General features: G+C 37.0%; 9 protein-coding genes, 1 long non-coding RNA gene and 1 pseudogene across 12 annotated transcripts; 4 read left to right on the top strand and 7 right to left on the bottom strand.

Moving 5' to 3' along the window:
• Positions 5,405-5,992, bottom strand: LOC18775720 (methanol O-anthraniloyltransferase). Its single transcript, XM_007211085.2, has one exon. It carries the CDS (start codon positions 5,980-5,982, stop codon positions 5,488-5,490), a length of 495 nt encoding a protein of 164 aa, XP_007211147.2. The 5' UTR covers positions 5,983-5,992; the 3' UTR covers positions 5,405-5,487.
• LOC18776292 (methanol O-anthraniloyltransferase) lies at positions 19,188-21,339 on the bottom strand. Its single transcript, XM_020563447.1, has 2 exons — positions 20,772-21,339; positions 19,188-20,238 (listed from the first exon to the last, which is right to left on the bottom strand). Exons 1-2 carry the CDS (start codon positions 21,213-21,215, stop codon positions 19,300-19,302), a joined length of 1,383 nt encoding a protein of 460 aa, XP_020419036.1. The 5' UTR covers positions 21,216-21,339; the 3' UTR covers positions 19,188-19,299.
• On the top strand, positions 30,527-32,616 carry LOC18776613 (trihelix transcription factor GT-3b). Its single transcript, XM_007209370.2, has 2 exons — positions 30,527-31,333; positions 31,454-32,616. Exons 1-2 carry the CDS (start codon positions 31,034-31,036, stop codon positions 32,012-32,014), a joined length of 861 nt encoding a protein of 286 aa, XP_007209432.1. The 5' UTR covers positions 30,527-31,033; the 3' UTR covers positions 32,015-32,616.
• Positions 38,218-43,651, bottom strand: LOC18775765. The gene is made up of 2 exons (XR_002271862.1): positions 43,453-43,651; positions 38,218-38,737 (listed from the first exon to the last, which is right to left on the bottom strand). It is a non-coding gene; the product is annotated as an uncharacterized LOC18775765 (long non-coding RNA).
• LOC18777678 (cytochrome P450 89A2) lies at positions 47,609-49,159 on the top strand. The gene has a single exon (XM_007208827.1). The coding sequence runs from the start codon at positions 47,609-47,611 to the stop codon at positions 49,157-49,159; it is 1,551 nt and encodes a 516-aa protein (XP_007208889.1).
• Positions 49,852-64,512, top strand: LOC18776166 (LRR receptor-like serine/threonine-protein kinase FEI 2). Of its 2 annotated transcripts, none has more exons than XM_007210807.2 (14): positions 49,852-50,214; positions 51,286-51,500; positions 51,865-52,000; positions 52,726-52,797; positions 52,905-52,976; positions 55,564-55,635; positions 57,204-57,275; positions 57,386-57,457; positions 57,815-57,912; positions 58,059-58,226; positions 58,326-58,658; positions 59,840-60,085; positions 63,183-63,316; positions 63,665-64,512. In XM_007210807.2, the coding sequence occupies exons 2-14, from the start codon at positions 51,404-51,406 to the stop codon at positions 63,881-63,883; spliced, it is 1,791 nt and encodes a 596-aa protein (XP_007210869.1). In that variant the 5' UTR covers positions 49,852-50,214; positions 51,286-51,403; the 3' UTR covers positions 63,884-64,512. The 2 variants fall into 2 exon arrangements, with proteins under 2 accessions (XP_007210869.1, XP_020419443.1); XM_020563854.1 differs by having other exon boundaries at positions 49,967-50,214; positions 51,279-51,500.
• On the bottom strand, positions 67,143-75,384 carry LOC18775820 (SH3 domain-containing protein 1). 2 transcript variants are annotated; one of them, XM_007209238.2, is made up of 10 exons: positions 75,202-75,381; positions 73,886-73,999; positions 73,664-73,733; positions 73,436-73,584; positions 72,834-72,935; positions 72,554-72,751; positions 69,038-69,100; positions 68,803-68,928; positions 68,146-68,220; positions 67,143-67,523 (listed from the first exon to the last, which is right to left on the bottom strand). In XM_007209238.2, the coding sequence occupies exons 1-10, from the start codon at positions 75,259-75,261 to the stop codon at positions 67,416-67,418; spliced, it is 1,065 nt and encodes a 354-aa protein (XP_007209300.1). In that variant the 5' UTR covers positions 75,262-75,381; the 3' UTR covers positions 67,143-67,415. The 2 variants fall into 2 exon arrangements, with proteins under 2 accessions (XP_007209300.1, XP_020420201.1); XM_020564612.1 differs by lacking the exon at positions 68,803-68,928 and having other exon boundaries at positions 75,202-75,384.
• Positions 85,680-87,053, bottom strand: LOC18776364 (aspartic proteinase CDR1). Its single transcript, XM_007210637.1, has one exon. It carries the CDS (start codon positions 87,051-87,053, stop codon positions 85,680-85,682), a length of 1,374 nt encoding a protein of 457 aa, XP_007210699.1.
• LOC109949079 (serine/arginine repetitive matrix protein 2) lies at positions 92,514-93,757 on the bottom strand. The gene has a single exon (XM_020563336.1). The coding sequence runs from the start codon at positions 93,677-93,679 to the stop codon at positions 92,798-92,800; it is 882 nt and encodes a 293-aa protein (XP_020418925.1). The 5' UTR covers positions 93,680-93,757; the 3' UTR covers positions 92,514-92,797.
• Positions 98,269-102,764, bottom strand: LOC109949178 (annotated as a pseudogene).
• Positions 111,372-114,487, top strand: LOC18778060 (probable serine/threonine-protein kinase PBL15). The gene is made up of 5 exons (XM_007211048.2): positions 111,372-111,848; positions 112,823-112,958; positions 113,033-113,169; positions 113,304-113,427; positions 113,827-114,487. Exons 1-5 carry the CDS (start codon positions 111,429-111,431, stop codon positions 114,270-114,272), a joined length of 1,263 nt encoding a protein of 420 aa, XP_007211110.1. The 5' UTR covers positions 111,372-111,428; the 3' UTR covers positions 114,273-114,487.

Raw genomic sequence — 118,110 nt, 5'->3', positions numbered from 1 at the left:
CAACATATGATCCACATCAAGATGCTATCCAAAAATTAGAAGAGACCAAGTGGCTGCAGGATAAGCCCGATAGCACTTTCATTCAATGGCTACGCTTCAAGGTATATGTTGTTGAATACCATATTCTCTTTAATTTTCTTCTAATTTATATGTAGATTGAAATAAGATATGATTACTTCGCAGGTCCAAAGTGAACTTGAGGAAGACAATCATGGCGTATCAGAAAATTTAAGGTGGCTAGCAGCTGGTCCAAACATGTCAGTGCCATTATATAGGAGCTATCTTATTAAAAGTATTAAATTCAATATCAAGGCACAAGATGATGTGCGGACAACTCAAAATAGTGGAGTTTATTTACTTGCACATACCATGCAAGTTGCTAGTGCCAAGGATAAAAACCCAATTCTCTCAAATATGGGTTTCTATGGTGTCATTCAAGAAATTTGGGACCTTGACTACCAAAAGTTTACAATCCCAGTCTTTAGGTGTGATTGGATAGATAGTTCTGGTCTTGTAGTCGACGAACTTGGATTTACCCTTGTAGATTTGAGTAAAATTGGACATAGGAATGACCAATTTGTTTTGGCTTCTCAAGTCAAACAAATATTTTTTGTTGACGACCCGATGCATCGTGGTTGGTCGGTAGTGTTATCAATGCCTAATAGAGAATATAATGATGTTATTGGTGATGAAGTCTTAGGTGATGTGATAATTGAGTGTGAGCCATTTACTAGAGGGATGTCAAATGTTGACACATTTGATGAACTGGTGGGTGAGTTAGGCGGTCAAAATATTCGAGATGGGTGTGAAGATATATGGATTGAATGATGCTTATGTAATTGGCAGTGTATGACATTAATTTTGTAATATATTGTAATGTGATTTCTTCACTTTCTACGTTCAAATAAAACACGACGTTATTGTGAACCAGTTATTCAGCATATTTACCGACGTCTTAAAGCAACGTAACAATGAAGAACCACGACGCTATTGTGAAGCAATTATTCAGGATATCACGTCGGGGAAGGATTAAGAACCGCCATGTAATTCAAAATAACATGACTCCAATCCCATAATACCGACGTCTAAAAAACGAGATATATAATCTGAACGTTAAAAAATACGACGTCATCATACATTTTCCACGTCGCAAGTTCTTTTATAAACGAAGAGGAACGAAATGAATTCCGACGGAAATTCATTATAACCGCCGTCTAATAACAATTAAACGACGTTATTTGTAATACGGCTCTCATCATAATCAACGCCGTCTATATGTTCTGTAATACGGCTCTCATTTATTTGGAACCGACGTTGTTTAGAAGTTCAACGTCGTCTATATTATTAAGTGCGTCGTGAGTAATGATGATAGATATAAATACAACGTCAACTATATAAATGCCACCGACGTTGTTTCGCATTTCAACGTCAACTGTATAAATACATACGTCGTAAATAATGACACTGACAACTATTTCCACGTCATCTTTTTTAGAAAAATCGAAGTGGAAAATTTATTTCACGACGGTTGTTTGTAAATAAGAGACGTAGTATATTTCAATAACGTCGTCTTCTCATGTATTTAAAGACGTCATATTTTTTCTTGTCGTGTAAATTATATTTAACGGCGTAGTATTTTAGTTTTCGTCGTTGTATGTATATCTTGCGGCCTTGTTCTTTTAACATGTGTCATATTTTTCCTTTTTAACGACGGTGATTTGTTTGAGTTGGTCGTCTATTCTCATCCTCGACTATTTTCTAGAACTTTAGCAGACTAAACACGTCTGTTTTTATTGTTTTCCGACGTTGTTTTATTTAACAACGTCTAATATTTATCGTCGTTGTTTGTTTCTGAAAATATGACGTATAAATTTTGTAATACGACTCTCATATATTTGTAACCGACGTTGTTTCGTTTTTCAATGTCTACTCAATAAATACATACGTCGTAAATAATGACACTGACAACTATTTTCACGTCATCTTTTATCGAAAAATCGAAGTGGAAAATTAATTTTACGACGGCTATTTTTATATATGCGACGTAGTAGGTATCAATAACGTCGTCTTCTAATGTATTTAAAGACGTCAAATTTTTTATTGTCGTGAAAATGATATTTAACGGCGTCGTATTTTTATTTTCGTCGTTGTATGTCTATCTTGCGGCCTTGTTCTCTTAATATGTGTCATATTTTTCCTTTTTAACGACGGTTTTTTTAGAGAGTTGGTCGTCTATTCTCATCCTCGACTGCTTTTTTAGATCTTTTTGCAGTACAAAGACGTCGTTTTGTATTTGTTGATGACGTTGTATATTTTAACAACGACGGTGATTTAGCGTCGTGGTTTATGAGGGAAAAGATGACGGTGGATTCCACGACCATTGAAAAACCGAATACACGACGGTGATTTACCGTCGTCTTTTTGCTTTTTTGTAGTAGTGCAAACACCAATTCGTAACCTTCATACTGAACATTTGTAATTTGGTGTTTGAGTTATAGGTTCAATATCCAACTCTTCTTATTTAGTGATAAATGGAATTGCCTATTTCCATTTTTGGCCAATCATTTAACTTGTTGACATTCATGAAACGTGATTTAATATAATCATAGCCCTTGATGATTGTAGTAGCTACTAATAAACCAAATGTATCATCAATTTGTGATCCCACAATTCTTATGTGCATGCACATGCATAATTTATAATCATCTCATTGCTTTGGGGTACCAATGCCTCTTCAGGGGCTTATGTTGTCACTTATGGGATAAACATCTCTTTTACAATGAATTATTTAGAATATGTGGATCATAACCTCCTATAGAACGTTATTTTTTATAGGGCTTGAATTTTTCAAATAATCTCCATTTCTGAGGAGTTAAGTTTTTAGAACCTATATTTCTGACATGCTTCAGGCATGCATTATATATATAGTCACCATGTTAATGGATTGTGATACGAGAATATCAATCCATGTTAGCATATGTACAACTTATATATGCATTATCTTGATGAGACAAAAGCGGATTGATTCAACACTATTTCACGACGTTCTTTAGGAATTGTCATTTCTCCCCCTAACGGCGGGAAAATTGTCTCAAAATGTAGGAAAATAAACTCACAGTCGTTATCAAATATGTGACCATTTTAGTAGGCACATTCAGTAAAACTGGTGAAGTGATCCATAATTAGATGTTATATAGGCTCACAAATATCCCCTTGAATTATTTCAGGAAAGATGGCTCAAAGTCAATTTTTGACTGAGATGATCTTATGACAGCTTTTATTTGTGAGCGTTCTTTGTAATGATATTGTTGGACAAGACAATAATTTGAGTCTTTAAACGATGTCCTTACAAATTTATAAAAATCTTATGTATCATTGTGGGACATGGATTGTCAAGATAGTCATGTCACAACATAAAAGTTATTCGGTCAATGAACTTCTAGTTCATGACATCATAATCTTCAACTATAATAGTTGTGTAATATTAGGGCCTCAAGAACTTTTGGTTCATAACATCATAAACTTCCTACCCACAAAAGAAAGTAGGAAGTTTCTCCAATAGACGCCTCTGGCTATCAATATTGGGGCGGTAATACAAAACATTACCATTGTAAAACGAAATTAATTAATGACCTAACATAAATAAAATATAATATAATAAAATAAGTAAAGTGGTATAAACAAGGAATAAAATAAATCAATTAAAGATTATGAAATTCCAAGATAATCCAATATTAATGTGGATTCAATATGTAGATAAAACTACAAGTTTAAGAATTGGATTCCCAACCAATTCAGGTTCATATAGGCACAAATAAGTAATGAACTTCAAGTTCATATATAGTATTAAGATCCATGAAAAACTATGAACTTCAGGTTCATATCAATATATATTCGAAACTTCAGGTACGAATACGTAGATCTAAATAAATTGAATTAATAGTTGTGCTTTGAACTTCATACTCAAATCGATGTATATGCACGCGAAACTTCTGGTTCAAGTTCTTGACATATGTAGGCCTCATGGAATTCTGATTTTGAATCAAAATCGAGGAGTTTTATGTCCTTATGTGCTCTTTAAATTCGCGGAACTTCACGCCCTCAATTATTTGGAATCAAAGAACTTCAGGTTCTGATTCAATCAAAAGGACTCCATATCCTAATCTAGTTATATGATGAGGATCACGGAACTTCGGGCCCCTGATCTTTTGTATAATTCAAACTCATCATAATAATTAAGATCATACTTAAAATTAAATAAACAAACAAATAAAAACAAAAACATGGCATTATATTCATGTGTAATAAGAATAAGAATTTTTTTCTTAAACAAGCATGATGAAGTCTGATGGTGAGTACAAAGAAACTCTATACCATGTGATGACTCTAGCTCATATAAGAAGAAAGAAAATTCAGAGAAAGAAAACATACCAAGAGCAATGTCGTGCTGATAACGTGTTATAAAACTAGAGGGAGAAAATGTAGAGAGAAGTGATATGCTAAAGACAAAGTTTCACCATGTTTATTCCCACTAAATCTTTGGTAGAACCACCTATTTATAGGCTTACAAGATAGGAGATTGAATACCATCATTTACAATATACCTATAGGTTACAAGCATTAATTACAAATACTTAGTGCATAGGTTACATAAAATCCAACGGTGGAATATTAAGAGGTATGGTGGTCATCCACCAACTCATGCATTTACAACATTTTTAAAATAAACTTGACACCAGAAAACTTATGCAAAATTGTAACACCATTATGGCATTGAATAGGAAACAATTTGTTGGGAAAAACATTAATGCAATTACGGGTATTTTAGGAATTTGAAAAATGCAACACTTAAAATATTAAGCTTGATTAGGTAACTTGCTTAGGTCAATCCTAGTCATTTGGTTTTACTTACAAAAATTGGGTTTAATTTATAGAAAAATAAAAGGATGGGCTGTACGTAAGAAAAAATTATTTTGAAGGGGAAATTTACTGTAATAAAAAAAATATATTCGTTTGCCAACAAGTGTTAATTGAGTTGGTAAGGATCGTTCTCTTCGCTATCAAAGTTTAGGTTCGAGTCTCGCTGTCCACAATCCCTTTTGATGGGTAACCTATAAAAACAAAAAAATGGGCTAAGACTCCTTCTATAAGTCCTCAAAGAGGTCTTGGTATGCCCTAATCTTGGGATGGGGTAGCCTCCCCTCCTCCTAAACTTTTCTTCATAAAATAATAATAATAATAATAATAATAATAATTTTTGAATGCGTAAAAAAAGAAGTTAAAACCAATTCTACTAAGGCAACAGACAAAACAAAAGTTCGTTTTTGACCTATATATATATATATATTATTGATTGTTTAATTCAATATATAATATAATAGCTATGTGGAACATAAAATTTAGTGACAGTCGTGAGATATAAGTCCAAGAACGCTACTGTCCAAGAACGCTACTGCCCTTCTATGAACGCTACTGCCCTTCTATTCGTCATCTAGTAGTAGCTACAAGTCCAAGAATGAAAAAAGTAATACAAAGCCAATACCTGAAATAACAGGACAGCAAAGGGCAATCAAGAATACCATCAGAGCCAAGGGGATTAAACAGGAACAACACCAAGGGAGGACAAGGCGGTAATATTGTGTCCCCAAGTTGCTCAAGCGTGACGTCAGCATTAGCCTCTACACCTTCTCCATTGCAGTCCACCATAAGCTTTCTGTTAGGCCCTTCCCTGAGCCTACCAGCCAAAGGGTAGTAAAACACTAGTGCCCTACTCAATGCTTCCTTGATCACCATAACGGCGTCGTTTCCTTTCATTGAAGGATTGTTCTTGTAAGTCATTATGACTGAATAATGAAACCGAATACCAACCTGGTTGTCTATATCCGACAGCAGCTTGGTTTCAAGAGGCGTTGGCTTTGCCGGTGTTATAAGTTCCGGCTCGAACCGGTTCACCGGAAACAGTAGAGGGCACAGTGGACCCATCTCATACACTGTGAGGGCCTGTACTACTGCAACAAAATGACTACACAGTATGAGTTGTTATAAAGAAAGGAAGTGGAGCCTACCAATGAAGACTTCGGAGGTGCACAGTCTGCCAATTCCTTCCCTGCATATAGGGCTCGTCAATGGGTTGGGCTAAGCTAGTCCGGTCCAAATTTAATGGATTTGGGCCGGGCCGAGTTGGGCTTTAAAGAGGAGAGAAAAAATATCGGGTCGGGTCAGATCGGGTTTTTTTAGAAAATTCAAAGTCCAAGCCCGGCCCATGAGTCGGACTTCAGAAAGCCCATCGGGCCGGGGTGGGCTAAGCCCAAAGGCCCGGGCCGGGCCTAAACGGGCCCTACTTCATTCAAAAAAAATCATAAACTTAATCATAAGGGCATTTTAGTCCAAATTTGAGATTAAACTCACTTAATTCCAATATTTTCACATCAAACCAAATTCATAAAACACCCAATAAAGTCACAGAACTTATAAGATTTTCCACAAAAATAATAAAACCAAGTATTATATTTGAGGTTATTACATAATTAGATCGTAATACGTTTTAAGAAATAATTTAAAAAAATAATAAGTATCAAAAAAATATTTTTTAAAGGATGGTATGAATAAATATGCAAATATTTGGTGATGTGTTCAAGAAAAGCATGATTATATTTGGTGGTACGATTATGTTAAGTGATATGATTATATTTGGTGATGTGATATGTTGTTCATCTTATTTATATATATATAATTGTTGAATTAATAATTGACACAAATTAATGTGCTAATCATCCAATTATAAACTAGGAATGAGTAAAGAAAAGTAAATGAAATGAAACAAATTATGTATGTGACTTAAGTGATATAATCCTAAACCTAAACTCTTATTTATACATAATTATATATGTATGCGGGCCTAACGGGCCGTGCTTTTGTGGGTGGGCCGGGCCGGGCTTTCTTGGGCTTAATCGGGCCAGGCCGGACTTCAGACACCCAAGCCTAAGCCTAGGCAGGCCCAAGGCCGGCCGGGCCATCTCAAAGCCCATAATGGGCCGGGCCAGGCTTTTTTTCGATGGGCCGGGCGGGCCCCCATCGGCCCATGAGCCCGCGGGCCAAATGATGAGGCCTACCTGCATATTCACATGTTGGAGACTCCACATCCATCGGAAGCTATCAACTTTGCCTATAAAAAGGCTTCATCCTTCCCTTGCATGAGATACCCAACTGGGAGAAGAAAGAGAGTCGGGCAGAGAGGAAGGAAAGAAGGAAAGAAAGGGAGAGTGAGAGGAGAGGAAAAAGAGAGCAGAGAGAAAAATCAGTGAGCCATATATAGTGGAAAAGTTACTACTGCTACTCTTCGAGGATGTAGGCATGGCCGAACTTCATTAAATATTGTGTCTCATTTACTTTACGTGTAGCTTAATATTCTCACATATTCCATCCATTTTACAACATGTTATTAGCACGAGAAGCTCTTAGGTATAATTTTCTCAGCTGCACTATTATTTATATTACTAACCATTGTGTTGATGGAAGGAAGAAAAGCAGTGGCATATGTCAACCCTCCACGACCATTTCATGTGGCAATCATGATCCTCCTCCATTACATTTTGATATGATTTTATATATATATATATATATATATATTAGTATATATGACATTAATATGGAGAGTTGATGGTAATATAATATGTTATATTATATAAAGTATATGATATATTATATCAGTCCCGATCTCTTGGACCACAGGAGTCCAAGAGATTTGTGGTCACTCACCATTGGATGTAAATTCAACGGTTCACTCAATCTTGAACTCCTTTTAAGAAACTTTTTTAAACCATTAGATTAATATCCAACGGTGAGTGACCACAATCTCTTGGACTCCTGTGGTCCAAGAGATCAGGACTGTATATTATATATATATATATATATTCGGTGGTGATTTTATCCCCATATTTACTTTATTTACAGTATGGTGTATTACTCATACAACAGTATTTATTTACCATATATCTACTTTTATTTAAAGTATGGTGCATGCTTATCATCCATACCAGCAATTTATCTACAAGTAATTTATAGCAATTTATGAATTAATTGTGTGATATGATGAGTTTTACAGTATACAGAGATCAAGACCAGAAGTTCATTGATCTTCGTCATACAACTATATCAGGACCTGAAGATCCTTGATGATGATAATGATATGAGGGCTGTCAATCTCTCTGGTACTATATTTGTAAACAAGATATTGGACCTGAAGATCCTTGATCCTTGACATGTAAATAAGGACCTGAAAGTCCTTGATAATGTAATAGTACCGTATCGGTTAATAGGGCCATACACATGAATAGTAATTGTACTGTATGCATGAATAGACACGTACTCATGACTTGATGAATAGTACCGTATACATGAATAGTGATGTAAGCATGAATAGTAACTATTTTGGATAAACCGTCACTATATATAAAAAGTGACATGCAGTCCCTTGAACTCATGGATGAGTAACTAAATGAGAAGCCAAAAGTTACTCAAAACATAAACAATTATGTAAGGGCCTGAAATCTCGAAATATGTACAAGAAATTATAAAAATGTCCATACCATGAGAATTTGTGATTTTGGGCTGAAGTTCAAAATTTAAGAGTATTGAATGTCCATACCATGAAAATATGTTATTTTGGCTTGAAGTTGAAAATCTAAAAGTGTTGAGAACTTGAAGTTCCAACAATTAAGCAGACAATCCTTGAGGGTTGATAGTAAATTATGGCAAACCACATGTTTCTTTGGCATAAAAAAAATGATGAATTTAATAAAACTCGATTCTGTTACAATCGACACCTCAATGAAGAAATATATTTTGTGAATTCCGGTTGTTAAGAATATATCGTGAAATGAATAATATCAGGATAAACCTCAAAGAATGAATTGAGGCTCTCCACATATTTTGTTATATTATATGATCTAGGCCGGAAGCCCATGGATCCAAATATATGAGAAATCCCGATCTTGGGCATATAATATTTAATGCTCTTCACTACTATATTGCAATATTATAATGGCTTTTCCTCAATTTATATTTCATGCCCATTTGAATGGCAATTAAATTATGAGGTTGTGTTTAACCTAGACTAGAAGTTTCGGGCACACATGCATTGAAATATATAATTTGAGAGATTTGATGTGGTTATTTGAACCCATAAGGCACGAGGTTCAAAATCGTCATTTTGAAAAGGCATGCAAACCACAGGTGCAAGTTTAAGAATTTGCCCAATTATTATAACAGGCAAAGAGCATACAACAGATAGATTCTTTTCACCTACAAGGAAGGAGCAGGCTCTGTAAAATCTATAAAATTCCATTATGATCTGGAAGTCTCTGGAGAAAGAGAACAGCCCCTCTTGAGCTTAGCCATGAGCCTTTCTTGGTTTTCCAGAATCTTTTCATTGGAAATCTGCAGCATGTCAAGCCTTGTCTGCGTATCAATGGAGTATGAACTCACCAGTTTCAACAAAGCCTTATTTTCCTTTTTAAGGTTTTCAACCTCCTGTTGAGAATCATGAAACATTCTCCGAAGGGATGAATTTTCAGTACTCAGCTCCTGAATCTCATTTGATATGGCACGCAAACAATGAGTCATGTTAGAAACAGAAGCAGCACTTTGAATGCTAAAAGCTATTAAATCATCAATAGCCTCTTCGTCAGACCTTCCTATTAATAGTATTTCATCCATATGAGTAAGGAAATTCCTAGCTACAATGATAACAATTGTATCATTCATCATCATGGAATCATTAACCGTAAGATGACGATTTTGGGATACAAAGGATGGACGCCAGACTTTGGCATCACGAGTTGTTTTGGAAAAAACATTTAAATCGAAACGTTTTGGGTGAGAAGAAAAGGAAGCCATTTTAAAAGGTTTCGAAGAAAGTTCTAGAAAAGCTGAATTTTCAGAGGAAGGAAGTTGAGTTGAAACACAGTTATTCCAATCAAGCCCTACAAAAGCAATATCTATAGGCGAAAATGTGGCAAAGGTTCCATGATCCTAGTATATTCTCGGATCCCAATATTTCCCTTTTTCTTTTTTAGATTTCAAAACTTCACGCTGCCTTCATCAATGGTCGTTGGCACTTTAAGGGTGGACTCTCTAATTTGTGTATAAATATGTTACTAACAATTTTTTTTTTAATTTTTTTTGCATAAAACATCCAGTTTTTCTCCATATCTAGTGATGCAATATCTACTTGTTTTCCCTATCAGGGAGCTTTCGATGTGCTTGAGAAGCGAAACTATCTATGATCATCCATTTAGGAAGCAAGACTATCCCTAATTACATCTCGGCAACATCAGGGAACTATAAGGACGACCACCTCTCCTGAAGTTCTCCTAGGCTAGGAGAAATGAGAGTTCGTTGTATGCTACCTCACCCGTTTCCTTCCCTGATTGCTTACCTACCTTGTCATCAATATCACAATTCTTTGCATGCTTCATAGTTGTCGCCCTACGTCTCCCTTAAGACGCTGCTTATGAGCGACGACCTATTTGGCTTGAGTCTCCCTTAGAATGCTTTATAATTGTTGCCATGTGTCTCCCTTAGGATACTACTTATGGGCCATAACCTGTTTGGCCTACATTTCATTTAAGGACGCTTCATAGTTGTCACCCTACGTTTCCCTTAGGATGCTGCTTATGGGTGACGATCTGTTTCGCCTACGTCCCCCTTAGATGCTTTATAGTTGTCGCCCTACATCTCGCTTAAGAAGCTCCTTATAGGCGACGACTTGTTTGGCCTTTGTATCCCTTAGGATGCTTCATGGTTGTCGCCCTGCATCTCCCTTGGGACACTGCTTATGGCGACGTCCTGGTTGGCCTGTGTCTCCCTTAGGATGCTTCATGGGTGTTGTCATGTGTCTCTCTTAGGATGCTGCTTATGAACGACGGCTTGGTTGGCTTGTATCTCCTTTAGGACGCTTCATGCATGTTTACCCACCATATACGTAAAAAGTGCCTTCAGAGGGTTATCTTTACCCACCCTTACTTAAAGGGTGCCTTCCTATATTAAGGGTTATTTTTGCCTACCCTTACTTGAAGGGCCTTCTTGTGCCTAGGGTTTATTTTTCTCGAATACTTCATTGAATGAAAAATTGAATTTCTTTGAGCTGAAGTGGAGTGGACTCAGTCATCTGTTAGGAACTAAGCTGTTCTCCTTTGTGGTAGTAGGACATGGACTGTTTTCGTTCTTTATTGAGCAGGTCAAGGTTGGTCTTCAGTTGCTCGAAATTCTGATTATTGATGCCCTTCTCGATGCTCATGGATAGAACAATGATATGAGGAGGAATGATTGCTTTAGTTCCATAGGCTAAGAAAAATGAGATTTCGCCGATTGATCTCCTTTTGGTAGTGCGATAAGCTCATAGGACTTCGGGAAGCTTGTCTACCCATTTTCCCTCGGCGCCTTTCATTCTTTGTGAAAAGAATTCGGTGATCTACATGGGACCCACTAAATCGATGGCCATTGGCTGTTCTACGGATGATACACTTCGGTAGGTAACACTACTACAAAAAGGCTAATAGGCATCGAGGAAAAACTTATGCCTTTTAAAAAACCATCGGTTTCTTCAACCAAAATGATGCCTTAATGAGCTTCAGTTGTTGGATTTCGTCCAAATTATATTGAATTCCGATGTCTTTGACGACAACAACAATGGTTCTTTGTACACCACAAATGCCTTTTCAAAAGAACAACTTCACCTACGTTTTATTTTCTGATGTCTATAATAAATTTAGCATAAGTGTTTTCTTAAACATTGTAGTGTACTTATGTTATAAGCATCGATTTTTTTAAAGTTTCGATGCCTTTAAGGAGAAGCACTTCACTTCTCCTATATTATCTGTTGTCTGTAAGATATTTAGCTTTGAATATTTTCACCCGTTGTAGTGTTTGATTGTTTTGGTATCGTGTTCTCCATATTTACGATGTTGTATAACAAGAGCCACTTCACTTAGGCCTCATCATTTGGCCCGCAGGCTCATGGGTCGATGGGGGCCTGGCCGGTCTTGCCCGTTATGGGCTTTGAGATGGCCCGGCCTGCCTTGGGCCGGGCTAGGCTTGGGCTTGGGTGTCTGAAGTCCGGCCCGGCCCGATTAAGCCCAAGAAAGCCCGGCCCGGCCTGCCCACAAAAGTCTGGCCCGTTAGGCCCGCATACATATATAATTATGTATAAATAAGAGTTTAGGTTTAGGATTATATCACTTAAATCACATATATAATTTGTTTCATTTCATTGACTTTTCTTTACTCATTCCTAGTTTATAATTGGATGATTAGCACATTAATTTGTGTCAATTATTAATTCAACAATTATATATATATATATATAAGATGAACAACATATCACATCACCAAATATAATCATATCACGAAACATAATCGTACCACCAAATATAATCATGCTGTTCTTAAACACATCACCAAATATTTACATATTTATTCATACCATCCTTTAAAAAAAAAATATTTTTTTGATACTTATTATTTTTTAAAATTATTTCTTAAAACATATTACGATCTAATTATGTAATAACCTCAAAAATAATACTTGGTTTTATTATTTTTGTGAAAAATCTTATTAAGTTGTGTGACTTTATTGGGTGTTTTATGAATTTGGTTTGATGTGAAAATATTAGAATTAAGTGAGTTTAATCTCAAATTTGGACTAAAATGCCCTTATGATTAAGTTTATGATTTTTTTTAATGAAGTTGGCCGGTTTAGGCCCGGCCTGTTGGGCTTAGCCCGGCCCGGCCCGATGGGCTTTCTCAAGTCCGATTCATGGGTCGGGTTTGAGCTTTGAATTTTCTAAAAAAACCCGGCCCAGCCCATTGACGAGCCCTAACTTCACTAATGATATATTTCTCAATGTCTTAAGAGGACTTCAAGCATGAAGAATTCCACATTGAGTTTCTTATAGAGATCAGAAGAAACCAGAACATATAGAGTAGGATTCTTTAGTATATTCTCAAGCTGCTGTCCATGAGCAGTAGCAATAAGCATGACCCCTCTCTGAGCAATCGAGCGACAAGCAAGAGCTTCAGCTGCTGTACAAATGGTTTATATCATAAGTTGAGCTTATAATGACGGTTCGTAATTTCTGGGTTCATGTCATCCACATTTTGTTAAGAAATATGTGGACCTTAGATAAGATAAGATGAACACTTGAAAGCTTACATACATACAACAGATACACACAAGTAAGATATCTTTAGAAAACAAGGACCACATACGCATGTTAAATCCTTTTGTATGAATATTGGACAATCCTTGCAATTAAAACAAGGACCACATATAGCTAGCTATTTAAGATGTTGCAGGCACCAGTATTATCGCTTAGACGTGACTAATTTAGTGAAAGCTACAACTATAAATTCAATGTGTACTGGTCCATGAACTGCTTGACAGAAAATGAAGACAATTGATGATCGTCGTAAATACTGATTATAACCCTTACACATTTTAGATGGAGAAAGAAATAGTTTGCACAATTCTGTTCATACAAGGGCCACGTATATGTCTCGTGTAGTTAGATGTGGGTTAACATCACTGACGTCCATTTCATGTGGCACGAATGTCTTATGTTGACGTGAGTCTCCTAATTAATCAAGGAGATTTACTTCCTTGATTAATTAAGGGATTTACTTTCCTATTTTTTATATAAGTGATAAATCATTGTACAATTAGGAGATACTTTCCTAATTCTTTACTATATCTAATTCCTTGTAAAACCTTCATATGTAAACTCCTACATATACCTCCTTAAGGAGAAGAATAAAAAACAACCAAAAGTATTCAAACCATATTCATATTTTAGCATGGTATCAGAGCAATCGATTCTCGGTTGTCTCCAAATTCTCATATCAAATTTCTCCAAACTCATATTTCTCTTTACCAAATTCATATCTCCATCCACATCCCTCATATCTTCAAATTCCAAAACACATATTTTTTTACCCTTAAAATTCTTCCGCTACCATGGATGTCATCTCCTCTTCCAACACCACCGACACCACTCCACCATCCTCCCAAATTGTTACTATCCATAGTGACAACGCTCCTTTCCAAAATAGCGTCACCCAGACTGAAACCAATTATGCCTTATGGTCTCAAGTCATGGAGATGCGTATTACCACTGGTGCTTCACAGACTCAAGTCACAAGCTCTCGTCCGGAACGCAACTACACTCACTGTGGTGGAAGATGTGACGCTCCTTTCTTGATGTATCCCAAGAAGATATTGCTTATTTCTTGATTCTGACGACCCCTTCTCTTCAAGGGGAGAAGGAGAGTGAAGAGAAGTTGTTTTGTCTCTAAACCCTTATCTCAAATTTCTCAAATTTCTTCAAATTTCTCATATTCAAATCCAAAACCCTAAATCAAATTCCGCTTCTTCTTTTTTCCCCAAATCCAAATCCCTCAAATCTAAAGTCCTCAAATCCTCTTATCCAAATCCCTAAACATATACCATCAAATCTTATACACATACCTCTTAAATCCAATTCTTACATCAAATTTCTCACATCACCTTCCTCACCTTCTCATATCACATGTTACTTCCAAGAACCCATACGATTCTCCATCTTATTGCAAACTCTCACAGAAGCATGCGGTCAACCCAGACTCCTTCTTCTATCACCACCACCAAATGTTCTACTCTTCATACGTCCTCCAAGATCAAAGATTGCATATGCTGTGAGTGTGGAAGAGTATTTCATGACTCACTTACCAAGTTGGGCATTCGTGACATATATGCACCAACTTGAGGAGGAGTGTTGACGTGAGTCTCATAATTAATCAAGGAGATTTACTTCCTTAATTAATTAAGGGATTTACTTTCCCATTTTTTATATAAGTGATAAATCATTATACAATTAGGAGATACTTTCCTAATTCTTTACTATATCTAATTCCTTGTAAAACATTCATATGTAAACTCCTATATATACCTCCTTATGGAGAAGAATAAAGAACAACCCAAAGTATTCAAACCATATTCATAATTTAGCATCTTATTCCATCGCTCTCATGCGCAAGGTAAATGCTTAAAACTGTTGTACAAATCTAAAGGTGAGGAGCGTGCCACTGCTAGCAATGAACAAGTCAACAAGTCAACTTTCTTTAGTGTGTGAGCGTGCCACTGCTAGCAATGAAAATCCTAACAGACTTCTTTAAAATAGAAAACTTGCACCCCAAGTTACTGATTTCTAAACAAGCGATGGTGAATTTGGGTGAGGAATATCTCCTAAGTAAGTTCTTTTCTTGCCTCAGACTGGTGAGAATTTCATAATTTTTCACAGTACAAAACTGGTAGTTCTGGCCAGAATAAATGATAAGGAAGTGAACTGTTTTAGGCAGAACTGCCTTTTACAACGCTCAAAAAGGAAAACCAACTCTAAAAAAGACAAAAAGAGGGCTAGATTTCCATTTCTGCCTGGATAGATGTGTGGGGGTCTTTTTCTTCCAGCAGCTGTAAATGGGTTGGGCTGCCAGAAAAGGGAAATTACTGAAATTACCCCCTGTGCTTGAGTTCGAAAATTAAGCCCCAAAAGCACTTCGAAAGGGCAGCAAAACCTTAGGAAGTGTTCTGGTTACCTTCACCAATGAAAATGATGGCTGCTTACAGGTGATTTATGCTTGCTTACAGATAAAGTTTTAGCTTAGCATGAGGAAATTGTGGCATGGGAGCAGGGTCAGCATGAGTTGAGCACCAAAGAGGAAAATAAGGCTTCTTAAGGAGAAATGGGAGTGTTTAAACTGAGGGAAACCAGATTTGCATGGTGATCTTGGCTGGAAGGAGGTAAAAGATGAACATCGCTTCTTCCGGCAGTTCAACAGATTCTGAAAATAATCTGTCAAGCAAAGCAGAATGAAGAAGAAAGGGCGAATAAGGTTACTGGGTTTTGCTAGTAAGAGAGGAAGCTTGCTCTCTCAGCCTGGGTTGGTTTTTGCTGGGTGGAGGGGACCTCCTTTTATAGCTGCGGGAAACTATCCTTTCCCAAGAAACCCTAATGGTTTCTTCCCAATCTTGGCAAGTCTTTCCATCCTTTTTCCTCTCTTCTCTTGACTTTCCTATCTGGGTGAGATTTCCCCTTATCTATTTGCACAAAATCAGGAGTTTTGGAGCTCAAGACCCCTTTTCCCGCGGCTGTTTCAGTAGGAAGCTCCACTCTTGGCTACTTTTCTTCTTCTTTCCCTTCTCCTTCCTGGGCCAGCACCGATAAGGGAAAACGACTGGGTGTATATGCTGGTTTGAAAGGGTACTCCTCTTCCTGACAACTTACATGCTAATATCCCTTGGTCTCTCTAGTGTTTTGTTTTGGGACTTGATCCATTCCCATGTGCTGGCACTTTCCAGCAGCTCTGTTCAGTGAACGTGCAGACCTCTTCTACGTGGCTTCTACTTTTCTAGCAAAGGGCTGAGGCTTTTGTGGCTTGTTGTGGAATTTTGTATGGGCTAAGGTACTTCATTAAATAAGTGGGCTATTTAAACATTGGGCTTTTGGTTGGGCTATCCTTTGACTGGGCTAATTTTGGTTGGGTTATTTTGATTGAGTTATTTTCCCCTCTTTGCTCACCCATATATTTGGGCCTAAGAAATGGGCTTGGGTCCCGAGGCTCCCAAGCAACCCGGAACCTCCATTTCTCGTCCCATCAATGGGCCTCATGACGACCTATTACCATCCATACCACAACCCACTCAAGCAAGCCCCGGGCATTTTGAGTGGCTTGGGCCCACTTAGGCTTGTAGTGTGTTTGGGTGTGAAACAACGATTTCATGCTTGGCATGGCATGTCGCTTGGCGTGCTTTAATTTTTTATTATCCTTGATGTTTAATTTTGGCATGGGCTCGTAGAGCTAGCATGGTGAATTAGCATGGCGCATGAATTTCAATTCGCATGTGGCAAGTTTTCGAGTACCTCCTTTTTATGCATTTTCTTAATAAAATGGCGTTTCGGGCTGGTAATTTATTTGGGCCCAATCATGAATTTTTTGGGTCTCAACAAGATGTTTCTGATCAGGGCTAGACTGGATATACCTGTGCTGGACTGAACTATCAACACTTTTAACTGTCAAGTTTCAGCTGTAAATCGATGCCAACGTTCGAGTTTGGCAAAGCTTTAATCTATTTCAAGCCCTAGAAGTCTTTTTGAACAGGCAGAATTGGAACCTCTTCAGTCTAGAAGGGGCAGAAATGGCTGGACTTAATGATTACTGAGCTGGAATTACACTGTGGTACCTGTTCTGCTTGATCAGGGCTCTCCATAAATTTGTTGAGGTTTTCATATCTGTAAAACCCGAACTCTACTTAATTTGGTTTATGTTGAACCAAATTTGTAACGAGAGAAATCTCGTTTTGAATTACTTATTTTTCTAAGTCTGAACTGAAGTTAAGGATTCTGATTTGTAGCTGACTTCTTTCTTATGACTCCATGAGATTTTGGTTGCTTCAGTGTTTTGAAGGCTTTTGACATCAAGTGATCATTTTGAGTTTTTATTTTTGATTGATTTTTTTGGCTGCCCCTTGCTCTGTTCACCTTCTCTCACTTTTATAGGAAATGCTGGAGTTGGATTTTTTTTAATTTTAAAATGGGCGGCAGATTTTTCTGAAAAACAAGCTCTCTCTTTTTTAATTTCAAAAAAGAAAAGGGAACTTATCTATTTTGGCAAGTAGACCATCAACAGTTAGTTCTAAGGCAGTCATTTCCCTGTTTTTCTTGAAAGAAAACCTAATCCTTCTTTAATTCTAGCTGCTTTTCGTAAGAGTTCAACTACCATGATGGTTAGTTTTGATTTTCCATATGAACAACTCCCTACTTCCTACTTATCTCTGTTTTGGTGCAAAGCTTCTCTGTATAAAAATTCTGACCTTCTCTTGGCTGAGTAAAAGTAGAAAAGTCTTTCTGTAAAACCTGCCTTCATTAATTTCCTATCAACCTCTCTATAATAGTTGAAAATTTTGACTTTTTCAACACCAAGTGGTCACGGGGGTTTGTTTAGAAAAGATCTTCTGATTTTGTCAATCTTCTGGGGTAGAGATTTAGATGGTGTAAAAAGGCTAGGCTAGTGACTTTTTAGTGGATAAAACAGCCCCAAATGTTTTTGTCTCATGGCCCTTTTCTTAAAAAAAAAAATAAAAAAAATGGGATGGTGTGCTGGAAATTGGCCCAAATCTTTTAAAGTAGACTCTGGTGGTTGCCCACAATTTGACATGGGTTTGGGCTCATGATTCCAATTTGAACAAAAAGCCCAAATTGCTTGGATCCAGAGCTTTGTCTTCCTGGGCCTCCAGCGCTGGTCTAAGCATGTAGATTGTTGACCCAAACAATGAGGTGATCATGTACCACTCGAACGAAAAATTATAGAATGGTCCGTATCACCACGTCATCTGGTGTGGTGATACTCCAACTCAAATTTTGCCATGTATCTTATTTTTATTAAAAATATTTAAAAAAACTCTTTACCAGCTGGATTTAAAAGTTTTTTATTTTTACATTTTCAACTTTAAAATAAATAAATAAAATAAAAAACTTGAAGGAAAACAAATAGCAGCCCCAACCCTTCCTCGCCGACAAGTCCCCCAACCCCACGGCCTGTCACGGTTGTGGCTCAGCTTCCTTTTCTTCCCCATCTTTCATATCTCTTTACCTTACAATTTCTCAACACAACCTTGAACATTAAAAGGAGGCTTGAGAATCATCATCTAGTAGACCTAATAATTGCCATGGTTGATCTTGTCTCTCTCTCAATGTAGGGTTCAATAAAATAGATTGAGGATCTAAAAGGAGGTGGGTTTATGGTATTGAAGAATAAACTCATGAATCCTCTGGCAATATAGGCTTCATACGAAGGCCAATAAGCCAATAAGTCTTTAGGAATTTGGCAGTGATAGATTTCCATGGCAATAAGTTGGGGGAAGGGCCTTCGTCGTTTAGCCTGCTGGTTGCCAGTGGTAGTGACGCGGCTGACCTGCTCGGGCCAGCCCTGCGGCCACGGCCAGCGGTGGAGAAAGTTTGATCTCGCTACTTCACTCCAAAAATGGTCATCCAACTACAACACCAATAGTTTTTGTTGGAATAAAGCTCATAGAAAAAGTCAAGCATACATATGCGCGAAAATAACAATAACCTGATGACATGAGATAGCACATAAAAGAGAAGCGGCTATGCATATACACACACATAAGCCTTTGCATCTAATGTTTATGGTACATTCCGAAATCCATTGACATCACACTAGAAATGTAAAATTTGAGAAAATTTGTTACATCCTTGACACGATCTTAGCTGATTTTGTGTCATATATATCTTCCATAGTCTGCACAGTCTCCACAGTCATCCTCTCGAGCTCCTGCTGAAATCTCTCCATGTCCGATAATGGCAAGCATATTGGTACCAATACCCCCTCCTCATTGTTGCATTTGTGTTGAACATAGAAGCTAATCAAATCCAAGGCCTTCGCAGGTCCACCAAATACCGGCTTGCCCCAACCAAAACTGACCTCTCCAAAACCAGCACGCGATGTATCGGAAACTATGAAGTTTCCTGTCAACGGATATTTTGGTAGTCGTCCTCTTATTTCCATAAGATCTGCAACTGATCTCATGTACTCTTCATTCACTGTAGCTTTTGCCTTCATTACCAACTCCAAAGCATATCCCAATGGATTTGTACATACAGCTTTAGCCTCTGAAACTGCAGCAGGAAATGCAACCGCATTGCCATAATATCCCAAGGGAAGACGTACATTGTGGCGCTTACCGCGTGCACTGACTAAGCATGAAAGGCGAACAACTTGTTTTGGATTCATTCTAAGTGCAAGTGTGCGGCATTTCCACAAACAAGCTGTTATCAAATCAAATGTAGTGCAGGTTGATAACTGCGGTGGAATATGATTCCGAATGGCCTTTATCTCCTTGGACCCAAAATAGAAAGATCGTTGGACCATGTTTGGCTTGTTAGTGCTTGGAAATGAGCCTTGAGCATCAATCCCTTCTTCATATTCATGATGCACACACGTAATTCGTGGCTGATCTCGAGCACCCAAGAGCTCTCGCTCCCACACTGGTGTAGTAGATGGCGCTTGTGCACCTTGTGCCATCTCCCCAACGGCGTTCAAGAACTGGAGAAGCCCAGCTGCGTCAAACATTGTGTGATTTAAGCGCAATGCAAGTATAAAACCTCCACATGAAAGACGGGTTACCTGTATATTGTAGAAGCTTGAATTAATCACTAGGCTTTTTCCTTCATATTCTCAGTGTAATTTTTTATATCAAGATATTTTGCGCATAATAGATTCAGCAAGGGTCTTGTATATGAGTACAGCTAGGGACACCAAATTTATACATCATCAGATTTTAATTAAAATTGAGACATGTGCTAATCATTAATTTATTTATTTAGACAAAAAAATTTAAAAACTAATTTATGAGTTAACTGAAAAGCCACCACTTCAGAACACTTGTGTGTTTACTTACAACCACAAATCCTCCCTCCATTGTGCCTGCCGCCTACTGGTTTTATTTGGGACCACACACACTTTTGATACACAGTTCACTTGGTACAAATTAACAGTAATGGACCTTCACCTAGCTACTTCAAATCCATAAAGAGGCAAACATTCCATGGAAGTAAATTCCAGCAATCAGAAACTTTCATTGTATAGAAGGGCCAAGATCCACCAAGAAATTCAAAAACAGATATTAATTAACATGCAGTTAACTAACAAATACTCACCTGAATCAGCAACAGAGGGCAACCAAGAATCCCATCAGAGCCTGGAACATTATAAAGAAACTCCTCTAAGAATGGAGAAGGGGGTGCAATGGTGTCCCCAAGTTGCGCAAGCGTGACGTCAGCATTAGCCTCTATGAACAAGACACCTTCTCCATTGCACTCCACCATAAGCTTCCTGTTTGGTCCTTCCCTGAGCCTGCCAGCCAAAGGGTAGTAATACACGAGTGCCCGACTCAATGCTTCCCTGATCACCTCAACGGCATCGTTTCCTTTCATTGAAGGATTGTTCTTGTATGACATTATGACTGGAACCTGAAACCTAAGGCTTTCCTGGTCATCAATATTAGAGAGTAGCTTTGTTTCATGAGGTGTTGGCTTCGCCGGTGTTATAAGTTCTGGCTTCAAACGGTTCACCTGAAATAGGAGGGCGGATGGGGAAATCATTGCACAAGTGAGTGGGCTCGAAAACCTAGTACTATAAAAGAAAATTTTGAAAACTTTAAAATAAAAACAGAAGTGTTTGAGCTTTCGTGGCTTGACATCAATTGATAGACGGTATATATTTATAGTGTTTTGGAGATTCTCTAGAACCGCCCTCTCCACCGGCCTCAGAACTTTATAATACTTGTGTCACTTTCCTTTTCCATGTCACACAATCAACGTGCGAGTCAATTACGTATAATTATCACCAAGTATCACTTACTAGACATCTAAAGTCAACAACAGGCTCGGTGGAGTCATTTAATCGTGTCACTTTGCTGAAGAAGAAAAGTAGACATTTCACCCCATTTTTCTCACCATTAATTAATTTGTACAATCTTTTTAAAAAACAGGCATGCTACGTAAAATTATTGCTCTTATTTGGGACCAACACACTGCTATTTTCACACCCACCCGCCAACCCCCCAACACCACACCTACCTTCTCTTTAAAATTTTAAAGACAAATTTATGCCTTTGTCAAATTACTTATAAGGTGTAATTGCTCAATCGATCGTGAAAAGAGCAACCAACTCTTTAATAATCCACTGATCTAGACTTCATTCGGTTAGTTTAGAGTTGGTGGAACATCCTTCTTTTTAGAAGTATTTGGTCGTTATCCAGACGGGAGAGAAGAGTCAGTTAGCCCGCCTATTTATTCATTTATTCATTTATTGGCCGGAGCATTCCTACATGTTTGAAAGAGAGCCAAGTCTCGAAAGCAGCCCATTAAATTCGATTAAATAATTATGATGAGGAATCATTATGAGTATTTTATCAAGTGATTTTGGATTGAGACTATTGAATTAAGTGTGTTTAATTTCAAGTTGGACAAAAATTCCCTTGTACGTAACATTTTGTGATTTTTTTATATAGAAAAGTTGATAGAGGTCCAAAAATCCAACCAATAATTGGGTCTAGTCCTCAAATTATTGTTTATTGATACAAGTCCCTTGACTAGTTTATCACAATCCATCTTTGACATGTTGATTCAAACTTTTGTATTTAAATTTTTTTTTTTGTTCCTATTATATCCTTATTGTCTGAAATGAGTAAGATGAGAATTTATATGCCATTATTTTTATTTTTGTTCACCCTATGGTAGAGGTATAGTATATACTCTTGTAGATAAATTATCCCATGGTGTAGGCATATTGTTTCATATTTTAGACAATGAATAATAGTATTTTATGTACATTTTTTTATAGGTAACATACAATTTTATTTGTCTATTTTTGTATCTGACTTCTAGGTAGTCTTCTAATTTATGTTCCTAACTTATAGGTAGTATTCTAATTTATGTTCATGACATAGGTAACACGATTTATCACTAAGTTTTTTTCGTTGCTAATAAGAACACTATTTACCTGTATGTTAAGTACTTAATTTAAGGGTGCTTGCCTAATTGATTAGTATAATATGTGGGCCTTTACTTCAATTGATTAATTTGTATTTTACCCATATATTAGGTAAATATTATCAATGAAAGAATTCCAAATTTAAATTCTGAAATTTAATTACAAGTAAATAATTCATTAAATTTAGATTTTCAATGTTTTCCTTATGTATCTCAAAGGGTAAAATCAACACAATAAAAAGAGAAATAAAAGTCAAGGGACCTACATCTGAAACAAAAAATGTGTGGACTAAACCCAATGGCAGCTAATCATTTTGGACCTAGATGTTAGTGTTTTGCTATTCAAGCTGGGTTTTGTGTATTGGTCAGTTTAGAGAGAAAAGAAGAAAATGGAGAATGCTATTGAATAATTGCTCTGCTTGCTCACAAAATCTGTGAGCAAGGCTTTTGTATATTCTCTATGTAAGAAAATGAGCTCACACGGCATGTACTACATGACCGTTAGCTCTGAGCTGGATTCACACAAGCATCAGTAAATCTCAGCCATCCATCTGTCTTAATTCTAGCTCTTGGCTATTTTAGCCTTTACATGTTTGAAGACTTACACTTGTCATTTTCTAGGACTAAGTGAATACACAATTAACACTCTAGGCTTAAAAGTAAATCAGGCTCACTACTTACAATTCTACACTAGATCTAAGAACCCCCTTTTTTTTTCAAAGGACATTTAAGACATTGAAGTGGGACGATACTAGTCAACTCAATGAACACTTAGGAAATCGTTTCTGAATTTTGGGCTAAAATGACCAAAATACCCTTGTGTGAAAATTACTATTCACCCATTTTATGTTTGTTCCTGTGATGTTAGGGTAAAGTTCCCTACTACATCGAAAACCATTGACTAGTCAACAAGTCAACTTTCTTTGGTGTGCAAGCGTGCCACTGCTATCAATGAAAATCCTAACAGACTTCTTAAAAGTAGATAATTTGCGTCCCAAGTTACTGATTTCCAAACAAGCGATTGTGAATTTGGGTGAGGAATATCTACCAAGTAAGTTCTTTTCTTGCCTCAGACTGGTGAGGACTTCACAATTTTTCACAATACAAAACTAGTAGTTCTAGCCAGAATAAATGATAGGATAGTGAACTGTTTTAGGCAAAACTGCCTTTTACAAAACTCAAAAAGGAAAACCAACTCTATTAAAGACAAAAAGAGGGTTGGACTTCCATTTCTGCCTAGATAGAGGTTGGAGTGCGTATGATTGTGCTGGACTGGACTATCAACACCTTCAACTATCAAGTTTCAGTTGTAAATCGATGTCAACGTTCGAGTTTGGCAAAGCTTTAATCTATTTCAAGCCCTGTAAGGCTTTTTGAAGGGGCAAAATTGGGACCTCTTCAGTCTGGAAGGGGCAGCAGTGGCTAGACTTAATGATTACTGAGCTGGAACTGCATTGTAGTACATGTTCAGTTTGATCAAGGCTCTCCATAAATTTGTTGAGGTTTTCATCCTGAACTCTGCTTGATTTGGCTTATGCTGAACCAAATTTGTAACCAGAGAAATCTTGTTTTGAATAGCTTATTTCTCTAAGTCTGAACTAAAGTTGGAGATTCTGAATTGTAGCTGATTTCTTTCTTGTGGCTCAATGAGCTTTTTGGTTGCTTTCAGTGTTTCGAAGGCTTTTGAGATCAAGTGATCATTTTGAGTTTTTATTTTTTGATTGATTTTTTGGCTGTCCTTGATCTGTTCATCTCCTCTCATATTTAATCTTCAAAATAGGCGGCAATTTTTTCTAAAAAACAAGATCTTCTATTTTTTAAGTGTTAAAAGAAAAGGGAAGTTATCTTATTCTGGCAAGTAAACCATCAACAATTAGTTCTAAAGCAGTCACTTGTCTGTTTTTCTGGAAAGAAAACCTAACCCTCCTTTAATTCTAACTGTTCTCTGTAAGAGTTCAAACTGCCGTGATGGTTAGTTTGATTTTTCAGATGAACAACTCCCTGCACCCTACTTATCATTTTTTAAGAAAATATAGCATGTTTATCTCTTGGAAATGGCACCTGCTCTGGAGCATAATTTTTCTGAATATAGAAAAAGGGTTTCGATCTTCTTTTGTCTGAAAAAGGCTGGAGACTTTTGCTTGTTTAAAACCTGTTTTCATTCATTCCCTATCAACCCAGTTGAAATTGCTGACTTTTCAAAGCTAGGTAACCACGTGGGTTGCCTCTGTTTTTTTTCTTTTTTTCATTTGATCGTGCCAGGCCCGTGTTTGAGTTTTGGAACTTGTGGGTTGATTTCTTTTCTCTGTTTTCCGAAACCCAAGTTTATTTTCGTGGGTTGACAAGTCCTGGGCTGGGTGCGCAGGTTTTTGGCCCAATCATAAAGAGAGCGCTGGTTGCTGTCCAAAATTGACATGAGCTTTTTGATATTGGACTGGGTGTGCCAAATTAGGCCCAAACAAGAAAACACCCCTCTTTGACTTCGACCTCATCCTCCCTATTCAAATGGTGCAGTTCCTACTTCTCATGGTGGACTTGAACAATGAAGTTGCTCTAAGAGATCGCAGAGGGGGAGACATAGGTAGAGCGGGAAGGATGGGTGCATGTTATTTGTTCGTTTGTTTTTTTTTTCTTTTTGAATTTAAGTTTTAATCATATTAACTTGTTGGGTTTTTGACTGTAGAGGTCCCTGAACTTTACCTCGAGTTGCAATTAGGTCCCCGAACATTTTTTTTGAGGCAATTAGGTCATCCAACTCTCTCATCCGTTCCAATTGAGTCCTCCCGTCAATTTGTCCGTTAATTTGAGGGCTAAAACTGTCCATCTCAATTAAAATATTTTAAATTTAAAAAATTTTAAAAAAAAAGTGAAAAAAGTGAAAATAATAATTAAATAATAATTCATTAAATAAATAAATAATCCAAATCGAAATCTCTCTCTCTCCCTCTTTCACTCCGTTCAGCTCTCCCTCTCTGTCTCTCCTTCTTTCCCACAACTCATTCCCCCTCCTCCTTATCCCACCCCCTCAAAACCCAGATCTCAACCCAACCTGCAACCCACCCTCCATCTCCCAACCCGCAGAACCCACTTGCGACCCACCCCACAAAGATGCAAAGTATTCGATTTTTTTTTTTTCTTTCAATTTTTGAATTTGCAGAGAGAGAGAGAGAAAGAGGATCTGGATGGGTCTTAAGTCAGGCTAGAGTGGATCTTAGGTGGTTGTATTGTGGCGTTAGGCTTGGGGGTTTCTGAGTTTTGGGGTTTTGCCTCTGATTGCATAATCCTTCCTAGGAAGTAGGAAAACTGGTGATTGGAATTTTATCAGCTTCTTGGCTAATTGTACTAGCCTAGAGGTCTTAGGTCTTGACACTAATCATTTTGGTGGGGAATTGCCAAGATCCATAGCCAACCTTTCTACCCAACTAAAATCTCTTACTTTGGGGGAAAATTTGATGCACGGAAGGAAGCATCCATGGTGGCATTGGAAATCTTGTAAGCTTTTTTTTTTTTTTTTTTTGGTCAATCAAAGTCCATTAAGACCCCAAAAATGAGAAGAAAATAAACAGAGAATACAAGGCCGAAAATACCAAATGCAGAAACAAAGTACCACAAGCACAGGGAAGATTAAACTAAGAACCAGTATAGTCTAGTATAATAAATCTTCCCCACACAAAATCAAAGCAAAATATAAAACCAAGCCACTGTCGCCACAAAGGGACCGGAGACCGCACCAACTGCACTGACAAGGCCACAAAGGAGGGGATTCACATCCTCCACACAAGTCAGCATAGCTGCACATAGAGACCCACAGATCTTACGCCGAGAACAAAATTTCCCCAAAAAAACAGAAACACATCAACATAAGAACATTCCTTCAAAAGTCACTTTCCGAGAACGCTTGTGCACTAAGAACAACACAGCAACCAATCACAACACCAGCATGGTATATACCAAAGGATCGAAATCAAGGGAGTGGAGAGTATTGGTGCAAGCACCAGAGCTAGAACCGTAGCAAGAGCTCTGTATACAATCCAATATAGAAGCGACAAAGCGCTTAGAGAAGTAGTTGCTATATCCCAATGGAGAAACCAGATCCGGAAAAAGGAGAAAGCAAGAGTAGAAGGGGATGTTGTGGGAGAAGTAAATCAGGTTGAAGGGAGTGTTTGGCGAAGAAAGGAGGACACAAAATCGGCTTGAGACATATAATCTCATCCCAGAGCACAAGGCTTAAGCAGTCACCAGGAGAAGCAATCATGAAAGGACCCGCCCCGAATTTTCTCAAAACCCGAGACGAACCCTTTGGAATTCCTGACATCACCCCGATGCCAGGCCCACTTACTAAAAACCGAGACTTCCTGCCGAAATTTCGGCAGAGTCTCCCCTATAAATTGAACATTTCCCAAAATTTATACCTGCATAAAAACGCATTTAATATTCCCAACAGGCAGCATGCACAATATAATTTCATGCAAATTCTCATAAATGGCCTTCGGCCTTCCAATAATTCTCAAACAACTACCAAACAATTCAGATACAAATTATGACTAATATTTAGTCTGCGGCTGCACCTAATAACCTTAGGCTGCCTACGTACCCTCCTCGAGGGATCAAGCCACACGTAGTTCTTCCCTAAAACTCAATGCCACACTTGGGCGATACCTTATTTCATTTCTCTGGATTTCATATAATCTCCCCATACGCCGGTACAACCAACGCCACGTGTGGGGCCTGTCAACACGCCGGATAACCTACGCCACGTGCGACCATGCCATACTATCACATAACTCCCCATACGCCGGTACAACCAACGCCACATATGGGGCATGTCCCAACGCCGGATAACCTACGCCACGCGGGACCTCAACATCATATCACAAATCTCCCCATACGTCGGTACAACCAACGCCACGTATGGGGTCTGTCGACACGCCGGATAACCTACGCCACGTGCGACCTCAACACATTATTACATAGCTCCCCATACGCCGGTACAACCAACGCCACGTATGGGGTCTGTCCCAAAGCCGGATAACCTACGCCACGTGGGACCTAACTTTCACTTGGTGGTACTTGTAGTGGATCCAACATCCGAGGAGGTACCTAAAGTAGTGCGTATAGCACTCCAAACTGACACTTTAGACTCTGTTGTACCCTTGTACAACCATATATAATTATAGTTATATAAATTAATTCTAATATTGTGTAACCCTCCACAATCATCTAGCACCCGATAATCCCCCTAGAAAGGTGAGATTACTCCGGGAGACTCACGGTCAACCAAGGGTCAAACTACTCTAACCCTGGTCAACCGGACCTGCAGAACCCACGACTTTCAATTTCCGATCCGGAAGTCTCTATTGGTTCTACCAGGTATAGGACACTTGTCCTGCAAGTTTGGTTCAGATCAGACGGTCGGATTTCTCACGATCGCATGATCTGACGGTTAATATAAAATATAAACTTTAAATTATTATTCGGAACATCCGGGGCTCCGATTCACGATCCGTGAATTCCTACACGATCCTAGAATTACCTAGATTAACATATATTAAATTTGGGACCATCCGACGGTCCCAACCTATCGAACCCGGATAACGCATACAATGCGATTATCCGTTCGATAGTCAAACGACGTCCGAATTGAGATCCGCGAAATTCTACACACTCGTGACAACCTAAGGATCTCATCGGAACACAGTGCTATTTTTCTACAGTGCCCACGCGCCGCCGCACGCGCCGGCAGCGCGTGGGTGCCCAAAGCGATAACGCTTCGCCGGAAAATCTCAAAACCACGGCTCCAAACTCCTACCCTAGGTATAACACCCTATTTGGAGCCACTTTTGTTCTTGGAGCTACCCCAAAAAGTGGCCAAAAATGGCCGATCACGGCGGCCGAAGTTCGACCAATTTTCAATTCGAAAATCGAGTTGTCTACGCTAGGAATCGATCTAATCCAACAAACAGGCAGCTAGAGCATGAAAAATAGGTGAGAAACCGTACCTTGCTCGTCGGATTTGGTGGCCGGAGGAGGGAGATCGACGGCGTTGAAGTTTCGGTGGGTTCCCGTCGGTTTTTCGCATCTTTCGGCCAGCACCGGCCGTGCCGCCGGCGGGGAATGGTCGGGAAAGGAAGGAGGGAAGACGGCGGTTCGAACGCCACCGGTCCCGTGGCCGGTGGTGCCCTGTGGCGGCGCCAGCGCCTCTTGGAAGGCGACGGCCGCTGGAACAGGAGAGAGGAGAGAGAGAGGTCGCGCGAGAGAGAAAGAGAGAGAGAGAGAGAGAGAGAGAGAGAGAGAGAGAGAGAGAAATCTGATTTTATAAAAAATCCCATTTTGAAATATTTACGATTGTGCCACTGGATTTCTTTTGACCATATCTCTTTCGTTACAACTCCGATTCGAGCCCACTACGTGTCTATGAACTCGTCTCAGTATGACCTATCCAAAAATACTAGTCACTGCCCCAAACTCTCTCTGGTTAAAAATATGACTAAAATACCCTTAAATAATTAAATAAGGGTTAAATTTGGAGAAATTTGGGGTCGGGGTGTTACAAATCAACTCTCAAAGACAGCCACCAATTCTCAGAGGAAGCTACCAACTCTCAAAGACAACCACCAACACAGCCAAACAGGCTCAAACCCAAAATAAGACCAGCCCCACAAAATAATCCAAGTCAGGTGAAATTGAGAACTAGCAGAAATGAAGGAGAAAAATGGTGGGGGGAGGGGAGGGAGAAGAGGGATAGACCTCCTCCTCCCCCAATGGAGCCGTGCGGCGCTGAGAAGAAAAAAGAGGGGTGTTAGGTTTTGAGAGAGAGAAGCGCTAGGTTTTGAGAGAGGCGAAAATTTTTAGCCTACTAGCATAACTTCAAGCCATGGATTATGGAAGGCAACAATCTTGTAAACTTGAGCGTTCTTGCCATGGACTACAACTACTTCGGTGGTAGTGTCCCTAATGAAATTGGAAAGCTTCAAACGTTACAGGTATTGTATTTGACTAATAACGGATTTTCTGGGTCAATCCCATCAGCCCTAAGAAACTTAACTTCATTGAAAAAACTCTACATGGGGCATAATAGGTTTGAGGCAAGTATACCACAGCCTTGGGAACTGTTGAAGTCTACTCGAACTTGACCTTTCTAATAACAATCTAACAAGCACCATACCCAGAGAGCTGCTCTTAATTTCATCCATTTCAATTTCTTTGAGCATTTATAACCAAGATGGCTTGAATTGCTTTTGTATTTGAAAAACTCACTCTCATAATCAGGATTGCAGTTTTGTGGGCAGTGGAGAAGGCTCTGAAGATGAAGGTGGGGTTGTTAGGGTCGATGATGGATGAAGAAGGTGGAGTTGGGGTCGATGATGGATAAAGAACCCGAAAGGACGCTTTTACCCCCTCATTTTAACAAACAAATTGACAGAGTTGGATGATAGGACCCAATTGCAACTCTAGGTAAAATTGAGGGACGTCTACAGTTAAAAACCTTAATTTCTTTTTAAATATATTATACTTAATTTTATATTTAAGTTAATAATTTTTAACTTAATATGAAATATTTTTTTAATTAATGAAACTGACGGAATTGAGACATTGGACTTGATTTGTTAATAGCTGCAACTACAGTGACTGAATCGGGAAATTGAAATCACAGTGACTAAATTTGATTTTGAGCTAAACCTCAATGACCAAAAATGCAATTAACCCATACATTTTTTAATAAAAACCCAAACTATGAATTTAAATTGATCTTTAATAAACCCATGGGTTTTTTCCAATGAATGCTTCATGTTATGGGTTTAAATTTAATTTTTTATTTTAGAAATAATGGTGTGTGGAAGGATTGTGTTATTTCAAATTTACATGGTGTGTGGGAAGAAAGATGGTAGAGAAATAGGATATAGGTGGAAATAGCAGCACTCTAGCGCGTCTTCAACCAGGGCAGGGGAGGGCCCAAGAGCCACAATCCAACTCCACCATGCCGAGTCCAGCCAGGGTAAGGGGTGGGTCCCACGAGTCCAGGCAAGCCTGTAGGCAAGTTTGGTCCGAGTTACTGCTGGACAAAATGACCAAAAAAATTGCAAAAAAAGTTGAAAAAAAAAATACCAAAAATTCCAGATTTTTTTCTTATATAACTCAGCTATATTTTTTACTTCCCACACCAAAGACTCTGTACAAATTCATTTCTTCATATCTCATATAAATAGTAATTGTCCTTACCTAACCTATAGTGGTGAAAATAAAATCGCAAAGACTATCACTATTCACATAAATAGTGACAGGACAGTCCTTATCTTGCCCCTTGCAAGTGCTCTAAGAGATACTGAGGTCTGGCCGGGGAAAGAAAGTACCAATCAAATCGAAGAGCAAACCCAAACTGCTGTTCCGAAAGGAAAGAAGCAACGACGTCGTAGGGCGGGGAAGAGATGTATGGGGCAGGAGGAGACGAGGAAGAGGGCATGGCAATGGGAATGGGAAGTGGAGGAACAGGGATGATGAAGAAGATGATGACCAGTCCTGCAGGGGGAGGGTCAGGACAGTGGGCCCCAGAGGAGACGAGGGAGCTGATCGCCATCCGTGGAGAACTGGAGATCAGGAACTCCAATTTGGCGAAGCGCAGCAAGGCGCTGTGGGAAGCAGTGAGCTCTAAGATGGCCGAGAGAGGCTTCAACAGAACCCCCGAGCAGTGCAAATGCAAGTGGAAGAACCTCCTCATTCGTTACAAGGTATGAATTTTCAGAATTCGCTGTACCACAAAAATACCCAATTGAATTATTTTAGGGTTTTGGTAGGGTTTAGGTTGAAATTCACATAACAAACAATAGTTAGTAACCCTAATTATTCAGGGGAAGGAGACGTCTGATCCGGAGAGTGGGCGGGAGTGTCCCTTCTTTGAGGAATTGCAGGCAGTGTTTACTGAAAGAGCAAATAATATGCAGCGCTTACTTCTTGAATCCGAGACCGGTTCAGCCCGGTCCAAGAAAATGGGGAAGAGGAAATTGAGGCCGGGCCGATCCTCGGACGAGTTCTCAGAGGACCCAGATGAAGAGGATGAGGATGATAAGAAGAGGAAGGGTGAAAGAGTAATTATGCCAAAAGCAACCAATGCTGCTAGTGGGACTAGTAGTAGTAGTATCCAGGATATGCTTAAGGCGTTTTTTCAGCAGCAGCAGAGGATGGAGATGGAATGGAGGGAAATGATGGAGAGGCGGGCGCAGGAGCGGCGGATGTTTGAGCAGGAATGGCGGCAGAAGATGGAGAAGGTGGAGAGGGAGAGGTTAATGGTGGAGCAGGCTTGGAGGGAGAGGGAAGAACAGAGAAGGATAAGAGAAGAGAGCAGAGCTGAGAGGAGAGATGCCCTGCTGACCACTCTCTTGAATAAACTTATCAATCAAACTAATTTTTAACTCTCTGAATTTAAAATGCTTTTTGGGTTCATCTTGTGCTGGCATGAGTATGGAAAGTTGGATACTAATTTACGAATTTGTTTGATCTAACTGAAAGTTAGAATTGTGATTTGGAAAGTTAGGTGTTGGGTTTATTTGCAGTTCTTGGCAGAGAGTTCTGGGGTTACTACTACTATACATTTCTCTGTTACAAAATACCAGAATGTGCTCATTGGCAGAGAGTATTGGAGCAATTGTTATTTATGTAAAAGTGGTTATATTTTTGTAGTTGCAAATGGAGATTGGAGATTGGAGATTGAAGGGTGAATTGTGTAAAAATCAAAAGATCTTTGAGATTATAGTGAATGAGACTGCACAAGTTTTGTAACAAGAGCTTTTTAATATGTATTTTCTGAATCATTCCCAAATGTGGTTAGCTCTGAAAGCTCAGTTTGTACAGCAGCAGATGCTCCTCTTCAAAGAATTATGGAGATGAATGGGATGAAGTTTAATTATTTCTAACCCAATATCCCATCATGTAAGCTGGAAACATAGAGAAAAAAGTGATGTAATCCAACATTAAACAAAATCAATACAGATCATCGACCCTTCTGCCCATTTAGCATTAATATTTATACTTTGTGATTAGCTCTCCTTAGCTTGGCCCCTTTGTGAAAAAAAAAAAATTGCAGCATTGTTACCAAATCAATTATAGATTTTTTTTATTATTAAGAAGCACTCTAAGTGCTTGCTTTTTCAGGAATCACTTAGATTAATTATGAAAATTTCAACAGTTTTATAATAAAAATGCATTTACTAGAAGTGTTTATGAGCATAAGTGCTTTTTAGAGAAATAGTCCCAAACGAGCTTTAATTTTTTTTTTTTAATAAACTTTTTGTCCGATTTCTTCTTGTTAACTTCTTTGTTTTACTCTCTCCACTTTTCTTATTATTATTGAAAGGTTGGTGTCGGCTCATAGTCTTAATTCGAGTGACAGAAAAAAGGGAAAGTATTTAATTGGTAACATGAGTTAGACTTGAAGAGGACATGTTCTCATATCACTCAATTTATGGTATCTATACTTTTAACTCACCAAATCAAGTTAGGCTCGTGTGTAGCCCAGCCCAACTTCCTCGTTAGTCTAGGTAGCTGCTACAATGAGCGGTTATGGGTGAGGAGTTTAAGTGCGGGTTCAATCCAACTGTGTGTAAGTTTAAAATGTTGAAATTTAATGGTTTGATTGAACCCCTCACTTAAGCTCCTCATCCATACCCCCTCATTGTAAGCATGTCTTCTACCAGCCGTATGGAGCGATGCCATATGCACCTAATCAGATTAGGTACAGATCTCAATCCCACATGTGATTTTTTCATTGTCATGTGAAATCATGTCCCTACAAGGTCCTAATCTCTTATTAGCTAAGGCTAAAAGTATACACTAATATGATTAACTCAATGTTTTAATTCTAGATTTATTTCGTTTTCAAAATTGATGTACGAGTTCTCTTTCTCTAATTGAATTGGGATTTGACTTTTAGATTCTATGTACTTGACCATACACGAGAACTTGAATGTCAGAAAATTTGTATTAGAATTTGTGTTAGTCAAGGCAATTTATTGCTCTCACAACACATGCCAAACTAAAGGTCCGCCCCTGGGTGTGGGACCGAGAGCTCTTAGACGCTTAGGACCTACCACGAGTTACATGCATGCATCATAAATACAAGGAGGAGGAGGAGGAAGCGATTATTTTCAGCTAAACTTGGTCCAACGGTCTTTCTATTTTTGTACTAGGGAGATAGCAACTCTCAGGCCATCTCCAACCATGTTGGGGCTAAACTCAAATTTTCACCCTCTAAAATACAACTATTCATGTATTTTCAAGACCCAAAAATTTTTTCCTTCAATCCTGCAAACTCATAATTTGAGTCCGCAACTTAATGAAATTGTTTAAGAATGATTAACCCCTATATTTTTTTGTCGTTAATTTTTCTTGACATGATTTTTGTTTCAACATTCGTGATTTAATTTTCTAAACAGTTTAATCTAAAAAAATTGAAATTCCATAAACATAACATTTTTCTTCACTTAAAATTAAAATGAGAATGCCATTCTCATTTAGATAAATTAAAAATATTATTTTAATCATTTAATTTTAATTTCGACCACTGAATCTTCTTTTTCCCGTTAAAATCAAGTTGGAAAAAATCTGGGCTGTTTATATCTATTTGAGAAAGCTTGAAAAATCAAAAAAAGTTGGTTCCCATTGCTTGACACGTGGCCAGCTTTTAAAGGCTCCAAAAGATTAGATAAAAAGTTTTTTTTTAAAAAAACAAGAAGATGCATCATTGGTTTTCAAAGGGAGCTGTTGGATTCCAACGTCCCTTTGATGTGAGCCTTCCACGCATTCAACAAGTTGGCTTTGTCTTGCCATTCCTTTACGTGTTGTGCAAGTTGGCTTCGACTTAGGGCCCACAGAAATTCCTCCCGAACTGAAAAGTTTGGCCAAATTCCGCCCAAGATTTTAGTCTGATCCAAATTACCACCCCTCCCTATACATGATTGAAGAAGATTTTTAAGGCTATATTCCTAAAATTTGGGTTTGGCCCTCATAGTTGGAGATAGTCTCAGGGGACATCTTCCCCCGAACCTCTCCACTTGCTCTAAATTTGACTTGGTAACAGTCTGTCTGTGAAAATGCCACTCCCTTACACTCAAGTTCAATCCCGAACAATTTACTTGTGTTTCATGCGTAGCAAGCGCACGTGGCAACGGCATGAACCCACATGGATGTCTCTATTTGGGATGGCAATGCATTTGCCTTCACGTCTTAAGTTTCAACGGTCCAACTTTTGTGTGAAAATCCATTGGGATATGCGTTGGAGTTGGTGAACACGGCAAAGTCTAAAATGAGCGGAAAGTATAAAAAATCGCTGGCAGATCTTATGGTGATCCGAGGACTACCTCACTTTTCTTTCCATGGGGAACTTTGTAGTCCGTGACACAACACGTGTCGGTTTTGGAGAGCTCGATGTCGGGTGGGGATAGCCAGTGTTTGTTGGACCTGCCAAATCTCTTAATGGGATAAACTTGTATGCTAATTAAGGCTCAGCACAAACAAACAAGAAAATGGGATTCTGGCACAAACAATGGCACAATGCCATTGTTTGCCATTGTGGAGTATGTGGAGGATCATTATCAAGTTAAACCTACTAGGATTATGTCCACACTGTAATGAATACCTCTACATTTTAAAATAATTTCGCACGATTTTGATATGGCATTCATATCCAAAAATAAATTGTTTCCGGATTTAATTTAATTATGTTTCTCAATTCAAACTTGGAACATCTCTGAATATTATGAAAAGAAATACCAATAGACCATGAACCAATTGGTCTCATTAACTTGACTTATGCGCGTTTGGGCCTGAGAATTCCACACACCAGCCCACTTTTTACAAAGAGACCCAGGAACAGAAAAACAAAAGACTGGGCCTTGACTCCGGAAAGCAGCCCAATCAACATTAAGAGGCCCACATCTTTTTCAAAAAATAGCGGAGTTTTAAGAAAAACAACAACAAAAATAAATAAATCAAATTACCAATTAAGTGGTAATTTGTCACCAAGCAGGGCAGTAAACTTCTAAAGAAATTGGACTTAGGCCCAACTTCTAAATTCTCAATGTTGATCTCAATCCCAGAGTGCAAGCCAGCAGATTTTTTTAGAAGATCTTTCCTCAAAGAACCCATGCGACTACCTGACTTTGAAAAAGTCAAAAATTTCAACTACCACAGGAGAGTTGACAAAGAGTTAACAAAAGCATTTATAAAAGGAAGACTTCTTTGAATCTTTGTAGCCAAAAGATCAAAATCCCTTTCTATATACAGAAAAATTCTGCACCAAAGCAGATGTCATTTCCAAGGGATAAGCAGACTACATTTTCTAAAGAGATAAGTACGGAACATAGAGTGGTTCATCAGGAAAATCAAACTAACCATCATGGCAGGCTGCATTCTTACAAAGGGCAGTTAAAGGTTAAAAAGGGATTAGGTTTTCTTTCATGAAAACCAAGGAAGTGATCATCATAAGAACTGACTGTTGATAGCTTTTCTGCCAGAATAGATAAAATTCCCTTTTTTTCTTGACATTTAAAATAAAAGATCTTTCTTTTGGAAAATCTGCCGCCCATTATTAAAAGATTAGAAGCCCCTGTAACATCCCACATTGACCAACAGAGATGGGGTAATGTGCCTTATATGTAAATGCCCGCCTCCATCTAGTACGAGGCCTTTTGGGAGCTCACTGGCTTCAGAGTCATGGGAACTCCGAAGTTAAGCGAGTTGGGGCTAGAACAATCCTAGGATGGGTGACCCACTAGGAAGTTGCTCGTGAGTTCCCAGAAACAAAACCGTGAGAGCAAAGAAAGGGGCCCAAAGTGGACAATATTGTGCTATAATGGAGCCGATCTCGGAATTTGACAATTTGGTATCAGAGCCACTCTGCCGTGTGGTGCGAGTGTGCCGACGAGGACGTCGGGCCCTTAAGGGAGTGGATTGTAACATCTCACATCGACCAACTCCAGCATTTTTAAGGCATATCACCCCCTCTCTGTTGGTCGATGTGGGTTGTTACAGCCCCACTCCAGCATTTTTTCATTAAATATGAGAGGAGGTGAATAGATCAAAAACAACCAAAAAATAAATCAAAACAAAACTCTCAAAGTCACAATTGACAAACTCAAAATGATCACTTGATCTCAAAAGCCTTCAAGCACTGAGGCAACCAAAGCTCATTGAGCCACAAAAAACAAGTCAGCTATATTCAAAATCTCTGAGTTCAGTTCAGTTTAGAGAAATAGTTATACAAAGTGATATTTCTCTCGTTACAAATTTGGTTCAGCATAAGCCAAATCAAGTAGAGTCCGGGTTTTTACAAATATGAAAACCTCAACAAATTTATGGAAAGCCCTGATCAAGCATAACAGGTACTACAGCGCAGTTTCAGCTCAGTAATCATTATATCCAGCCACTTCTGCCCCTTTCAGACTGAAGAGGCTCCAATTCTGCCCCATTCAAAAAGCCTTCCAGGGCTTGAAATAGACTAAAGCTCTGCCAAACTCGAACGTTGGTATCGTTTTATAGCTGAAACTTGACAGTTGAAGGTGTTGATAGTCCAATCCAGCACAGATATACCTAGTCCAGTCCGGATCAAAAGCAGCTATCCAGGCTGAAATTGAAGTCCAATGCTCTTTTCTTTTTTTCAAAGTTGGTCTTTCCTTTTATGAGCTTTGTAAAGGTAGTTCTGCATAAAACAATTCTGCCTAAAAGAGTTCACTTTCTTATCATTTATTTTGGCCAGAACTACCGGTTTTTGTACTGTGAAAAATTGTGAAGTCTTCACTAGTCTAAGGCAAGAAAAGAACTTACATGGGAGATATTCTTCACCAAAATTCACAATCGTTTATTTAGAAATCAATAACTTGGGCTCAAGTTATCTATTTTTAAGAAGTCTGCTAGGGTTTTCATTGCTAGCAGTGGCACGATCATACACAAAAGAAAGTTGACTTGTTGACCTGTTGACCACCAATGGTTTTCAAGCCAATGGGGAACTTTACCCTTCCATCACAGGATTAAATCGAAACGGGTGAACAATGCATTTAGTATTGAAGGTTTTGATAGCTGTGGAAATCCTTAACCACAATATTCCAAGCTTTATACAGAATCAAACGATGTAACTATTTAATTCTGGTGCTTTTCTGTCCCTTTGATACTTTTGATCTCCTCTTCTAGCACTTGCTCATGCTGGACTTTTGTTAATCAATGATCTATATATAAAGGATTGTGACATATTTGAGTTTATAACGCAAAACAAAAGAGTAGCAAGGCCGATCAGACTGTTTATGCAAATCTGAAATCCTATCAGTAGAACCTGGTCAGCTTTCACAATAACATAAATTTCAAAACGCCTCTTCTCCTCTTGTGGAAGATGAATATCAGCTAGACCAGTGAGTAGCTGGTTCTCAACGGTTTCAAAGATCTTGTCCAGCCTTATTAAGTAATCTCAGCATATCTGATCCCTCTAATTCTTTCTCATTGTAGGCTTCAAAATAGAGAACAAAACATAGAACACTAGTCATTAGGGTACCAAACTTTTTCTACAACAGTCAAATTCAAAGTTGCCCAGAGATATTGAAAACTTGACAGGTTTACCACCTGAAAACAGTTTGGATTTTAAAACCAACAATGCTCGAAAGAGCCTAATTTTCACTTGGTAACATACATCCCTAGGGGGCACGAAAAATATCTAACAAGGGAGAGAATTAAATACACAACCTGGGGCTACAGCATAAAATTTCTGGTTTCTATTAGTATCATTCTTTCTCCCAGTAGAAACTTCAAGCTAGCGGTAGTTAAAGGCATATGGTATAAAATGGACAAAATTTTCATTTCACAGCCCATATAACTCTAGATATGACAACATTAACAATCATCCTTCATAGTCATACAACGTTTAACAAACCAGAGGCACGCGAAGGGAGCTGGAGAGATTTAACACAAGTCAACGTATAACTAACTTTCTGAAACACGTTGAAAAACACAGCAAAGGATTTTTTTACTTCGTTTTTTATTGTCACACTGTATTCCACATGAGAAAGGGGTCATTCTGATTCGGCTGGAGGCTTTTCTCTGGGATGTTTGGAAGCATAGTGATCACCAAGCTGCTTTGGATTTGCAAGTTGCACCTGAAAATACACATTTCGTCAGATGTGGCGCTTAGTAAACTGTCAAAATATATATAAATAAAGAACCCAGATAATTTTTGCTAAACATGCATTGTCTCCATACCATAACTATACACATTCCAAGTCCTAACAGATCATCAAAAACACTTGTAGTACGGCGTAGACAAAAGATTGTGACAAACCCAGTCACATTCAGACTTTTAAATCACAGGCCATTCCCACATATGACGTGACATGACATAACATAGTTGCAATTCTATACAGAAACAGGATAGACAGCTGGCATTCCACTCTAGCTTCTATTGTGTGCACCCTCAAGAGAATCATATTGCTAATGATGCTGAAAAGCACGTGAAAGACAATCTGATGATATACTCAAGAGACATGTAGGAAGCTCCCTGCGAAACCTTCATACGGAAGTAGAGGGGATTCTTTAGTCTTGGTATGAACTTGAGCTCACCATACCACTATGGTTGATATACCGTCTTAGGTTGCTCCTCGTCCATTTCCGCCAAAGTTTCCACATATAAACTATCAAGACCAATTGAGACAGATCCAACATTGTATGTCTTATCAAGGGACATCCACTATTTCCACATCCTTTCATTCAGTTAGGTACAGACCCACTATCTTAAGTGCATCCCAAACCTCTTTCAATGATATACGGGTCACTAACTCTAAGGCAACACCTCTTCCAAAATGGAAACCCAATGATACTTTTTCAATTGCATAAGTCAAAGAATTGCATTTCCTTCAAAGAGATCTGGTAGTGACATTGCAGGACACCCTGCTTACTCGCTTTTAAATAAAATATTTCCTTTATTGACCTTTAAATTGGAGGTACCTAACTTCACTGTGATATCTGTCAAGTTGCAAAGCTCGAATGCTTACTATTGATCAAAATTCAGTTCCCTTTCTCTTAGTTAATTCTAATGTGTGGGGTCTGTGGGGTCCTCCTGTTAATTTATATGGGTCTAACAATGCCCTGTGACATTTATTTATGGCTATTCTCAAAAAAATTTGAATTTATGTGCTTACAAACAAAAGTGAGGTTTTCTCTCTTTCAAGTCTATCATAACATGGTCCACAATCCTCACCCAGTTAAATTCTAGAATCCAAGTCCCCAATATGATAATGGGCAGAATATATGAAGATATTGTCCATTATCCATAAAACTATCTTATACTCATAAATAATATGCGGTTGCTGATGGTAAGAATTGTTGCCTTTTACATGTTATAAGATCTCTCTTGTTTACTACGGATTCATCAGTTTAATACTAGGGGTGCTGTACTAACTGCACATAACCGATCAGTAGGATGCCCTCTGGGGTCCTTGCATGCAATGTCCAGTCAATGCTTGTCCAACAATTCCCAACCTTTCAAGTATTTGGCCATTTTCTACAGTTCCTATTTCTTTCCAAAACGGGATTAGGACTTGCACCAATTAGTCTCTAATTTTATTTCCCAGATTTTCTCTCACTCTCCATATCATCCCAGCTCCTCTAGATTAACTTCAGTTTACTCCCCAAACTCTACAGGATGATTTGAATGATCCCAAGTGGATCGAGACAATGGAGGAAGACAATCAAAGCACTTCATCATGGTTGCACTTGGGAGTTGACTGTTACCCAGACAAAGAGATTGTTGGCTGCATGTGGCTCATGAAACATAGGGCAGAGGGATTCGTAGAGAAACATTTTTCTCATGTAGCCAAGATGGATTCCATCTAGGTTTTGGTATCCTTTGTTTCCAACTTACAGTCCAAAAAAATATGTTTCCACTGGATATTTAAAAGACGAGGTGTATTTGGATATTCTCCCGGATTTGCGAGCTGAAGTAATCACCGAGAGCTTGATTTGAAAGGTTCTCAATATTTATAGCAGAATTTGGCTACCACAGTCAAAAGGATCATACCTTATTCTCAAAACATTATCACCACCAAGGTAAATTGACTTAACTGATTGCATATGTCAATAGCATTGTAGCTACTGGTGAAGAGTTGAAGAAATAGGGAAACTAAAGTCTCACTTAGGAAAGGAATTTGGAATCAAAGACTTGGGTAACTTAGGGCAGTTCCTAGATATTGAAGTTGCAACAAATCAGGGGGCAACTTCATTCGAAAAGGCCCTTTTCCTACTTGAAGTGACAAGATTGTTGCAATGTAAACAGATGAAACTCCTACTGAGATAGCAAAACCATAAGTTGGAGGATACCATAGAAAACACTGCCACTGATCGGAGGTCGTTAAAAAAGACTTGTAAGGAAGCTAGTGCACTTGTCTCATACTCAACCAGATATACGCTAGCCCCTTTCAGTGTGATCAATTTACCTTGAGTGACCCATATGTAAGATGTTTACAGGATTCTGAGGACTTAAAATTAGCACCAGAAAAGGGGTTTCTTTTTCCAGAGATGATCATCAACAGGTGGAATCCTATATAAACATATATTGGCTGGCTCAGTCACAAATAGGAGGCCAATATCGCACTACTCCTCTTTTGTAGGTGGAACTTTGGTAACATGACACAGAAAAGAGAAGTTAATGGTTGCCAATTTGACACCAGGAGGTCAGTTTTGAGCCATGACCAATAGCCAGTAGGGTTTGAGTTAATTTGGCTAAAATCCTAGTGCACAAGGGACCTGTAAAATCATATTATGGCAACAAGGTTGTCATCAACATTAAAAATAATCCAATCAAACATGAACAAGCTAAACACATTGAGGTGGATTCACACTCCAAAGAGAAACTACACTTTTCTGTAATCTACACTCCTTTTGTGAAGACAGGACGGCAACTTCTTGATGTATTCACAGGGGAGTGTTTATTACTCTTCCATTCATTGGTTGACGAGCATGGTATACGACCATCAGCTAATCAAAGTTTCTCAAAGGTTTTCAAAATATTGCCAAAAAACACGCTATGTCATTTTTTGAAAGTAAAAAGTTAATGGACATCAGAACGTTTTGGGCTCCTCTATCGTATGAAGATTTTTTTCCACCCTATGTTTCCACTCATCTCTCATGTCAACTTTACTCCCATAAGTTCCCTCCACTAGCATTGCTAGAACAAAAACACAAATGAAACACACATGCTCAATCCTTGAAATTGAAAAAAAATATATTATATTGAAAAAAAGAAAGTGTGGAAAGGGAAGGGGGGAGGAGGTTGTGGTCCTCCAAGACCACAGCCCACCTCTTCTTATTCTTACGCAACACCATTGTCTTTCTCTATTGTCCCATTAAAACCAAAAACCAAGCATCATATCTGCTACACCTGTCACCACCACTCACCACCTCAACCCAGTCACCATCCAACCCAATCACAACAATGAACAAACCTATCCAAAACCTATAAATGTCCCTAATCCAATGCAAAGATAAATTATTCAAATTGATATCAAGGTAAGGCTACAACAGTAACAGATAATCAACACAAATTGTGGAAATGGTCTTCTGATTTTAGTTCCTTATCTTGATGGGATCAATAAAATATAGCATCCACAAGCTAATGCTGATGTTTTAGATTGAACAAAGCACAAAAAAAATTTATCAGCAGCAATCACTAAAGTAGCATAGAAACAAAACCACAAGCTAGCAAAGTGATATATCACAAGGGGTGTCGTAGTTCACAACAGTAAGTTGATCTAAAAGAAATATAAACTCCAGATGGAGCCATCCTTGATGTATACAAAAAACACAAGAATATTGCAAAGAACAGTCTTGGTCCGCTATCATTGTGCTGTATAAGCCAAAATCCCTTAAAATATAACTTATCTGTTTTCCTGGCCTCTAAATTACTTCTTTCTTAATCTGTATAAAAAACACCTTAAGTCTAAATTTCTCAAGGATGTTCCCCTTAATATGATTATTCTGGATTGGTCAGCTCATTGAGCTCTGGGGTGTTTGGTCTCTTAGCTTTGTGGGGTTCTTTAGGTTGTGTGGCCCTGTTTGTTTGGTTTTCTCTGTTTCTTTGTCCTCACTTTGTAGCTATCTTTGGTGGGCCTCTTGTCCATCATGTCATGTACTCCCTTTTCTTTCTGTAATAAATTTTCGTTCTAAAAAATAATAATAAAACTATCATACAAATTGGATCCGGAAGAAAACTAGCGAACTCCATAGGGTCCGTAAAACTAGAATGACCACAAAGTAAAAAACATAAATCTCTATTTGCTTCGTCCCACTTAGACATCTAGATCAAATTAACAACTAGAGTCACTTCTATGAACATAAAATCTCAACATGAACCTTCATACAAAAGTTTCTCTACTTTCGTACTCTGTGCACGGCAATTAGCACCATGTCACTTCAAGCGCTTTCTTTTTTCACACAAAAAGAAAGAATAATAAGTAGAACAAAGTAAGGGGAAAACTGATCAACCCATATATACCAAGCAAATTGACACCTGAAACAATACTCACCATTGATTTGGCCTTTCTGGTATAATCTATCAAAAAAACAACTTTAAGACCTATGATTGTTTATAGAAACACAAAATTCAAGAGGGCTCCAAAATATAAATATCACAAAACAAAACAAAAAAAGAAATTGGGTTGATGGATTGGTTTCGTACCACTAAGAATTCATCATCAATCATCATAACTAAATTGGAACATAACAGAAAAAATGCAGAAAAAAAAGACCAAGAAGATCATGATGATGATAATACCAAGGTGCAAATGATATGATATGATAGGTAGGTAGGAGCGGTATAGACCTTGCAAATAGGACAAGTGATTTTGAGAGCAACGGCTCTGGCCTCAAATTGAGACCCTTTTTGCTTCTGATTCTTCTCCGCATTTCGTTTTTGCGCTTCAATCTTCTGCTTTCCCCGAGTCATCTTTCCCGGTCTCACTCTCTCTCTGAGGCTCTGGGAGAGGAAAAATGGGTGAAATTCTTATTCAAAGAATGAGAAGAGTGAAAGAAAGAGAAATTTGATGACATGTGGGTGAGTGTGTCGTCTATGCGTTTGCGTGTGGTGTGTGGGCCCCAACCCACGTTTACGACGATTCCATGAGCCACCAACTTTGCTCCGGTTGGCTGCTGCCCTTTTGAACCACGTGGCATTATTTTCTTCAATTTTTATTAACAAAAATCGAACTTCGGATTTGAAAGTATTTATCTCAGCAGTCGAAGTCGAAGTTATATGTTTGATTCTTTCCTTTGTAATATCACTTGTGTCAAAGCATAAGTCAAACCTTTTTTTTGGATCATTTAACAAAACCTGAACTTGGTTCTAGTTGGAGATCCCATAAGGTATCATGTAATAGTTTAGTATTATGTAAATTTAATATTTTAATAGTTTTTAGTATATTATGTAAATTTATTAGTTAATTAAAATACTATTTAAAATATATTTTGGAAGAGAAAAATATTTTGGGATAGGATTTTTGACATCCACGTGTCGGCGCGTGATTAGCCCTATAGATTTATGATTATATTTTTTCTTGTTCTTAAAAGAACTTAAAAATTAATTTTAATGGAAAAGGATGAAGGATAGATTATAAAAGAATGAAGAGATCGTGAGAAATTATGTTGAAGGATGAAATTGAGGAAGGATAATATGCAAAATGATGAAGATGTTGTGAGAAATTATGTAAAAATGAGAGAGGTATTTATAAAAAATTATTTTTTCAAATTTATTAAAATTATAAAATTTAAATAATTAATTAATTAAACTAGCCGACGTCATCCAACGGCTAGGTGACGTCAGTTGGGCCCTATCCAAATATTTAGCCTGAGTTGGCCAAAGGGCCATTGACCTTTGTGTGTAGTCCTCCCTTGTTTTGTAGCCTTTTGTGTAGCTCACTCTTGGAGATGGATTTTGAGAATTTTGGTTGTTTTGAGTTTTCAATCTTAGTTGGAATGTCTATTCCAGAGTTTCTTTCATGCCAAAGAGAGAACTTAGCAAGGTGATCCGCCATCTACTTTTCTTTTCCTTAGAGCACTTTCACCATAAGGGTTTGCCCTGGGCAAAAGGGGCCCAAGCCCCATTTCGAGCTTCCAGCGTGCAGGTGTGGCTTGGGAAGGAGGTGGGTCCCTACAAACCGAGCAAGCCCAAAGGCAAAACGAACCCGAGCCCGTGTCTGGGGGCTGCTAACGTTAAAGCTGAAGCCAGGCATCAGCCCTGATTTTTGCCAATGACTAGAAGCTTGGCTTATCCGATCCTTTTTTGTCCTCTAATCCAACCAAAAAATTCTGAATTTTTTCTATAAATATCTACCAATATTCTTCACTTTCCACACCAAATCTTCATGCATTTTCTTCTCCTTCCAATATTATTCACTTTCCACACCAAATTTTCTTCACTTTCCAAATTTTATTTGTATTCAATTACAAATGGCATCCTACATTGAAGCTAGAGGGGCGTGGACAACCTTGGAAGATGTTTTGTTGTTTGGGTGTTGGGTCCAAGTTGGTCATTGTCCGATCACGGGCAATGAGATGAAGTTCTCTCATATGTGGAGAAAAATTCATGCCGAATTTTGTGAAAGATCGGGTTCCGCTCGTACGAAAATGGTCTTGGCTAGTAAGTGGAAAATTTTGAATAAAGAGTTGGGAAAATGGAGAGATTGGTTGGCAAAAGCGAGGGACAACATTAGAAGCTGCGAAAATCTTTGCAACGAGGTAAATTATTTGTAATTTCCGTTTTATCAAATTTAATGTCCTTTTTTTTTTTCAATTTTTCTTGCATTTCCAATAATTTTTTTAATAGATTATGCAAACACAAATGTGGTTCAGTGCCATTAGCCAAGGAAAAAAATATTTTAATTTTGAGATTCAAAATTATTCCCACGGGTCCGACTATTGTGTTGAACGAGACGCTGCTCCACGATTCAATGTCATCAAATTCGCCTTTGAATTCCCCGATGAATCAAGACTCACCAATCCAAAAGGAGCCGAGGCTTATTGGGAGAAAGGCGGTGAAGGTCAAGAGATGAAGTAATTCCACCAATGATACTGCAAAATTTTTGGAGCAAATTGCTCTGAGCGGCCCAATGAGAATTGAGAGAGACATGAAAATAGAGTATATATGCAAACAAGACATGGAGAATAAGGTTTGGAAAACCATGGCTGTGGATACGATTCATATGTCCCTTGAAACAAAGTCATTTTGGAAGCTATAACGAAGAGATGTTATGAGAAGAAGGCTTTTTCGTGACGATGGACCTAGCAACACCGATTGATTAAATGATCAAAACCATTAGGTTGTATTGCTTGTCTTTTATTAAATTAGTTGTATTGCTTGTCTTTTATTAAATTAGTTGTATTACTTGTCTTTTATTTAATGAGTTGCATTTCTCATCTTTTATTTAATGAGTTGTATTTCTTGTCTTTTATTTATAAGGTTAATCATGTTATTAGTCCCTGAACTTAGATCCGATTTGCATTTGAGTCCCTTAATTTTCAAAATCATTCTTGTGGTCTTTAACTTCACTTTCGTTATGACAAATGGTCCTGCCGTCAATTTTGTTAACTTTTTTTTATTAAATGAAGGGGCAAAATGGTATTTTTATATTAAAACCAAAAAATTGAATCTCATACCCAAGTTTTTAAAATTGTTTTTTAGGTAGACTATTGGCAGTGTAAGAGCCCTTTCTTCTGCTCTCATCAACTCAATGCCCATGACCAATTTTGTATTTGCTGTCATTTTCTTTACTTGATTCTTTCTTGGAAGAGAGAGAGAGAGAGAGAGAGAGAGAGAGAGAGAGAGAGAGAGAGAGAGAGAGAGAAGAGGGGGATACAGAGGGGTAGGGGAGGGGAGGGGGAGGGATGGTTTCAATTTTTTTATTTATTGAAGTTTTAATCTCATTTTTCTTAAATTTTTTAGTCAATTTTTTTTGGATTTTAATTTTTATGATATCTTTTATTTAAATCCATTTGGCTTTATATAATTGGATGTGTGGGCTCTACATATTTGCCATGTCAACACTCAAACAGAAAATTTGACAGAGCTTACAATAGGGACCAATTTGATGTATAGAGAGTAACCTTAAGGACCATTAATGTCACAAAAAAAATTAAGGACCAAAGGTGATAATTTCATTAACCACAAGGACTATTTGCACTAAAAAGCCTAAATTCTAAAGAGTGCTGTTATTTCCACCCACCTGTCTTATTTCCCCATCCATCTTATCTTCAAAATTTTAAAGACAAATAACCCTTTGTCAAATGACTTCTAAGGACTTAGGAAAAAAACCCTAAACTCACAAACCCACCCATTCTACCATTTCACAAAAATAAAAAATAAGAAAAAATATATATTTTGTCATACCCACATTTAACCCTTTCTCTTCCAGCCACAACCTCCATTCCCCACCATAGCCACCCGCTTCCCTCTCCCCCTCCTACATCGTGGTCGATATCGTCTCTCTCTCATCTCTCCATTTAGATCTTAAAATCACTATTTGAAAACTCATGGTTTTAAAAAGAATCATAGTTTTTTTAATTTATTTTTTGGAGTAGGATACCAAACAAGGGGTTATATTCTACATCCATTTTTAATTTTTCACATCCAGTGATTAAAAGACTGATTGATCCATTATAAATCGCCAACTTTCTTTGAATCTAGTGGTATTTCACTAGTTGACTTTGTATATAAACATGAATAACAAGTTTTTTTTATATTTAAAAAAATAAATAAATAAAAAACTAGGACTTAGAAAGTGAGAAGTTACTAATGACATTCGTTTCTTTTCCTTTTGACAAATAATGACATCAGTTCAGAACTGGATTGATGTATGGAAACTGCATTTACGTTTTACCGTCAATCTTTAAACCCTACTTGGAGCAAATATAAATAACATATTTACGTATCCTTCAAACTACAACACCTAGAAGATGCATTAAATTTCCTTTTTTTACATTTCCAAATGGAGTTTTGGTTTCTTCTCCTTGCCTTTGTTTGCCTCTACATTTCTTTTACTGCGCTACTAAAGCTCCTAAGCAGTAAAAGACTACCACCAAGTCCCCCAACCTTGCCTATCTTAGGGAACATCTATTGGCTTCTCAAATCTTCTAGCAACTTCGCTAATGTTGAGCCCGTTCTCCACCATTTGCGTTCCAATTATGGCCCTATTGTTACTCTCCATATCGGGTCTCGTCCTGCCATTTTCATCACTACCCACGAAGCTGCTCATCGAGCACTTGTGAGAAATGGTACAGTCTTTGCTGGTCGCCCTGCTGCTCTCGAAACCACCCGAATCTTCTTTAGCAACCAGTGCACTGTTAGCTCTGCACCATATGGCCCAATTTGGCGTCTTCTTCGTCAAAATCTTATGTCCATAATGCATACTTCTCGACTCGAGACGTATTCGCATGGTCGTAGATGGGCATATAATCTTTTAAAGGACAAGATCTTAGATGAAACAGAATCTGGCAACAAGGCCATCCATGTGGTGCACAATTTTCAATTTGTCATGTTTGGTTTACTATCTTATATGTGTTTTGGAGTCAAATTTGATGGTAAAACCATTAAAGATATTGAAAGCGTGCAACAAGCACTGCTTTTGAATTTCGTTAGGTTCAACAAACTAAATTTTATGCCGACCATATCAAAGATCGTGTTTCGAAAGTTGTGGAAGGAACTCTTACAGATTCGTCGTAATCAAGTAGGTGTCATTCTCTCAATCATAAAAGCACGTCATGAATGGTTAATGAGTAAAAAAATCAACAAGGAATTTGAAGACGAAGAATGTATTCTCTCTTATGTTGATAGTCTAATGGATCTTCAGCTCCCCGACGGTGGTGGAAGAAAGCTTACGGATGATGAAAAGGTAAGTTTGTGTTCGGAGTTTCTGCTAGGCGGAACCGATACATCGACCACCACATTACAATGGGTTATGGCCAACTTAGTGAAGAACCAAGACATTCAGAAGAAGCTTTTAGATGAAATCAACTCTGTTGTAAAACCAAAACAAGATATTGCAGAAGATGATTTAATAAAGATGCCTTATTTGAAGGCAGTTGTGTTAGAAACTCTACGCCGACATCCACCAAGCCACTTCATCTTGCCACGGGCTGTCTTGAAAGATATTCAAATGGATGGTTATGACATACCAAAAGATGCAATGGTGAATTTTACAGTGGCAGAAATGTCACGTGATCCAAATGTGTGGGAAAGACCGATGGAGTTTAGACCAGGGAGATTCATACAAACTGGTCAACAAGAGGTGAAGTTTGATATCAAGGGAGTTAGAGGTATTCAAATGATGCCCTTTGGTGCGGGGAGGAGGATTTGCCCAGCTATTAATGTGTCACTGCTTCATGTTGAATATTTTGTGGCCAATTTGGTTAGAGATTTTGAATGGAAGTTGGGAGATCAAAATGAGGTTGACTTGACAGAGAAGCAAGCCTTCACCATGGTCATGAAATATCCACTTTTTACACATATTTCTCCAAGAATAAATTCACATGTACCTTAAATTAAACACTGAAATATTTTTCTTAATTCAATCATAATTAATTGATATTAGCATGAACAAAATATAAAGACAATTTTATTAGTATATATCGTTATTTTAACACTGGAAAAAAATAAACTTTCATTGATTTTAAAAACTGATATTCATTAGAAAATTCAGTCCAAGCTTTAAAAACTAAATAAAATAATAAAATGAAAAATCTCTTCAATCTCTCAAATTTTTTACTTCATAATTCTAAGAATTAGGGTCTTATTTAAACACCCAGCTTTATCAGAAATGAAACATATACTAAATAAACTAACACCCCAGACTAAAGAAAGAAAAAAAAACCAAGAGAACTCATAATATCTAAAATTGAATATTGACCATATCGAACGAAGATGGCAATATACCAAATCAAATTAAACCAATTTTATAAAAATTTAATTACGGTTTAGCCAAATTATTGCTGATATAAATGAGTTTTGTTTACTATAAATTTGAACCGAACCAAACCAAACTCAACCAAATAAGGAACCGGATAAATGCTGGAAACTTTTTCCACCAAGAGAAGTTATGCATGACAACTTTTGTGCACCATTCAACGGCACACTCCACTCCACTGTAAAATAGCGAACCGTAGGAGAGCCAATCATTTTATTTTTTATTTATTAATTTTTTCTTGGGGGTTTCCAATGTTAGGTGTCGGTCGGTGGCACGTACGGGAGGTCAGCCTAGGCACGTGCGAAGGCACTTTCCCTTATTTGGTTGTGCTAATTTCCCTTAATGCCCTATTTTTTAATTTTTTATTTCCAAAGCATCTAAATTCCACACATTCACTCTCTCACTGCTCTCTCTCTCAGTCTCACAGACACACTCTCTCTCTCTCTCTCTCTTTCTCGTCTCGCATTCTCTCTCTTGGCGTAGGCACAAATCTCAGAGACTTCAGCAAAGGGGGAGACTAGTGCGGTGGCGTTTTGCCCTTTCCTGCTCTTTCTCTGTTTCACAGCTTAATCTGCATTCTCTCTCAGATCGATCACAACCAACAGCTGCTTCTTCATCTTTCACATTTCTCGGTAAATCTCACTCAATTTCAGCTCAAGATTTTCTTTTTGCTTTAATTTATGCGATGCTAGCTACTTCAATTTATTTTCAATTATGTTGAAGTGTATGGAAATGTATGGAAATGTATTAATGGTGAATTAGAGCTAATTCACTAAGTTTTAGCTGTTAGGACTAGCAGTGGACTTGGAATGAGTAATTGAGAAGTTTCTAATTTGACGAAAAAAATGAAAGAATGATTGATGGTGCTTAAGATTTTTCTTGGGTGGAAGTTCTTTCTTCGCTTGAAAATAAATTCAATGTGTTATTGGGTTTACTAATTGCATTTATTATTCGACTTGCTTTTGTAATCCTTGACAGTTATGAGCTTGTTATAGTAAATTACATATCGTTTTAAATGTGCATGTAAATCCCTCCTAGATAGTTTGGTACACAATGGGTCTATATGCAAAGACTTCTGTTTTACCGTTAATAAAATAATTTATTGTATGAGTTTTGTTGGGTTGGAAATGAAGTATAGCATGGTCATTATAGTTAATTTTTGGGGTTATGAAAGAGCTTAGTTGGTGACCGGAAGGTAAAATGGGAGATCAAGAGGGTAGGGTTGACATGATTTGTCATCCGCACTCTAAACTAGGGTAGCTTTGAAATGGTATTATACTCAGCATTTTCCTAGATCTTTTTAAATGCGGTTGTTTATTGTCTGTCTGATGTATCTGTTTTACTAGTTCGGGGATGCACTTTTGCTGTATTGCTTACCGTGAGTATAGTAATTTCCATTGTACCTGATGCCATCTTTAGTTATTTTTCATTTTCCAACACATTAATGGAAACTGTTTTGTGTTTTTGTTAGGAAGCTCGAAGGATTCCTAACATGTGATATAGTATAGATCTGAACCTGAACATATGACAATTTATAAAAAGTAACTTGTATTTGCTAAATCTAAGATAATACATTCAAATGGCTACTTTTTTTGGCCAAGTTCAAACCGCTATTAAACACAGAAAAATGCATACAAATTCTAAAATGCTTTGGTCACTTTCTTGAATGAGGTTCTTGTGTTGCTTCTACTGTTAGACTCCAGGCTTCCTTTTTCTTGCATTTCCGGCTGCTGGATGTCATCATCAACTAGAGGGAAGCATTTTAAAGCTTGGCGTGTCAGATGAATTATAGTTGCTGTATTATGCTTGACCAGTGCCACTATGGGCATCTTTTTGGAGAAATGGAGTGGACCCTGGCTTCTTTACATTCTACTGCTTTACATAATAACGAACGAATGCAGAGCTATCAGTCGTGATGGTAATTTGACATATTGTTTCTCTCTTGTCCTTTTTCTTCTATTTAATTTTGAGTTGTCTTGAGGCATGCCAAATATTATAACTAATGAAGAAATATCAACTGACTTCTTACCATCAAAACAAAACCTTGGAAATAATGGATATGCTGTTTTATTTTTATTTGCTGATGTATTTGTATTAGCCTATGTGAAGTTTGGTTAGAAACACTAATCAGGTAATCACACAAGTGATTCCAAGAATGTGCCTGTACTAGTGTGTACGTTTACTTAATCTGAAAAAGTAGTCTATTCTTGTGTATTACTAGACTGACAGGCATGCCCTAATCTGATATGGTTGGTATATTGAATGCTGTTTCTAATTTGCAGGTGAGGCACTTCTAAGCTTCAGGACAGCAGTTGTTAGTTCAGATGGTTTCCTTATTCAATGGAGACCAGAAGATCCTGATCCTTGTAATTGGAAAGGAGTGAAATGTGATAAGAAAACAAAGAGAGTAATCTACTTGTGAGTTCTGAATACCTATAATTATGTTCTTTATCACTTTATATACATATCGAACTAACACTTGTTTCTTGAGATTTATGTTGATGGTTTTGGTTTTTTCTTTGCTTTAGAGGACATCTTGTCCCCAATAGTGCACCGTTGCTCTTTATTAATAAGGTCTTGTCTCCTATTAGAAAAAAAAAAGTAGACTTGTGTGTTTATCTCCACATTGGTGTCAAATGTGTAAAAAAAAGGGGGAGAATGTTCATCAAATCTTTTAACATTGTTCTTTCACAAGACAAGTATAGTCTCAATTATTGGGGGTGTTTGACATTTTGTGGGTTTGATCTCAAAATTGTCATCTTTTGTTGGTGTATGATACGTTGCTAGTAGGGAATAACAAGAAAGCAGTGACTTTTTGAAAGTGTGCGACTTTTGCTCTTCAATGGACTGTGTGATCGAAAAGAAATAGGGAGTTTTTGAATGCAAGTTGAAGAGGTGGATTTACTTAGGATAGAATTAAGGTCATAGCTTCTCTTCAGGCATTGTTGTTTGACATTTTAGAGACATTCCCTTCAGTGTTATTCTTCTGGATTCGGAGAAAGTGCAGTGGGGCATGCTTTTGTTCCTTGGTCCAGTGGTGGATAGACCTTATAATTCATTATCGAGACCTAATTTCTTTTTTGCATAAGAATGAAAATTGGTACTTGCAATTATAAGTTTGCTTCTCATGACTTATCTGGCAGGAGTCTTGCTGGTCACAAGTTGAGTGGATCTGTGTCGCCTGACCTTGGGAAGTTAGATCAGCTGAAGATTTTGTATGTATCTTTGAGAAATATAATAGCTTTTCTGGTAGTTGATGTATCTTTGATATATCAAAATGTCTTCCTCTGACTGATTCTATGAATGATGTATTATGTTGTAGAGCTCTTCATAACAACAACTTTTATGGGACTATTCCTTCAGATCTGGGGAATTGCACAGAGTTGCAGGGAATGTAAGTTCACCTGCACTAATTGTTATCTTGTAAAAAGTGTTCTTATGTTCACTACTGAATGATGGTTGTTCATATTTCCAATTAGTTGGTTGGAGATCATTATATACAGTGATTCAACAAAGAATATTTGTTTAATAACAGATATGTGCTCATCCTTTTAAGTGTTTTTTTTTTTTTTTTTTTCCATCACTGCTAAAAAGGTGACTCCTTTTGTTTTCTGGATATCATATGATAAGGTGATTTGAATAACTGATGGCTTTAGATTTGAATTAGTTAACTAAGGATTTTAACTTGTTTGGCTGTGAGTGAACCTTGAAATCATATAATAGACATATTAACTGTCAATTCGGTAAACCCTTAACAATAAAAATTAGTAATACTAACACTCCTCCTCAAGGTGGTGTATAGATTACAGATGCCAAATTTGCATAAAGTTGAATGAAAAACTTTACTTGGGATGCTCCTTTGCCAAGAAAAATTATCTTCCATCATGACAGCATTTTACAAATTATGCCGGCATCTAATTTGTCCTTGATGAAATTCTTGTCAAATTTAATACGTTTAGTCCTATCATTTTCAATCGGATAGAGCTTTACCGATTGAAGGCTTAATATCACTATAAAGTGTCATAGGAACTCGTTTAAAACTCAATTCCTTGAACAATATTTGTAACCACAGCTATTATGAAATCCAATACACCATAGCCCAAAATTCTGTTTTTGCACTTGACCTCGCAACCACTGATTGTTTCTTAGTTTCCGGTTACCAAGGTTCCAATAAAGGTGTAGTAACTTAAAGTGGACCTTCTATCATCAACAGAACCAACTTACTCAACATCTGTGTATGCTTCCACCTTTTAAGTGTCCATGCTTAGAAAATAAAAATCTTCTCCAGGAGCATATTTCAATTATTACATGTGAAAACTTACATCTAGATGCGGAGCATGGGGTGCATGCATAAACTGGCTGAATACACTCGCAACATAAGCTATACAGGACATGTGTCTGAAAAGAATCAAGCTTTTGATACCTTCCTCATAAACGTGACCAGCTTAGTTTGAGTATCAACTTGTTTGCGTCCTACCATCCGCCTATCTTGAAGAAGATGCATTTTATTTGGAAATATGCCTTTTCCTGATCTGGCAACTTCTATATGAAGACTAGGTCTCCGAATCTCTCTCAAATTCATTAGCTAAGCGAGTTTTCAATATTTTCAACTTTTAAGCATCACCCCAGTGAATCACTTGTCATGAACACACACAATAGCTGCTGCAATTTCACTTTGAGAGGCAAATATATACGGTGTGATTATCTTGGGTAAGTTTATAACCAGATTTCACCATACTGGCATAGTTGTCTGAAACTCATCAAAACAAGCACTAGGGAATTGTTTCATTTAAATATAATTTTGGTGGACATCTTGTACTCTGTCCACTGTTGGAACTGCTTTCAGGTGAACATTTTGTGTTCTGTAGGTTTTTGTTGGAGTTTTCTAAGTTTTTCAATAAATTTTGTTTATCATTAGAATAGTGCAATTGAATAGGATCAAGAAATTGGATGTTCTTGAGGGGGAAAGAGTGTTGGTGAGGTCTTGAGAAGGGAAGTTCTGATCTTAGGAATTGGTTTGAGGACGGTGATGAAGGAGGAAATTTCATGGAGACAAAAGAACAGTGGTGAAATGGATTAGAGAATAGGATAACAAAGTTGTTTCGTAACTTACCTTCGGTAGAAAAGTGAATAAGTTGAGGATGGCAAGGGTAACCTATTGAGGGTGAGGGCAATCAATATGATTTCGGATTTGGAAGTGAAAATGATTGAAGAATCCTAATCACTCTTTTATTTCTTAATGTGTTGTGAAACTGTTCTCCTTGACCATCAGGAAAGCTTAGTTCAGTTGTCTTCATCTCTCAATAATTTTGCCAAAGTTTTTAGGTTATTTCAGGTATTCTTCACAGCTTATGTTAATACATGGATGACGTAAATCTTTGCATTTAACCTTTGAAGAAGTAGAACTTAAATCAAATTACTCACCTGAAATGGACTGATTTGTACTATGAATATGACCTTGTCATGCATTTTTATTGTCTCTAATAGATTCGATTAAAAAAAAAATTGTCTCTATTAGCTATATCCACCTCCTTGGATCCCCTTGGAACTGTTTCATGTGTGGTTAAACCTGACTCAAGTATGAGTACTTTACTTATATTAGTATGTATTGTTTGCTTAATACTAGTGTTGTTTTTGTTCTAGTATATTCATATTTAAAAGCAGCAGTGCTATCTTTCACTTCTTAGTATTGTTTTTCCTCGTAGCATCTTTCATTTAGCTTGTGACAAGAATAGCTTGTCCTAGGTGTAGCTTAACAATTTGTATAGAAATATCTGTATTTTATCTGTGTTTCATTCTGAACTGAGTAATTTTGCTTATTTCTGAAAGTTAAGTTATAAGTTGCAGCTTTTACAATATGTTTTCTTTGATTGTGAATAGAAAAATTTCCAAACTATAACTGTATTTTATCCACGTTTCCTTTTCATACTGAGTAATCCTGTTTGTTTCCTGCTGAAGTTGAGTTTATTTTGTTCATACAGATACTTGCAGGGTAATTACTTAAGTGGATTAATTCCCAATGAATTGGGAAAGCTTTTAGACCTCAAATATTTGTGAGTTGTTTCTAACATGTTAAAAAAAATTTATGTCCCTTTAAATGTTTTTCGTATTTCCTAGTTTTAAATTTGATAACTAAGGTGATGCATCCATCGTAAGATTGTAGCTTGAAAGATATCAGATAAACATCCCAGGACCAACTTATGCTTTCTTGTTTAACAACTGTTTTTCATGGTAATGATAAATTTGTTTAATTCACTGTCTTTTAAAGCAATATGCAGGAGAAGTTAAATTTCGCATTGTACATGCATTGATGTTTTCATGTATACAGTTTTACTATAGAGCTGTTTATTTAGCTTACCACAAGACAACTAAGCTGCTTAGATATCAATAAAGATATGAAATGGTAAAGATAAGGAATGAATCACTTTAAAGTGGAACCAGAACTAGGAGAATTGCCCAATAAGAGTTTTCTTCACTCATCAAATGAAGCGGATATAGTAGATGAAAGGGTTGCCTGATTCTTCAACTAGTTATTTATACATTTTAATCTAGTGAACCTGCCAGGTAAAATTTTCTAGATGTACCTCGGGGAAATTTAAATGGTTATCTGTTTAAACTGGGGCAGCAATCTTCGTTTATAGTGTCCTTTACTTCTTTTAACTAATTCTATATGGGTTAAGAATTTATAGCTTTAAACAAGTTATTTTGTAGATCTGTTGGCTGCGGTTATGGCTAACTAAAGTGTTTAACTTATCATCACTGGATGTGACAATGAGACAGTAAATACTATACTGATTAACATATTTATGTATACAATTTCGAGTTTCATATTATACCATAGTAGTTAGTGAATGCTCTCATATGTCGCCTTATGATGTGCATTTATTTTTTATTTTGAATGCTATAGCTTATTCAACAGTTATAATATTTGTGCAAATGTTTGGAAGAAATAAACCTATTAGAAGCAATAATGATGTAGGATATGGGTGAATTGAGTATTTAGGTAGTTTAGCGGAAGCAGAAACAATGGAAAACAGAAAATAGAACTAAAGGGATAGGTCTGGAATCACTCCAGCGGTTTGGCACACCAAGTTGTCTCCAATCTCTGGAAAATAAGCTTTTCTTTATATCTCAACAACTGAATTTTAAAGAATTACATGGGGGTATATATAGCAAACTAAAACCTAGAGACAATAGGATAAAAAAATCCCTTGCTAAAACAGAAATTCTAACCAAAATGTAATAGGAAACTTATAAATCCTATAAAATCTGGAAAACTTAAAAATCTTACTAAAATCTGGAAAACTCAGAGAACAAGTTAGAAACTAATCGCAGGAATAAAAAATTGCCAGATTTAAAGACCATATTAAATGACTTCCTCTTCCATCCCTTTCTTTTGTAAACCCTAGATGTCCTCATCAAATAATATGCATGATATGGTTGTTAATTCCTTGCACACATTAACTTCAGATGATGCAAATGATTATGATGTTGAAATATTCGTGGAAAAATCCTATCAGAAAGCATGAAGTCCAATTTATCGAATCAGTAGATTTATTATTTTCGTGCATTTGGTGTTACAATGTGGAACTCATCACTATTCTATGTTCTTAAATTACAGAGATATTTCAAGTAACTCTCTCAGTGGGAATATTCCTGTGTCACTAGGGAAGTTGGATAAGCTTGTCACTTTGTGAGTAGCCTCATTCTTTTTAGTTATATCCAAACTTGATAATTGGTGCTTTATTGAACATAGGAAATTTGATCTAATTTATTGATCAATGGAATCTTAATTTTCTGTAGCAATGTGTCAAACAATTTTCTGGTTGGACCAATACCATCTGATGGCATGCTTACCACCTTACCTCAAAGCTCGTAAGTACAGCTTATCTTCTGAAGTTTATGTGTTCTGGGTCATCATGAAGCTATTTGATAGCGTACAGTTCTCACTTATTCATGATTCGTATGGTTTCTACTTCATTTCACTCTCATTCCTATGTCCTTTATCTTTTATCTTCCAGTAGGGTGAAATATTTCTAATGTAAAAGTGATGAATGATCAACATGGAAAGGGATTGTTATCATATTATTGCCCATTTAATGTCTACTCTGATAGACTTTCTTAAGATTTCTATCTTGCCACAGTTACCGACAATTTATGTGGAACTATGGAAATGTGGTCCCCAAAGATTTCCATGTTATTTAAATAGTCAATTGCTACATTTCATTGCAGCTTTGATGGAAATCGTGATTTGTGTGGGAAACAAATCAGTACTATATGCAAAGATGACCCTCGAGAATCTCCACCAAATTCGCAATCTCCAAACTCAGGTAAAACTCCTTCGAAGTGAAATAGATGGTTCCAATGTGTGTGAATATCCAGTGAATCCTTAGGAAGTGAAAGAATTTCTATTATTACAGAATTTAAAATGTTTAAAACCTTATGGTGTTCATGTTTTGTATTTAACCCATTGTAGATCAAAATCAAGGTGGAAAGAAGAAATACTCTGGTCGGCTACTTATTAGTGCATCAGCAACTGTGGGTGCACTTCTTCTGGTGGCTCTCATGTGTTTCTGGGGTTGCTTTCTTTATAAAAAGTTTGGTAAACATGACAGAAAAGGTCTCGCAATGGATGTTAGTGGAGGTACTGTTCCTAGCTATTTTATGGGTTATATTTGATTTACATGTAGCAAATCTTGAGTTCCTAGACTTCGATATCTCTACTAACACTTTGTTACTTCAGGTGCATCAATTGTAATGTTTCATGGAGATTTGCCATACTCTTCTAAAGACATAATTAAGAAATTAGAGACTTTGAATGAGGAACACATAATTGGTTGTGGGGGCTTTGGAACAGTGTACAAGCTTGCAATGGATGATGGCAATCTATTTGCATTAAAAAGAATTGTAAAGATGAATGAGGGTTTTGATCGTTTTTTCGAAAGGGAGCTAGAAATTCTTGGAAGTATAAAACACCGATACCTAGTGAATTTAAGGGGATATTGCAATTCTCCTACATCAAAGTTGTTAATCTATGATTTCCTATCTGGTGGAAGCCTTGATGAAGCTCTTCACGGTGAGATGTTTTTCTTGTGTTTAACTTTATTGCTTTGACATGCTACATGTGCATCTGGTTTAATGTAATAATAAAGTTATTTAAACATGAATTAAGGGGGTAATGAATGTAGAACCTAGGAAACGAAGGTGAAAGAAAATCCTTTTTAAAAGAGAGAGAAAACCCCTAGAAGGCAAACTAAGATTGGAATATATATTTTGTAAAAAAGGAAAAGAAAAAAAAAAGAAGTAATGCATATAACTATTTCAAAACTAAGATTGGAATATATATTTTGTAAAAAAGGAAAAGAAAAAAAAAAGAAGTAATGCATATAACTATTTCAATATTTAAGACTGTCCAACAAAAGGACAGTGGTGTCTTTTTATTGAGGTTGCGAATAGACACGCATCATGATCTCCATCAGGGGGATATGCATCATTTATCAGGTTCAATATTTAGTGTACGTTATGGTACATTTGTTGATTCAGGATTTCCACTTCAATGGAAATTTTGTGCTTTTCTTATAACAAGGAGCATAAAATGTGGCCCAAAATCACCTTAATAGTTGATAAATCAACCGTGTCTGTGCAGTTCCTGTATTCCTTAATAACATGTTAAAACACATGCATGTCATAGACATCAAATATAAGTAATTTGATTTGCAGAACAATGAAATACCATGTAACTAAATGAGGAATTGGGTAAGTTATTAGTGATCAAAGTGCATTTTGGAGAAAATAATGCTGCTATATTTTTCCATCATATTCAATGTTTTAAGCTTTTGTTTTATTAGGTTGTTTGTTGCTATTGCTTCCAAACGAGAAACAAAACTTAACAAACTAACTTAATTGGTGAAGATATGGTGAAGAAGCTGTCCCTTGGATGCAAAACCTAACACCATCAACTTGCTAACTGATAGCAAAATGATGTTGCATCAAAGCAAGCTAAATAAAATCTTCAGAGACAGCAGCCCTTGGAATTCCCATAATCAAAACCAAATCCAATAACGACTAATGAGATCCAAAATTGCACTTTGTCCTACCAAAGTTGATCAGTAATCCTAATTTTCATAACATCACTTTCATTTTACCAGAGACTTTTTTGTTTCTTGCTTTTGTACAAATTTTTTCCTTCGCATTATACATATTTGTTACGTATAAATAAACCCTTGGAACAATAATATTCCATGATGCATTCCACAGAAAGATCTGAGCAGCTAGACTGGGATGCACGCTTGAATATCATAATGGGAGCAGCAAAAGGCCTGGCTTACTTGCATCACGATTGCTCACCTAGGATCATACACCGAGACATAAAGTCAAGCAATATTTTGCTTGATGGAAATCTTGAGGCACGAGTATCTGACTTTGGACTTGCCAAACTGTTGGAGGACGAAGAAACTCACATTACGACAATTGTTGCTGGAACATTTGGTTATTTGGCTCCAGGTAAGCAATATGAATTTGACTAGAGTTTCCTGTTTAAATATGCTGAGCTCTCAACTCTCTGAATTCTTATATTGACTAGATCCACAGTAGTTGGAAAACAGTAATCAGGATTTTGACCTAGAACAGACTTTCACACACTACCAAAACGATTTGCGATGCATAAAAGCTGTTGAGGTCAAGACCCGCTTTTTTTGTTTGGTCAGTAAACTGATTTGGTTATAACAACAGAATCGCAATAAAACAAAAGTGAAACAGCAGTCCACTAAACTAAACACCCAAATAGAGCAGCCAAGCTGCCTAAGAGAGCCTAAACAGAGCCAGAACAACAGATTAACACAGTAGAACTCCCAAGTAACAACAAAACCACAGAACAATCCTGACAGAATCCTAAGCAGTAAAACAAGAATAGTAATCATCAAAACAATACTAAAAGCTAAAACAGAACGTCCAAAAAGCTGCCAAACCACAAACATCTAAATATATCCTAGGAATGGGGGTTACCAATTCATGTTCAGGAGGAACAGAGAATCTCTGAATTCATAAGAAATGACCATAGTGAAGCCCAAAATTTGACTGTTTTCCATAAGGAAACCACTACTAGAAAATCTCTAGCGCACTGCAGGACCTCTGCCTTCTTTCTTCCACTGAAAGCACAATGCCTGAATGATTAAGTAATTACAAGCACAGGGCTTCACCCAGCTCAGCCTAGCTACCTCAAATTTCTTAGACCGCTCTCTCAAAGCAACAAGAAAATATAGGAAAATTTGGTGTTTGGAGTCATCAGGGTATTCTCTTGTAAATCCTGTTCAAGGCATCTGTAATTCAAAGGGAAGGTGGGGATGGTGCTTGGGAGATGTGATGTGATGGCTGTTTTTGGTAGTTTGAGTGGAAAGAAGTAGAAGGATTTTTGACGATGTTAGAGAGGGGGAAGTGGATAATTTGTGGGAGGGAGTCTGATTTTGGGCTACTTTAAGGGCTCCAGTTTCTCCAGAATTTAGGGACTATTCTTTTTTACTTATACTGTGGGATTGGAAAATTGTGGCCTTAAGAGTATTGTTATGGTAGTCTGCATTTTGTTGCAAGTCTTTTGGTGCCTGTTTTAAATTTTAGTATTTGTTAGGTTCGTTGGGTCTGAGGAAACCTTGTCCTCTGTTTCGTACTCTTTCTTTTCCTCAATGAAGTTTGTTTTCTGTAGAAACAAAAAAAGAAAGAATAAGAGCAAAGGTTAGACTCCCCTATTCAAAAATCTTCCCAAAAATGAATCCTCTCCCCATTTCCCAATATGGAGCAAAGGACAGACTCTAAGACAAAAAGTCTGTGATAAATGTCCCTCCATGGACAGTGAATGGAGCCTCTTAACCACCACTTTAGAGCCCCACCCATTGACATGCAAACCATGTTTACTCCGGATGCCTGAATGCCTAAGAGAATCTGACTTTAGAATATATCTCCACAATTACTTCCCTGAAAAAGCCAATCTTTCTGTTGAGCAAGTTTACCACTCCTAAGCCACCGTTGGCCCTGAGAATGGGATGCAACATTCTAATTCACTAAGTGATCTATCTTTCCTTCATCCATACCCTTTCCGTAAAAAATCATGCATAAGCTTTTTGTTTTTGTTTGCCACCTTGCAAGGTAACCAAAACATAGAGAGGTAGTAAATTGGTAGACTCGCCGATCTGGTTGAACCAAGTTAAGCCTCCTGCTCTGAGATAAAAAGCCGCTGTTCCAACTATCCAACCTTCTTTGGATTGTCCCAAAACATGGGGACGTGTAAACTGGAAGCTCTGGGGTTTCTCCCTCTAAAAGACAACCGAAGTACTTAGGCTGACCTTCCACAAGATCCCAACCATGCCCATAAGAGATTCCAACTTTCTCTTTTAATACCAACTACTAGACTTTTGACTATTCACTGGCAACCTTGACCAAACACCAGAGTCACTGTCACTGTAATTTTTTTTGGGGCAACAGTTTCTGAAACTAAGTTCCCAAATTTCCACTCATCCCCGAACAACTAGAAAATTGACATTTGCAAACTGAAGGTGTCACACCGTCAGAATTAACACGTGTTCAATCGCTTTTTTATCCCATTTGAGTAATAATTTGAGTGAGCTTTTAATGAAACCTCTTCTGGATTTAAAAAAAAAAAAATCTATTTATCTAGAGGGGGAGAAAAGATTGATTAGGGAGGCCAAGTGAGTTGGGATACTCCAGCTTCATGTGAGGTTTTATTGTGGGAGGGATATAAGTTTGGTGGAAAAGAGATGGTCATGGTGTGTGAGAAATGTTCTGCGATGACAATTTTTTGGGTGGTATGGATGGATAGGAATGTAAGGATATTTGAGAGAGCAGTGGATGAGGAGGTGGATCATTTGTGGGATAGAATTCGTTTTGGGATTTCCTTTGGGCTGTGTCTTCAGAGTTATACAGATAGTTTTGTTCTGGTTAGTTTTTTATAATTGGGGTGCTGCTATATTTTAGTTTGTCATTGTGACTGCTGTCATGCAATCTTTTGATGTTTAGATCTGTTTGTAGCTTTACATGAGTGGTCTAGTTAGTTCAGTGGAGAACTTGCCCCTTTACTGTACTGTACTGTTCTTTTTCTATTACTGAAAGTACGCTTCTTTATTGAAATAAGAAAATACAAAAGACTTTTCATGACATACAAAAGAGTGTGCACAATGCATTCCTTGTGTTGCTTTGTTTGAGATGATACAGAATTTCTTTGAGAATGAATCCGAAGGAATAATCACATAATCAACAAAATGACCTGATGATTTCTTCCAAAGAATGAAAGACTACGGATTCATATCTGAGTTGGATAGAGTGAGCATTCCCTTGTGTCCAGCTTTAGAAACATATTTTTCTAGTCCACAAGCACGATTATAATGTGTTCATTTTCACATACAACACCTCAAACTTGAGGTGTCTGGTAATGTATGGGTTTCCAAATCAGCTGCTTATAATAGATGTCTATGTTACCCAAAAGGGTGGAAAAGTTTCTGGTGTCTATTTGCAGGAAATTCTTTCTGAAAGAGTAAAAATGTAGTTTATCTTACATTTATATATATTCTGAGTTACTTGACATCATTGGCAGAGTATATGCAAAGTGGCAGAGCAACTGAGAAGACTGATGTTTATAGTTTTGGGGTCCTGGTGCTTGAAGTGTTGAGTGGAAAACGACCCACAGATGCATCATTCATTGAGAAGGGCCTCAACATTGTTGGCTGGGTATGTCTCTTTTCTACTTGTGGTTTCTGTAGAAAGTGATCTTTTTCTTGTGGTTATATTGCTTTTTGATACGAAGTTAGATCTAGTGGTGACATTCTGTGCAAATTGTGTACTCTAAATTTGGCTGGATATCCGCATCAACTATTGGAAAGCAATTACTCCTCTTGTTCAATATTATAGGTGAAAGAAAGAAAATGAAAATGCTGTGGGTTTTGATTGATTGTTGCAGTCAAGTAGATCTTATGTGAAAGTTTTGGAGCTACTACCTCCTTAATGGTCCTCCTAATATGATTTTGTGAATTCCACTCTGAGTCAACTCTTCTAATCTATTTATAACGCCCTTTGCAGTTGAATATTCTGGTCACAGAGAATAGGCAAAGAGACATTGTTGATCCACAGTGCGAGGGGGTGCAAGCCGAAAGCCTTGATGCCTTGCTCTCCGTCGCCATTCAATGTGTCTCTTCAACTTCCGAAGATCGACCCTCCATGCATAGGGTGGTCCAGGTGCTTGAATCTGAGGTCATGACACCATGCCCAAGTGACTTCTACGATTCCAGCTCTGATTAAAAAGGCTTTATGCAGGCAGGGCAAGTCAGAATTTGCATCTACATCGGTCTCATCTCATGTCAGGCATGTAATGCAAACAGTGAAAGGGACTCAGAATCTGCAAAGGTACATTATCCATTCGATTCGTTTATTCTTTCAGCAGATTAGTGGCATTTAGAAGGCCTGCACCATCTGTTGTCTACATGGCCAAGCATCTTATTCATGACCAATGAGATTCTGAGTGTAATTTGCTCGTCTTGCTCTCATTTTGCTTGGGTGCGTTCAGACTCGTCTCTGCATGCGGATGGAAAATAATTCCACATGTTGGAGTCATTTTTTTAGCCTTTCTTTTTCTTTCGTTATCTTGTAATTCCTCTTGCCTTTTGTTCCCCAAAATTAAGTGTATATGATATTTATATAAATAGGTGGTCGTGCCGGAAATGATTCTTGTTTATGCCATTTTTGTAAAATATGATTTCATGACAATAACCAGTCAAGTATTGTAGTGCCTATGGGCCCCTGTTTGTTATGTAATATTATGTTTCCCTTCTGTACAAATTCAATTCTTAAATCTGCTTTAATTCTGGTTCTACTTTTTGACAGAATATGTAAAATGAAAAAGGAATTGTGGAGTGAGTTTATTTTACGTATTATGGTTCCATATATATATTTTTATGTTTTTGTTCAAATCTATATGTATAAAGCAAAAGGTAAAGAATAGTGAAACATTCAAAATATTAGAAAATGCTCATGGTTAATTCAACATTAAGAATTGAAATGATTAATTGAATGAGGATAATATGGTCAATTCATATTTTTCATATTAAACAAAATTATAAAATAAAATAAAATAAAATAAAATAATAGGTTCTACTTTTATAGAACATAACTACTCACGTATGTGCCAAGGGGCTAGTCTGATGAACCGAATTTCATTAATAAAGGACATTCCCATAATTTTATTATTTAGTGCCCGTTTGACATTGATTATTTAGACTAAAAAGTGATTTCTGATAAAGTTTTTGAAGTTCACCTTGTTTGGTAAAGGCGAGATAATCATTTTTGGGATAAAATAGCTGTCAGTGACCGCAATTTTAGAAATCAGGTTAAGGGCTGATTTTATTTCAGCTTTCGCGGAAAGCTAAACAAGGAACTGGGTTGTTTAATGAATTTTAATGAATTACCTATAATATCCTTGTTAACTTTTCTAATTTACATCATATGTCCCTCATCTTCTTCCATCCAAGCACATTCCAACTATCCCTCGTCTTCTTCCCGCATGAACCATCTCATTCTTCTCACAACGTTTCAAAGGTAAAAACCTCTCAAACCTCAAGGGAATGTTTTGATAAAGCAACCCATTCCAACTCCTCCCATTTTCATTTTTTTTTAGTACATCCTCCCATTTTCATTGACAAAGCATTATTGCACACAACAAATTGAAATATTTGAATAATTTGATAGAGCAATAGAAGGATTTTCGTCCTTAAGCTTCAATCAGCCAAAGAAAGGTAACTATCTCTATCTGCCACGAAGTCAGAGCACAAGGTGGAGAGTGGATTATTTTTGGATGTTGTAGTCGGCAATGTTACGGCCATCCTGGAGCTACTTGTGAGCAAAGATAGACCTCTATTGGTTTGGCAGAATACTCTCCTTGTATTGGATCTTGACTTTGACATTGTTGACTGTGTGGGAGCTTTTCAGGGTGTTGATTGTTAAGATCAAGGTGGATCTGTGGGAGGGGTGCAGAGAGGGTGAGTTAATTTTGTTTTAATTTTTTAATGTTATTTTATTTAGGGTGTCTCTCAACAAAAATATTTAATAAAAGATTTGCATACTTGAAAGTGACAATGTTTTGGCCAAAAAAAAAAAGGAAAAAGAAATGCGACTATTTTTTTAAAAATATATATAATACCAAACACTTGAATAAAAAAATTTATTTCAATATCATGTCTTTTTTAATCATTTTCACAACTCACAGCTGTTTTACACAAATATTTACCAAACACTTTTAAATAGATTTTTGTATCAAAATCACTTTCAATATAAAATTTATCGAACGCCAAACTACTTTCATTCACAACTGATTTCTCTTACAGCAAATCCTAAAGTAATTATTTTCACAGTACAGCAATCCCAAATGGACCCTTAATCCGCCTGTTAGCAAATACGATTTTCAATGGCTATTCATTTTGCATATGTTATTAGCCCCTTAAATAGCGCATCAGCAGAGGGAGATGGGCCGACGATGTAGATAATACAAACCAATACTTGTGGGGTTTTTTTTATATCTTTTTATTTTATATTTTTATCAGGAACTTGTAGCGAGTGGTTTACAGCCTACAATCAAACAAATAAGGCTAGGTTGTTGGTCTAGCAGATGTGCGTCAAGATAGTCGAGGAAGTGTGCCCACGGCTGGCTAGAGGGGGTGTATCCAATTCAAACTTTTAATGACTTTTATAGAGTTTAAAAGTCTGGAGGTATTCAATTTAGACTTTTAAAGAGTATATAAAAGTCTAGTGGTATTCAATTGTGACTTTTAAAAAGTATTTAAAAGTTTGGTGGTATTCAGTTATGACTTTTAAAAAGTATTTAAAAGTTTAGTGGTATCTAAAAAGTTAATGACTTTTAAAAAACTTATTAAATGAATGATTTTTCTATACTTTTAAGGCTAATTGTTAAGAGCAAAAGTCTTGCTAATTTACTAGTGACTTTTATCAACTCTATGAAAGTATTTAAGAATTTGTCATCTTTATGAAAGTCACTCACTTAAAAAAAGTCTTTATAAGTATGAATTGAATACACCCTTATAAATATGGGGAATTAACTAAAGTTGAAACAAGTCTAATTAGGCAGTAATAGATACAACATGAACATAAGACCAAAACTTAAAAAACATTTTGACCCAAAAAATAAAAAATAAAAACATAGAAAATACATGAGAACACGTGGCATGAGCAGGGAACCTACCTTATTCTATCAAATTTAGAGTAGATTAATTTCATTTCAAGTAGTTTAAACTATAGCTTGTATAAAATCATCATCGGACTCTTTTTTTCAGGATCTAAAGGGTTTTTTATGATTTTTTTTGGGGGGGGGGGGGTGGGGGGTGGTGTGTTGGGGTTGTGGTGTGGGGAATCAACCCCAAGTACTCGGTCAAAACAATTCTCAACATATCAGAACACATAATTCATTTTTCCCCTCCCCCATTTCATCAAAATAATAATAATAATAATAATTAAAACCGAAACAAACAAAATAACACAACCTGAGAACATGTTTGAATGGCCATAATAAAAAATATGTATTATGTTTTAAAGAAAAATCCATGATACATCCGCACATTACATTACATCACTATTACACTAAAAATATCATTTGTTTTTTCTGCACAGCACCATGCTAGGCTAGCTGAAAGAGCCAAGTACCTCATCCAAATAAAACTATTATTATACATTTAAAATATTGGTATATACAGTTTATACCAAGTTTATATAGTAGGTTCATATCCGAAAAAATATTTATATAGGAGGTGTGGGAATGAAATTGTAATTACATTAATTTGGCCGAAGGGGCTTTCTCCTGCCTCTCTATATATGCAGATGGAAACCATCCGGCCTTGCCATTACATTCTCCTTCAGACCATCCATTAGGGCCCACCTATAACATCCATAATGAAAATACGTAAAAAATTAAAAACACTACTAGAAAATAATGTTGAAGAAAGGATTATAATTCCTTTCGTTTTAAATGTGTAAAATAGAAGGAGGGGGAGGGGGAAAGAACAAAAATGTTTTATATGATGCCTCCGCTACACCATATTCCTTCGCTTAGTTGAGACATAAAACATAAAAGTGGAGTATGGAAGATGTCACTCCATCCATAAATACTCTTAACCACTTGAGCTACAAGCCACTCCGACTATAAGTTATCATTCCTCCTATTTCATATCCAAATAATGATACGAAAATGATCCTACCTAATTTTCCATTTAGTTCTTTCTGTTCCACACACTACTAATCCCGGCAATTTTCAGAGTGGGCTATATATACACACACACACACACACATGTGTCCTGTATGTGGTGGGTGACTGAGTTTTTATGAAGTAGACCAATTTTACTTTTTACTAGGATGTGGTGAACTAATTTCCATTGAGTGAGATGGACTTCATAACAATTAGGACGTGGTTCACAAAAATAAATAAATAAATAAAAAAAGAGTCCACATTTATGCTGATACCAATGCATAAGCAACAACTAAATTAAGGGAGGTTGTGGTACCTGACGAACCACAACATAATCATCAATTGCTAGATTCAACTCTCCATCTGCTTGAGCATCAAACGGGTGTATAGCCTACAAAATGAAGTAAGGAAATTAAGAGGGGTGAAAACTCAGAATTACAAGAGAAAAACAAGGTAGATCAACTAGCAAACTTATATTTTCAGAGAAGTCAGATAATTCAATAAGGAAATATTTTAAAACAAAATTTAGGAAGATAAGAGGAAAATCATTGTATTGCCATTAACAATAAGCCTGAAAGATAAGCAAATTAAACAATCAGACCAAATGCCATTAACTAAAATGACTAATAATCAGTAATTCCAGCTTGTCACAAATAAAATGAATACCACTTTACGATCTTGAAGAAAAACTTGTATGACAAGATTCAAAATCTGCTCTAAAGATTTGCCTTGAATTAAGCTAATCAGAATTTGCCAAAAACAAGATTTAGCAAATTAGACAAGGAGGCTCAACTTAAGCTAATAAAACAATCAGACATTAATTTAGGCTAATGCCCAACAATCACTCTAAATGAATAATTATCACCCTATACTTCTAGGCAACAAAAATTCACAAACTGTGAGAAATGACTAGCACATTAGCAGTTTCTTTAGGATGTGGGGAATCAAATTTCAAGTTTTTCAAAGGCCTTACTCTTGCAATGAAGAAAGTGTCATCCTGGTAAAGTTGTCCATGATCATCAGACCTATTTGAATTAGTATCAGGATCCATTTTCTCAGATTGTGATGAGAATTCTTTTGGTAGTTTTTCCAGAATCATCTAACCATTTAAAAGAATGCAGGAGTCATAAATTTTCATGTACAGAACAGAGATAAGAAAACAGAACATAATGATAAAAAGGTGCAGATCCAGGCTACATAATGCACACCTCAGAATGTAGCTTGTCTAAAATAGCAAGAGCATGTTGATGATAAGATCTCTCAGCATCGACCTGCAGAATATAGTTACTAGGTTCAAATACACAAGTGTAATATCAGGAGCAAAATACAATAAGTTACCAGTATCCAGCCAAATTTAGTATAAAGAACAATCACAGTTACGACAAATCCACCAAGAACTGAGGGCACCATTGCATTACAGTTACAAATTTAGATACATCTAGCAAGAATTTCTGACAGGAGAGCTTTGCACAAGTTTGAGAAATAAATTTCTCCAATATCAGCGTTAAAACACTTTTCGAATCAGAAACTTTGCTAGTGGACAGATGAATTATTTTCCCTTGGTGTGATAGGCCCTTTTTTCTCATTTAATCTACTTGCCCTCTCCAGCTAAAGTGAAGTATCTAGGGTAAAGAAGATATTTATTTCATCTATTGCTCTGACAACGTGCAATTGTGGCCCCAAAAAAGACTGATGGTGGGCAGCAATGGCATCAATGAATATGCAAGTGCAAGTGATGGTGGCAGACAAAAACCTTATCAATTCTACCTTTAACCTTCTCCTTTCCCTCTTATAAGCCATTGCATCTGTCAAGAGATAGCTTTCTTGTGCTCTCTCACCTTCCTTTTTTACCTCTCCATTCTCAAGTGCAAATTAATTTAAGTATATAAGGAAAAACCAGAAATCATATGTTCTTCTGTGTATTTTTCTTAGCTTCCTTGGGGCCTATTTGGAGTGCTTCTATAGAATTACTTCTGCTCAAAAGGTTTTTGTTTTAAGCATTTTTACCAGAAGTACATCGAGATTCCAAGTGCTCCTAGAAATGCACTTGGAAATGTTTCTAGAGGAAGCTCTTGATAGGTGCTTCTCCTGAAAGCACTAAAAAAATGCTTTAACAACCCAGAAAACACTTCAAAATATTTCAGCCAAACAATACGAAAGGCATTTATTGTTATCTGAAAGCATTTTTTAACACTTCTAGAGGCATTGCTGAACAGGCCATCACTAGATAGTTGATCCACCAGTTCCGTTGTGCTCAACACAAAGGAATCATACAATTCCAGATAACAGTTATTCAGAATTCTACATATGAATTGATGCTATTGTAGAGACTACATGTAACATTTCCTTACGTTCAGCACTACAAGGTGGTCGAAACTTCTGTGGGGCTGAAACAGCAAAAGTTGTTTAAACTAGGAAACGTTTAAAAGGAAAGGAGAAAGAAAACCACTAATATGTGAAGAAGACTTTCCCTATTTACTCAAGTGCGTCAAAATATAAACCAAAATAGTAGATTAAAACAGGTGCATAATCTGAGATAAGACCTTGTGAATTTGAACTTGTTTAATGACAGCCAAAACTCATTTAGCAACACAATGACACAATTCCTAAGATATCAAAGGAACTACAATGACATGAAATATTTTAGCCTGGTACTGTTGATTTAACTCTCTGAATGGAGTTCAGGCACAGGGAAAATCTGGAAATTAGACTTCTTTAGTTAACTTTTTATTATGAAGGCTTTAGGATTTCATTATTATTACTGTTTATTTATTCCACCGGGGTTATTATTAGATTGCCTATGTAATTGCAACTTAGTTCTTGCCAAAAAGAACTTATGTTCCAAGCTGTTATGCCAAAAAGAAACACTCATATATACTAACTGAAAGGGGCTGCAACAGCGGATATGCCAACAATACCATTTGTTCACAAGACCGTATGGTTAAAGAACAATAGCACCATTTTAGGCCACCATCAAGAAAGGAAAAAGCATCCCACTCAGATGCATCACCAATCCTCTTCTTCTTGTGAGGTCCTATGATACACGAAAAGAAGGAATAGATGTCAAATGATTGACAAAATCAAAACATGGAAAAGTTTGGATAGAGAAGAAAAGGCAAGCAATGAGACACAGTTGGGACGAATAATTGGCCTAATGATCTTATGAAAACTACAGTCAGGAAATTTTTTGAAGCGGAAGTAGAACGACTAATTAAATGTGGATTCACTCATAAAATATACTAAGAGCAAAAAATCAATCGTGTAGGATTACCATCAATGGGCAATATTGGAAACATGACCTCCAAAAAGATTGGAGGAACACTTCTAACCAGCTATTACGTCTTCCAAGATCATGAGAAACTGATAATGAGTCCCTCACAAGGATAACTAAGAAGACGGTACATCCATAATTTATGACAACATGCTCAACCTTCAAGAATTGTTAAAAATTTATGGCCATCCAAACACCTGCAAAACATTGCCTTCCCCATATAGTCCTGACCCTCCAAAAGCTTGTCCTTAATTAAAGCCAGTGCACTTCCAAAGCACCAGTATACCCTCCCATGTTTTAGATAAACCAATTCTAACCAAAGAAGGCTACAAATTTCCAACAGATGATATAGAAGGGCAGAAGTCACAGAGACGAATAGACAGGCTAAAAGAACTCATTACTCCCTTCCAAAGTCTAACCTTTGCCACAAGATAGATATACAAATTCAAATTGTATAAAAATAATATAAAATTGAGATGCGCTAAATTAGTGATTACACAGCTCTGTCATTGGATAATCACCTAAACAAGCTTGCCTGTTCCTAAAAACCTTCAGGAAAATCATAAAGTGCAGACCAAATGGTCGCACGTGCCAATCAATTAGTGAGTGTCAATCGAGAAGCAGACTGAATAAATACATATATACATATAAATACATAAGAGTGCATTCCTTAATGAAAAATTAGACGGCCAGATGCCAACATTGTTCGACCACCCATTGATACTGTTCAAAGTTGAATCAATTTTTACCAAAACACGATGCTTAGGGCTTAAGGCTTAGGGCTTAGGTTTTAGATTTTAACTCTCGAGTTTTGAAAAACTATAACGGCTTCAAAAACCAATTTGTTAAAGAAAAAGAATTTGCATGGTGCATATGTAGTGCACAATGATTCTGCTGTAATGAAATGATGTTAAAATTGCTAACAATGATGCAAAAATTATTCAATGAAACTAGTTTATCAACAATGCTAGTTTCCGTATGCATATATATTGAGCATGAAAAGTATTATTCAGTAAAGCTATTATGTTTGAAATATGTTTTAATTTTCAGATACTTTTCAGGACTCAACTTCATCTTCTTATTATTTGGGAACAAAAAATTATACACCTACAATAACGTATAGTAATTACTTATGGATTATAAAAATAAATAAAAACTTTCCACAGGTATTTGGGCAAAAATTATGAATTCAGTGAATGCATATCTTGTACTAAAACAAAACAAAAAAATCTAAAATCTAAAATAAAAATCTAAAAATGTACAGTACAGAGGAGGCAGCAAATTAGGCTACTGAGACTGTAGGCACATTAATCATATAAAATCTTCAAGGAATCAACATAACAGCTATTACATTAATAAGCCTTTCACATAGAGAATAGATCTATTTATATCCATAAGTGGCAACCAAGATGTAACAGCATGTGCAGTTCTCACAAAAAATTAGTAACGATACCATGGTACAAAGCTTATGGAAAGTCATCTGTTGCTGATGCTCCTCAACTGACAACATTGCGGCAGTTGCTTCTCGCCCAAGTGCCACTGTTGTAGATTTCAGTTCTGTCAATCTAGCTTCTGCATTCTGAAGCTTCACAGAACTCTCTGCAGATACAGAGCCCCTGGATTTCAGCCGACGCCTCAATACTTCAGCCACCTGATTAGAAGATAAATATTTATTCATTAAGCAGAAGCATGTTCCAAGACCATTATATACAGGAAGTGACATCAAGATATACCTGGGCTTCCACCTCCTGACGCAGTTTATCATAACGATGAGTCAAGTGACGAGCATCCTCCAAAGGAGCTCCTGTTATTTGCGCCCGTAAAGGTTCAGCAACCTACAAATTTCAATCCTGTAACATGATTATAAACCAAAACAAAAGGAAAAATGGAAGAAACTAGAAAATGATACATTAAATTTTGGTAAGTTCAGCCTCATAACAACTATGAGTAGATTCAATTGGTAAAGCCTCTTGTCATCGTGCAAAAGGCCTGGAATAATGCTGCCTGCACTAAGGTTGAGTGAGTTTGTGAGATGTGAGAGTGCTACCTCCAGTTGGGTAGCCCAATGGTCCAATGCATCTCCAACGGAGCAAAACAAAATCATCACTTATATAGCTAACCAGAGTCACCCATACAAAAATGGCACAGATAAATTTTCTTCCCAAAATGGTACATAATTTTCAAATACACACACTGAAATTATATTGGCATGTTGGAGAAAACGTTATGAAGCTTTCTGTCACAAGATTATTTTCAAGGGCCACATCCTGAGATTTGTCCAATGTTTATAAATATAAAATAAAGAAATAAAACATAAAAACAGTGAAGAAATTACCTGCTCACCAAGGATCTTAAGAAATATCTCTCTCTCCACTTCAATTGAATTATATGAAGTACCAAAGTAATCAGAAGCTATCACTAGAGGAGTGCTAGTGCTTTGATTTTCAGCTCCATATTTGCAGCAATCCTCGGCTAACTTTCTCACTAAATTATTAAGATGAAATTTAAACTACTAGACTTGTAGAATGAACCAAATGCAGTAAATTAAAGAAAGCATTGTCACCTATTTCCATTTGTTTTGAGCTGATCGATACAAAAGCTTCAACTCCCCGAACAAGACTCCGCTGAAAATGCTGGGTAACATATCTTATCGTTAGAATTTGGAAAAATTAAACCACTGATGATGCATTAGCAGATGGTGCATCCCATAATTCATTAGTGACATGAAATACGATGAACCAGTAGCAAAGAAAAAGCCAACTTCATAGCAACATGATAACTTTACCTTCGCTGCCCTCGTTGAATTATATAAATCTTGAAGATTTTGGTGGCACAGAAGTTCAGCTTCATCAATCATAACAGCTTCATTACCTAAGCTTCCCAACCGTTTCAATACAGCCTGCAACATATTCAACACTACAATCTTAACATATGACTGAAAACTTGTCCACAAAACTTAAGCAGATAGGAAATATCAGCTTCAGACACATTAGCACCCCCTCCTGCATGCAAGTCCAGTCCATAACAATGAGCAAAATGCAACATTGCACAGACAGAAATCAAATGATGTTATCACAATCACGTCATTCATGATTCCTTGCTCACTCTCAATAAACTACCCTCCCCATCCTCCAATTTATCACAACTTGTTTACCCTTCTACCACTACTTATTTGTGAAACAATTCCGACTTAATGTCCCAATATCCCATCTATTTCACTTAAAGTCACAATAAATATCTCTATAGAGCATCTAAACAGAGAGAAAAGTGCTCCGGGTTTCTCGTAATGAAAAATTTAGTTAGTTTCCATGCTTTGTATACACAATACAGGGAGAGTACCATACCACTGATCACCTATAACATAGATCAGGTAAGAAATTTCCAAATTCTTCACAAAACAAATAAGATAGGTGTCATGCAATAAACAATGGGTTTGTAAGTGCCTCCGAATTTGAAAAATAAAAGTGTGTAGATTTTATAGCCACAAGCAGGAGATGGGAATTATTTTTAATTTAGTTGCTTTCTATTAGGGATTTACCTATTTCTTTTGTTTTGTTTATAAGAATCCAGGGATGTAATTAGTTTATTAATGTTGGGAATTTTATCACACTGGGATTGATTAGATATGTAGGACTTACTGTAATTCAAGTTCCGAGATTTGTATATTGAATAGAGAATAAAGTGATAAAATTTCCTACTTTCATATCTCTGTTCTTATTCTACTTCTCTTTTGTACTTCAGTTCTTGGTTCTACATCAATTGGTATCAATGTACACAATTTGACACAACAATCCAAAAAGCGAAGAAATTTCATAATATGACTCCTAAAGAACACAAAAACCTCCACTAAAGACAAAAAATTGACAAATTTGTCATGTAGAAAACCTCCAACTTTGAATCGTTCAAAACCAAAAACTCCGCGGTAATTCAATGTTCAACAAAAAGTTGACTTAGCCAATGTCTTGTTAACATAAAATTGAAAAAGAAAGAAAAATTGAAGTTAGTTGCTAAGCTTACTTAACATTCAAAGACAAGAGAAGCACTTAAGCGAAAAGCAAAAAGTTAAAGCAGACGATTAGAGCAATCAATAATAATAAGCACCTGCTGCTGCTTTGCGACTTGCTCCCTGAGCTTACTGGCTTGCTTCCGTATAGACTCCATACGGAGAGAAGGCCCTAGATAGAAGAATGATCTTGGCGGTCAGAGAGAAAGTGGTTTGGCTTTTACTGGTAACAGAAAGGAAGAAGAAGAGAGAAAGCGAATATATAAAAGAAAAGAAAAAAGTAGGGACTTAATGAGTAAGCGAGATCGAATATGAACAAAATTCATTACATCATTTTCTTTTCGTTTTCTAATTCCCTTTCTTCACTTAAGGCCAAATGACAATTTTGGATTTGTAGTCTAAAGCAATTTCACTATGGTCCTTGTAATTTTCATTTTGACAAATATTAAATGTGGTCAAATTCATAGATGAAATTCGATGTGGTAATATAAAATTCTTTTTTTTTTTTAGTACGAGTGATCAAGGAGAGTTTACACAAATATTCCTTGGATGTCGGGGAGTTTCGAACTTCTATCCACACGAGTGGAGGTGAAAGAGCTTAACCAACTGAGATATACCACACTAGCAAGATTCATCTTCTTTTATTTTTTTTATTATAACAATTTTGGACTTGTAGACTTTGATTGCTACGTAAAACAAGTATAGTATTGGCGATGGAAAGGGGTTTTCAAAATATTGTCTTTGAAAGTGATGCTCTCCAGATCGTTACAACACTTCGAAGTAACTCCATAGATAGGTCTATCATTGGACCAGTGGTGGAGGATGTTAAGAGCTTGCTGACATAGGTCACTAAAAAAGGTTTTGCCCATATTCGTCTTACTACCAGTGGTGTGACTCACCGTATAACGCACTTTGTCTTGCATATCAGGGCTTCTATGTACTGGTTTGAGGAACCTCCTGATTTTATTTCTGATGTACTGTATGAGGATTATAATTAGTGATCAAAGAATTTCATTTGCCCTTGATAAGAGTGCATACTTCTTGTATTAGTTTTTTCACATCAATAATATTCTATCGCTTATCATAAATAAATAAAAAACAAAATTAAAAGACTCAAATTGTCAAAATTGAAATAACAAGTACCAAAGTGGAAAATTAATGAAATTATAGGGATCAAATACTTTTTTGTTTCTTGTATAAAGACAAAATTACTTTTAAATAAAGGGGTGTCTGAAAACTTTTTCTTATTACCGCAAAGTGTGGGTGTAATGTTTTGTACTGACTTTTGTATGTAATCTTCGTTTTGGCTAGACAAAGCTTTTTTACTATTGATGATGGACATTCAATTTCCACCCCCATATCCTATTTTTTTATCCACCTTATATTTAAAATTTTAAAAACAAATTACTCTTTTGTAAAATGACTTCTAAGACCTAAGAAATTTATAATAAAAAAAAAGCATTTCAAATAAATAAAATTAAGTAAAATTATAATAAAATAAATTTTTTTTAAACAAAAACTCTCTCTTTCTCCTCTCTTCCTCCTTCACGACTTGTTGGCTTCTTCCTTAGAGTTCTTTCATCCTCGATGCTAGAAGCCACTGCTACCGCAACACTAAAAACAAGCCCAGATAAAAAGGATTCTTTCATTTCACAATTTAGTTGCATTTTGAATAGATTAGAGTTTGTTTTGGGGCGTCAATTTCTCACCACACCCACCCTCCCTGCAATTTCTCACCACACCCACCCCCTCCGCAATCTCTATGTATCGATTCTAGATCTCCATCCTCCCTTGGGTTTTTGCCCAAAAAAAAAAAATGAAGACATAATTATCATCTTCATATATTTTTTTTTTTTTTTGCAAAAGGAGTTATTGTAAAACAATAAAATTAATTAAAAATATAGAACATGCGTGGGGTTGAAGGTGTAGAAATCTGTAAGGTTCTCGCCGGTGGGGGAGTAATGGGTGTTGGAATGGGAGGTGGGGGTGACTACAGGTGGGAGAAGGAAAAGTGGCTGTTGATTGTTGGGTTTTCCTTGGAGGAGGAGGATAGAGAGTTTTTGTCTTTGTTTTTTTAAAAAAAATTATAAAAAAATATTATTTTACTTTAATAATTCAATAATATTTTAAAAATAATGGTGGGTGGAAAGATAGGATTGTGTGTTTTCAGTTTTATATGGTGGGTGAGAAAATAGAATAAGAGGGTGAAAATAGCAACACTCTTTGAAGAATCTCAAAGTTGTTAGCTCTGCAAGCCTAGGTTAAATGGGTAACAGTTTTTCATATTATGCATTTATTACTGAGTAGTGGTGGATTGATCAAGAGTAACTCACATTTGTGTTGATCAACCACAAATGGCAAAAATGTCCTTTACTTCTCTTCAATGTACTACAACGTGTTCAATATGCCTCGCGTTCTAAACCGACCAAGAAAAATAAAAAAACCAATGGTGTATGGCCGTTTGGTGTATGGCCGTTTAGAGTTGGTTCATTTAATTGCCAGACTCGTCTATTTATGAAAATTATTAATTCTAATCCGATATGGGTTAGGGTTGTGCTCGTGCTGGTTCACTAAATGGGTTGAGATAGGCCCGCGTCAAATTTGACTTATATATTGTATTTTTTTGTAAGTTTTTCACAACTTCATTTAAATCTTTTTTACATATAAATGGAAAATGCCATGACATTTTTTAAATCTTTTTTTGAAGTACATTTAATTAAAAAATGTGATTTTATTTGCACCCAATTATTTGCTCTTTTCACCCATATTAATTTTAAACATGAATAATCTATTTTACCTTTGTACATACCGTTAAGGACAAAAAATATTTAAAATAAAAATTAAATTTGCTCACTACACCCCACATATGTTTCTGCAATTCTAGTTAGACTTTTTTCTCAAACAATCATGTTAGTACAATCCTAACAAGGTTTATACGCTTATATTGGTGAAAACATATCTAGTATTTATTCATGAAGGGTGAGAATGAAGTTAGGGAGGCTTTGAATGAGGTATGAGTTTATTTTTTGGCGTGTTTCAAATTTAGGGTTGCATAATGGTCGCTGGTTATGTGCAACACACTAATACTGTAGGAAAATTCAGTGGCATGTCATTGAAACATTGAACCTATTTTGGTTGTGTTTGACTGGCCGTTAACTTAAGATGCTGTTGAGATCCACCGTAACGTGAAAAGGACTTCGGTGATGTATGACCGACTTTTACCTATCACTTAGTGGCAACGAACCGAAATATATTTATTTTTTCAATAACTTATTGTCGACCACAAATTTAATGCAAGCTATTTTGACCTTACTCCTATTGAAGGATAAAAAACAAGGTGACGCCGCTACTGAGGACAACAATGTTGGAACAGAATGTGTAATGGACGATAGTGATCAATTCACAACTTATTCGGTAATCATTTTAAATAACTTTTTTTTTTGTCTGAAATCTTTTTTATTATCATCATTAACGTGACATTAATGTTTCAAATTTTAACTTCAGATAACATGAGTTTAATGTGTAGATATTCAAAGGTAGAGATGCATTAATTAGATGGACTCATGCACAAGGAAAAATGAACAATATCGTAATTGTAATTACAAGGTCTGATTCTGGAGGTGAGGGCAAGAAAAGACCTCGAGTAGTACTTGCTTGTGAGAGGAGCGGTAAATATAAGTCTTGCATGTCTAGTGAGACAACTGGTGTAAGGTCAGATGCAAATGGTGATACGAAAAAGTGTTCTAAGGACACTGGTACTAAGAAATGTGGATGCATATTCTTGTTCAAAGGCGTCATTTTTGGTGATAAGGATGATTGGAAGTTAGAGATGATTTGCAGAGTACATAACCATGCTGTTTTGGAGTATCTTCAAGGTCATTCATTTGTGAGGCGACTTTCTGAAGAGGAGAATGCCTTGTTGGTGGACATGTTTAAGAGTTTGGTGAAACCGAGAGATATTTTGGTCACCCAGAAGGATAGAGATGCAATGAATATTTCAACTATGAAGACAATATACAATGCTAGGATCCAAAATAGAATCAAAGAATTTGCTGGGAGAACACATATGCAACAATTGTTTACTAAGTTCTCCGAACACAATTATATTAAGTGGCATAGGACATCTGGTGATATTGTAACTGACTTTTTCTTTAACAAGTCTCATTAATATTGAGATTTTAAGTGCATTTTCACATGTACTTATCATGGATTGCACCTATAAGACTAATATGTATCGTTTCTCACTATTGCAAATTATGGGAGTGACATCTGATATCCCATATGTACTTTGCATTGAAGAAAATGGGATAAATGTGACTCCATAATTAGGATTCTAGACAAACAGATATCCCACATTAAGGTACCACTCCAAATACCCAAGTACAATATTTGATGGTCTCCTTATTGGTACACTACAGTTCGCCTTTGCCAACATGTAGTTCTCCCGATTATCCCACATTCCCCCTAAGTAATAATTATAAGAATTGACACGACTATCAGTTCTAGTATGGGCACTTATTCTAGGGGAATCGTCTACACCCGACCAAACTACCTAAGAACCCGCTAAGGATGGTAGGGCTCAATAACATCACAACATCAAAGCATTCCTAAGTAGAATGTAACAACTGAAAATGAGTGGTGTTCCCTTTCAAACTTGTAAGGGTCCCATATAACCTGAAATATGATACACAATATAGCATGAACTAATGTAAAAAACAAAATACCAAAAATAATATATATAAAATAAAAACCACAACAAAGTTGGACGATCATGTAAGAGAAACACACATGATCAGCATTTAAAGCGTCAAGTCATTATCTATACTTCTGCACGTCTACCAATGTTATCCCATTGTCTCGTCGTGGAATCCAACAAAGACAATGAGGTTGGACCTTTGAGTAATTAAGGTCATGATCAGGAACAACAACACCATGCATGTGCTCATACACCCATGCCTCCAGCAAAGTCATGTACCTAGCAATCTGTTTCACCTTGGACCTCAAAGCTTGGCCTAATTTGTAATAACCCGGTCCTTAAATATTATTTAATTATTAATTTATTAGAGAGGAAGACAATTTTGCCCCTAGAATAGTTTATTAGAGAAAAGTTGACTTTTTGACTCGGAAGGAATTTGGGAATTATGCTTGCACTGTTGCGTAGAGCGCGACGAAATGAGTCCGTAGACACGTAGCGGACTCGAATTGGAGTTATAATGAAGAAAATACGGTCAAAATATGTAGAGGGGCAAAATGGTCTTTTGCCAAGTCATATTTATTTGTAAAAAACCCAGTTCTCTCTCTCTCTCTCTCTCTCTCTCTCTCCCCCTGCTCGTTAACACTCTTTCTCCTCTCCCTCTCTCTCTCTTCGACTCCATCGCACCGCCACGGCAGCGCACCAGATCGGTGCCAAAAGGACTGGCCCGACGCCGCCATCAAGTCCTAGTCGTCTCTCGCCGCCAGCCGCCGCCTAACCGCAAGAAAATTCGAAAGAAACGGCCGAATTTCTGGAGATTTTTTGCCTACTTCGTTCTCCGTCATCCGGCCTTTATTTTCGGTAATCCAGGTATAGAAATTCGTCTATTCTTCGAGTTATAGCTGATGGTTGGGTAGGTTTTCATCGATTCGAAGCATAGATAGTTCAATTTTCGAGTAAGGGTTCTGCCGGATTTGGAATTGCTATTTTGGCCATCCTGGCCAGTTTTTGGGGTAGGTCCAAGAACAAAAGTGGTTCCAAATAGAGTGTTACACCTAGGGTAGGGATTCTGGCCGCTAGAAATTTATCAAGCCACCCAGCGATGCTAGTGCATGTGGCGGTGTGTGGGCAGTATGGTGGGGACCACATTCAATCCTAGAATGATTCCTTGGTCCTTACAAGCTCATAAGTACTCGCGAATTTCAATTTGGATAACGTTTGAACCCCGAACGGATCTCGCCTATTGTGTGATTTTCAATTTCTGGGTGCGATACATTTGAGCCGTTGGATCGTAGTCATTTTTAGATATGTTGATCTAGATAATTCTAGGATCGTATAGGAGTCGACGAATCATAAATCGGAGTGCAGATACTTTGAAGATGCTAACCCTAAGGCTAGGGTTACATGAACCGCTGATTGTACGATCGCGATCTATCCGACCGTCCGATCGAGATCAAACTCTTGGGACATGAGTCCTAGGTATGTTGGAACCTCTAGGAGGTTCCAGACCGGAATTTAGAGGTCGTGGACCCACGGGGTCCCGGGTTGACTTTTGGGACTTTAGCTTTTTTTGAGTCCCGAGGCACTTTTTAAACCATTCCAATTGTAAGGAAAGCTTAGTGGGCATAGGAATGATCCTAAAGTCAGTGCAGGCACTTCTAGAAACTGGGGGTCAGAGTTTTATTTAAATACTTATACCGAGCAGTGTTATTAATTAAATATTCATGATAGTTTAATCAGGCACCCGGGGCCAGGCAGACCCGCATGAGGGACCTTCGAGAGGTCCAGCTAGCTCGGATCACCAGTGAGTGGGCCTTTGTTTTCCCAAACGAATTTATGCTATTCTATTCCATTACTTGATCTTGGATAAATATTAAATAGCTTGAGTTGCTAGCATACTATGCTGAGGTGAAATATTTTAATTATACGCTGCCGAGTTGAGAATGTTTTCATAATTTGAGAATAAGGACTTAGATAATTTTTTTTTTGTCTAGATGGCAGCAGGATTTACAGATAATAGGAATTTGTTTTATTCGTCATTATCTTTTTAGGAATTCTTATTTTCTTAAAACCACCCTAGGTACCCAAGTATAGTAAATAGCGCTTTCGGTTAAGTCAGCATGCTTGACTTTTGCCTCACGAGGCTTAGGGATATTTGAACTGTGGGAGCGAAGATGCAGCTCGGGTGGGCTTAGTGTCCCTTGAGTCTTGTGAGGAGGGCGGATCAGGCTAACTTGAGTCCTGCGAGGGTGTGTCACCATGGTGACACGAGGAACAGATAGTAATTAAGGGAATTGACGGAGATAAATAAGTATACTTAGGTGGTAGGTTGAATTTTACTTCATTGTCTTCCAGCATGAGTAATGTTTGGTATGAATATGAATGCATGAGTTCAGTATGAATATATATGAGTAAATTGGTTAAGTTTTTATAACTGTTTTTACAGTGGGGTTAGTATGTTCTTATACTATTTTCAAAAACTTTGTTTTTGGTCGACTCACATATTCAATATTTTGCGCCCCCAGGCAATAGACGTGCACAGTGTACCACCACATGGCTGTTATTCACCTTCCGCGCATCTCCTTTTCAATGTAGGGTATCTGTTGTAAATAAATGAATTTCTTGAAAATCTCTTAGTAGTAGCTCTGGTATCTTGCCCTAGAACTTGAACGTAACTATTGGAATGTATATATATATATGCTTGTTTAAATGTGTAAATTTGGGGAATGAACAAACTACAGGGGAGACTCTGTCAGATTTTTGGTAGAAGTCAAGCTTGTTATTTAAGTGAGCTCATGTACCGGAGGGCAAATATGTCATTTGTGCTCGACACCCGCCAGATGTTGGACACGCACAAGATTCGGCTCGGGTTTCAAAGTAGAATTTGAGTCGGGTCCTGTCATAATTGCCTATACAACTATGCTAAGCACCCAAACCATTAATAACCAGCAACACTATCAAGGTCCCTAAGTAGTCTAAGGTACACAATTTGGACTCACGTGCTAGTCTTGTCAACAAACGAAGTGCAACCCAAGAGATATAGCAAATGTGCTCTGGGCGAATACATGTTATGCTCCTTTGAATCTGTGTCTGAAATATCTAAGAATCATGCCCGTAACCATGGCAAATTCATATACTCATCACTGTATTAGTGCAATTGTTCAATAGCCTCTTCATCAGTCACTCCTAAGTAATTAACTAACGACTCGTAATTTGTGCCGTTATCATCTTTAAGGGGAGAAATCGCTGCACTAGACACAGGAATGCCTAAACTAGATGACACTTCATCCAATATGATGGTCATCTTACCAAAAGGCATGTGAAGATGGATTTATTGCATAGTTTATGGATAAAGATGGATTTCATTGCAAGGTTTACATCGTTTTTCTAAAACGGTGGGGTTAGTATGTTCAGATATAATTTATGTTATAAACTTTATTTTTGTCCACTCACAATTTCTTGTTTTGCGCCCCTTAGGCTATAACTCAACGAGATTCACCAGTTCAAGTCGAGTATTCTATACAGCACACGCCACTTCTTGTAGGATATCCGTTTATTTCTTTTTGAACTCCTAATACTTCTGTAAACTAAAATTTTGTGGAAAGCTCTGCTATTGCCCATATAGGGTTGAATTTTGAGGCCAGAGGCCTATGTTGTAAATTGTGTGCTTTAGCATTGTGTGTGCTGCCATTTAGGATTATTTATCGCTTGTTTTTAGGTATTTGTAATTTGGGAATGTCCATTTTTCAGGGGAGATTCTACCGAAATTTTGGTTAAAGCTTCGACCTAATTTCTATTTAAACCAAGGGTGAAAGGGTTATGTTAATAAGTGGGCCTGTCATTGGGAAAATGCCGGACAAAAACAGGGTTTGTCACGGATTCCAATGGGGGAATCTAGGGCGAGTCCTGTCAAAGACTCCGTTCTCTTCTTCCTCTCTAGGCCTCTTCAATGGAAAATCAGCTGACCTCATCACAATATCTTCCACCATGCCCAAACACATAAGAAATGGAACTAAGAAAACCTAATAATTGGCTTTGTCGCTTTTCCTTGATGTGTTGTCCAAATGAAAACAAGAATTGTTTATAGTCTTTGTTGTTTGGTTATTGTAGCTTCCCATTGTTTTGTAGACTTATTATAGTGTGAACATTGATTTATACATGAGATTATGCAGGAGAGGCACATTCCTTGAAGATAGAGAAGATTCTATTTCAATGCAAGTCTGACTATCAAGATGTAATGGTCTTCCAAGTATTTGACATTGGAGATTGATGGGTTATGAGAGGAAATAGAAAATTAGGTGAGAAGTCGACATTGGAGAAGAAGAAAAAGCAGAGATCTTGATGAACTGAGTTGGGTTTTTTCTAATTTAAGGAAGATGATTAACCCCATCAATCTCCTCCAAATTATCTCCAGAGAGAAGCAGAGCGATGAGATCCAAGACCAGCGACACGCGAACCCATGTGGGTCCCTCGAGGAGGAATTGAAGATGTGGATGAGAGCTGTGGAGTGGAAGAGGAAGAAGAACATGAAAAGCATCATCGGCCATGGATTTGTATAGAGAAAGAGAGTGAGAGTTGGGGCTATATTTAAAGTCGAAATTGTCCTCTAATTTTGTTTCACGTGAGCTTCACGTAATATTATTGATGGAATTGTGCATGAAATGTTATAAAATCTAATGACAGGGATGAAATTGGCTATATTTTTTAGTTCATGGAATATATTGGCTGATTTTTTAATTCAGGAGGTTAATTTCTTCAAGGGTCATAATTGAAGAGGTAAAACGGCTGAAAATTCAAAATTTAATGGGGTGTAAAAAGAACGTGGGGTGAAAAGAGCAAATAATGGGGTGCAAATAAAATCACTCAAATAGAAAATGACTAGATTATTGTTTAGATTTTAAAAATTGAAACTTGAAAAACAAAATTATTATTTTATATATAAAGAAAACATTAAATTTTAATATATATTATTAAAGAAAGAAATAGACTTGAATTTAGGATATAAATGTAATAATATTATGTATTATTTTCTCTAAAATAAATATAATTTAGTAAATGGGCTTTAAACGGATCGGCTCGGCCTATTGGCCCTAATAACCTCATCCCGACCAGCCCAAAGATACAGATCGTGAAGTGCCGAATCTTACTTAAGTAGGCTATTCTCGAGCCGGCCCAGTTCTTTTGACACATTTACTATTAATATACATATGCCTCATTTATGTTCTTTCTCACAATAAATGGAACTTTGATATTTGTAAAATAAAAAATAAAAATAAAGGCAGGGGTCAAATAGTGAAACATTTAAAAACCCTTAAAATATCCATATTCAATATAAAAATATTAAAACACCACAATCTAATATAATGAGAGTATAATAGTAAAAACTAATTTTCAAAATTGAAAATACAAAATAATTATTACCTAAGTAATTAAGGAAAGTGTATTGCCCACTTCACCGAGAGAAACTCTCATGTAACGCAGATAGCACTTTTTGGTAAGTTTTTTTCCACTTCACCCACATTCCTCTCTTTTTGGTTTTATTTTAAGTTTTAAATTTAAATATACTTTAAACAAAGGAGAAGATTATGAAGAATGAGGGCAGCGTTATAAAACTTTCTTAGAGCGGGGGGGCAACACACTTTTAATGTGAAAAATAATAAGTAAAAGATGACAAATTAAATGCATTACAGTTAATTGGGCAAATGCTAATATCATATTTAGTCTCAATATCTTAAATATATATGAAATTCATCAACGAACTTATGGAAGAAAAGATCACATAACATAAAATAACTCCCATTAATGTTCCATGATAAAATACCACATGAATCTTATACATCTAAATTCAGATCAGAAAATCAAAGAAGCCCTAGATTTCTCATATCAATGCTTGGTGCAATCAGTTGGCTTGAAGGACACACTTCTTTCCTCAAGGTCATAACCCACCAGGAAGTTCATCTGAGCCAAGTTCCCAAATATGGCCACATCACTAGATGGTATCATTGTGAAGCAAATCATATCATCATCCATTCTAGCAAATGTGTTCAACGCCTGCAACTTCACATCAGCACCTCCACTAAAATGGACAGTTATAACAGGAACACCAATATCATCACTTTTGCTTTTAAAACAAAGGCTCAGGATCCCCCTTGGGTCACTAACCCGCTCGGCGTTGATTGCGGTCTCCAACGCCGACACCAAATCGTCATGAAATCCAGGTGGAAGGAGAGTCAATGTAGTTCCAGAGTCGATGATAATATTGCCCTCATTGGCAGCTACGGCAGCTTTCTCGCAATCTGGTGACTTTGTTTTGTAGGCCAACCTCTTCTCTCCAACACTAATGGCCTCAAGTGTGAGGTAGTAGAAAGTGTCAGGATTTTTGGCAACTAAAGGAGTTGAAACAGCGCCGCTACCCGAGACAATGCCCGCACTGCCAAAACTTATCTTGCTTGCTGCAGTGTTGGCTGTGGGCAACAAGCAATATGAAAATTTCCCTCCGTTGGTCAATTTCGTGAGCTGAGAAATGAGGGAAAGGGGGCCGCCTCCGAGGCCAATCAAGCCAGACCCGGACTCGTCAAATGTGCCACCATTTTCATGTCCACAGCCGAACACAACTTTTGGAAGTGAAGTTGGGCGGCCGGAGGTAGATCCAAAGGTTAGGGTCTCAAGAGCTAGAGTTCCTCTAGTGAACGAACGGTCTCCGTATCGATAGCTGTACTCACACGTGTCGTGATCGCCGTTAATTAGGGTGCCACAGGCGGCTTCTTCGAGATAAGTGCAGGAACTGGACTGGCATGGGATTGAGTGGTACGTTGAGGATTTTTTAGGATCAAAGAGAGGCGGGTTTTGGTTGAAACACTGCTTGCATGGCTTGCATTGTGTCCAAATGAGATCGCTGCCGGTGTCAGCTATTCCCAGGACTTCTACTGGCGGCGTTCCAATCGAAACGTTCATGAGATATTCGCCCGCGCTTGGGATTATAATGGATTGGATATTTGGGGCGGCCAAAGAAGATGAGAGGGAAGTCATTGTTGGCTTTATAAAGTGATGGACACGTGTCACGGATCGACGGAAAGCGTTGTGGAGGCGATCAAGGTGGGACATGGAGGAATTGTACAAAGGAGAGAGAGGGGAGTCACGGTGGATGAGATCAGCAGTGAAGCCATGGCTGCTGGCTTGTGCGAGCAAAATGAAACATGCAAGTAGGGCAAGTGGAAAATATAACTTAGTGGAAGTAGGAGCAGCTGCCAATGCCATGATGGTGTTTGGTATGTAAAAGATTAAAGCTGAGATCGATGAAGAAAGTGTTGGCATTGCAGTAAGTATTTATAGGAGGAGTTAGAATTTTGAAAGGCAACGGTTTAGAGATGTGAATTTAAAGATTGAAGTTCATCCAATATTCAATATAATTATACAGATGATGATACATTTTCTAGGCTACCGTTTAATAAGCTCATGAAACAAAAATGAATCAATTCCATAATTGATCAATTTAATTCAATTTTTTCTTGATTCTGTCTATCTGGATCTCCTGCCAGCTTAATATGTAACAGCTCTCCTTTCATATTCTGCACCTTGGGCTTTCTTTTTCTCTTGTGCCGTCGATGAACTTCAATATCGTATATTGGCTTTGGCGACGGCAAAAGAATGGATTTTGTACTTTTTGCTGTTTTAGTTTTTTCCCTAAATGATGAGGAATTTTATTCCATAGATATGAAAACATAAAAAAAACCTTTACTCATGGTTATGAAATTGTATTCCTATGTTTGGTAAATGCATTATTGGGAATGCAATATCTAATGGCGGATCTAGGAATTTTTCTAGGGGTGGGCTAAATTTTTTGTTTTTGTTGGGGAGATCTTTTTTATAACTAGGAATGTTTGGGCTAATTAATATTATATGGTAGGATTATATATTTTTTATATAGAAATATGGTAGAATTTCAGTGGGTGAAAGAAAATAAAATATTATTTGGGTGGCTAGGATAGGCCGAATTCTAAAAGATAAGTGGGCTAATATTTAATTGTAGTGGATTTTGTTGTACAATAAAGACTAAAGTACAAAACCAACACTGGGCCAAAGCCCAGTTGAGCCCCTTCGTAAGTCCGCTCTTGGCAATATCTAACTTATGGGTATGAACTTCTCATCTAGGGGGAACTTCATACCAAACATGGAAATGAAATGAGAGAAAATGAAAATTCCTAGTCCTCATTTCTCAGGGTTCCCAAATATGGGAATGAACATCTTCCATTCCGGTCTCGTGGGATTAGACATGGGAATTTCATTCCCAAGAAGTTTAATCCGCAAACCAAACGAGCTCTAAAATAATAACTAACATCCGTGGCACGGAATGAGTTGATTAAAATCACTATCAATTTCTAATAGCAAATAATCCAGAAATAATCATGAGTATTAGCACTAACGGAATTAGGTAGAGGGCTACCATGGGCTCTAGCCGAAGTAGCTTTTTAAAAAATTATAATTCATTGCACAAATTATGCCCATTTGAACTTAGTTTTCTACAAGGCCATAACCATGATACAATGCCATGTACTTGTTGAGTTGTCATGTTGTTTGTGGTCTAAATGTCATTTTCTCTTGGCATTAATTCATTTGTCAGCAAGGTTGGTTTAGGCGCCAAAGTTTCATAGGTTAGTATCAAATCGGTTACTGATGCTCAACAGAGGTATTGGTGTGGGTACCAAAATATCAATTAGGCCCGCCCATAAAGAGCCAAGAATAAACTCAGGCCTACATCACTTGAGGAAGTGCCTGGACCTTATCAGGCGCCTAGAGCCAACTTTCCCTAAGGTTGGCCAGGCTCAACTAAAATAAGGAAAGGCTGCCCAGGCCCAAAAAGGCAAACAAAGGCCGCCCATGCTCATGTAGCGACGACATATAGCTGCATCGTGCTGAACTAGGCACAACGCTCTTAACTCCCAATAACACCAGGGGCATGGTTCACCAAAGCGCGGTATTCTCAAGCGGAAATAAACACGCGCTAGGATCCCATCAACTATTCAATCCGGAAATGTCACGTCATCATAGGACAAATAGTCTCATATCTAAAAAAGACGGAAAAAAGATTCTTTACTTCTCATATAAAGGAGAGTACTTTCAGTGAGAATGTGAAGGTAAAGAGTTTCACATTGAAAAGTTAAGAAATCTAACAAGGGTCAATAAGGAGTTGGGTTACTTTCCCCATTGCCAATTGGTTTTGGGGTGGAACCTCAACTTCCTTCATGGTATCAGAGCTAGGTTAGCTCAAGTGTGAAAGCCCAACGGCCACACGTGCTCCACGTCATCCAATATGTATTGTTCACGTGTTAGGCTTGAAAATTCGCCACACGTGCGAGGTCTTGTGAGAATGTGAAAATAAAGAGTCCCACATTGAAAAATTAAGAAACCTAGCAATGACCCTTGCATGCCTTTTGAGCATTCTAATTGGTGGTGCAAAAACCAAGCATCAACAATTGGATTGTAAACTTGTTCTTGATTAGTACAAAAGAATTCTCCAACTTGTGCTTGATTAACGAACAATGTTTGAGAGATTATAAATAAAGAATTCCTTAATTGGTTATGTGGCGGATTTTTGCTACTCCAACTTGTGTTTTCTTATATATCTGTTTTGTCATCTATTACAGATATAGATATATTACATGGATATATAAAATCGAAGAAAACTACATGGGTATTTTCTTGTTTTCGACTTTGTTGAATGAATAAAGAGATTGAAGTAAAAATGGTTTGTACCAAAATAAAATTGTAGTCGCTTATTTTGTACCTGTAATTTAATCTTTGATTACTTTGCGTGGTTAATACACTCAACTAGACCAAGCTCACAACATTTTATGAACTTTTCTCTTTTGATTTGTGCTCATTTTTTGGACATGTTCTAACAACCTTATCAAAACATATAGCAAACCGCATAGGAAACTTATTCTCAAAATGACGATAAAAGTTGAAATGATCTTCATCAGCCGATGTGGGTGCAAGAACATGAGAGGCAAGTGAAGGAGAATAAGAGCGAAAGTGAACATCTTCTCTCAATACAACTTGGTTAAAAACCATCCACCCTAATACCAAAACTAGAAAAGCTCTACAATGATTTGCCTCCATTGATTTTACACTTTTTTAAATAAATAAAAATTATGGTTAATGCTAGTTGTCTTAAAGATTAATATATACTATAAGGTTATTAAGCTATGTAACCTTTGATACACTTTAATCGCCTCAAATTTATGGAGTTCATAGTAACGTGAGAGCGTGTGAATTGGTTTTACCTTTTTTGCTTTTTTTAAGTTTTATTATTTTAGAATTAAACAAGAGTAAATTGGTATAGTTGTGAACAATGAAAATATGAACATCTTCTAATTATGTTATCATTTACCAATCGGATGTTAGTTGAATTGGCCCAAGTTTTTAGTGTGCTCCCAAGTGGTCTTGGGTTCAAATCTCCATGGTACTTGTATATATGGGTTTTCCTCTCTCCCTTCTTAACTTTGGAAAAAACAAAAAAAAATTATGTTTTTCATTTTATAATATTTTTAATATAAAAATTGTTAATTTACCATATTATCCTAATTTAAATTATGAATTTGTTTCTACATATTTTCAATAACTAAGGAAATTTTGTAGTATTTTTCATATAGCAATCATTCTTACTAATACTATACCTAGTACTAACACTAGAAACTCTAGGCTTTGAAAATTAGTGGGCACAACAACCTTCTAATAAGAGAAGCTCTCCCCATAGTTTGTGATGGAGAGATTTCTCTACATTCCTTCCTTGGAGTTGTTTTCTTGTTATATTTGATCTTCTTCAGTTATAGGGCTAAATGTAGTCTAGTGCTATGATTTTAGTCCTTCAAAATATTAATTTTTTAAAGAATAGTGTAGGGCTAAATTTTTTTATCTCCATCCATGCATGGCTATATTTTAAGGCCCTCCATATTTTATTATTTTGAAAAAAATTATAATACAACACTCATATATTCCACTACTATGTACTTTGGAAGTATTTATAAGCATTTTTTAGTTTTTGTTTTTAATTTGTTATTTTTTTAAAAGCCAACAACGGCAATTTTGAAAAAAAAAAAAAAAAAGTGCTACATTTCAAAAGGTTATATATATATATATATATAGTTTTAAAACGAATTTAAATACATTTAAAAGGTTCAAAGAAAAAAAAAACAACGGCTAGTTGACATCAGCGCGCCTTTAATATCAACTTTTGGATCACAGTTGCACAAGATGTTCTCTTGCTCACTCCTACGCGTGATTCTTTTTCTTCTTGGGACTGGCTAAAATGCTAAATGTGGCCCCTAAAATTTGGTGTTTTTTTTTTTTTAAGCACATAAGAGCATCTACAATCATGCTCTCTATTTTTTTAGTTAAAATTTAGCTAAAAACACACAAAAGTTATTTTAGGAGCTCTTTATAAAATTTAAACTTCAATCATACTCTCTAGTTTATGGAGTCATAAATGTTAGAATTATATTTTAATTCAACATAAATGGTCCATCTCTATGAAAAAATAATATAAAAATAGACAATATTGATTAAAGGTTTTAAAATATTCATTAAATAGGTAGGGAGCCACTATGAGTTCATTCTCTCTACTCATATTTAGGAGCTCCTAGAAGTCTCCCTATTTTAAGAGATGGATAGGGAGTATGGTTGGAGGTGGGTTTTCTTACTTCCTCCCTAAATTTTATCAAAGAAGGTGGTTTAGGGAGTTCATTGTGGATGCTCTAACTAGATATGAGTTTTACTTGTTTTGAGGACTACATATGGCCTATGGTCATCGCTGGAGATGGCCTTAGAAGTTCTTGTCATGACTTTCTTTGTTAATTCGTGGTGGTTGTTCTATGTTTCGTTCATGTGAGTTTCAGTGATTGTTTTCGCCATTATGGATGGAACCGGGTTCAGCTTGCTGCTTTCTTCCTATGATTTGCTCCCTGCTTTCTCTTCGCTTTCTATAGTGCCAATTGATGACAACTTTCGGCTCTTGCTTAAAAATTTTGAATCTTCAAGTTTTAGCAAGCTTTTGTAGTTATTCTTATTTTCTGCTTGGATTGTGGGATGGGATCCATTGCCCTGCGGCATGTTACCTGTACAGGAATTCTATAGTGATTGGATCCATTGCCCTGGGGCATGATTCGTTACCTGTATTATGTCCCATTTGGGCTTTCTTTTCTAATTCTAAGTGAGGCCATTGGATGTATAATGTATATGCTCTTAGGAATAGGTTTAATAATTTAATTTATACTTGTTTGTATTATTCTTATTTTAATAATAATCATTCCTGATTGCATATGTGAGTTACGCCAGTTGACTAAGATAGTGAGTCCGTCCATTTGCACCCAAGGTTCCTATTTGGGCGCACTTGCAACATTCAAATGAAAATTCACATCCCTCAAGTATAGACATGTGAGTTCATTGCCAAATAACTCATTCTAGATGAGGGGAGTTTCGTGGACATCTAATCAGTACAGAATACAGATACATGTACTGTGACTTAGCAAGTGGAAAATTAGCTTCTCTTCTGCCGGCACCACATTAACTATTTATTCAGTTTCCAGTTCAGACATTTTTGGGAGATCCTGTCTGAACAACCATGCTTGGACGGCCAATTTCCTGTTTTATAATTTATAACGTTTGAGCTTTTTCAGCATTTTATTAAGGACTTTCCATGATCGATAAAGCAGCCATCAATTTGGAATAGGCATATTAGCAAACACCTTATGAGCAAAATGCCAACACAAAAGCACAATACTTACAATTTATTCATCAGCTAAAGCGAATCAAGTAAACTCCAGAGACCAATTTGATCCAACTGCTGATTATAAGTTTCAAAACTACTTCAAAACATCACCCTTTACAATATATGATCTTTTTATGTATAATATACGAGATGAAGTCACAGAGAAAACAAAACATATTTGATATGCTAATAATTTGTTTCCATGAAAACCAAAGTTACCGTTGTATTAAGAACTCTAATCATCACTAAGTTCGTCTTCAATGCCAGTCACAGTCATCCTAGCAGACGCCTGCTTAGCCCACTTCACAATTTTCTCAGCCTCTTTGCAAACCTTCTCTTCCTCCTTCAATGCCTTCTTCAGCTTCCTCGTTTGCTCCTTCTTTGAAAAACTTCCCAGATCCGTTAAAAGCTCGTCATTGTCGATGAAATTCAGACCAACCCGAAATTCACTTGCCCCGTTTTCTTTACTCTTTGTGTGAGAAGGCCTCTTTGTCTTTGGGGAACACCAGAAGCAACCCGATTTTCTCGGCGGCGATGGGGAATCCATCAAAGAGTTACAAGAATCAAATGGAGAAGAAATTGATCGAGATTTTGATTTGGGTTTCGGACGGCGCTTCTTATCTGGGTTCTGTTTGGATGGTGAGAAAATTGCGCTTTCCGGAGAGGAGTTCGAAGAATTCGAAGGAGATGAAACTGACCCATGTTTCGGTTTCACCTTTGAACCTTTTTTCCCCTTTCTTACTGAAAATTCCGAGGGATTCAAAGGAGATGAGACAGACCCAGATACTGATTTGGGATCGGAACCCATTTTCTCATCTGGGTTCTGTTTAGACGGTGAGAAAATCTCAGAGTCTTCATCTGAAACTGGCTCTGCCTTACCTTCAATCGAGCTGCGGCGAGCTGAACCACTTACTGGAGCTGTGCTTTTGTGCTTAGTGACTGGGAACGATTTGAGTTTCCGAAAGCGGCATTCGAGCTCTGTGGGGAGTTCAGAATCGGTGAAACCAGAGCAGTTGATGGCAGAAACTTGCTCAAGAACACAGAGCTCTTGTGCTTGAGATATAAGTTCTTCTACAGCTGATTCGTCGGTATCAGAGAGGTAGGAGAAATCCGCCATTGTTGGCTCTGAGGAAGCTTTCACTGCTTAGACAGCAGAAAAAACAAAGGGCTAACGGCTAATAGGGAGCTTGCTCACGCTTTCGGCATTTTGTGGTTACACTTTCATCAAGTGGGTCGCACTTTCGTTCTTTCTGTGGGCCCACTGAGATTTCTACTCCCATCTTCGGCTCCAGTGGGCCCCCGAATCAGGACAAAGTTCCTATCCCAATAGTCAATAGACGACCGCGCCACCTTCTAGACACACTGCAGATGTTCATATGTTGGCCTAATTTGCGGTTCAATGAGAGCCGTCAGATAGCTGTACCTGTTTGACACGTGGCGCATAGGCTATGGGCGGGTCTATAAATAGTACAGCCGCTCGGCTATACTAGATTCTTAATTAATTTTCTATTTAAAAATAGTATAGCCGCGCGGCTATACTCATTCCCCCCAATTTTTTTTTCAAACACGTGGCACCTGTGCATTGTGCGCGTCCTTTTTTAACATATAAATAGTATCGCCGCGCGGCTATACTCCCTTTCCCCAATTTTTTTTAAAAACACGTGGCACCTGTGCTTTGTGCTTGTCCTTTTTTAATATATAAATAGTATAGCCGCTCGGCTATACTATTCAAAAGGAAGATTTAATCTGGTACAGTTTTTTTTTTTTTTTTTCACTTTTGAATATAAAAGAATTAGTTACTTTAGTTTTGTTTTTTTGGCCTTCTTCTTTAATTAAACATATGCAATTGAGCAATATCTTAGCCTTTTTCAATTACTATTTAATACAAAAAAAATTAAAGAAAAAGTCCACCAAATAATTAATTTATACTTGTTAAGTCTTTTATGAAATCCTTTGGGTGTCCTAATTAAATTTCTCCATAGCCCAAGAGCCCTATCCGTTATTATTAGGCCATTACTCGAGTATCTACTGTCCCTTTTTGATTTTTTACTTTTTGATTTCTAAAGATTTTCGCACTTTCACGTTTAATGATGTATTATACACGTACGCATGTATTTCTCATGTTTAATACACTTGTTTTTTTACAAAAATTTCAATAAGACACAAAATTCACGTGCTATAAACATAATTCTAACATATTATTGAATAAAAATAATATGTATTTGAAAAAGCACCTAATTGTTTTTTAAAAAAATGGTATAGCCGTGCGGCTATACTCGTTTTTAAAAATTTTGAAATATAAATAGTACAGCTGCCCGGCTGTACCTGTTTGACACGTGGCTCATAGGCTATGGGCGGGTCTATAAATAGTACAGCCGCTCGGCTATACTAGATTCTTCCTTAATTTTCTATTTAAACATAGTATAGCCGCGCGGCTATACTCACTCTCCCCCCATTTTTTTTTAAACACGTGGCACCTGTGCATTGTGCGCGTCCTTTTTTAATATATAAATAGTATAGCCGCGCGGCTATACTCCCTTTCCCCAATTTTTTTTAAAAACACGTGGCACCTGTGCTTTGTGCTTGTCCTTTTTTAATATATAAATAGTATAGCCGCGCGGCTATACTATTCAAAAGGAAGATTTAATCTGGTACAGTTTTTTTTTTTTTTTTTTTTTTCACTTTTGAATATAAAAGAATTAGTTTCTTTAGTTTTGTTTTTTGGCCTTCTTCTTTAATTAAACATATGCAATTGAGCAATATCTTAGCCTTTTTCAATTACTATTTAATATAAAAAATTAAAGAAAAAGTCCACCAAATAATTGATTTGTACTTGTTAAGTCTTTTATGAAATCCTTTGGGTGTCCTAATTAAATTTCTCCATAGCCCAAGAGCCCTATCCGTTATTATTAGGCCATTACTCGAGTATCTACTGTCCCTTTTTGATTTTTTACTTTTTGATTTCTAAAGATTTTCGCACTTTCACGTTTAATGATGTATTATACAAGTACGCACGTATTTCTCATGTTTAATACACTTGTTTTTTACAAAAATTTCAATAAGACACAAAATTCACGTGTTATACACATAATTCTAACATATTATTGAATAAAAATAATATGTATTTGAAAAAGCACCTAATTGTTTTTTAAAAAAATGGTATAGCCGTGCGGCTATACTCGTTTTTAAAAATTTTGAAATATAAATAGTACAGCTGCCCGGCTGTACCTGTTTGACACGTGGCTCATAGGCTATGGGCGGGTCTATAAATAGTACAGCCGCTCGGCTATACTAGATTCTTCCTTAATTTTCTATTTAAACATAGTATAGCCGCGCGGCTATACTCACTCTCCCCCCATTTTTTTTTAAACACGTGGCACCTGTGCATTGTGCGCGTCCTTTTTTAATATATAAATAGTATAGCCGCGCGGCTATACTCCCTTTCCCCAATTTTTTTTAAAAACACGTGGCACCTGTGCTTTGTGCTTGTCCTTTTTTAATATATAAATAGTATAGCCGCTCGGCTATACTATTCAAAAGGAAGATTTAATCTGGTACAGTTTTTTTTTTTTTTTTTTTTTCACTTTTGAATATAAAAGAATTAGTTTCTTTAGTTTTGTTTTTTGGCCTTCTTCTTTAATTAAACATATGCAATTGAGCAATATATTAGCCTTTTTCAATTACTATTTAATATAAAAAAATTAAAGAACAAGTCCACCAAATAATTAATTTATACTTGTTAAGTCTTTTATGAAATCCTTTGGGTGTCCTAATTAAATTTCTCCATAGCCCAAGAGCCCTATCCGTTATTATTAGGCCATTACTCGAGTATCTACTGTCCCTTTTTGATTTTTTACTTTTTGATTTCTAAAGATTTTCGCACTTTCACGTTTAATGATGTATTATACACGTACGCACGTATTTCTCATGTTTAATACACTTGTTTTTTACAAAAATTTCAATAAGACACAAAATTCACGTGTTATACACATAATTCTAACATATTATTGAATAAAAATAATATGTATTTGAAAAAGCACCTAATTGTTTTTTAAAAAAATAGTATAGCCGTGCGGCTATACTCGTTTTTAAAAATTTTGAAATATAAATACTACAGCTGCCCGGCTGTACCTGTTTGACACGTGGCTCATAGGCTATGGGCGGGTCTATAAATAGTACAGCCGATCGGCTATACTAGATTCTTCCTTAATTTTCTATTTAAACATAGTATAGCCGCGCGGCGATACTCACTCTCCCCCATTTTTTTTTAAACACGTGGCACCTGTGCATTGTGCGCGTCCTTTTTTAATATATAAATAGTATAGCCGCGCGGCTATACTCCCTTTCCCCAATTTTTTTTAAAAACACGTGGCACCTGTGCTTTGTGCTTGTCCTTTTTTAATATATAAATAGTATAGCCGCGCGGCTATACTATTCAAAAGGAAGATTTAATCTGGTACAGTTTTTTTTTTTTTTTTTCACTTTTGAATATAAAAGAATTAGTTTCTTTAGTTTTGTTTTTTGGCCTTCTTCTTTAATTAAACATATGCAATTGAGCAATATCTTAGCCTTTTTCAATTACTATTTAATATAAAAAAAATTAAAGAAAAAGTCCACCAAATAATTAATTTATACTTGTTAAGTCTTTTATGAAATCCTTTGGGTGTCCTAATTAAATTTCTCCATAGCCCAAGAGCCCTATCCGTTATTATTAGGCCATTACTCGAGTATCTACTGTCCCTTTTTGATTTTTTACTTTTTGATTTCTAAAGATTTTCGCACTTTCACGTTTAATGATGTATTATACACGTACGCACGTATTTCTCATGTTTAATACATTTGTTTTTTACAAAAATTTCAATAAGACACAAAATTCACGTGTTATATGTGTTTTAAAAAAATCTCTGTTTTTCCCTAATTGTTTTTAAAAAATATGTAAGCGGGTTTAATTTAAATCACAGAGCCCAAGAGCCCCAAGGCCCAAGGCACATCTTTTGATTAATCAAATATATATATAATTAACCATTGACCCAACTAATTAGGCATTTACCCACAAACCACTCAATTGGGCCACTTGCATAGCCAATACAAACTATTCTATTACCAAGGGTAAGTCTTATAAGGACCTCCAAGAAACTCTAGTGTTCCAATGTGGGAACTCAAACAAGTTTGCAATGCCTCTCAAAACTAACAAAACTAAATTACACATTATTTTTCGCAGAGAATTGTTGTTCTTGTTGGCAAAGAGATTGCAAAATCACCATCTTGCAGGTAGAATGAAAAACCCTGAATTTCTCTCCCAAATTTCCTCAATTCTCAAGAAACAGGACCACTTGGTCGTGGTATAATTACTAAAACTTATGATTTTCCTTCTTCCTTTCATGGTGGAATACAAAGAGCTCTCATTTGATCAGTCCCGAAACTTGTGTCGATTCTACCCTGGCAGAATACAAAGAGCATTAAGGGTAATATTGACTAGATTTCAGATACGCTGTACATCCATATGTATGGTGCTGCCTCCTTGTGAATATGATATTGGAAGAGAATAATTTTCATTGATAGGTACAATTGGTTTTATACATGAGAGTTCTAAGTATACTAGGAAACGTGTCCTCTATTCTAGGGAACTTACTAGGAAAGTAAATCCTAATTACAACAGTATTGATATTAATTGATATTATACAAACTGATTTCCTACACTCCCCCTCAAGTTGAAGAGTGGATATCAAGAACTCTCAACTTGCGAACAAGATTGTTGAATTCTTCTCGTCCCAATGCCTTAGTAAGAATATCGGCTAACTGAGAGGACGACCTCACATGTTGTGTGGCAATCAAACCTTCCTGAATCTTATCTCGAATAAAATGGCAATCCATCTCAATATGTCTTGTTCTCTCATGAAATACTGGATTGGCAGCAATATGTAAAGCTGCCTTGTTGTCACAATACAACAAAGCAGATTGGTGATGAAGAATGCGCAAATCCTTGAGGAGGGATCGAAGCCAAGATAACTCACAACATGCTGCTGCCATAGATCTATATTCAGCTTCTGCTGATGATAAAGATACAGTTTTCTGCCGCTTCGATTTCCATGAAATTAAAGAAGATCCCAGAAACACACAATAGCCTGTAGTGGACCTTCTAGTATTAGGACAACCTGCCCAATCAGAATCACAGAAGGCACGCAAAGTCAAGTCATTCTGAGAAGACAATAATATGCCTTGACCTGGCGATTTTTTTAAATAACGAAGAATACGAAGTGCAGCCTCCATGTGAGGTTTACGTGGGGCATGCATAAACCTACTTAAGACATGAACATAGTAAGTAATATCTGGCCTTGTGATGGTCAAATAAATCAAGCGACCAACGAGTCTTCTATACTGAGCTGGATCTTTAAGTAATTCACCCTTATTTGAGAGCTTAAGACCTTTTTCCATAGGAAAATCAATAGGTGCGGCACCTAGGAGTTTTGCATCCTTCAAAATTTCCAATGCATACTTGCGTTGAGATAAGAAAATGCCCTGTTTTGATCTTGATACCTCAATCCCCAAAAAGTATTTCAAATCTCCAAGATCTTTAATACGAAAATGACGGTGCAAAAAAGCCTTGAGTGCCGAGATAGCTATAGGGTCATTGCCTGTGATAACAATGTCATCAACATAAATCAATAATGCTGTGAAAGAGTGCCCCTTATGGCGTGTAAATAATGAATAGTCAGCTTTAGATTGAATGTAACTAGTAGAACAAATGGCCTGAGAAAACTTAGCAAACCATTGACGAGAAGCTTGCTTTAAACCATAAAGAGATTTATGAAGGCGACATACCAAGTTCTCCCCCTGTCGCCGAAGACCAGGTGGAGGGAGCATGTAGATTTCCTCATGGAGATCACCATGAAGAAAAGCATTGTTGACATCAAGCTGATGAAGGGACCAATTTGGGCGGCAGCAAGAGCGAGAAGGCAGCGGATAGTGGGCATTTTGGCAGTAGGAGAAAAGGTATCATGATAATCGACACCTTCTAGCTGAGTAAAACCTTTAGCAACCAACCGGGCTTTGTAGCGCTCAACCGAGCCATCAGACTTAAGCTTGACTTTATACACCCACCGACAACCAATGGGCTTCTTTCCAGCAAGTAACGGAGTAAGACTCCAAGTGCGGTTATCAGACAAAGCCTGCAATTCAGACTGCATGGCCTCTTGCCAATGAGAGTGGGGAGCAGCGTCCTCATAAGAACTGGGTTCAACAATAGTACTGACTTTTGCGATGAAAGCAAAGTGAGCGGGGGAATAACGATGATATGAGAGAAAATTGCAGAGCGGAAAACGTGTACCTTTAGTAGGACCCGGCAGTAAAGAAGACGAGTGATCAGGGATGGGCAACATGACTTGATTGCAGATGTAGTCACGTAAGCGAACGGAAGGCACAGGGATGCGTTCAGATCGGCGGAGAGGGGGTGGGTCAGGTGCGGGTGCATGTGGACTGGTGACGGGTGAACCGGGGACGTGCCCAGCTGGTGGGGATGAGAGCAAAGGTGGACTGGGCTCAGCAGGCGCGGTGGTGGTGTCAGGTGGGGACGAAGGCAGGGGATGTGGACTGGTGGGGGTCGACTCAGGTAAAGGAGCTGCTGGAGAAGAAGAAAAAATGGGGTCTATGTCTGAAGGGAAAGGAGGTGCCGGAAAGGCAGAGGGAACCGAAAGGGTCGTTGCGGCTGGAGAAGAAGAAAAAAAGGGGTTGACGTCAGAAGGGAAAGGAGGTGCCGGAAAGGCAGAGGGAACCGAAAGTGATGGGGAAGGAAAAGTGTGGTAGGGAAAAATATTTTCATGGAACTTAACATCACGACTTGTGAAAATTTTGTGAGACTCAAGATCATAAAGTTTGAAAGCTTTTTGGCCGAGGGGATAACCAAGGAAAACAGATGGAATTGCACGAGGAGCAAATTTATGTGTGACATGAACATTAGTGGCATATGCAAGGCAACCAAAAATACGGAGATGAGAGAAAGATGGTGTTTTGGAATAAAGACGTTCAAAAGGAGTGTGAAAAGAAAGAAGAGGAGTAGGAAAACGGTTGATGAGATGAACTGCAGTTAAAACACATTCCCCCCAAGATTTGGAAGGAAGATTAGCCTGAAGTTTTAAAGCACGAGCCGTTTCAAGGATGTGGCGATGCTTACGTTCTACGACCCCATTTTGTTGAGGCGTATAAACGCAAGAGTGTTGAAAAATGACGCCTTGTTCATGAAAGAAAGTCTGAAGAGAAAGAAATTCCCCCCCATTGTCGGCACGAAGCTGTTTAATTTGGGAATCAAATTGAGTGCCAACAAAAGAAAAAAAGGTTTTTAAAAGATGTTGAGTCTCATGTTTATGGCGCATTAAAAATACCCAAGTAAAGCGAGAAAAATCATCAACTATTGTAAGAAAATAATGGGCACCAGAAATTGACGAATGCTTATAAGGGCCCCAAATATCACAATGAATTAAATCAAATGGTTTGACAGATGAGATTGAACTTGTTCCGAAAGGGAGACGACTCTGCTTTGCCAAGGGACAAACATGACAAGCGTTATTAGAGACAAAAGGGAAATCTAGTAGATGCTTAGACATAAAATGTAATCTGGAGGAAGAAACATGGCCAAGACGACGATGCCAAAGGTCGGTAGTGGTGACAGTGTGATTGCAGGATGGACGGTGAACGGGATTTTGGTGGGTTGTGTTGGGGGTTGTCTCCGCCAATAGTGCCACCAAGTAATAAAGCCCGTCATGTTGCTTACCCAAACCAATCGTCTTCCTCGTAGCAAGGTCCTGCAAAACGCAATAATATGGGAAAAAAGTCACTGAACAATTCAAATTTTTTGTAAGCTTACTCACAGACATCAAATCTACTATGAAAGTAGGTACACATAGCACATCACGCAAAGTATAAGTAGAATTGAGAGGGAATGATCCTGTTGTAGTAATTGAAGCCTTCTCCCCACTAGGCATACGAACCGGTTGCACAGAATGATCAATATTACGATGAACCAACAATTTTGGAGAAGAAACAATGTGGTCAGTCGCGCCACTGTCGATAATCCAGCGCTGAAATTTTAATTTTGACAAACCTGTGTTGGTGGCAGCTGCATGGACCTGGGATTTCTTGTCAGAAACTGATTTGTCATGCATGATAGCCAACATCTGTTGAATTTAAAGGTCCGAAAGGCCGGACATAACAGACTGCATTGTATCCTTGGTTGGGCCTTCCGAAACATGATTGGAAGATGGACCATCATGCTTTTTCTTAGGTTTGTGGCGTGGATGACCTTCTGGATACCCATGAAGCTTCCAGCAGGTATCAATACGATGGCCATCGTCATCACAATGGGTGCAATGGGGTCGGTTTCTTGAAGATCCAGCGTGGCGATCATCACGGGTGGAGGTCTGGGAACGATTTTGGTCTGTCCTATCAATGCGACGATCCTCACGATTGGTGGATCGATTCTGATTAGGACGTCCAGTTCGAACAGCCATGGCAGCAGTATCGGAAGTTCCAGCAGCAGCTCGTGAGGCTCCAAGCGTGCGTTGCTTTTCTTCTTGGCTGATGGAGGCATATGCTTGCCTAACAGACGGCAAGGGATTCATCAAGAGAATTTGACCACGAACAGCACTATAAGACTCATTCAATCCCATAAGGAATTGCATGAGTTTGTTGCGATCATCATGGGTTGCACAGGTACATGTAGAAGAATCAGTGTAGGAAGCAAGTTCATCCCAAAGACCTTTCAACTTGGTGTAATAGGCAGCAACTGACAATTGATCTTGTGTCAAATATGAAGTCTCCCGTTGAAGTTGGAAGATACGAGGAGCGTTGCTTTGAGAGAATCGTTCACGGAGATCCTCCCAAATCTCGCGGGCCGTGGTACAATATATGACACTATCGCTGATTTCGGGATCAAGACTGTTGACAATCCAGGAGAAAACCATGTCGTTGCAGCGCATCCATACCACGTGTTCATCAGGAGTGGATTCCGATGACGGCTTTTTGAGAGTTCCATCAACGAAACCCAATTTATTCTTTGCGTTCAATGAAATAGTCATGAATCTGCGCCACGTTGCATAATTATCTCCATTCAAAGGCTTTGGTACAATTACCAAACCTGGATGATCTGAATTATTGATGTAGTAAGGACTTGAAGGTTCAACCTTGAATGTGCCAGAGGAATCACTCATGGTTTCCGGCAGCTGAAGTTATGCGGCACGAGAAGGTAAGGTGCCGTAGGAAAAGAAATATGAAGAGCTAGGGTTTGATGTCCTGCTTTGATACCATGTGAATATGATATTGGAAGAGAATAATTTTCATTGATAGGTACAATTGGTTTTATACAAGAGAGTTCTAAGTATACTAGGAAACGTGTCCTCTATTCTAGGGAACTTACTAGGAAAGTAAATCCTAATTACAACAGTATTGATATTAATTGATATTATACAAACTGATTTCCTACACTCCTCCTTTCTACTCTCTAAATTTCATTATGTCGAAGACTGTTGGCCTCTTTAGGTCAACTCGTGTTTGTTTAATAAATCTGCATTTCTTAGCTTAATTCATTGACAGGGATGTAACTTACTAGCTTCTTCTGGTCTCATGTTATGTTAAATAGTGAGAGTTTGTTTTGTCCTTTACAACATCATTTGGGAAAATAGGATTGCAACTCCTATTACACAAAATTACAACATCTTAACTTTCATTCCCTCGCACTAGATTGTTTTATTTTGTCTGGGAAAGGAAAACTCAAACATACCGTCTTTTGATCATGGGTGAATCATAGGCAGTTAGGCTTTTGGCCTGTAAATTATTCTGTTGCTCTTTTCATAAGAAGCTCTGAGTAGTTTTGTTTCAAAATTATGATTTCCATCTGCACTATGCAGGTTATTATGAAGGCCTTAAACATTTGACAGCATGGGAAGAAAAATCTACATGCAATCCAAGTGCATATCTCACCACTGCCTCCCTGGGATGTGATCATGTGACCAGAACAAAATTTCAAAATTTCAAAATTCATTTCCTTTGATTTTTGTTCTGGTTTTTGAATTTAATTATTGTATAGTAAATATCAGCATATTCATGAAGAAATACCATGGCACCATAATTTTTTGTTTAGTAAGTTTCATAATGGTGGAATATACTTTCCTTCATAGGAGTGCAAGAATACAACCACAACTTTTGCTAAGAATCTAAAATGGATTAAAAATAACAAGACAAAAGCTACGAAATTTGAAGATTGGGATCCATGTAGAACTAGCTTACAGCAAAGCAAGAAATTAGAGATGATAGCAAGGCTCAATAGCCTCTAGGCTCTACATTTTGTAGGTCATTAAGAACAACAACAAACCTAATAAGAAGGCTCATATGGAAAGCACCTAGCCTTTCCTTAATAGAACTTGATTCACTAAACAGCGAAAAACTTCAAAGAGCGTTCTTTTTTATATGTGCACCTTTTTCACAATCAGGAATATTATAATAATATTTTTGATATTGCATTTGGAAAATCAAACTATAGTAATTTACAAATGTTTGATTTTTTTTTTATATTGAAAAAAGTTTAATAATTCATGATGTGATGCTTTCTTTATCGCAAGCAATTTTTACCTTGTCAAATTATATTTTTTAGTTTGAAGTCAAAAGTCAAATATACAAATTATATATTAATTATTGTTTTACTTGATCCCTGAAAAACCTAGAATTATACCGAGTGAGCTTAGCTCTTTTAACAATGTTTCGATTCATCTTGAGAAGCCCAAAAACAAATATCATAATTTTATTTTTCATAACAAAAAAGAATTTTATTTATTTTCTTTTTATTATTGTTTTAAATCTTTTTATTTTTGCCAGATATTGCTATAAATCTTTGAATTGGGTTTCTTTGTAGCATTTATTTATCTTTTAGGTCAAAAAACCCAATTAAATTTAAATATTATAAGAATTATTTTTTAGTACAACACAGCACCAAACATAGGTCTTTACTATTTTTACAATCCAGCTTCTTAGTCTGATGCATCACCAAATGTAGGTCAGTACTTAATCTAGCTTAGGCCAATTCGAGCTAATTCGAGATAGTCCTAGGATTTAGTCCAATCCATGAAAGTCCGCCGTGCCAAAGGAGCCCTTATTAGTTTGGATAGAGATTGTACCTTTTCCTTTTGTCTCCACCAGTGCTCCATTTCCCAATTTTACTTGGGATTTACGAACTTGTCTATGTTGGAGAAGATGCTTTCATCTCCAATCATGTGGTTACTACAACCACTATCAATATACCATTTTTTGTTGTTTCCTTCTGATGTGGCTTGAGGAGCATAAAACACATGCTCAATTTTCTTTTCTTTTGAGTAATTGGCTTGATAGTTCTTGGTCTGACAGCCTTTTTCTATGTGCCCAAATTTGTTACAATTTCGACATTTGGGCTTGCCACGGAACCAACAATATTTTTCTAGGTGGTTTGTATTTTTACACAGCCTGTAGGGAGGATAGTTTTTCCTCTCTTTCATTTCTTTTATTTATTTATTTCCCTAATAAGATTGGATTTATAACCTTCTCCTCTAGAACTTTCTCCAAATTTTTTTCTTCCCTTCTTTAGTATTATGAGACCTTAAATTAAGTTTTGATTGAAAGGCGCTTTCAACTGAATTTTCATTTCACCTACTCAATCTTTTATCATGCTTCAAGAGAGCCCATTAGTTTTGTTACAGACTAGTTAAATCTTTTATCTGTTCAATGATAGTAACTAAAGGATCATAATTATCAGGAAGACTTATAAGTATTTTTTTCTACAATTCTTGAATCATTAATATTTTCTCTATAGGCTCTCAATTGATTGATTATTTCTTTTATTTAGTATAATAGTCTTGTGTGGTCTCAGAATCCTTCATTTTAATGTTTTCAAAATCTCTTCTCAAAGTTTGTAGTTTAACCGTAAGTACCTTGACATTGCCTTGAAATTCCTCCTTTAAGGTATTCTATACTTCCTTTGCAGTTGTGGCTCCCATAATCCTTGGAAAAGTCGTATCATGCAAGGCTTGTTGCAAGGCATATAAGGCCCTTGCTTCTTTTTGTTGATCCTTTTTTAGTTGCCTCAACTGTTCCACGATTAAATTTTCTGGATTATTGAAGCCACTATCAACTATGTCCATAAATCTTGAGACATAAAATATAGGTCTTCATTTTAAGACTCTAGAAGTCATAGTTTTCTCCGGTGAAAATATGAAGAGGGACAAAGTTCTGGCTAGTGGTAGACATGATGAAGGACTTGAGTGAACCAACGCCCAAGGTTGATCGGAACAAGTTCTGATACCACTGTTAGTCTATGGGAGAAGAGGTTTAGGAAAATAGCTTAACTTGGAATGGAAACTTTTGAAAGAGTAACAAAGTAGGTTTATTTGAATGAAGCAGGAAAGGTACAAGGCTTGATTACTTGAGTTGGACAGCTGTAGTCTTTCAGCTTGATTACTTGAGTGGGTTGCATGCTTATTTATACAGATGCTAAGTTGACAATTTTGCTTGGACAAGTCGGTTGTACAGTAACCATGCGACTTTATCTAAGGCATTTTTAGCCACAAGTTACTCCTATAATTCTAGAATTCTCTAGTTACAATTACAATAAATAATTATTAGGATGGTTCTAGTAAGAGTCAACCATCTTTTACTTAGTAATTCTCTCAATTATTCTAGAATTTTCTAGTTTGAGAATAATGCTACACCTGCAACCAAGAAGACGACCCAGCTCATCATAGCTGTGTTGAAGGTAGACTTCTCCATGTTTTTATGATTTTTGTGACACGTTAGGGTTAATCTGAATATCAGGGTTTACTTTGTATTACACTGAGTACGTAAGTGAGGTCTCTTGGGTTGTATCTATTTGTAGGGGTTCACACACATCTAGTTTTAACATCAAAGAAAGCTAAAAATAGCACGTTAATGAAGTACTTTCCAAACTATATGGGATGCTCCCTTGATACATATCTTATGGATGGTTTCCGTAAATGACTTTTTGAATTAAAATTTAGAGAAGAGTTAAAAACTCTCAACTTCATCTATGCTTCATGTTCATCTTCTAAAATAAGTAAAAAAACGTTATCTTTAATCTTACTAACACATCATCCGGCATTTAGATAAGGTTGATATCTTTGTTAGCTAGGCAAGATGTTAGAAATTATCAAGACCACAAAGATAAATAATATAAGGCATAAATAATATTAGCCATGCTCAATTCTAGTACCATTTGTATGTGTTGTTATTATTCATAGCAGGAAGATTAATACATCCCCATAGGCCATAGCCACTTGTTTATAATCCAACACTTAAGTTGCACCTCTCTAGCCATCAATTCACGCCTACGCATATGCATTTCCCATTAACACATTTGAGGGTTCCCGATCGACATAGGAAATCAATTTTGTCGCAGTCCTTCTGACTGGAACATGGGTTTTCATTTTCAGTTGTCTGGGCGGAGCCATCACTATTTGGTATTTTGCATTCGCACAAGTTGTTAATGCAGATCCTTTTAAACTCTTTTGAGTAACAGGGAAACGTTTCGCAGTCAGCGGTAGTAGAGCATCTTCGCTTAATCACCATGGCTTCCGAGAAGAATGGTACACCTACGACCCAAAAACAAAATATAATCGTTTAGAGACCTTATATAATACAGTGTTCTGCTACAACAAGATATATATGAAGAAAAAAAACTCACAAGATGCAATGACCAAGAAGACGATGAAAACAGCTGCCTTAGATGTTGCCTTCTCCATGTCTGATTTTGATTTTGTCACCTGAGATGGATGGATGTGAATCGTGATGATCAACTTCTCCAAGGTTTTCGTTTTGCACTATAGTAAGGAGCCCCTTGGGCTATATTTATACAATAGGCGTGTCGATATTTTTGGTAGTTTGAACGCCAGAGAAATCTTATATGTAATTTTTCCAAACTTCGTGGAAAATAATATGATATTTTCAGATAATACCGTCCAACTTTTGGCTTTGATAATATGGATTATCTTTAATCTTGTTAACTAATCAAGAAATATATCATCCCTTAATAGGCATTTCTGTATACGTCGAGTGCAATGAACCCCACACTAATACATATGTGAGATCCATCGTACATGTACAACATTAATGATAGAAATTCTGATTATGTATCCTTGCGCTTTTATTGCTGGGCATTGCCCATATCAAGACACTCGATAGTTCCTAAAGTTCATGGAATTCCTGTGCAATCAGCCGAATTGGAACATTGATCCTCATTTGGATGTGCAAGTCCAGTATTTGAGAGTAGGCATTCGCAATAGTTGTCACAACAAATCTTTGTGGATCAACCACATGGAAACGTTTTGCAGTCGGCGTTTGAAGAACATTTTTGAGCATTCATCCTGGCTTCTGCTCTCATTCTACACCTGACAAAAAATATATATTAGGTTATATTTGGAGACTTTTAATTATGTAAAACCAAAAATTCGTAGATCATCCTTACAAATTATATGTAAAACCTAAAAGGTATCCCCTACGAATTTTAGGGTCCCCCACGAATTTTTTTCAATGATCCAAATCATTATTTTTCACATCTTCTTTCATAGATCATCCTTACAAAAAAATATGAAAATCATTAAGGCATCTAATTGAGACCAGCAAAATCAATGAACATAATGCTTCAAGAAAGTAAATAAATTTCAATAATTTAATTGAGTGGTCAAATGATATCAGATTCAAGTGATTTTTTTTGTAAAGATGATATTTGAATGAATATCTACAAAATAAACGGTTTGGATTAGTGAAATATAATGCGTTGTGGGCCTTACAAAGGTATCTCTCAAATAAGGGATCCCTTAACGGAAGCTCTCTGTATATATAAAGGATTCCTCATGCGTATTATTGAAATATTTTGTTAATCATTTCTTAGCAATCAACGGATGCAGAGCAAGTGTGATACTTTTTCGATGAAAAAGAGGCTTAACTTTGACTTTGTTGATTAGAATCAATTGGATCCAAGCATGTGCATTTGTGGTCAAAACAAATAACTGTTCTTGAAACACATGAAGTTTTGTCACAATCCTGGTTAGTAGAACATTGTTTCCCTTCTGCTCCTGTTGAGAATAATGTTACACCTGCAAATTAACATTGTTTAAAAAAAAAAATTAAAAAAAATTACTAGTCAATGTTATGTAAATCTAATAAAAATATTTTTATGAGTCTAGTGGGAGAACTGAAGTAGTGAGAAAAACTTGCGAACGAGGTCTCGCCCAGTGGAAAAAGGTATTAACTTGCTGACTAATGGTCTCATATTCAAACTCCCATGGTACCTTGGTAGTGTGTGTGTGTGTGAGAAATCACCTTTCCCCTTCCTAACTTTGGTAAAAAAAAAAAAAAAAAAAAAAATAGTTGTGAGGAAAACTCACTAGTTGCAATGACCAAGAGGACAACCCAAATAGTATTAGCCTTCTTCATATTTGTATGATTTGTGTGGACCTGCTGAATTTCAAGGTTTGTTTTGCATTATAAGTGAGCTCTTTTGGGCCATATTTATAAGGGTTGCATGTGCAGATTAACGCAAGAGAAGCATGAAATTTAAAGATATCTTCTTGATGCATGTGTGGTTTGATTTGGTTTGTAGTGGATTAGTTTGTAAATTTCGTTAAATTAACAAAAGTGATTCCTTATGTAGTATAATCACCAAGGAAATTATTTCGTCAAATTAATAAATGAGATTCCTTAGGTATAATCAATAAGAAATTTTTTAGTAAGCCCCTTTCAATAAGAAAGATTTTAAAAAATTTTTTTAATCTAGAATGGAAAATATTTGAATTTTTAATTTTACCTAACTAAATAGGTATTGTTCCCAAAATTCCATTACAATGAGATTTTAGGTAGGGAAAAACACAAACTTACCATGAACTATACAACCACTCCATGATCATCATGGCCACTGACATCGTTGATCAATGCTTATTACCAATGAAACGATTTTCACAGAACAGTAATACCAAACTAGCCTTTAGTATAAAATTATATCTCTTTATTTTATTGATTTTTTGTGTATAGTAGATTCCAAATTCTTACGATTTTCAATTGTTCTTGCAAATAAAACATATATCTTCAAGATAAGGAAAAAGACTTTGAAATGCATTTTGTTTTGATCCAGTTAACTTCTTAAGAATAGTAAGTATGAAAGTTTTTGGATGTGAAAATCGCACTGCCACATGATGCTAATTCAACGATTATAATATTAGAATTGACATTTTATGAATCATAGGGTTGACAATATTAGAGCAGTTCGAGCGGGCAACCCCTTGCCCAGGCAAAGTGGGGCCTAGGCCCAGAAAGTGTTTCAGGGCAATTGGTGGGCACCACAAGCCTGGGCTGTTGCCTGGGTTGCTGATATCAGCAAAGAAATCTTTTTTATAAAAAATCTTAAAACATACTAAGTCATATTCTTCACTTCCCACACCAAAACTCTATACAAATTCCTCTAATCATATCTCATGTGAATAGTGGTTGCCCTTAAGTTGCCATGGCAATAGGTGGAAACATCACAAGCCTTTAGAATAGTAACAGCCATTGCCTTGCCCTTGCCCTTTACCATGATAAATGGGTGGAAGTGCTCTTAGTGTGACATGAATTTGGATAGCTGAGACCACTAATCTGGAAGTTAAAGCTCTTTTCCATTGGGCTAGATCCCATTGATTATGAATGTTCAATTTTAACATTCTATATAATTTGAAATTGTTGTGGGAGAGAAGCACAAGTAGTGGACTAAAGGTGGAGAAGGGTGGGATATCAGCTTGGTATAAAATGGGTTATTTGATGCAGTGGAAGTTTGTGCAAAACGAAAAGATATACGTTGGATCACCAATTGTGTAAACAAAACTTGGGAGACCATACATTTCCTTGGATAAGCTCAAGTTAGTCATCATTAGGTAAATGCGTGCGTAGAGGAAACAAGTACAATACAATAAAGAAAGAAATAAAGAAAAAGAAGAAGAAGAAGAGGATACGCTTGCAAGGCTGACCTGAAAAATAAAGAAAGAATCAGCAGCCTTGTCTTCATTATATATTTCTCATCGTCAAATGCACAACATAGCTCAGCTTGGTTTTTGTATTTTCAGGTGGAAAAGGCGCAGGGCCGTTGGACTTGTTCGAGTTCACATATAACTATATATATAATCTCTAATTAACTGCTATTGACAATAGGCTTACGTTTACGGTTGTTTAATGGAGTAGGAACATGGAAGACTATCCTATCCTATATACATCACTCACCACTATGTATTTTAATTAAAGAATTCCCTTTTTCTAATACACAAATTATATTCGGAGATTTAAATGGAATACAAGATAAAGCGAATATGAAACTATTTGAGTGTGGGTGACGAGTTATATTTTTATTTTATCAATCGAGATGAGTGATTTGAATTTGGTAACTCTTCTTCTAACATTTAAAAAAGAACTATCATTAGAGTAAAAACGGGTAAACACGTCTTACATAAAATATGTGGTCGTGTAGCATGTAAATATGAAACATATTTAACATTTACTTTTCTATAAAGTTAAAAAAAGATTTACTTCAGTACAGGAATATCTTCTCTCGTTTTGCATGAAGACACTACGTTGAAGACAAAATGACAACCAAAGATAACGTTAAAGAAGCAGATTTATATTGCATACGAAATATACATACCCCATTTAGTAGAGTGGTTAGAGCAGTTGAAGAAAGACTGTCTCCCTCTTTCTCTCTTTAGCTTTTAAAATAAGAAACCATGTTTGTTCGGGTATTAATTCTTGTATCCAATGCCAACCCACTACCCAATTCTCCAACCCCTCTTTCCCTAATTCATCTCTCTCCTCCAATAATGAGGCAGCAGCACTCAAAGCCTTGGAGACCCTTCACAGCAAACTGCTGTTCAGCTGAAGATCAAACCATCTTCGGCAACTTCAGCAGGTGCAGGCCATCTAGGTCAGATTTTTCCAAGGATGTCGCTCAGTTACCGTCTTTTCGAAGGTTGTCTTTCTCCGATCTCAGCCGTTCTTCATCGTTGCGCATCAACGACGATCTTGCGCAATCTTTCGGGTCTGACTTGTACGATTTTCAACTGAGTGAGCTGCGTGGTGTGACTCAGAATTTTTCGGTGAATTTTTTGCTTGGAGAAGGCGGGTTTGGAACTGTGCATAAGGGCTACGTTGATGAGAATTTGAGGCAGGGTTTGAAGGCTCAGGCTGTTGCTGTTAAGCTCCTGGACATTGAAGGCCTGCAAGGACACCGCGAATGGCTTGTAAGGATTTTTTTTTTAAATTTTAATCTTATTATTTTCTGTCATGACGGGTTTATTTTCGATGCTAACTAGTTTCTAATTAAATACTAAATAATGGGATTATTATTATTGTTACTATTATTATAAAAATGAGTTTTGACGAACTTTTGTAATTAGATTATATTTTGATTTTACTAACTTTCGACCAAAAAAAAAAAAAACAACAACCAAACACGTGCTAGTATGCGGTAGAGACACACTTAAGTCAGGAATGGCTTTGACTCTCTCCTCATCTTTTTGACCTCTCTCCTCAACTACACTAACGGCCCCTCTAAATGAAGTTATTATATTTTTAATTTTTTATAGAAACGATAGTCTAATTCTTCTAACTTAATTTAAATTATAGAGAGGGAAACTCAAACTTGGGTGCAAGGGGATCCTTGCTCTTATAGTAAATGAAAGCTATCTCGAAAAGAGCATGAGCGCAAGCAAAGTTCTTCCTTTCTTCCTGTCTCTAGCATTTAACAACCTAAAGGGAATATCACTTCTCTCTCGAAAAGAGCATGAGCGGAAGGAAAATTCTTCCTTTCTATCTGTCTCTAGCATTTAACAACCTAAAGGGAAGGTCACTTCTCTGACCAACTGACCTAACTCACATTAATTTGCTAAATCAAGTTAAACATTAATAAGAGTTTAGAAATATTTTACTCTAATATCTAACGTTTGCCTAGTTATATTTTGTTGTATTAGTATTTGCTATTTCATCCCCTAGCTCGTGTCCAGTGACATTTGCCAAAAACTCAAAAAGAAGTTTTCAAAGTTAAGTTGGGTTGGTTTTTTTGACACCATTGCGCAAAGGTGACCGGTCAATTTGACAATTTCTGTACACCAGTTTCGGAAATATTACAATTTTTTTTTAACCCATCTAAAAGTAAAACACGCACAAGAATGTTGGAAGATTGACCAATTTATTCATAATTGCTTGCTTCTTGCAGGCAGAGGTGATATTTCTTGGACAGCTGAGGCACCCCCACTTAGTGAAATTAATTGGCTACTGTTGCGAGGACGAGGAAAGGCTTCTTGTTTATGAGTTCATGCCCAGAGGCAGCTTAGAGAATCACTTATTCAAAAGTGCGTAGATTTGATAGAGCAATTTTTGCTTTTTTCTTTAGCTGCATGCTTCTAATTATCTAATATGAGTGCAGGGCTTTCAATATCATTGCCATGGTCTACAAGACTAAAGATTGCAATAGGAGCAGCCAAAGGCCTTGCCTTCTTGCATGGGGCTGAGAAACCTGTCATATATCGGGATTTAAAAACTTCAAATGTCTTGCTAGATTCCGTATCTCTCTCTCTCTCTCTCTCTCTCTCTCTCTCTATTACATATATATATAGCTCCTTCCCTTTCGATCTATCCTACTTTGCATTTCCAGAAATTTAACTATAATTATATGCCCCGTCAATCTGCGTTGGTAGGATTTCACAGCAAAACTGTCAGATTTTGGACTTGCAAAGATGGGACCTGAAGGATCAGAAACGCATGTCACAACAAGAGTAATGGGTACCTACGGATATGCTGCTCCTGAATACGTCTCAACAGGTAGCTAGCATTTAAGTCAAAGACAACGCCGCAAACTAACAACCTTTTCTTTGACAACATTTTTGTTCACTACCACCATGTTAATTGTCTTTGGATCAGTTTAAGTTTTGACATTGATATAACCGATAGAGTAATCACACTAATACAACGACAATTAACATGGTGGTAATGCTCACGATCAACTGCTGACAGAGTATGTTAAAACTCGGTTTCCACAATATACATGGTTCATTTTTCAATTGTATGTGTTTATATCAAGTGCAACATAATAGATTTTGAGAAAAAAAAAAAGTTGGGCTATTAAGTATTTTCCTTCAAGTAAAAAAAGTTTGATGATTTACAGAAACAAAAAATGATGGTTAAATTTAATGCATTTACATTTGAATGACATTGTTTCAGGGCAATTGACAACAAAATGTGACATTTACAGCTTTGGGGTAGTGCTACTTGAATTGCTAACAGGAAGAAGAGCAATGGACAAATCGAGACCAAAGAGTGAGCAAAATCTGATTGATTGGGCAAAACCATACCTGTCTAGCACGCGGAGGTTACGCTATGTTATGGATCCAAGGCTTTCCGGCCAATATTCTGTTAAGGGAGCAAAGGAGATTGCCCATCTGGCATTACAATGCATAAGTTTGAGCCCCAAGGACAGGCCTAGAATGCCAGCCATTATCGAAACTCTTGAAAGCTTGCAGTTTTTAAAGGACATGGCTGTCACTTGTGGGCATTGGCCGGCATCACAAAAATCTAGTAGAAATGGGGTTTTTGCTAAAGCTAAAAATGATGGTAAAGTTGAGAGTATCAGGAAATATTCTCCAGCTGCAGCTGCAAATCAGAAATAATCTTGAAGATATCTCGAATGAAAGCTATATATGTCCAGTCTAATATGGAAAGTGTGCCAAAATTGTAAGTTGAAAAGATACATTTGAAATCCGAGGCATGTCAAGGTGCCAATGTAAATACATAAATGGGATTAGGATCATTGTATCCTTATGGAGGTTTTGAAATGTCAACCATGTACTTAAAAAAGAGCTCAAGAGCATGGGGTTCTAACTCATGAAGTGGTTGAGAGTATTTTGCACTACCCACACACCCTTTTGCGTAGAAAACATTCCTTAGCCAACCCCTACCAGCACTGTCACACCCCGGATCAGCTCCGCCGTAACACGATATTTTTCGCTTTGGGCCCCCCCATGCCCTCACAGTTTTGTTTCTGGGAACCCACGAGCAACTTCCCAGTGTGTCACCAATCCTAAGATTGCTCTAGCCCAAACTCGCTTAACTTCGGAGTTCCCATGACTCCGAAGCCAATGAACTCCCAAAAGGCCTCGTGCTAGATAGAGGTGAGCATGTACTACATAAGATACATCACCTCCTTTCCATTGGTCCATGTGAGATGTTACAATCTACCCTCCTTAGGGGCCCGATGTCCTCATCCACACACTAGCACCACACGGTAGAGTGACTCTGACACCATTATGTCACATCTCGGATCGGCTCCGCCGTAGCACAATATTGTCCGCTTTGGGCCCCCCCATACCCTCACAGTTTTGTTTATGGGAACTCATGAGCAACTTCCCAGTGGGTCACCTATCATGGGATTGCTCTAGCCCAATTCGCTTAACCTTGAAGTTCCCATGACTCCGAAGTCAGTGAGCTCCCAAAAGGTCTCATGCTAGATAGAGGTGGGCATGCACATATAAGGTACATCACCCCCTCTCCGTTGGTCGATGTGAGATGTTACAAGCACATAGAGAAAAAAAAACAAACATGAAGAAAGAGCCAATCATCCTTGCCGCACGCCAATCACCCATGCCCTTCAAGGCTTAATTAAAGGAGACCAAGTTAATTTTCAATTATTAATCTTCTTTTTTTCTCTCGATTCGTTGATGTTCAAATTTGGGGAATTTTTAGAATTTATGAAGTATCAATTAGGGATTTGTAAAAGAAAATTCTTTGTAATTGTTTTTGGCTTGGCCAAAACATTTGATTGTATAAGTTTTGTAATTAAAAGTAAATAAATGAAAGTAGGTCAGCCCCTCGTAGTGCCCTAAAATTCCAATATACTTTTAACAGTCCCGATCTCTTGGACCACAGAAGTCCAAGAAATTGTGGTCACCCACCGTTGGATATTAATCCAATGGTTCAAAAAAAAAATTAAAAAGGAGTGCAAGAGTGAGTGAACCGTTGAATTTACATCCAACGGTGAGTGACCACAAATCTCTTGGACCCCTGTAGTCCAAGAGATCAGGACTGATACTTTTAATTGTAATCATTCATGTTTGACGCTATAAAGCTTTAATCCTTAGAACTTCTACATTTCTAATTATTTTGTTTAATTAGTACGAGTTTATTTATTTGGTTGGTTAGTATGAGTTTTTGTTTTGGTTAATTAATATAGGTTTTTTATTTTTATTTTATTTTATTTTATAGGATCTTTCCTATTGTGAGGGGCGATAATATACTAAACTCACACACACAACATGAATGCTAGGACTTGAATCTAGGACCTTGCCTAATGAAACAATTACTCCAAACCACTACACTAGTGGGTCATTTGCATGTTTTGTGTTTTTAAAGCAATTGGAAATCTATAGGATTTTAATTAACCTCAATTTGCTTCCATTAAGAAAGTTGGGTTAGTATCTAGAGTCGCTCTCTCGCTAGCAAGGAGAGTAAAAACGTCTAGTGTTCTTTGGGAAGATTTTAATTAACCTCAATTTGCTTCCATTAAGAAAGTTCTTTGATTCTTCTGTTTAGTCAATCACATGGGTGGTATTCTTTCCTATCCCGGGTTTTCTCTAGGAAGATTTTAACGAGACCGCCATTAACATGCTAGTTCATACCATGTAATGTTTCATTTGGGTTTAATGAAATACTATCTTTTCTCAAAAAAGAAAGAAAGAAACAATTGGAAATATATACATGCCGACTCCATTGATTATGTTCCTCCCTTCAAGGCTTTTACGTAAGGTAAATCTAGCTCACCTCAGTTTGAAATCCTGAGTCTGTCCCTAATTTGAAGGTTCTGGTTGTTGAGAAGTTTCCTTACGGGAAGGAAGTCTAGTTTCTGCTCAAAAACTCTGTCCAACTGTTGAAGAGTGGAGTAAGTTTTCATCCTACCTTCGAGCAAGCTAAGGCTTATAAATGTTGGATTGTAGGGTGATTGTGAGTGGTGTTGTTATGACACCATTGTTGGTTCATGTGGTGAAAGGGTTTAGGACAAAAAACAATAATGGAAACAAAGTGGTTTTATTATATTGGAGGAGAATAATACATAGCATTGTGTGGACTAATTGGGCTTCTACACTTAACATATTAGCTTATTGGCCACTACACTTGATTTAGAATAGTTTGAACTATTTGACCCTTCACTTAGATTAGTTTGGACTATTTGGCCATTCACTTAGATTGGTGAGCTTATTGGCTCCCTAATAGTTTGATTTGGGTCGCTCTTGGCTCCCTAATTGTTTGAGAGTTCTTTTGTGGACTCCACATTTCATTGGGGTTGCATGCCTATTTATAGGCATTCTTTGCCGACTTAGCCTTTGTCCACCGACTTGGGCATTTCCTCCCAACCACATTTTTGTATGCTCTAGAGATTTCTTCCGCCGCCATACTCTAGCCATTCACTTATCACTTTTTCTAGAATATTCCACCATATTTTTATTTTGCTTTGCTGCCATGCAACTTATTTATTGTGAGCTCTTGAATTCTCTAAGATTCTTCTTGAAATCTTAAGCACAAATGTGCATTATTTTCAACAATAAAAATGGTTGTCAGAATGCCTCTGCAGACCTTGTTAAACACAGGTCTCAATATAGTGTCACACTTTGGAATCGGCTCTGGTGTAGCAAGATATTATCCGTTTTGGGCTCCTCTCTCTGCTCTCACGGTTTTGTTTATATGAACTCACGAGTAACTTCTCAATGGGTCACCCATCCTGGGATTGCTCTAGCCCAAACTCGTTTAACTTCGGAGTTCTCATGACTCCGAAGCCAATGAGCTCTCGAAAGGCCTCGTGCTAGATGGAGGCGGGCATGTACATATAAGGCACATCACCCCCTCTCCGTTGATCGATGTGGGATGTTACATATAGTTCTCAAAATTTCGAGCTCAAATAACTCAGGATCAAAGCCCTTGATATCAATGGCGGATCTAGGATCCGTAACCCAAGGAGTCATAGTGTAAATCTCCCAAAAGAAAATTTTAGAGAGTTTTTCCTTTTTTTTATCTATTTTTTCAAGAGCTGCTGCTGCTTTGTTTTTCTAAAGCATTCAGCATGCATGTGTTCATTAAAAAAAAAAAAAAAAAAAAAAAAAAAAAAAAAAAAAAAAAAAAACAAGCAGCATACCTCAACAAAAACGACGCAGTTTGTTTGAAAAAATTGGAAGCGTATTAAGTTTTGTGCCATCACTCTTTCCCTTACTTTCTGGTTTGTAGATGCATACAAACACAGAAAAAAGAAACAAGCACTACCCAATCACCCAAATGCCTTAAACAAATCCAAATTTTAAGACCAAATTAAACAATTGATCATCCATTTCAAGACCTTTGACGACCCAATCATTCTTCCCACCTTTCTCCGCGAAGTGAATCTTTGCTTCATCATCATACTCCTTAATTTGATCTACTTGATATCTTTTTATCACTGTAAATAGTCGTATAGAATATGCTACA

The sequence above is a fragment of the Prunus persica genome, chromosome G5 (genome assembly GCF_000346465.2).
Source record: "Prunus persica cultivar Lovell chromosome G5, Prunus_persica_NCBIv2, whole genome shotgun sequence".
Taxonomy (NCBI): Eukaryota; Viridiplantae; Streptophyta; class Magnoliopsida; order Rosales; family Rosaceae; genus Prunus; species Prunus persica.
This window is presented reverse-complemented; position numbering and strand designations above follow the sequence as displayed.

What these genes read in the sequence shown, in the direction of transcription:
- LOC18775720 (XM_007211085.2), bottom strand. Translation starts at nt 5,982, where the DNA reads ATGGGTCCACTGTGCCCTCTACTGTTTCCGGTGAACCGGTTCGAGCCG.
- LOC18776292 (XM_020563447.1), bottom strand. Translation starts at nt 21,215, where the DNA reads ATGATTTCCCCATCCGCCCTCCTATTTCAGGTGAACCGTTTGAAGCCA. An exon ending in GCCCTCTGTTGCTGATTCAG is followed by an intron (nt 20,239 to 20,771) that starts GTGAGTATTTGT and finishes TACAATATACAG; the next exon opens with GTAACCCGTCTTTCATGTGG.
- LOC18776613 (XM_007209370.2), top strand. Translation starts at nt 31,034, where the DNA reads ATGTATGGGGCAGGAGGAGACGAGGAAGAGGGCATGGCAATGGGAATG. An exon ending in ACCTCCTCATTCGTTACAAG is followed by an intron (nt 31,334 to 31,453) that starts GTATGAATTTTC and finishes CTAATTATTCAG; the next exon opens with GGGAAGGAGACGTCTGATCC.
- LOC18777678 (XM_007208827.1), top strand. Translation starts at nt 47,609, where the DNA reads ATGGAGTTTTGGTTTCTTCTCCTTGCCTTTGTTTGCCTCTACATTTCT.
- LOC18776166 (XM_007210807.2), top strand. Translation starts at nt 51,404, where the DNA reads ATGGGCATCTTTTTGGAGAAATGGAGTGGACCCTGGCTTCTTTACATT. An exon ending in TTAGATCAGCTGAAGATTTT is followed by an intron (nt 52,798 to 52,904) that starts GTATGTATCTTT and finishes ATTATGTTGTAG; the next exon opens with AGCTCTTCATAACAACAACT. An exon ending in GCCTCAACATTGTTGGCTGG is followed by an intron (nt 63,317 to 63,664) that starts GTATGTCTCTTT and finishes CGCCCTTTGCAG; the next exon opens with TTGAATATTCTGGTCACAGA.
- LOC18775820 (XM_007209238.2), bottom strand. Translation starts at nt 75,261, where the DNA reads ATGGAGTCTATACGGAAGCAAGCCAGTAAGCTCAGGGAGCAAGTCGCA. An exon ending in GTCAGGAGGTGGAAGCCCAG is followed by an intron (nt 72,752 to 72,833) that starts GTATATCTTGAT and finishes TCTTCTAATCAG; the next exon opens with GTGGCTGAAGTATTGAGGCG. An exon ending in ATTATGTTGTGGTTCGTCAG is followed by an intron (nt 67,524 to 68,145) that starts GTACCACAACCT and finishes TGGATGTTATAG; the next exon opens with GTGGGCCCTAATGGATGGTC.
- LOC18776364 (XM_007210637.1), bottom strand. Translation starts at nt 87,053, where the DNA reads ATGGCATTGGCAGCTGCTCCTACTTCCACTAAGTTATATTTTCCACTT.
- LOC109949079 (XM_020563336.1), bottom strand. Translation starts at nt 93,679, where the DNA reads ATGGCGGATTTCTCCTACCTCTCTGATACCGACGAATCAGCTGTAGAA.
- LOC18778060 (XM_007211048.2), top strand. Translation starts at nt 111,429, where the DNA reads ATGAGGCAGCAGCACTCAAAGCCTTGGAGACCCTTCACAGCAAACTGC. An exon ending in AAGGACACCGCGAATGGCTT is followed by an intron (nt 111,849 to 112,822) that starts GTAAGGATTTTT and finishes TGCTTCTTGCAG; the next exon opens with GCAGAGGTGATATTTCTTGG. An exon ending in AGAGAATCACTTATTCAAAA is followed by an intron (nt 112,959 to 113,032) that starts GTGCGTAGATTT and finishes ATATGAGTGCAG; the next exon opens with GGCTTTCAATATCATTGCCA.